The following is a 136,889-nucleotide window of genomic DNA, read 5'->3' as shown; positions in this document are numbered from 1 at the left end:
TATCTCTTTTTTTTATTGGAGAAATTTTAGCGAGCGAGCCGAAAATTTCTGTATATCAGCTTACAAAACATGGAATTGTTGTCATTTTTTGCTTATTAAATCTTACAATTCTAATAAAGATATAGTGACGGCCTTATAGATGAGGGTGATTTGAATGTAATAAATGTAGATAGATTTTGGCGAAGCGAGCGCAGCGAGCGAGCCGAAAATTTTTGTATATTTCCGCGTCATCATCACGTTTTGTTCTTAGTTTTTTTTTGTGATAAATTTTGACGAGCGAGCGCAGCGAGCGAGCCGAAAATTTTTGTATTTCAGCTTACAAAACATGGAATTCTTGTCATTTTTTTGCTTGTTAAATCTTACAATTCTAATCAAGAAAATTAATGGTGACGGCCTTATAGATAACGATTTATACCAACAAACTGAGGACTTGAAAAAAAAATACTCTAAATTAGTACGCGCGAGTGAGCCGAAATTTGTATATTTCCGCGTTTTGTTCTTATCTTGTTTGATTTGGTTTTTTGCGCCCCCCCCCCCTTATGTTCGACACCTTTGGCGCCCTCGTTTGATCCAATAGGCGATCGCTTAAGAACGAAAGAAATAAAATTGCAGCCGCTGCTCCGTGTAACATTTTGCCTTCTAACGATGGCATGTGTGAACACAATATACATTGTCATTTTGTCCGCGTCATCATCACGTTTTGTTCTTATCTTCTTTTTTCTCTTTATATGAATTTTGACGAGCGAGCGCAACGAGCGAGCCAAAATTTCAGCTTACAAAACATGGAATTCCTGTGTGAACACAATAAACATTGTCATTTTTTGTTTTCATCTTGTTTGATTTGGTTTTCTCCCCCCCCCCCCCCCCCCCACCCCCGTTCTCCCTCCTTCCCGGTCCAGGCGAGTTTTTTTTTCTTCTTCTTCTTCTTTTTTTTTCCCTTCTTTTTTTCTTTTTCTTCTTCGTATATATATATGTATATACGTATACACATCGTAAACATAAGTATAAACATCTGTATATATTCTTCCAATCAGTATGATAATATGCTTGGTTAGCTGTCAAAGTGTCTGTTAGTACAAGAGTGTGAATTTTGGTCCAAGAATAAGCTTCTCGAAATACCGCGGCAGTCTTTTCAACGAACTGTGAAAATCTCATTTTTGTCAATCCTGGTTCCCTGAATTATATGAGTTTTCAATGCGTATATTGGATCTGGCGTTCAAACAGAAGAAAACTAATCATTTTTTTTTCTATCTGACGGCAAAATGAGAGGCCTCATCATGAATTCAAACTCTTATTATGCTTAAAACAATGCATCTTACGTTGGCCATTAGGTTATGCGATACGTGAGGTGAACTGGTATGTCAACTTCTTTTGATAAATTTGGGCTGTAATAGGATCGGTCATCTTTTAATTTATTATTTGGTGCCAGTGAATCTGTCATTTCCTTTCTTTCATTCTCTCTCTCCCTCTGTCTCATCGCTATGTCTGTCTGTCTGTCTGCCTGCTTGTCTGTCTGTCTGTCTATCTGTCTGTCTGTCTGTCTGTCTCGGTCTATGTATCTCGAACTCTTTCTGTCATGTTACTCTTTCTCCAACAGGGTGCTTGTATTGTAGTGTCAGAGCTGGCAAGAAATAAAGGTATCCAGACACCGGGTTAATAATAGTATGTATGCGCTTTGAGCACTCTATAGAGTAGATTTCGCGCAATATAAATTCATATCATTATTGTTATTATTATTATTATCATTATTATTGAAACATTTCTTTCTCAAAATTAAAGGGATGGTATAGTATTGGTTGAGGTGAGGATTCAGGTTTTAACCTTTTTTTTTTAACGAGATACTTCACTTTATGAAATGTGAAAGAGCATACAATTCTAAGAGGAATTCAAAGTTTATTTGACCAAAAAAAAAAAAAAAAAAAAAGAATCACGACTAAAATCAAAGCGATCCCAAGGTGGGTCCAACCACTTATAAGGATCGCTTTGTTTTTGATATCTCAGCCATTTCAAACCGATTTTCATAAAATAAACTTTGAATTCCCCCTGAAAATATATCCTCTCTCATTTTTCATGAAAATTTCTCGATATCTCAAAAAAGAGAAAAATACCGTTAAATAGTGTTGAAAACCTGAAGACCCATCTCAACCAAAACTATACCATCCCTTTAAAACCAGCATTTTTTTTTTTTTTTTTTTTTGGGGGGGGGGGGGGATGTTCCACATCCTTAGTTTTATATTATCATACCGCACGTGTTTTTGGTATAACACAATCAACAGAAACCATTGATAACGTTACCCTCCCATTCACTTCATTTGTAAAGGAGATTGATCGTATGATAGTAAATTTCATATAAAATGTCACAACACAACCTGACACAGGCATTTGTGTTACAGCACAGAGAATGACCTTTATACAGCGATATTGTTATAACCGTGACAACGACCTCATTCAAGGTTGCACACGAGGTACTTATAGTAGTTCAATACATTGCTCTTATTATACTACAATTAGGCTTTCCAATTAATCTGTGCGTGCAATGTGCATGATGGTGTGATGTGAGGTGTGTTCACTGTGATTCTTTCTAATAGAACTGACGATGACACAGCATTATTGAAAATCCTTTCTCAATAAAGTGCAAATAAACTCACAGCTACAGACGTAGGCCTGCAGTGCATGTGCTCACATTGTCTCGCTTTTACGCTGGACACCCATGTGTCAATAATCTGTGTTCATTTTAGCAGCATAGAGCACAATTTTATCCTTCCGTTGTTGAAACACTGATTTGTCAGATAATCACAATGTCACAGCAGTTTAAGGTCAGTACTATAAAGGCCTATGGTCCCTAACTATATCTAGGTACTTGCATATATTCAAACTCCAGGCGAAATCTCATATTTGTTTGAACTTTGCTCCCACTATGAAATGTCGAGCACGAAACGAAAATTCCGATGGACCTATTGTAGGGTGGTTGGGTGTGCACAGCAATATTTGAATTCATTATTCAGTTTGTGAAGGACTATTTGCACCGAGGGGATCGCATGCGTGCACATATAGGGAGCTTTTTAAAACTCTTCCTGCACGCGAGTACAACCATCTCGTACACAACTGACACTGTTACACGTTATAGAGATCTGCATGATACCCATTCTCACACCTTGGACAAGGAACGTTGAACAGTGAGGAAAACGGATTAAATCCAGCATAATGTCGGACGTCCTTGCAAGTAAAGAGATGTCGTATTTCGTGACGTATTCAAGTATCGTCCTGCTGAAGATGGTTGATATGTCACCAATTACGTCATTCTTTCGACTCAGGAGAGGGGTAAGGTGAAATGAAGAATAAGTTTCTAGCTGCATGGTAATACATAATATATATATATCAACAATATGACTTGTCCTTACTTGAATTGACACCTCACGACAATGACGTTTTTGGTAAAGTGCATACTGATCCGTGTAATATGACTATAAAATGACTATTACAAAATTCGTACACTTGGAGTCCGTCCTACAAATACGGTACATTTTACTGCAGACAGTAAATGATTATGTTTTCTCACGCAAGATTCTAGACTGCACTGTTATACGCCTTAGTAGCATTCGGTCTCTGTGAAACAAAGAAAAAAAAGTGACAACACACCTGGGCAATTCATTTTCGTTGTAGTACTGTGCATTAAATCATTCACTATGAAATTATACCTAGACATGATTCGATGCGAGTTTAAAATTTCACGAATGCCGTTACATGTGTCATGTGTCTTGAGACCGATTGTGAATACATCGGAAACTTGCAGTCTTGTAAAAGTTCAACCAGTGAGAAAACGCATTTAGTAAGTACATTTGTATGGGGAAAGGTAAACAAAATTTGCCCACACCTATAATAGTCTGGTGATGAGTTTCTATCAGAGTTACGTTTATTGAGAATAGGGTGTCACATGTGTTATATCAACCCGACAACTAGATACCAACTTCATGAAATAGAATGTGTATGTTCGTGGTATCAATAAAAAAATGATGCATAAAACTAAAAATAATTCTTATCTTTTGTGTGCGCCTTTGCCTCTATGATAAGCCTAGGCGTGATTATACGTCTCCTCGGGATGTATTTCAGATTGTGTATGATGTCTCTCGATCCTGCAGGTGTTCAGCAATCCTGAAGACTTGCCACTGGCGACCGTGAAAGACAACAAAGTCGTCACCAACGACTCCGTGGTCGAACGTGTAAGAAGGTGAGATGCGATATATTCATCTCTGATATAATAACACACACTTGCTTCAATAGTTTGCTGTCTTACATTAATAAGTGTATGACCGTAAAAGGCTTATTAGCGATTTGGTGAAATTCGTTTGGGTGCCTTGTTCAAGATGGAGAGGTGTCGACGCAATGATGTTGGAGAAGGAAGCTTTTAATTTTGAACCTGCCTACGTGATTATTTATACATACATATATATATATATCTATATATATATATATATATATATATATATATATATATATATATATGAAGAGCTAGCTACCAGAAGGCGCTAAATCCATTTAAAAAGGATGGATATAGCGCCTTTTGGAAGCAAGCTCTTCATAATTATATATATATATATTTTTTTTTTTTTGGGGGGGGTGACGAGATGGAGAAAAAAAACACAGGTTATTTCTCCAAGTTCACGAAGGCGTTTAGTTCACTTAACAGGAAGAAAAAGTACTGGCAGGTATATAAGAAAAAGAAGAAGAAAGAAAAAGAGGAGGAAAAGGAGGAGGAGGAGAAGAAGAAGAAGATGAAGAAGATGATGATGAAGAGGAAGAAGTATAGGCAGCATAGCAACAGCAGCTTACGCAGGAGCATCAGCAGCAGCAGTAGTAGTAGCAGGAACAGCTGCTGTAGCAGATGCGGTATATAGTCGTGGTAATTATGATAAAAAATAATGATAACAAGAGATAAAGCGATTATAACCTTTTGTCCCAAGCAAACCATCTTGACGAGTTTGAGCTGCATTAATGGACCGTTCGTTGCCATTTCTTGAGAATAAAATTGATTCTTCATTACGGATTATGACAGCCACGTACGTGATCACTCAATGGAAAAATTCGATAAACCTCCTCATTTGTCACTATCAGGGTTTTTTTTTTTCATTATTACTATCAAGAGACGCAGAGTTGTATCAGTCCTATATAAATATATTCATGGTACCGAATGGACCTTTTGGAAATAACATACTCTAAGACTGCTGGAATAGGTTTCTGTTTTTATGTTTCTTCTTCTTTGTTTTATTTATTTATTTCTTTTTCAACGCACGCTCCGATAACATTCAAAGGTCTCATTTGAACTTCCTCCGCCCTTCTTAACAGGTGTCATCTGAACGACCTTGAGAACATCGTGCCCTTCTTCGGGCTGGGACTCCTCTACGCGCTCTTTTCAGGCGCCTCCACCAGCACCCTGTTGTGGCACTACAGAATCTTCACCGTGTCTCGTCTGCTACACACCGTCGTCTATCTCTATGCAGTTCCCCAGCCAGCGAGGTTTCTTTGTTTCTTGGCGGGATTCGGTGTTAATGTTTCCATGGGCGTTCAGATTTTGATGAACAACTTTAATCTCTAAGATGATAAGCAATCTCTTTGGAATGATATGCAGGGTAGCTGTTGCTTTTCTTTTTGTGGGGATGCTATGTGGAGGGAAAATCACACAAATTGTTCATAGCTTACCAAACCGTGTATTTTGCCGTCGACATCATTCAGTAGAAAATGACACAACATTATATAGATGATGACTGGCGGGGGAGGGACATACCGAATGTTCCAATAGCATTTCAAACCCTGAGGGTGGAACGTTTGGTACATGTTCCCGACAATAAAAGTCACCATCTTCTATATTAGGCCTTTATGGGTTAGTCAAATACGTCAAATACGTCAACATCAACCACCAGCACATTAACGTACTCGATCGCCCGCTCGCGATCGCGCAGAGCCAAATTCACTGCGCGCGTGGTCATAGGCCTTCTGTCAGTTGTTACGTGAAAATGTTTTCCCATGGTAGAACATTACAAAATTTGACTAACCCATCTGATGACTAAGACCTTATAGATTAACTTAAGAAAGTTTTATCAATATAGTTCATACACGATTTTCTTTAAGTATATGGTTGCTGAAAATACATGTACTAGAAAATGACAAAACTCAATTTTCATGTTTTACAAACTTGTATAAAGAGGAATATATCACAATTATATCGACAATTAACAAAAATATTTTTTTTTTGGATTATGATTGATTCCTGACCACGTTTTCCAGTAACATATGTGACGTTACGCTTTTACTTGTCAGAATTCCATTATTTTTGTCCCCGCCGAACGAGTTCGAGCAGGGGACTATGAAACGGGCTCCGTACGTGTGTGTGTCCGTGTGTCCGTCCGTCCGTCCGTCCGTCCGTCCGTCCGTGTGTGCGTCCGTGTGTGCGTCCGTGTGAGATCAAAATCTTCAATTTGCTACTTCTCTGTCATTTATGAGCCAATTTTGATTCTGTTTGCTTTATATGATAGCACTACATGGGAGCTTTGAAACTTCTACACAGAATTTCAGTCGTGACCTTTGACCTTGACCTTTGACCTATATTGTACATTTTGCTACAAAATGCTACTCCTTCGCCATTTCTAACCCGATTTCGATTCCGTTTGCTGTATGTGATGGCACTAGGTGAGGGCTTCAAAACTTCCACACAGAATTTTGACCTTTGACTTCTTTGACCTTTGACCTTGATTTTTTGACCTATATTGTACATTTTGCTACAAAATGCTACTCCTTCGCCATTTCTAACCCGATTTCGATTCCGTTTGCTTTATGTGATGGCACTAGGTGAGGGCTTCAACACTTCTACACAGAATTTTGACCTTTGACTTCTTTGACCTTTGACCTTGATTTTTTGAACTGTATTGTACATTTTGCTACAAAATGCTACTCCTTCGCCATTTCTAACCCGATTTCGATTCCGTTTGCTTTATGTGATGGCACTAGGTGAGGGCTTCAACACTTCTACACAGAATTTTGACCTTTGACTTCTTTGACCTTTGACCTTGATTTTTTGACCTGTATTGTACATTTTGTTGCAAAATGCTACTTCCGGCGGGGACATATATTACGCACCGCGTAATTTCTACTTTTCCTTGTTGCTAGTTCTTTTCAGCTTACGTACGTTCTGCGTTCTGCAGTAAGCTCAGCTTTTGCTGGGATTTTTTTTTTTTCGTTTACATGAACACGTAAACATTTCATGTGATCAACCATCATAACAACTGAGAAAAAAAGTTTCTTAATTTAAGGCAAAGATTAATTTAATACACCAGAAAAGCAAGAAGAATTTTATCTGGAACGCAAGCATTATTACGTAGACGTCATGCAGACTATGTGTGAGTGGAGAGGGGAAGGGCTGTCCCCTCCCTATGTAAAGCAAGTTTGTCAAACTAAGTATTCTCCGTCTGCAAATGAATCTTCGTTGCATTTAACAGGTTTTAAAGTTACAATAATTCTGTAGACCCACAGCTGTATACGATTATGAATTCAAAAACATGTCATAAGATTCCCAAGAGGGCCCTGAAGATGTTAAGGTCGCTTGCACATCTCTCCCACTAGTCATGCTACCTTCCTCAAAATAAAGGTTAATCGTGTACCGTGAATGCAATGCGTCTTGTTTGCCTAATATTTTCGTACTGGGTATATTACTCATTTTAGTGTATTTGTTTGTTTGTTTGTTTGTGTGTGGGGGGGGGGGGTTGGGGTGGGGGCAAGGATAGAACTCATGATTTGGTCAGGGTCTCCCCTCCCCCCTTCGATGGGAACAATGACGTGGTAGAATATTCGGAAATTCATAGGTTTGTGCGGGGGTTTTTTCCCAATGCCAGAGACAATGGTGGAAAGAGAGGAGGCTGAGGCTCCCGTACTTATTCACGCTCAGATCTATAAAAGGAAAGTAATCGCACATAAAATACAATGCAAATGTTACCAAGAACTTCATCATTAATTTCTTTGAGCAGTTCCTCTGGGTCGGTTTACATTCGATGTGATCTTTCCTAGTTGCCGATTTTAAATTGAATTTGTCTGCCAGTAGGCCCACATGACATTATTTACAGGGTAACATGGAAATCGATTCATGCGAACTCGATATGACATCATGCAATTATATTATTATCATACATTCTGAATTCTTCCTCTGAACTTAAATTGCATTTCCAATGTCATTTAAAGGAGGGAGGGTTCAGGAAGCTTTCTATCTTGAGTGACTATTAGTATCTTCAGATGGAAGTCGTAATCTAAGTTTGCTGTTTAATATATATACTCGATGTCAAAGGATAATTATATGATTTGAGCAGATCGACGGAAGTGAACTTTGCACGATGAAAAGCAACACAGTTATAGACTGATCCTCGCGTAGGCAAAATATGGACTTTGTTCTACAAACAGCACAAAAGGACATTCGAGCGAACAAAGCGAGGCAAATCCAAACTTAACTCCAGTACTCTTGTCTCTGAAATCAAACAATGACTTTCTTTTTTTATGTGTAGTCTATTCAAGTGTACAGGGGTCAAAGGTAGTCCGTACTTTTTATTTCTCTAGCAACATCGTCGGGTGAGGGTAAACCGGCCTAGACTTATTCGAAAGGTTTCCTTGATGTTCTTCGCAGGTGTCACTGTATAGTGTGCATAACGCGAACACGTACCTGGTAACCTGTGCTGCCATATTGCTGCTTCCATATGAATATCTACAGGTCATAGGACTAGCTCAGTGAAGAGGTATTATAACCCTATATTGCTCAGCCTCACGTAACTCTATACTTCTCAAAGTGGATTTCTTTTGAGGCTCACAAGAGGCACGTTATCCTCGCAAAATGTGTGAGTTCATGGAGACTAAAGAGCTGGCATACTTCGTCACGTATGCTGCCATTGTTCTGCTGAAGATGGTTGTGATGTCGCCCATCACTGGATACAACCGAATGACTCGAAACGTATTGTTCTTTCGTTTTTATTATCTATATTAAGGACTCTGGTGCCTACATACATACATAAGTATGTGTGTGTGCGTGCGTGAGTGTGTGTGTGCATGTGCCGTGTGTGTGAAAGAGTTGTTTGTTAAAGTTCAAAGAGTAATGTGGGTGAAAAGACTTTTTTTTGTGGAGAAAAGAGTATGACCTGGAAAAAGTATTTTCAATATGTTTTAGGTCAGTTGGTGGTGTTTTAATTTTTCAGTGTAATTTTGAAACAAATAAACTTTTTTTTGAAAGTTCCGAAATTTTATAAAGACATTTTACAAGCGTAGCAAGGTTTGGGAAATTTGAGAAATTCAGAAGAGGGGCTTATGAATCAAATAGTATTTGATAATATATATTTTTTTTATTTAAAGGTGAAATTATACATAATGAAAATCTTTTGAGAAAAAATATTTATAGATTATGTCATTATTTCGATGGAAAAGGTATACGGCCGATTACTTATTTTCAAAAAGCAGGGTTATGTAGTGAGGAAATTGAATATGTTTTGAGGATTTGTGATGTAATTTTGAAAAGTAGACGGTTTAGTTTGTCGTGGGTCAGTACTAAACCTTTTCAGGTTTATGATATTTGATTAAAATTATATGGAAAAGAAATTAGGATTGGTGACATACCTTCGAGAAAGATTTACAAGTATTTTTTAACTGATATACAGCAGTTATATACATTGGAAGTACGAGATCGACAGAGTAATTTCGCCTTCTCACCAAAAGTAACGCAAGATATTTTTCTCCGACCCAGATTCACAACTCTTATCCCAAGCTTAGGGAATTTCAGTTTAAGCTTCTTCATGGTGTATTTTATACAAGAGTTAATATGTTGAGATTTGGGTTTGTTTCGGATGATCTCTGTTCTTTCTGCAAAAAGAGCACTGAAACATATTCACATTTATTTTGGGAGCGTATTAAAGTAAAGGAATTGTGGCAAATTATCATTCAGAAATTGAATTTAGAAGAACTGGGAAATATGAATTGGGAAGTTGTGTATACAGGTATATCTGGAAACTTGTTTAAAGTCAAAGGGTGGAATACACTTATATTGATGATTAAATGTATTTTATATTTAGCGAGATCAGAAGGAGAGGTATAACCAAAGTTTAATGATGTTATGAAGTATTTCAAGATGTGTAAAGGAGAAAAAATAAGATAGCGATTAAAAGAGGAACAGTTGGAATGAATTTGTTAAAGTGGGAATATTATGATGTATACCGAGGATGATATGTGATTTTCTTTTTATGTCTTGATTTTGCCGTATCTGCGAGTTATTGTCACATTGTTGTCATTTTTTCCTCTCTATTGCTTCTACCATTTCCACATCATTTCCACATGTTGGCGTTTGTGTTGGTGTGTGTGTGTGCATATGTGTGTGTGTTTTCTCACAAATGGCCTCAATTTCTTTCTTTTTTTTTTCTTTAGAGAAGTAATGGAATATGCCCCGTTTGTTTTCAGCAAATTATCTATTATGTCCCCGTTTGCGGGCTTTTAGCTAGAATATGTGTTTAAAAAAACAAAAAGCGGATTTCGTTTCTGGGTTAAAAGAGTTACAATGTAAGTTTGACATTAGTTTGCACAATGTTTGTGTTGCTGCATTTCGTCTTAATATAGTGTAAGATTGACGTTATTTTGTACAATGTGTGGGTATAATGCAATTTGTCTTTGTATAATGTTTTGTTTTTGTTTCTGTGATTATTTCTGTTTCTGTGATATCAAATTGAACGAAGTTCAAATAAAGAATCATAAAAAAGTGAGTCCATAAAAAAAAAATGTGGTGAGTATGGGGGTCGCTAACTATAATATACCTGCCAATACTCACTAACTCAGTGAATGATACTACATAGGGAGATGCCAAAAAAAAAAATGAAGTTCCTTGTATAGTAAGGTCTACGTTGTAAAACGGAGTCCTGTACAGTCTAAAGGCATTGAAACGACATGAGAGCGATTGTGTACATGACTGATCTTTGGAGGAACACACCGACGCACAGATCCGTATGGATATATGAGTATGATACAATACCCCTCGTCTTCTTAACAGGTCTTTGCCAATGCCGAGGATGCAGCTGCACACATGAAAGGCCCGGATAAAAAGGTCACTCTAAATGACCCCGTTGTCGAGAGAGTTCGGAGGTAGGTACATATCGCATTTATCCCTTGATTTAGTCAGAAAGCCTCAATTAAAGGGATGGCTTCTCAATCATAATAATAACTCAATGCAGAAAGAAAATCAATGAAAATCTAACAATCAACATTTCATTTTTTTAGGATATCGACAGAGGGCTTGACAAAACTCCTCAGGGAGGCATGGTGAATACTATTTACCTTACAATACAATTATTTCTGCAACAAGTCAAGGGAATGTGCACTTTTATTTAAAATATACCTCCCAAAACGCGAGAATATTCTCATATGTTTTTGATGTCGCTTTTTTATTCTGACAGTACAATTTGTTTCCATATGCAAAGAAACCGGTGAAATTGACCATAAACGTCTAAACAGATTGTCTGAACAGATCTTCTTTAAACAAGATATTATATAGACTATTAGATATTCCTTCATTCACAATATACAGTATTATGCTTTGTGAACCCCCCCCCCCCCACCATCTTTAAATGTTGAATCTCTCTTTTTCCTGTATTCAGTTACGCACCATTCTTCAATGGCTTTGCCATTCTAACTTAAAGTAGCTGATCATGAAATAAACATATTGAAATAGTCGTTTCCCCGCGTATGTCAAGGTCATGATATATTGTCCTAAACTCCTATACCTACATTTCTATGATTACATTTGCTTGTTTCAGAATGTAGCAGGAATAAAACGCTCTGACAAATACCACTACCTGATACTGCAATACGACGATCTAAATTCGACAAGTAATAAAGATCAGTAATAACGATACAATACAAGCTACAAGTGAAATAAAATGTAAAATGTTGCCTCTAGCAGCAATCTCGAAAAGATTAATGGGAGCATTGCAGCCTAAAATTATCAATATGGTCGCCATTTCGATGAAATAATTTCGTCGTCCCTAATCGTATACTATTTTACTCGGTAACACAAGATTTCAACCCAATCAAGAGGCAACAACAGTTCTCTCTAAAGTCTAGCAGTTCCAGAGTTTCTGTTCTTTGGTTCTCACACATACACTACTCGCATTCTCATGTTGCATAAATGAATATATATATATATATATATATATATATATATATATATATATATATATATATATACATATATAAAAAAAAAACTGCTACGGTTGGGGATTTCCGGACTTGTAATGGTAGATCATTCCAGAGTTTGGGAGTTGCACAGGTAAATGCTCTGTCTCCCAGTGTTACTTTTGTTTTACATGTTGGAATTTGCAAAAGAAGAGTGTCCTTAGAACTGCGCAAATTGTGAGTGTGTCTATGAGATTTAAATACTAATAATTCGGATATGTACCTTGGGGCTTGACCGATGAGTGACTTATATACAATCAACAAAATCTTAAACAATATTCGTTTACGAATCGGAAGCCAGTGTAAGTCTTTCAGAAGAGGAGTAATCCTTGAAAACCTGGGTTTGTTATACAGATACGCCTTGCGCAGGACTTTTGGACTCGCTGCAGGCGCCCAACTTGAGAATCAGGGAGTCCACAATCTCATAATAACCCGTTACAATAATCCAATTTACTGACAATGCACGCTTGGACGATCATTTTCATACGGTTCTCATCAAAATATTTCCTGATACGTCTATTATATCATATGGTATGATGATTTACACACATTTGTGATGTGTGCGTCCATGTTCAGATGTGTCAAAACACTCTCCAAGATTCCTAACAGTGGAAGATGACTTTATGACGGTACTTCCAACTGATATCCCATTAAAAAGAAAGTTTAGATATTTGCTTGGATGTGCCAATCAATAACAGTTCAGTCTTATTGTCATTCAGCATGAGTTTGTTTTGCAGCATCCATTCACGTACATATATCATTGACACATATTTCCATGTGAGTGATTCTTTGCTGCTGAGCAAGTGCGTCAGGTGTGAACGACAAATACATCTGTGTGTCATCTGCGTAGCAGTGACAGTATACACCAGGAAACTTTTCATACACATTTTTGATCAGATTACTTGTGTATAGAGTAAAGAACAGAGGGCCCAGCCGAGACCCCTGTGGGACTCCAGTGGGCACTGGGAAAAAATCTGAACCAGTACCATCTATATCGATCTGTTGATATCTATCTGCTAAGTATGACTTAGTCCATTTCAGAACAACACCATCAATGCCAAAGCAAGTGTTCAATGATTCCACTAAGCGAGAATGATCTATGGTGTCAAAAGCACTGCTCAGATCTAATAAAAGCAATATGGTTACTTTCTGATTGTCCATAGCCATCAATATGTCACTCTTGATTCTTAACAGTGTTGTTTCAGTACTGTGGAATTGTCTGTAAGCCGACTGGTTAAAAGGCAGAAGTGAATTAACATTAAGGTGATCAACAATTTGCTGATGGGCAGCACCTTCAACCAACTTTGATACATACTTCAGGTTACTCACAGGCCGCAGATTACAAAACTCCATATCTAGACCAGCCTTCTTCAAAAAGGGTTTAACTAAAGCATGTTTCCACTGTGAGGGGAATTGACCAGTTGCCAAAGAGAGCCTGATTAAGGATGTTAAAACAGAAATCAGTGAGCTATCACATTGTAAGAGAACCTTTGTAGGCATTGGGTCTAATGCACACGACTTTTTACTGAGCTTAGATATGAGTTTTCAACATATATATATATATATATATATATATATATATATATATATATGTGTGTGTGTGTGTGTGTGTGTGTGTGTGTAAACTTCTGTCAGTATTAATGGAAGCATTGCAGCCTAAAATCATCAATTTCGATGAAATACTTTCGTCGTCCCTAATCGTAATTACTCGGTAACACAAGATTTCAACCCAATTAAGAGGCAACAACAGTTCTCTCTAAAGTCTAGCAGTTCCAGAGTTTCTGTTCTTTGGTTCTCACACATGCACTACTCGCATTCTCATGTTAGATAAATGAATATATATATATATATATATATATATATATATATATATATGTGTGTGTGTGTGTGTGTGTGTGTGCGTGTGTGTGTGTGTGTGTGTGTACGTGTGTGTAAACTTCTGTCATTATTAATATAGTTTGCATAATTGTGTAATCACGTTTTGTTATTAGGTATGATTATTAGTTTTTAAATAAGTATTTAACATCTGCGTTGGATAGTCCATGTTGTCCGTAAAAGATTTCGAGTTCATGAAATACGTTGGTATTCATGATTCTGTCTGAATCGGTTCACCACATATTAAAGGGATACAGGTTACAAGAGATGACCTCGTGACTAGAGTTACAACTTAGACTCCTAAAAACCCATAGAAGCATATTTTCATCTCAGACGCGAACATGTTAAATCCATACAGATGGTATAAAAAGTGTCAAACATCAATATATACAGTATGTCCCCCAAAAAAATTACAACGGGGCCCTCCGCAATGATATCTTTAAAAAATAGTGAATCAATCTAAAGACAAATTCAGGGTATGAAACTATAACTCATTGCCCACATCTTACAGAAAACCCCTTTCGATTTGCTTCAGTGGTCAAAGAGAAATGAGGCATTTTCTAGAGGATGTCAGGAATCTCTTCTGTCCAAGTTCTGTCTACTCTATACACACATGAGCATTGAATTGCTAAAATTGGAAGAATGGGACTCATGACATGCTTTATAGTCCATGGGCCAGGCCAGATATTGGTACCATCTGAGGTGGCAAAACCTTTTTGGTGTCATTTTGTTTGTCGGGCATAGATATGCTTATCAAGCTATGATAGCATTTCCAAATGAGTAGCTTAGTCATAGTAAATGAATTTTTAATCAATTTGGTCTCGTTGTTATATCCCTATACTTCTGAATCGAAACTAACCGCTTTACAAAGAAGAGCACTGTCTTCTGTATGTTCCATAGAGCTGTAAAATGCAGCTCTATGGTATGTTCACAGGTGTTCTGTTGTAAACGCGGTGCGCTTAGTCTTTATTCAAGGCAGCGAAGGGAATATCCAAAGGTTATGATGTCCACAGCGCTTAGTCCTTATTCTAGACGGCGAAGGGAATATCCAAAGCGTATGATACAGTGTATATCCTTTTATCTAAAAGCAACAACAACAACAAAAGCAATTTCTCGTGAATTTTACCGTATCTTTCAATTATTTATCATTTTCCGGCGAAAACGCTACGGTGAAAACGCTGATACCACGCCAATGTCGCTTTATTTCCCTCCAACAATATAAGATAATGCAAAAACAATGTACCGGTACACTACGATACATTATAATGAATGATATTGTAAATGAACAGAGTGATTTTTGTTTAAAACTGATGTATTTGTTGCTAGGGTGGTATAAAAACAGTATAGATAATCCCTTTTATGAGGAACTTTAGATATGATAACGGTACATTGGTCTAGATAAAGACTAAGCGCACCGCGTGACAGCTGTGGACGTCATAACCCTTTGGATATTCCCTTCGCTGCCTTGAATAAAGACTAAGCGCACCGCGTTTACAACAGAACACCTGTGGACATACAGAAGGCAGTGCTCTTCTTTGTATAGCGGTTTAGTTTCGATTCAGAAGTATAGGGATATAAAAACGAGACCAAATTGGTTAAAAATTCATTTATTATGACTAAGCTACTCATTTGGAAATGCTATCATAGCTTGATAAGCATATCTATGCCCGACAAACAAACTGACACCAAAAAGGTTGTGCCACCTCAGATGGTACCAACAACCCATTTTTCGGGTCTTGGCCCATGGACTATTACAACAATCCACATTTCTCTGTGACCGCTTAGCCAAATTGAATGGGGTTTTCTGCAAAATAGAGCTAAGATGTTACATTTTAATACCCTGAAGTAGCACATTGACAGGTTGATCATTGGGTGCTATCAATTCGAAAATCTGATTGTAATTTTTGGGGCGACTTACTGCAGTATGTCCCCCCAAAATTACAATCAGATTTTCGCATTATAACGCCCAATAAGATTAAATTTCTTAAATGCTATACTTCAGGGTCTTAAGATATAACATTTTAGCTCTATTTTGCAGAAATCCCCATTCGATTCGGTTAAGCGGTCACCGAGAAATGTTGATTGTTGTAAAGCATGTCATGAATCGGATTCTTCCGAGTTTAGCATTTCGATGATCTTGTGTGTGAATAATAGACAGAACTTGGACAGAAGAGATTCCCGACATCCTCTACAAAGTTCCTTATTTCTCTTTGACCACTGAAGCAAATCGAGTGGGGTTTTCTGTAAGATGTGGGCAATGAGTTATAGTTTCATACCCTGAATTTGTATTTAGATTGATTCACTATTTTTAAAGATATAATTGCGGAGGGCCCCGCTGTAATTTTTGGGGGACATACTGTACAGTGTAGCTGTGTGGGTACGGCAGTACGGCCTGTATCAAAACTACAATGCTCAATGAGTGTGATAAAAATCGTGGGCCTTACTTGGAGCAGCACTTACTCTTCGCCAAATCAATGTATTCTCGTATAGACGATCTGTTTCTTTTTCCGATTCCTCCGTTATCTGCACAGGTGTCATCTTAACGACCTTGAGAACATCGTGCCCTTCTTCGGGCTGGGACTCCTCTACGCGCTCTTTTCAGGCGCCTCCATCAGCACCCTGTTGTGGCACTACAGGATCTTCACTGTGTCTCGTCTGCTACACACCATCGTTTACCTCAACGCCATTCGTCAGCCCGCTCGTGCGCTCTGTTTCTTTACCGGCTTTGCAGTTAATGTCTCCATGGGCGTACAGATACTGATGAACAACTTTTACCTCTAAAGGCGCCTGATCCTAGGGTGCAGATATACTGATCAACTGCTGATGAACAACGCTTTAACTCTCTAAAGGCGCCCGATCCTAATGAATCTTATGAATCATAATCAATATTACATAATCACTAGTTTAATAAAAATGTAGACAGGCGGCTTTAGAAACCACCTATAAGACTCCTAAAAAACATACGTGTTTTGATAAGGCTGAAGATCCACTCTAAATCCTCTGATGCTTTGGTGAAAAGCATCAACAATCGCTGGGTATGTTTATTGTTAAAATATGATCGCCCGCTTAAATGCTGGAATTGTTACATGTTTACACCCAACGAAGGGATCTCAAAGAAAAACATGACTCTAAAACGGTGTTTCCTGTGAAATATAATATATCAATATACTAGAATAATGAAAGATTAAAGAAACACCATGAAATTAATTAAATCTACCCAGCAAAAATAATAGTGATGTATATGACACACATTCGATGATAAGCAAAATATGTTCATTGTTAAATGTTATATCACTAACTTGCTGATATCAATATCATAGTATTCTTGCACTAATGTTTGATGTTACGCGCCTCGATACTGCAATGTTATTATCAGTGTGATTACTATTATCAAATTAGTTGTAACTTAAGACTTGATGCTGCAACGGAGTATGAAAAGGAAAGATATATATGCAGAAGAAGAAGGTAATAAAACGAGAGATTGATGGTAGCTTTTCGATATTTTTCGAATTACAGTTTGTTTCCCTTTCTATTTGTTTGTTAGTTTTGTTTGTTTGTTTGTTTGTTTGTTTGTTTGTTCGTTCGTTCGTTCGCTTGTTTGTTTTGTTTAATTAGTTGTGTTGTGTTTTGTTGTTTTTGCTACTGAGGAAGTAATAGATGCTTGCAAGCCAGCACCCACGAGACGGATATCGACGGTTTTTGTGATCTCTGACTGAATAGGCAAAGGTGTCTATCTTTGCTCGATTTCTGGATAGTGTAGCCCATGTTTTAAACTGGTGTGGTCATCGAGCAAAGACCAATGTTTGAATTCGGCTCTGATCGAATAAACATCGGGTCGTTCGTGAGATCATCTTGAGCAGTTGTATGACCAGCGGTTGAGGAGTTTCTCAGGCTCCAGCAGCAACTTCGTGAGTGGTAGCAAAATCTTCGTGTAGTCTTCGTGTGTCCTTCGTGTGTCCTTCGGGTAAACTTCGTAACGAATATTGATATCTTCGTGTAGCCTGGCCATATCGCGTGACTTTCTGTCTTGCTCTCGTTGTTGATTAACTTTTGACCATGTTTGGGTCAAGTTCACATGGACTTGAAGAGTCCATATTTAAATTACCATGTTGGGTCAATTTCAAGACAGCGTTAGTATGAGGCCCCTGCATCAATTTCAAGCTTAATCGCTTAAGGTGCGATCACACATCGCCGGTTTAGATGGCGGTTCATGGCGGTTCTCAAATCGCCGTGAACCGTGTCCCAATGATGGCGGAAAGCACTTTGACTACGTTCTCAACACGTTTTGAACACGGAGCAAACGCGGATTGACGCGGTAGTAACACGTATCGTCCCGGAAGGTGGAGGAGTCCATACCAAGCCCATGTAGTTGGATGCAATCAGAGCCCTTTCACTTGTCCTCAATGGGTTTCAACAAGGAGCGTTTTGCTTTGTTAGGAAAACACAATTTTAAAGAAATTATGAAACGTTGTAATCCCCAGTGTTTTACAGATTGATATAAGTGATGCAACAAGCAATTATCTTCAAGTTTCAACGTGACTTTTCTCTCTCTCTTTTCATTTTTAAAATATCCGTATTAACTGTCATTAAAAAGACATACATATCAAAGCAGAATCCAAAATAGTTTCCAAAGTTTCCTGTTCATTTGTAGGTTTATTTATCAAGTGATGTATATAATAAGTACTTGCTTGTTTCAACATCTCTCTTTTTTAATTCTTTCTTTATTAAGTTTTCACATAATTATTTCGCGTGTTGAATTTAAGATCTTGTTTAAGAGCTTGTTTATCCATGTTTTCACAAAATTGCTCCTTCTTATCTTTCACAGCTTCATGGGAAATATGAGCCTAGGAGAGTTCTTGGATCGTAAGGGGAATCTGTATGTGATACCCTCGATCTATTACGACAAACTACTATGGCAAACGTGGTTTATGCCGCCCCAGAACTGTGGAAAAGCATCCCAAGTGATAGAACATGAAGTTCCATCAATAAGTCCAAAATGTTTTTAAATACTTTAACTGTTAAAATAGTAACATAGTGATTGTAGATGATGATTTATGCAGCATGTTGCTGTTTCTGAAATTACCTTTTCCTGTTTATCTTTTTGTTCCCCCTCTAAAGCGCATAGAGACCTTGCCAAAGGTATTATGCGCTTTATAAGAACGGTAATGATGATAATATAATAATAATATCTTTAACAACAGTCAATAAAAAAGACATATTATGTACATTATCAAAGAAACATATATAGTATTATGTGCATAGTTTCCTCTTTACTTACAGGTTCATGTAACATAATAATGGTGTTTTTTCAAGTTTCAACATTGCTTTTCCCTCTACTCTCTTAAGTTTCAACATATCTGTATCAACATGCAGTCTTACAAAAATGGCATACATAATCACGAAAGCAGAACCCAACATAATTATTTACATAAGTCTTCTGTGTGTAACACGTTGCTGATCATCTGAAAAGCTGTTAAGCTTTGATAAAGTTATGAACTTACCTTTCAATGTAAATGATGTACTATTCAACATACCTAACAACTTTTTGAACATTAAACTTTATTTGTTACTGATATGTGTTAAAGAAGTAAGGAAACAGTAGCATTCAATATATTTGCCCGATCTTGCATTATGGGTTCATCTTTGCTTTTATCTCCATTTCTTATTATTGCTCCGCCACGAAGTGTCACCGGAGCCATTATTCCCTTTTAAGTTCATTGTTTCTTTTCGCTTGAAAATTATGGCGGTATTAACACGGTATTATCACGGATCTTGCGGTGCAAACACGGAGGATGCCGTTCTTAACACGATGAACGGCGATGTGAACACGGTCCATTTCAAACCGCCAAGACCGCCACGAAAAATTAAACATGTTTAATTTTTCTGGCGGTTCCCCGCGGTTCTCGGGGTTCATGGCGGATGGGTGACGGATGACCACGGTTTGTGTACGGTGTAAACACGGTCTTTGGCGGAGCACGGCGATTTGCTGAACCGCCATGAACCGCCATCTAAACCGGCGATGTGTGATTGCACCTTTACGATCGCGATCTCTGGCATTCAATTATCTTTATTATAATGGAAAATACTGCTTGTATTATCGTATTGCATTTTTCTGTTTATGTACTGCACAGTACAATTATACTTACAGTATATATGTGCAGCTATTTGTGCAGTGCTATATTGTCATTTTGAAATCACTGCACTTGTTAGCCTTTGGTTTTTTTGTGTGATTTTTTTGAATATGTATTCAATTTGGATTAGATCGAATGCAGAAATTAATCAAATCGACAAATCAAACACATCAAACAAAATTGTCATTGCATTGCGGTCCCCTCCCCCGTGCGTACGGCCATTATTATGGTCAAAATTGCTCTCGAAATATCAAGTTCCGCCATTCATGCGGAGTCGCACTATCAGCTTTAAATCTCAACCTAGCAGGAGTTTGTTTATAAGATTTCCTCTTCTTTTTTTTTTTTTTGGTGGGGGGGGGGAGGTAGGTTTAATCTATCAAAATTATTTGTACAGAGTTTCTTTTTTGTAGTTGTTTTTCTTTCAAAAATGGAAAAAAAAAAGAATTATCCGTCGCATTACATGAAGTTTTTTTTTTTATTATTCAAGTGGGGGGGGGGGGGGCGGCTGGTTCGAGCCCCCTGAACTATTTGCACTTTGATTGTCTCGCTAAATACCAGGCAACCATGAACTCACAATACTTCATTTCATTCATTTCATTTTGCTTCACTCCCCATTCCCTTTCATAGGAAGGAAGAATGGAAGTGATCATCGGGAACGTGTGGAGTAGTGTGTTTAACCCTCTGAATGCCAATCCCCCAAGCGACTTGTCATGGCCTTTTTACGGTATGATCTTGTCTGTGGGTAGCATAGGACGAAACTTTATGATAAGCGGTCCTTTAATATACGGCATTACTGTGTCTATGACAGTTATACTATATGTCTCATGCACCGTGGCATACAAATATAATGCACCCATCTAGAGCAACTGCCAAGATAGTCTACCGTACACTTTGTTTGCCTTTGCTTGTTTGAATTGGTAAAAACTGACGAGGACTTTGTTTCTTTGTTAAACAAAATGTGTAGGAACCGAAAGACAAAATTGAGCTTCTACTGGATTATTGCACTCTTATAGATTATTGTGGTCGTCTTTTATTTTGTTGTTCTTTGTTTGCTTGATTTGTTGTTTGTTGACGATGTAGGTGCGTGTGTGTGTGTGTGTGTGTTTGTGTATGTGTTAAAAAATTTGTTTGTCTGAAAAGTGGGGGGGGGGGGAGGGAGGGAAGGGGCGTGGTCAACTGCATGGATGGCCCAGGTTTGTCGATCGTTTTTGCTGCGTCCGGAAGCTCCTAAAGTTAGTGGCAAGTAAAGTGTGTATTGTATAGCACATCCCGTTTCGGGTTCTCGCTCCCAGCTTTGCTTAAGTAATTGATCTTTACCCGTTTTTGTTTGTATGGCTGACCCAGGATCACGCTGCACATAATAGGCCTTATATAGTACCTGTAGAGTGTGAGCCTATACCATCTGAGCACGTCGCGAATTTCATACAGCAGCCAACATACCAGGTAGAATCCGTACAGGTGCTTCAGATCCAGTTTCAACGTTAACACGTCGTCAATATACGGGGTCGGACAAAAATCGAACATGTCTGATATCCTTGCCAGCAAGGAGCTGTCATATTTTGTGACCTATGGCAGCATCGTACTCCTGAAAATGGTCATAATGTCTCCCATCACTGGATTCTTGCGGGTGACCAGAAAGGTAAGTCTCCCTCCTATTATAGTCCGCCAGTGGTAAAGCTGAGTATCCACCTATTCAAATCAACAGTGCACCCTTTTACACAATTCCAAAAGTATAAGAATTGTCCGGAGACGTTTGATGCCTGATGTTATAAAGTGCCCTCAAATAGAGTCAGCTCAAAATCTGAAAATAACTGACGTTTGCTTCATTTAATTGTTTCTCCAGAGGCAAACGGATTATAATTAAAAGCTATTAACATGATTAATATGCGTAAAGTTCGAACATACTTCTAGACGAGATTTTTGGCAGACTGCCATCGATCAGATTTTGACTGCGTACGTGATATACCTACCTCTACTTTTTTCTCCAAATTGAAAACTTATTATTTAACATTTTGAATCACGGTTTACTGTATCCTCATCCTTTGCATTTTCATGCAGACTCGCTATTTTCGTGACCACTTCCTGCCAATTCTTTCAGGTCTCTATCTGCATTGAATTTGTCGGTGTATTCCATTGATAGCAATTGGAATCAATTCTGCAAAAGAATTATGCCAAAGTATGCGCTGAAACTCTGTTTGTAAAGATATTGGAATTTATGGGAAGTAGATGAGTAGATACATTGTACCCATAAATTTAAACAATATACGCACATTGACAATCACGCCCATATAGTGTTCAGGCTCTAGCAATGCGAAGGCACACATTGGTGTGTACCCGCATTATTTCGCGTTACGCCAGCAACACCCGTCTTTTGAGGCATATTTATACATACGCCTGACTTACAGAGAAGGGTATAGTATATACGTAAGATGGCCGTTTAGAACTCATGCAGCTATAAGGCATCCTCTCTATACATGGGTTGCTACATGTCCCTGCAGATCCCGCTGCTCCCTTACCCATATGGTTTCGACGTTTACGAGTAAAAAAGAACAATTCATTTCATTTAGAATTTGCTCATTACGTACATTTTTCATTTTTGCTCTTTATCATATCCATGACCTTACTTGACCCCTACCTATCTGCAGGTCTTCGCAAACCCTGAGGACACCGTGGGACAAAATGTGAAGGTCATAATGAATGACCCCGACGTTGAGAGGGCTAGGAGGTAGGTTAAAGGTCATACAGTCTTCATACGGGAGCGGTATACTATTACCCTCATGTGGCAAATCTGATCGGTACATTAACTTCATACACGGCGGACAAGTATGCTTGTATCCTTCAAGGTGACTAACTACACGATTATCCGTGGTCATAAAATAGAGCGTTAATAGTTAACCTGAAGATGCAGTCACCCAACTTCGTCAGATTAAATCAGGTCTTATGCTTTCTTTAATACTGTAGGACTATAGTGCAGGGAGCCTACATTAACGATAAAAGCAAATGTGCAAGAATTACACTAATATTTAAGATGTGTATATTTCCCAATCGGATCAAGCAAAATACAGGAGTTCATTTACGTGGTACATCCACTGGGAAACAATACTTATCTAATAAGGATCGAGGGCATAATTGATCGTTACGGGGAAGTTACACAACACACTGATTCAATAATTGGAAGATGACATTTAAAGCTCGCTATTATCTTTAAAGAGCCATACACTGTTGTCATCCCCAAGAGATCTCGAGCTCTGATTCTGGCCTTTCGTTAAAGGCATTTTTTTTTACCATTTGCAGATGAAACAAAAACCCAGCTTTAGTGTTTCAAAGTAGTTCTTAAATATAAAAATGTTAATCAGCTATAGCCAATGCTAAGCATGTTCAGTTCAGTTCAGTTCAGTTTTTATTTCTGCATTTCAAAATCAATACAAGTCAACAAATCAACAAAATACTTACATAGTCATTTACACAGCTAATATTCGTAACGTTTGGATCTTACATACATTTTCTTTTTTTTTTCAAGAACGAATATCATATATGAAAGGAAGCAATAGGAAATGATAAAAATGAAATGTTAAGCATTTGATATACAAAATGTGAACAATACTTATAATAAAATTGTTTCTAGAATAAACCGTCTACAGATCAGTTATGGTTTACTGATGATAACTAGCAATATCTCCTCAGATTGTATGCTTTATTGCAAAATTTTCGTACGGGTAGGATGTCTTCGTAATATACAACTGACTTATACACAATATGCATCAAACTAAATGCAATAACTCGTACATTCTAAAATCACTGCTCAGAATGGGTAAACAATACCTTTAATATTGTTTGACTCTGTCTAGTTTGCTTGCAAGGGGTACAGCCCATTTCTAAGAGGTTATTAGTAATGATAATAATAATAATAATAATAATAATAATAATAATAATAATAATAATAAAATGATATAACAAGTGCCTTTAGATCAGATCACAAATAGTACAGCCGACCAACTTGAGGTTTCTGAAATCTGTCAGCCTCAACTACTGCTGATGTCTTCGTTCACTGCGTACAGGTGTCATCTGAACGACCTTGAGAACATCGTACCCTTCTTCGGGCTGGGACTCCTCTACGCGCTCTTTTCAGGCGCCTCCATCAGCACCCTGTTGTGGCACTACAGGATCTTCACCGTGTCTCGTCTGCTACACACCATCGTCTACCTCAACGCCATTCCCCAACCGTCGAGGGCGCTCTGCTTCGCTACAGGATTAGCTGTCAATATTTCAATGGGTGTCCAAATTCTCATGAACAATTTTAGTCTCTGAAGTGAAGGAATATTTAACAAATACATGTGATTTAGTATTCTTTGTGATATTGGCCTTTGATATGTCAATTTTTATTTCATTTGATTTTATTCTATTTCTGCATTCTCTTGTCATACAAGAATATAACAAGAAGTCAATTAAACAAAGATAATAATGAGTAAATCATTTGAACATTGAATAGTATGGAAAAAAGTTAGTGCTTGACTTTAATGTATATCACTATTTTTCTTTATTGTGCAACATCATTACGAGCAGGTGTCTTTTCCGCATTAAATGAAAATAATATTTGACGTGCCTGGTGTTGAAAAGACAAATGAAACTAATCTAGATGTGATAAGATGCAGGAGATCATTATCATGATCAAATGCTCGACGAGGCTAATGGCCTCGAGTATACACTTTACAATCAAAGACAATCCAGCCACCACTCATCGAGCAGATTCCGAGTGGGGAGACGAACGCCGAATGGTGCAGCACGGTGCAAACGTGTAGAGAGTTTATGCAGATTAAAAAGAGGAAATGCAGAGAGAATGCTATTGCTTTTCTCACGAAAAGAACGGTATCTCATAAAAATAATGATTAAAAAAAAAATGAATCTATGTGTTATGACGCATTATATGAATAACAAATATACCGACTTTTGCAATAAACGTTTCTATCAAAACGGATTGAATCTATGACTTTCTTTTTTTAAACCAAGGTCAGGTTTATCATATCTGAGACAGGGAATATTACGCCTGTGAAACGTATCTGAGAGGAAATCTGTTTTGGAGGATGCACTTATCCTTTACAGCGTTGGGAGATGACGTAACGGGTGAATACAATTCATCAAAGCCGGGCCGAGGACCTTGTAGTTCAGTATTGCATCATTGTTTGCATTGTTTTGCACACGTTTCCAAGTGTTATTTTTTTCTGTTTCTAGTCTCAATTCTTCGTATATTAGTCATCCAGTGATCTATTATGAAGGCCAAATTTACTTCATCTCTACACGCTTATAGAGTATGCATGACGCTGTTGCTTGTCCAGAATAAAGGACGATATAGGGACGCAATCATTTCCCTGGAGGGGCTGCGGCCATTAATTTTAGATGAAAAGTGCTACATACAGACATCATATAGTTGATTATCATAGCTCATATTGCAACGAAATACGCACGATGAGACTCGGATTAAATTCTGTCACAGTTAAACATCACAAGTCATACATAGTTCAATCGGGGAATACTGTATATGTCTGAGTCTGATTCTGAGGGTCATAAAGTGCCAACAGAATTCCTTTACGGATAAGATTTAGTTAATTTGATGGGTGTTTTTTTTTTCTTTTGCAAAACAATTTAAAGAATTGAAACAGCTACCCAGTGTTTAATCATACACTGTACTAAATTGAAAGGACAAGTTCCAGTTACAAATAAGCTTTGTACATAAATTGTATTCGTTTACACGCGCAACTAACTCTTAGCTCAAATCGTCAAAGACAGAGTTTAGCAAATCTACAACAGTATTGATATCGAGAGTTGATGAATTACATTTTAAGCAATGAGAGAGTCATATTAAGATAGCAACTTTAATTGTCCTCAAGCTGCAATGATATTTTCAGGTTGCAAACTTAAATACTGTATACTCCTTTACTGCCGAAATTATAAGAAAAAATGCCTTTCAGCTAATGGCCAGTTAAAAGTGTATGATATAGCATTAACGGTGAGCTATGCATGTACTGTTATCTACATAGAAAATCTGAAAATCTGCAAGGTCCATGGAAATTGTTTCTAAATTCAATGATATGGACGTTTAAAACTAAGTAAGGTTTGGCACATTAATTTAATACATCGGATGTTATTGACAAAAGCTCAGAACTGTATTGAGAAATGTCCTCTTCTCATACCGGTGGCAAGAGGGCGCTATAAGCATTGCTATGATTTTTATTTTTTTTTTTTTTTTGTTAAAGCTATTTTTTACATTGGGTGCAGCAGTGATTTAAAAATGTTTGATTTATTACATTTTGATCCATTGTTTGTGATTATGTGTACGTCAGTGTTACCACCAAAAAAAAAATGTTCCAGATTTTATTTTCTGCTCGAAGCCCGCCTATAGACGTCCTTAATGAAGATTTGCTTCTTACTCGTACAATTTGTTTTTTTGCATAATACATCTTCGCCGATATATATGTCATATATACCTCTGAATCTAAGTCAAGTGTATTCAGCCTCTAAATGAGGTACAATTTGTAGAGACATTCACCTTCATCAACCACAGCTACAGACAATGACTGAAGGCCTACTTCTTGCAAAGCTGATACATGTGTAGGCCCTACTGCTATCTTTTTATGCATTCTCTCATCTTAAATGAAAAAAAAATAGCAACGAAAAACCCTGCGATTACTACAAGTAACGCGAGCATCTAGTATGTCTGAGATAAGGACGCAATAATGAGCTCCAGGTAGCATGCACGAAATGAAATATGTGGTGTGTGTGAGTAACTTAAAGTATGTATGCCCAGACACGACATCTTATTACACGTTGTAGAAGTTATACTGTAGTGCGATTATGATAACTTTTAGTCCTTGATTACAAATACAAGAGTGCTTTCGAACTGAACGAAATGTCTCGAAGGACTGACCTCTTGTACCTCTTCTCCCCCTCTCTCGCATCTCTCCCTCAGATAGGTGAACAAACAATGGATCAAACAAACAAACCCGCAAGCATGCATAATTCTATACTTGCATAAATGTATTGCCATTATCCATTTGCAATAGAAATAATACTTATAACAATAATAGTGGCTACTTGTATAGCGCACAGGTCCACTTTTCACAAAATGAAAAGATATCATATATTTACATACATATACATATTCAAACATTTCAACAAAGAAGAAAATCAAATGGTAAACAAATACAAATATATACCAAATAAAGAATACAACATATACCAATTAAAAATACAATATTGATGAATACAATACTAATGAATGTCATAAGGATGTGCAATTTCTATCCACGAAACGCTCCAGGAAAGGAGGAAAAAGAGTATACGCACGCCATGTTCTCAAACGCGGAAGGAAGCCACGACTGGTTAATGATATTTGCGCGGGGTGAGTGAAATGTATTTTGAAACTTTGAAAGAGAAGAAGAGTCATTCACGTGGTGTCAAATTATAGCTCTTAGGTTCTTCTGCAACGTGTCTGCTAACAAAGTCAGTACGAACCGTTTCCTGTGTTTTGTTAGGCAAAGGAAAGAACAACAATCGATGGCATGATATTATGATTATACATGTGTATTACGGAAATCTCGAATGAGCTTTCTGTGATATCAGATCATGACTTGATGTACAGATTCCAAGCTAAGTCCCCCTGACTATAATGATTAGATGCGGTGAAGGCGCAATGACACACAGCTGGTGAAAAATCAGGCAAATTAGGCAAATTATAAAAAAGACGTGAAATCACAATTTGAAAAAATCGTAAACAGCATAGAATTGACGTGGGGACTTCTAGAAATATTAAGTGTCTAAAGTTTCCACCAACTATGACATTCCTCCACATCACACATGCAATTTAGCTTCCATAAAGCATTGATGGCATATCCATTTCACTCTCCATTGGTTCGTAATATATATATATATATATATATATGTAGATCCAACAAGAAGGTTTTTATTCACAGATTTTGTGAATAAAAACCTTCTTGTATAGGATCTACTGATAGCGTATTTGAGACTCATTCTTCTTATAATAAGAACATTCGAAGTTCAACACGTGGAATATTCCAAGATGTATATATATATATATATATATATGCACATATATATATACATAAATATCATAAATGTATATATTATATGTATGTGTCATGTAGACAATGATATATTGGTAACAACAGCAACTGCTCTCCTTGAAAAACATCACATCATTGAAATTGATCTTTTTTTTTAATTTTTGGGGGCAATCTGGTTCCTACGTTTTGCAGCTGAGAAAATATTGTATTTTGTCCTGGTTTGGATTGCAAATGACTTTCGGATGTCAAAAAATAAATAGATACATAAATAAACCTCACAGACTATCCCAAAAATTTTAGGTGTGATTGGAAGTCATTTCTAGGGTATAAGTTTAAGCGGTCTATTTTGCATCTCCTAGTTTGGTAATTGAATTTCAGAAATAGCAGGAAACTCTTCCATTTTTCGTATTACGCTTGTATTATACATTTGCTGATATGTAGGTTATTTTCTACTTGTTTTTTAGGTAATTTTCTCATTGCAAAAAAAAAAAAGATAATTGGACACAACATTGACAAAACTGTACGAGGTCTATAAGATTGATGTTATGGTAATGTGTGTGCATATATTATGTGCAGCTTGGTATCTGAACCAGAGAGGGGCTAGAGTATGATAGAGCTGAAATAGATCATAATGTCGAAATAGTGTATTTCTGCACTAACTCTCTAAAGACAGTGTAACAAAACACCAGAGAGTATAAATGAGCCAAGTGTGCTGATACTTTATGGACTTTCTCACATGGGGATACTAAATTCGTGTCTAAAATGCGCCAGGTTTAATAAAAAGTTTTCATACGTCAATTAACTTTAACACATCCTTAATCTGTTATGGTTAACTATTATCATGTTAACAATATAACAAGAAATCATATACGTCGTGTTGAATCTTGAAACCAGGATGTATTGATGACACATCAGTTTAGTCTTTGTTATAAAAGCACATAGGAAACAAGGGTTCATGTATCAAACTAACACACTTTACAATACCGTTTTACATTATCATCACTGATTTTGTGATGGCGCAACTTGATAAAATAGTTCCACACAAATGCGGATAGAAAGCTCGAGAAACTGCTTTCACGACGAAAAAAGGAAATGATGCAGTAGCTGACAGACATACTTGTATGTATTACATGATGTGTAAATGCGTTGGGCAAATAATTTAAACCATCAAATAAATAACAACAACCGCGAACGCGGAGCAATCTCCTGCAGAAATAGTGTGCGATGGTCGAATGGTCTGGGTGCACACACATTCAAATAAAAGGTCGGCGGAGAGAGCGGACATCAGGACGGTCAATCTTGCCAAAGTGTCTACGTCGAGTTAAGAAATCTTAGGTATCATTATATATGTACATATGCATTTTTTTTTTTTTTTTTTGGGGGGGGGGGTTCAGGTCGAAAGTAGACTTAGAGGGATTTTGCTCTATCATTGATGGTGTGTATCCATGATAAGTTTATCAAATTCAATAGAAGCGAGAATTTGCATTCATTCCGTTAGGTCTTTAAACAGTGTTTAAATTCATCCTATCTTCTATATTTCACCTACAGGATTCACCGGTGTCCAGGAATGATGACTGACAAACGAGTATTCGTCCTACTTGGGATGTTTTCCATCGCCATTCGACATATTGGTAAGATATCAACATCAAAACAGCTGAAAGTTTTATGCAAATTCAGCATATAAATATACGTGATATATACGTATGAATACTTTCCCATCAATTACATTGTAGATTCATTGCTTAAAATTTTCTTTCTTATTATCTGTTTGTTTAGTTTTTCTCGCACATTTTTGTAAGTATCTCTCATCTACGGGATTGTATATCAATACAGAAAACCTCAGATAAACGGAAATAAGAATAGGATATAATATCTAACAATAAAAAAACACAAATTGCCCTTTACATGACAGTGGCTGCAATGCGCAACATGTTCGAAAATGTTGAATCCATTTCGATTCCTCCAGAGTGATAACATAAAATTCTTAGTAAAGGATCTGGCGGAATGAATTTCAAGTGAAGTTATTTTTTTTCTTCCTAAGTCCATCAAGCCGCATTATCATCTATTATTCTCTTTTGTTATCATCTAATTCAGGTGGAACCAGCGTGACTCTCGAAGTACCAAGCCCTCTAACACCAAACCAGGAAGTTACGGCTATCTGTACAGCCGATAAAGTGTTTGGATCAGAACGCGTGTTTTGGTACTTAAATGGCGTGCAAATTACCGATGGCGTGCAAACAACCAGCACAGTAGATAGTCTGATTGATTATTATTATAGAGGGTTCGACAAAGATTTCAGAATAGGTTTTTGATATCCTAGATTGGTAGGTTACATTGCTTTCACGAAGCACATTTCAGATTCACAAAATTGTTACCATACTTTTTTCAATGTTCATGATATTCTTCAAAAACTGATTGGATTTTAGTATCATTTTCTGCCAGCCTTCGCGCCTTCTTCTCCCTGGAACGTTGCCCAAAATGTCGCATTGTCCTTCAAACCCGTGACGTCAAATGACGAGTGGGATTCCCTTTTCAAGGACATTCAAACTAAATGGAATAAACCAGAATGCGTTCTCGTACGTATGCTGGCAGAATGGTTGGAGAAGTTGAACGCAGTGTGTACATGAGAAGGACAAATCAATGACGTGAATTAACCTGACTGGATGTTGAATTCTTGAACAAAATTGTCAAATTCTAACTTTCTTTTTTCCTGGCTTTAGCTAAAATACGGCTATTCTGAGTTCATTTAGTTAAACTGGAAATTGATATTCTCCTCTTTTTTTTCATCTCACTACCCATGATATATGTGCTAATAACTGATTTTTTTTTCAAATATCGTATCTATTTTTTACGATTTTATTTTATTCCGTAAAATTGTTTGTCATCGTTATATAATGTTAATCATTCTTGGATTGTCCTAATATTTGCATTTTCTCTCATTTTGTCAACGACTTTCGATGAAGGTAAAGAGTACCCCTTCCCTCTATATATGATGTAAACAACTATACATACTCCCCACACACAAACACAATAAGCCATGAAATGTTTAAAGGTCCTGTTTACCTTTGGGAGCAGTGATTTAAAAAATGTTCCAGATATCACATTTCATGCATATGTGTAGGTCTGTTGTACCACAAAAACATCCTACCGTACAATTTTTGCAATAAAGCCTAAGACATAAGGAGATATGAGTATTTTTCTCAATAAACCGTAACTGTCAGACTGTGGACGGTTTAATCCGGAAACATTTTTGTCATTAGCATTGTTCACATTTTAAATATTCAGCAATACTTAACATCGATTTTACTGATTCAAATTTTCACAGTGGTTGTTTCTATCCCTCACTAATATTTGAGAATTATTCTAAAGCACTAATGGTTGGTTCTTGTTTCATATGCAAATGGTAAATTATGCCTTTAATCCAAGACCGAAGGTTCTCTTAATCTGCCAATGAAATACAAACTAATAGAGTAATTGCGACATGTTTATTTAAAAAAACACTGGATGACATTGACTTTCTTTGGTATTTTGACAAACATCACACTCAATATTGTGTTTGTTAAATAACAACTTGATTAAAAAAAAAAAACTCGCTCAAGGTCAGATTAAAATCAGATCGCAGATATCAGCAAAGATCAGATATTACACACACAAAAATATCATAGTGTAAAATCTGTCAAAATCGCATTTTCAATATACTCTGAAAAGAGGTTAGACTTTCGATGGCGAAAATCTCGTACTTACAAACTTTACATATATCGTAGACATGGTAGAATTGTTGGTGACATATCAGTAACTATAGCAGCAACAACAGAAATTTACAAAACGGAACGAGAATTTTGTGATGTATTCAAGTATACTCTGACTAGAAACCTGAAAAACAAAAACAAAAATTCCTGTGAAGAATTAGAATCTTTGTTTTGTTTGCCAAAGGAGGCATTTCATGAAGCGTTTTGTCATATATGATTTAGTATATATATATATATATATATATATACTACTTTTTGACAAACTGTTATAAGCTACTGAATTCCTTGCCTCTGATTGGCTGAGAGCAAATTTGTCAGAAAAATTCATGTATATCCGACAAAAAGCTTCATGAAATGCCCCCCCCCCGTGTGCCATTTTCCTACATTTTATGGGTATGAGTTATTAAGCCCTTTAAAAGTATTCGTAAGTTGATATTTATTGCTTGTATTAATAATTTCAAATCAAAGGTAAAACAGCAAAGGTAATATAAGGCACTGGACATAAAGAAAACGAGAAATCCCTATCATTATTCTGCAGGTGGAGCCAAGCAAATTATATTCAATAATAATGAAAACTTCCTTACTCAGAATGCATCCCCAGATAATATCTGGGATACCCGAACCAAAGGAGATTATTCATAAATATGGAATATCCGCTCCTCTTCCCTACCCAAACACTGAGTCAGCGACACATAATTTTGTGAGACGGAAGTGAACCTTCACACATATACATCACCACACTCTTTCAAATCGAATTTACGGTACCGCGATAGAGGGATGCTGCTAGAAAAATACATAAAATTCATCGGTGATATCCCTGAGAAGATAATGCGCGAATATCGGCACAATGGTTTACTTCGTTTGACCTGAAAATACAAAAATACCAAGCATCTTCCCTTCATCCGATGTAAGGCTCCGAAGGCAGAAATTTGCCACCCCCTCATCGGACTCTCTGAGGATATAATAGAGAGGACGATGTCAATTTGAAAATAGGAATAAAATGACCAAATTGTGCACAACAACTTCCACTTACAGCCAATCTTTCACAAATCACAATGCCGCCTGACATGGAAACCTCAAAGCACTAAAAATACAATCCTTTCGGATACACTAAAGACTGACTTTTCTTCCTCCCATTTATGCGGTCTCTATGTGTCCGTGATTGCACTGGTTGAATCTTCGCAAAGACGTTTGTTTCACACAGTCAACAGAGGTTTTTGCCTGCGCGAGATATGTCCTCATTTCTCCAATCTCAGCTTCTGAACAATAGCTTTATACATTCAGTAGCATGTTGCTTTGTATAGTGTTCAATGTGTCAAATAAGAGACATTTCCTCTAATAAGGTATGCGATATTCCAAATACATTCAAAATAACTCTCTCTTCATTAATTGTATTATTTTTGACAGAGAAACAGAATGAAACGGAAGTGAACTTTTACCTCACGCTGGTGGAAGGTGATAATATGTGTCTCCTGTTCATATACAACAAACGCGCAAATTCTCCCAGTGTGCAAAGACAGAACGGTGCATTGTCTAAGATTAATATTGCACAGTTTAAGTTTTGATATCGCAGATGATTGCTGCGAAATCTTCACATTTTGTATGACATGCACCTAAGGTTTGATCGGGAGTAAAAAGACTGAACAGCTTCAAGCAACATCGGCTTCCCTAGTGGTATACCTAGGGTGACACCAAGGAATTTTTGTTCATGTCACAATCGCATACCAACCATCATCTCACATTTAACATAGGTTCATAAACCAGGACTGTCAATGTCATCGAGACAGGATGTTTGTGTAAGCAATGCACTGGACTTGATCACTTGTTGAAGCTCATAGGTTTTCGTCATACTCTAACGTTACCGGATGCTGTCCTTACTGTACATGCACAAATATCGAGTGTGTTTTCGTTGAATATGGTTAAAAATGTAGACATTAGCTGCTAGGTAAGCTCAAAAACTTTTGTCGAATTATTGAAAGTGTCCCCACCAAGAATTTTTAATATGAAAACCCTTTGTGCGAAGCTGAAAACAACGAAATTTGTCGTATTTTTGTCTCTTACTTCGTCAAAGCCTCATGCAATGCGCCTGGGACGATAATTCAGTAATATTTGGAAGGTTCTCTAACCATCCTTTATGATACGTCGTTAAGTTTGTATAAACAAACAAATCACTACAATTCTATTTCATAAAGTAGCATAAGATGAAATATCGACGTGTTTGAGTTAAATACAAGAGAAGGAAATCTGTCACAAAAAGCATGTCAGTCGAGGACAAACTCACCACACATCCTACACTCGGCCAAAGGAAGATAATGCTGTCGCATCGGCGGACTCTCTAAGGATACCTAACGATGCCGGTAAATCTTTTCATCCTTGACTTTGAGGTTTGGCAAAAGTGTGACAGAAAGATGATATCATTTATTTTGTAATCATCACCTCTCAAATTGGGTATAAATTAATGTGAGTTTTATAAGATAGTAAATCTATTCAAAACGAAGAGGTTTTTCCTGCCCTCAGGACCCCATATGTCCACGTGTAAGCCATGTCTCAATTCAAAATCTTAGCCCTGTTCATTATATGATACTGACAACCAGGGCTGGGTATTATGGACCATTTTATTAATGAAGGCCATATTGCCGATGAATTTCAGTCATATCAGTGTGATCTTGTTGGAAGAATTTTTCAGAAATGTTAAATCATTTAAGTCAAAACGATAATGCTTTTATCAGTCTTAATGGTGATAAGTTCAATATTGACACAGATCACTACGTTTCGGACACAATATTCTCGACGAGATTAATCTGAGGACTCTCACGGATTGTAAATTTGCCTACCTGTGAGTATCATGTCTATCACATTTGGTAATTCGTTTCTTTTTCTGTATGAACGACGGAAACGAAAATATTCTCACTATGTGTTTCTATCTACAATCATCCCTCAGATGAAGAAAAGAAAAGTGAAAAACAAATGCTAGAACAAACTATAGAACATTATTCTCTCGAAGATACAAAGTAAAGCATTTATAGATAATTCCTTCAACATTTTGCCCCAATATTTTGAGCAAAAAGTGAGAAAAGAACAGCAATTTACAAACACTGACTTTGCAGATGCCATCGGGTCCTCAGCGGCAATATTAAAATACTACAATTTCCAAGGAAGTCACTGCTCACGGCCGTGCGATGGTAGAACTGGTGAGTACAGCGAAAAATATGGATTCATTCCAAAGGAGCAGACTAACACACCAGCGAATGGGTAGATCGTTGATACGTGCGTATTTCTCAGTTCATGGAAGTTCTAGTCGTATATTTGCAAGTTTATCGATTCATCTATTCCACCAATTTATGCTACAAAGCATGAGGTAAGTTACAACAATTATATGGTATGACTGAGTTTAAGTAAACATGGTAAATGCAACGATTTTAAGCGCGGATGTTCATGTCGTTCTGAAAAAGCATGCCACTTACGAAGTATTCCGTGTTAAAGTTACATATAAAACCCTTAAAAATCACATTTTCCCTACCAGCATGACCATAATAAATACTGTAAAAAAATAAAAAAAAGAAGTGCTTTGCATCATTTCTAACAAATTCGAAGACGTGTGTACATTCGCAAAAACAGGTGGGTCTAGCTACGACTACTAAACCTTAGTTTTTCTTTGGTTACCTGAGCACAGCACCTGCCTCAGCCTCAGGCTGTCAATCTCGGGTCCGTAAAGCTCCTAGTTGATCTCTTCTCTAATGATTTTGTAGGTATGCACGGGCCCACATTTTGACAGCAAGTTAGCATATATCGCATCGTATCTTTGCATTATGTGACCAATTTCTTTCAAAATGTGAACCTCTTTCTGTGTACAAATATCCAAGCCAAATCTAGTCAGTCTCATTGCAACATAATTATGCTGTCAGTTATGATGGTATTACCTTTAAAGGAAACCAAAACCCCAAGAGAAATTTGAATTGAATGAAAGCGACAACATTAGTAGAGCACATCAGTGACAGTTCGAGGAAAATCGGACAATCGATGCAAAAGTTATGAATTTTTAAAGTTTTTGTGTTGAAACCGCTGAATGAGGAAAGTACTAGAGGTTATGACATCGTGTGTGGACAACAATATAAAGAAAATATAAAGAAAATTAAACGTGATTTCACTTTTCTAGCATAATAAAAAAGCACTTGACTAACCGCTTTCAGAAAGCAGGGGGAATCATTGCAACCCTTAACATAAGTATAATGTCAGTATCAAGTTGATGGAATGCGTAATTTTCATGAAAAATGATTTTTTAAAAAGATATTTTCTTTATTTTGTTTGCCACACACGACATCATGAACTCTAGCAGTCTCCTCATCCTGCGGTCCCAACACCAAAACTTTAAAAATTCATTACTTTTGCATCGATTGTCCGATTTTCCTCAAACTTTCACTGATGTGTTGTACTATTGTTGCTGCTTTCACTCAATCCACATTTCTCTTTGGGTTTTGATTTTCTTTGAGTAAACATGACGCTATTCAGGTACCCTTGTTGATATCTCTTCTACTTTGTTGTTGAATGTCTTTCGCTGTTTATCGTTGACTACATTTTGATTTCGTATAAATGCCTCTACTTATTATATGTTACAGCAAACGTTAGCCAAAAATCTCACAGCAACATCTTTATTTCCCCTTACGTACAATTCTGTGGAACAGGGAATTCAAATCTATCTTGGTTTTCAAAAACGGTACAGCATCGGTTGCGTCTTGAATATTTACTGTCCAGCCACGCATCGTTGGTACTATAACTTTCTTTCAGTTGCATTTGAATCTATAATGGTACTCTCGGATTTGACGATCTTCGACAGTATCAATGCCACTCCATGTTCCTTCTCCAATTTGCAGTGAGACTTGTGGGAGGGTCTGGCGAGCATGAAGGGCGAGTGGAGATACTGTGTGACGGGGTCTGGGGCACGGCGTGTGACTGGGGTTGGGGTACTGAGGAGGGGAATGCGGTGTGTAGACAGCTTGGGTACTCATCGGTCGCATCGGTCTATCCAGATGCCCACTTCGGACAAGGTTCGGGCCCAATTTGGTTAGACCATGGCATCTACTGTCCAACTTCAGATAAAAATTCCCTCTTAGAGTGCTATCGTTTCCCATGGGGATGCTACGCTGCTGACTGGTACTCAAGCTGTGGGCACGACGATGATGTTGGCGTACGATGTGCTGGAGAACGTGAGCATATCTGTTACATAACATTCATCTTTTGAAATCAACTGTGTTTTGTTATATTCTTTGTTCTCTTTGAATACATTTAATGCGAGTTATCATTACTGCTCCGGCAGACCTATATCAATATCAAATTTGATCATACTTGAATTGTGATTCTCGGAAAGAATTCATAGTTGACTGTCAATTAATCATGACAGGAACATCCGACAATGTGACTTATAGTTTATCATTATCAGCATCATCAGTATCAAATGCATCGTGTTTATTTGTTTGCTCGTGTGTGTGTGTGTGTGTGTGTGAGTTTGTTTGTGTGCATTTTTTATCTTCTTTTCTTGTTTTTTCTTGTTTTAGACAATCTGCCTCTTTTGTTAGTTCAGTAAATAAAAGTTAGTTATTGCTCATGAGGGACTGCAAATTACAAACTCTGCTTTTTGACAGTCACCTTCGTTTCAACAAGTTTGTTTTGGTACAATTTTATAAGTCACAGTACATACTATAGGTGCTACAAAAGCATTTCCCAATTTTGATCCTTAATAGTTGTTCATAAACAATATATCAGATTACACTGACATTGATACGAGCAGTAGCTGAATAGTCTACAATTTTGTTGGAGGTTATTTAAAAAGGAAAGCATAAATCATTTTTATTAAATTCAAGATTTATCTTTAAGTTAGATTTCAGATTTTGCTCTTCTTTTCAACCCTCATGTACGAAATTTTGCACAGGGGTCAATTGGTGTGTATGAGATTGTATAGTGAACACCCAGACTGTAGTCCTGAACAATGGTCAGGGTTTGAATGCTCTATTAAATATTCATGAGAAATTCCACTATCATAGCTAGTCTTTATTCATCCTGAAATGAAGTGTATGCAAGCACATGAAAACATGTGCTTATTTCTTTCATGTGCATGCATTTACCCTTTACCATGAATTCAGGCTAGCAGTGCCCAGGGCAATCCGTCTGAATTATTAACAAAGCATTCATGTGCCTTTATAATAGTCTAGACGCCTCGTCAGCAGAGCTCTGAAAAAATGGTATTCGTGGTATTCACGTTTACTGTTCAGGATCAATGTAAGCACACACTCACATACGCATCACTGGTTCTCGTGTAAAGTTTAATTTTGTACAGAGGGTTCAAATTTGATCAAAATCTGGAACTTAACTTTGAAGTTAATCATGGTTTTAACGAAACTGATTCATGCTCTCATAATGAAAATTATTCCAATCCCCTTCAACTAAATCGTACACTACAATTCAGCCGTAAAGAGAGTGTTATCTGATGTATAGTTTTCAAACTATATCTAAGGATCAACACCTCTGGTCTAATGTATTTCTGTTCAAAGTATATTCCTTCATTATACTGTTGCATCGATTTTGTATGAATATGTATAAATGTTAATGTTATATTGCAGATGCAATTTTGATGGAAATGATACAAATGAAATGAAATGAATGACATGAACAGAACTGACATTATTTAGCATGCAATATGTATTAATGCAGTGATTTAATTTTGTACACACCTATGTTTTATTTAGCGTTTGTCTTAATCTTTTCGAAAGCACAAAGAATATTTAAAACCAATTATCAAACACAAAGTTTTATCGAGGTATTCATAATATTGTTATGAAGAATCATATCATTGGTGTATTGGTTCAAAGTGCATATATGATATTGTAGCCCACCTCTCGCTCATTCGCACTCGTAGACCTTAGATGGAGAGAGAGAGATGGCAGACTTCTTGTGGTGAAAAGCAAGTCTTGAATCTTTTATTCCGTTAATGACCAAATGAATACTCAAATGATAAAACACAAAACAACCTATAAACAAAATCATGTACGACCATTACGGCTCTATGTCAGCACACCGTGTTTACACAACATCTGCCTAGTGCTACCAGCCTGTAATTAAGAATGAGAACTGCTCACTCTGTGTGAAACAAAACAACATATGTGATATAGTGATATATACTCTGTTATTTGTCTGCCTACCCTATCCCCAGCTGTAAACAACTAAATTAATACACCCTTCTTTATTTAGCTGTAAAGCGGTTACTCATTAGGTATATGATTTATAACACAATCTCTCACTGATCCCTTTCCTATCTCTACTATCGACTACATCCCATAGGGCTGTTCGGTAGGTAAGAAAGCAGTTCTATGTTACATCCAAATCAATGCCTATAATTCATTGGTGCTACAAATAAACAAATCATGATTAGTCATAAAATTACAACTCACTTAATCTAACTTCAACATTATTCCAATCAACTTATCCTGCCAACTCATTATGTAACTAATTAAAAAAATGTTTGTTCTTTTGTCTAAGCCATTCTGTTCCAAAACAAATAAAAATCCATATGGAAATAGCCCTTAAACTTATTCCTACTCACTTCAAAACAATTCGATGACTCAAATGACTGGATTCTTCCAGGCCACATATAATAACACTGACATTTGTTGTAAATTTCACCTACCAATCTGCACTGACTGGTTCTTTTCTAACTTGTCTTCCTGAACTAAAATAAAATAAAACACCTCCTCTCTTTTCCCCAGCACTCTTCGAGATGGCTCCTCAAAAGGAGGAGATAAACTCTCTCACTTTCCCAAGTGGTGTCCAAAACTTAAAACAAAGACTTTGTTTAGGCAGGGGGGAAGAAAGTAGCAAGCTATCTACACTGCCGAGGTACAGAGTTATCTCAACCTTGGAGGCAGGAGAGGAGTGACCACATCACATCAACATCCAACCACAGGGCTGGAGCGAGAACCACTGGCTCGCTGGTGTGCACACCGGTGGTTTTCACTCCGGCAGTGGGAGGAGTGTTCACACTCTAATTCTAGTTCCGTCTCCCCCATCAAACTTGTATACCTAATAATGACCCTACTTATTTCTGCTGACACCCACAACACACAACTCAATTTCATTAGCGAAAATACAATCCTGTATTATCATATACTGTAACACTTCAAAACTTAAAGAGGAGTATCTAACTTAGAATTGTGTGAGACAGTCACCTATTACTCATCCCTCAACATGGATTGTCAAATTATGGCACACGGTATCTACACTACACACAATTATAACATTCAACACCAGTCTCAACGTATTCCCTCGAGGGACATTCCGCATACGCTGTCTCGTGTGGTGTATTAGTCTTCCCATGTGAAAGTACCCCTAGCCCATCAGACTGTTATCTTTTCCACTGCGTATCTTTCTTTGGAGACCACTGAGGTTTCTTTGTCTTGATGGAGTCTGTTAGAATGAAGCGTACACTGACTTTTGTTCATTGCAGTGTCTAATTCTACAATCTTATATGCCCTGACATTGCAATGCACATTGAGCCACATTATTACACTAGCCACATGCATACCATCACTGCATGCACAGACACACATAACAACTCGCAATATTTTCTAGAATAATTATTGAACAGGCCCACATTATATACTTCCTGTACGCCTCATGAAGTACTGTATTTTTTAATGACAATATACAACACTATATACCCGGTAGTTTTAGTTTTACTGAGTTATAGGATAATTTGTGAAACATATTTGATAACTGACATAATTATCCCGTTTCCTTCGTCAATTTACAGAGTATACAATATAACCAAGGACATTATTTTCATGAGACAATCGCAAGACACGTAGAGCTTAACTGACCAAATGGTACATTTTTAAAGCAATTAATCTACTGGCTATTCACAATGAAACTATATTGGTAATGGCCAACTCGGCTGCATTTATCGAATTTGTAGAATTTCTCAGGCTTGCCATTTATGTATCAACTTTTGTAACCTGCGCAGAGTGCTCTCTTGGAATCCATTCTTTTGTATACCTTCAATAGCATCTACTCAGGATAAAATGTCTACTTCTGATATTAGTTGCTCACTATTCAAATCTTTACCAAGTCACTGTAGCAAATATACCATAAAATGTTTGAACTCACCTTAGATGGAGAGAGAGAGATGGCAGACTTCTTGTGGTGAAAAGCAAGTCTTGAATGCTTTCACCCCGCAGAGGAGATAACAACCCCAAAGAAAGTGTTGGACTCTTCCATTCGAAGATGGGGTGCCAGGGTCAATCTCTGGAGGGGTTACCTCTTGCTAATATCTTAGCAATATGTGGGCTTGCCCACACTCTCCCCCCAACTAAGAGGCCCACGCGTAAGGTTAAGCAAATTCTTAATCCTTATCTTATTCTACATCTTAATCCTGAAATATTACAATGCTTTCCTAATACATGTACCATGATCTAAAAAATATTAATTACCCCAGATTTTCATCTCACAGCACAATCCGATGGTGCATTCCCTTACCAAGGGCAGTTGGTGTAAATATTGATTACTGGAATATCGTTTACCACAAAGCGTCCCATGACGGCTGGAATCTAGCTCGCAATGACTCAAACGTCTTTCCCTTTGGGATCCTCCCAACTTAGAGTTCATGTAATAGAGTGGCCATCCCTATTACACGAGGTGGATTTTCCATCCTTCACCAAGACGTTTTGTCACCCGGTAGGATTGCTACCGATACTAGTAGCTTCATTTCTCACATTCTCTTCTCCTAAGGTGCCGTCCGGTTGCATAAAACAACGACTGTTCAGTCTAAAACTTAAATTTGATTGTCCCTGGTACAGTGGTGTCTTAGCAGGCAATCTTACATACAGTGTATATACTTGCATGCCACTAAAATATGCATGCCTTAGATCATTAATTATAACTTAAAATAATCATAACTATCTAGCGTCCCAGGTCTGAATGGATGGGGCTGGCCAGGTTTCGGCAAAGCCTTCTCGTCCCTGGGTGTAAGCTTGTCCATACCGAACCGATTCATTTCCTCGTAGGTAGTGGGGCGCTGCCATCATACCCCACGGTGGCACTGGACTCTGCTGGAATTGGTATGGCGGCTGCTGTTCCTCCCAATGGGGTGGGATCATTCTCTGCGTTGCGGCAAGGTAGTTCATGGCCCCGTCTGGATGTCCTTGGTGCGGTTGCCCAAGATGTGCATATGTAAACATTGGAGGTGGATGCCTGGCGCGAGGGGGGTTCCTTCGAATTAGTGGAGGGGGACTATTCGCCAGTGTAGCATCGGAATTAATTACCTCAGCTGGCGGTTGTTGGTATTGAGGCATGGCTGGGGGTGTTAGTCGATTAGTCTGTGGTGAGGTTAACTGAGGGTTTTGAGACACTGAGTGGTGTTGTTGAGGCAGGGACACTGATGGGTTACTCGGTGGTGGAACAAACGGTCTTCGATCTGGTCGGGGTGGCTCCTCCGCAGACGTGGGTACGGTCCGGGGTTGAGGTGGTTCTGGGTTCTGTGGCACAGGACGGGGTCCAGGGTGTCTCTCCTGTGATGGGGTGGTTGAAGGTGGGACTCTCTTTGCATAAGGTTGTCGCTGGGCAGGTTCGTCGATTAACTGTGCGGAAGTTTCAGGGACAAGCACAACCTCTTCGTCATCCTCCGAGTCCCCGTTTTCTAGCCCTTCCTGTCCCTGTGCTAGTGTGTTCCTCGTGTGAGGTTGATGGGGTCGGACAGCATCTCCTCTCTTGGCAGGTCTTGGGTCACTGTTACCCTGCAGGTACTCACATGGGAACAGGAGGTTGCGATGGAGTACTTTGATTCTGTCCGGCTTTTTCTCGGGGTGCACTTCGTACACGGGCATTTCTGGGGACATCCTTCTCTTTACTACGTAGATTTCTTCGTCCCAATGTGACCGAAGTTTCTGGGGACCAGGTCTTTGGTGCAAGTTCCTCACAAGGACTCGATCACCAGCTCATACGCTTCCGCCATAGCTTCCTTCCACCTCTGAACATAGGTTGAGTGGTCTTTACACGGTTGTGTACTCTTTGGGTTCAACCCAAATACAAGGTCGACAGGGAGTCGGGGAGAGCGACCAAACATGAGGAACGCGGGCGCATAGCCAGTAGCCTCGTTGCGGGTGGAATTGTACGCATGGACCACTTTATTCAGGTGTCCCTTCCAGTCTGCCTTCTGCTCTGTGGTCAAAGTCCTCAACATCGCCAGTAAGGTTCGATTAAATCGCTCCGCCTTCCCATTCCCTTGCGGATGGTAGGGGGTGGTGCGGGAGTTCTGTACCCCGGACAATTGTTGCAGGCGATGGAAGAGCTGATTTTCAAATTCCCTGCCCTGGTCGTGGAGGATGCGGCGGGGGAAACCAAACCTCAAGACGAAATCATTGAAGATGCGGTCTGCTGCAGTCTGACCCGCTTTGTTCCTGGTGGCATACGCTTGGGCGAATCGGGTAAAGTGGTCCACTACCACTAAGATATACTCGTACCCGCCTTTGCTTGTTTCCAGGTGGAGGAAATCAATGGAAATCAGCTCTAATGGTTCTGTTGTCACGATCGGTATCATCGGTGCTTTGGGTGGATGGGCAGGCTTCTTATTGATCACACAGCTGCATTTGTTTTTGATGTGGTGCTCCACTTCACGCTGCATGTGTGGCCAATAGAATCTCTGTCTAGCAAGTTCTAGTACACGGTCAGTTCCAAGATGTCCCATTTTCTCGTGGATTTCCTGGATCGCCCGGGCCCGGAACTTGGTGGGAAGAACTACCTGCAAATGTTGTGTCGTTTCCCTACAGAGGATCCCATCCGAGTTGATCTTCATTTGGCTTAACTCACGGAGGAAGGGTCGCATCTCTTTTGCCGCCCTCTTCCAGGTTGCTGAGGTTGGCATCTCATTTCGCTCCTTCAACTCCCTGACCTGTCCAAGCAAGGGATCACTCTTCTGAGCCTCCACCATGTCTTCTGTGGTCACCTCTTGTATACCTCTCTCACTGGGTTCGGGATCCACTTGGTTGCTGGTGCACACAGAAGCCAACAGGGTCAAGGGTGTCTCTTCTACAGCTTGCAAGATGGCCTTCACAGCGAGACCAGCAGGAGCCTCCTGGGAGCATTTGGTTATGTACCTTTCCATGTCCAAAGGTATCCTGGACAGGGTGTCTGCATCTGTGTTTGACCTTCCTGGGCGGTACTTGATGGTGAAGTTGAAATCGGCCAATTCCGCCACCCATCTCTGACCTGTGGCATTCAGTTTTGCCGAGGACATAATGTATGTGAGGGGGTTGTTGTCTGTGTACACAACAAATGATGGAGCATAGTAGAGATAGTCCCGAAATTTGTCGCACACAGACCACTTCAATGCCAGAAATTCTAGCTTCCCTGAATGGAGGTGGTAGTTAAGCTCAGCTGGCGTCAGTGTCCTTGAAGCATAGGAGATAACCCTGAGTCTACCTTCTTGTCGCTGGTATAAGACTGCTCCAAGACCCTCCTGGGATGCATCTGTGTGAACAATAAATGGCTGTTCATAGTCAGGAAATGCCATCACAGGAGGCTGGACCAGTCGGTCAACCAGGGTTTCGAGGCGCTCTTGATGGAAAGGAGTCCATGTGACTGGGGTGCGAGATGGGACTTGTGCCTTCCTCTTTAGTTTGGATTTGGCCTGGGTCGTGGGTGGAGGTTTGGCTTGAGGTACGGACAACAGGTCGTATATTGGCTTGGCAAGCTTGGAGAAATCTGGTATGTACCTCCTGTAGTACCCCAGGAGTCCCATGGTCTTTCGGATGTCACCTACTGTACGAGGGGTCTTCTCCTTGAGCTGCAAAACTGCCACTGTATCACCTGGGTCAGGTCGATGTCCTTCCGCCGATACTATTCGTCCAAGGTATTTCACTTCCCGTTGAAACAAGTGACACTTTGCTGCCCTCAATTTCATACCATGCCTCTTTGCAGCTTGGAGCACTTGTTTCAACCTGTTGACATGTTCCTCGAATGTACTACTGTAGACAAGGATGTCGTCCAAATAGGTCACGCAGATCTCGTTGTTCAACCCTTCTAGGCAAGACTCCATACAGCGTTGGAATGCTGCAGGCGCGTTTTTCAAGCCGAATGGAATTCGCACCCATTCATACAGTCCCCAGGGGGTGATGAATGCGGTGAGAGGGCGACTGTCCAGGTCCATGAACCCTTGGTGGTATGCTTTCCCTTGGTCGAGGGTGGAAAACCAGCTGTTACCACCAAGGGTGTCTAGAGTGTCTTGGATCCGCGGGATTGGTTGTCTGTCCGCGACAGTCCTCTGATTTAATTGTCGATAGTCGACGCAAAGCCTCAAAGTCCCATCTTTCTTCCTTACACAAACGATTGGGGAAGAGTAGGGTGACTGGGACTTCGAAATCCATCCGCGACTGATCAAGTCCCACAGGTACTCCTTGACCTCCTTCATCAGCGGGGGTGGGACACCCATATAAGTCTTCTGCACAGGGGTTGGGTCATTCAGAGTGAGGTGCATTTGTAGCGAGGGGATACAACCAAGGTCCTGGTCATTCCTGGCGAATGCATCTGCTTCCTCCACCAGAACCTTCTCCGCTAACTTGCGCTGTGGCTCAGGTAGATGAGAAAGATCCACTGGCGGTATCCAGGTGTCATCCTTGGCTGAGTGTGGTCTGCTGGAGTCTGTCGTAGGGTTGGCTACTGAGGAGACCTTAATGTCTGCTTCTTGGAGAACGTCTGCGGGGAGGATAGTGCGCAGTGGTACTAGCCTTCCTAGATGTGTCCTGCCGGGCAGCAGTATGTCATGGGTTGTGTCATTCGAGACAGGAACAACAAAGGTCATAAATCTTCCCCCTCGTATGTCCACCGGAGAGCAGTTTGGTGTAAGACCGTCAGGTAGACATGGAGATTCCAAGGGTTCGAAGAAGACGGTTGTTTCCTGAGCCATGGCATTCGGTCTCCTGCATCTAACTAGTATGGTCTGTCCCGCGGGGATAACTTCACCATTGCGGCAAGTGTATGCTTGGCATATTTCGCCATCACTCGGCAAACTGAGCCGTGAAACCAACTGGTTTATTGTTGTCTTCTTGGCATGTGGGAGTAATCTACTCAGTTGTGCCGACTGACCTTTAGCAAGGGCTTCGATGACGTTATACCCAAGGATGGGATGTTCGAGTGTCTCCATCGTCACTAGAAGGGGTACTTGAAGGGATTGAGCAGCTGTTGCGTCCCCAGGCACTTGTAGGCTGAGCTCTACCCATCCACAGTATGGAATAATACTTCCGTTTGCCGCAGACAATTTTAAGGGTTCCCCCTCTATAATTTCTGTCCAGGGACGGTTGGGAACATCCGGCAAATTTCTGTCAAGCCACTCCTTGGAGACTAGGGAAACTTGGGCTCCAGTATCCCATAGTGCTGTGGTAGGTTGTTGGTTGAAGCTGCAAGCTACCAGGCACTTGCGGCCTACCAGACGGACAACTTCCCTCTGTTTTCTGCTGTCTAGTGATGATGAAATGTTGAAGTGGTTTGTTACCTGAGAAGCTGGGGATTGGGACGTTTCGTCTGAACAGGTTACTGGGCGTCCCTCTCCTGTAACCCTTGAGCATTTCCCTGTCCCTGTTGCTTCCTGGCACGGCAACCCCGCAAGTAGTGTTCACTGCTACCACATCGGAAGCAGTGGTCACACGAATTGCCTGTACCAGCCTTCCGGAAGGCAGCACAACCTCTTTCCCTTCGCTGCTGTGCTTTGCTTGGGTGGGGCTCGGCACGCAGGTTGCTGAGCTCGGCCTTCACAATGGCCTGGATGCTTGCTGCCAGCTCACTTAGGTTGAGGTTGGTGGTCTTAGCAGAGTTGGTCTTGGATGGGTGTGACTGTTCTTCGGTCCTTACCGCTGTGGCCTCTACACTTGCTGCTCTTACCCCTCTGGGTTTCAGCTTGTGAGCCCGCTCTGCTTCATACTCGACTGCAGCGGTCAGAAGCTCCAGCAGTTCCTCATCACAGATATCTTCATTCTGTAGATGAGGTCGCATCTCCACCTGTACCGCCTCATTTGCTATGCCTGTAGAGATGGACCTCAATGCCATCCGTTGTACTTGGCTGGGGTCGTACGTAACCCCAGCTCCTGCCTCCTGGGAGGCGAACAACACCTTCTGTTTTAAGTCCAGGGCCCTTAATACAAAGTCATGGGCGGCTTCCTTGTGACCCTGGGAGGCCGTTGAGAGTTCTTGAAAAACTGCCGTGGCATCTTTCTCCCGATAGTGAGCTCTCAGGATTCGTCTCAGATCCGGTAGAGAAAGGTCTGTTCGTCCTTCCAGGTAGGACCTTAATCGTAGCTCAGGACTCACTGCGCGTACTACTGCTTCTGTAACTTCCTCTTCAGAGAACCCCTTCCGAATCCCGTGCTCTACCTGCCGAGCCAAGCTGACGAAGGACAACTTGTCCTTCTGGCCAGGCTCTCCCACCTGACCATTGATCCGGAATTCCTTTCTCCATGTTGCTAACATTGGGCCCTTCGCCTCCCCTACGTAAGGTGTTTCCTTCGTTTCCCTCTCCTCCGATGGAGGATTTCCCTGTGTCTCCTCTGGGGAATCTGAATCCTCTGTTTTTGTTGGGCCGGTTTCTGCCTCTGTCTCATTTCCTACCCTCGTCACACCCACCAACAAACTGACCACCTTCACCCACACAGCCTTACCTCCATCATCAGCATCGGCGAGGTCATCGCTATCCAGGTGTCGGCGGACCGCTCGATGGAGTCCCAGTTTGCCTCTGCCCTCAGCCTTGGCCCTCTCCGTTGTGCTGATACCTATCTCCTCCGCCACGCGTTTCAGGTCCTCTTCACTGGCTAATGCAAGTCGAGCAAGGGCTTCCTTCTGGACCTCGTCGAAGCTCTCCATTTTCCAGTCTACTAATCAGGCCTGCTTCAATGGCGTCAGTAGTCGTATCAGCGCAGCCGCAGTGTCAGGCTTCTCGGGCCATTAAATTGTTGTGGATTACTGCATAGGTGGTTTGCCGGTAATGGGGGTTAGAAACTTCGAACCACCTAGCAGCATCCGGGCAGTGCCTCCAGAATTGTAGCCCACCTCTCGCTCATTCGCACTCGTAGACCTTAGATGGAGAGAGAGAGATGGCAGACTTCTTGTGGTGAAAAGCAAGTCTTGAATCTTTTATTCCGTTAATGACCAAATGAATACTCAAATGATAAAACACAAAACAACCTATAAACAAAATCATGTACGACCATTACGGCTCTATGTCAGCACACCGTGTTTACACAACATCTGCCTAGTGCTACCAGCCTGTAATTAAGAATGAGAACTGCTCACTCTGTGTGAAACAAAACAACATATGTGATATAGTGATATATACTCTGTTATTTGTCTGCCTACCCTATCCCCAGCTGTAAACAACTAAATTAATACACCCTTCTTTATTTAGCTGTAAAGCGGTTACTCATTAGGTATATGATTTATAACACAATCTCTCACTGATCCCTTTCCTATCTCTACTATCGACTACATCCCATAGGGCTGTTCGGTAGGTAAGAAAGCAGTTCTATGTTACATCCAAATCAATGCCTATAATTCATTGGTGCTACAAATAAACAAATCATGATTAGTCATAAAATTACAACTCACTTAATCTAACTTCAACATTATTCCAATCAACTTATCCTGCCAACTCATTATGTAACTAATTAAAAAAATGTTTGTTCTTTTGTCTAAGCCATTCTGTTCCAAAACAAATAAAAATCCATATGGAAATAGCCCTTAAACTTATTCCTACTCACTTCAAAACAATTCGATGACTCAAATGACTGGATTCTTTCAGGCCACATATAATAACACTGACATTTGTTGTAAATTTCACCTACCAATCTGCACTGACTGGTTCTTTTCTAACTTGTCTTCCTGAACTAAAATAAAATAAAACACCTCCTCTCTTTTCCCCAGCACTCTTCGAGATGGCTCCTCAAAAGGAGGAGATAAACTCTCTCACTTTCCCAAGTGGTGTCCAAAACTTAAAACAAAGACTTTGTTTAGGCAGGGGGGAAGAAAGTAGCAAGCTATCTACACTGCCGAGGTACAGAGTTATCTCAACCTTGGAGGCAGGAGAGGAGTGACCACATCACATCAACATCCAACCACAGGGCTGGAGCGAGAACCACTGGCTCGCTGGTGTGCATACCGGTGGTTTTCACTCCGGCAGTGGGAGGAGTGTTCACACTCTAATTCTAGTTCCGTCTCCCCCATCAAACTTGTATACCTAATAATGACCCTACTTATTTCTGCTGACACCCACAACACACAACTCAATTTCATTAGCGAAAATACAATCCTGTATTATCATATACTGTAACACTTCAAAACTTAAAGAGGAGTATCTAACTTAGAATTGTGTGAGACAGTCACCTATTACTCATCCCTCAACATGGATTGTCAAATTATGGCACACGGTATCTACACTACACACAATTATAACATTCAACACCAGTCTCAACGTATTCCCTCGAGGGACATTCCGCATACGCTGTCTCGTGTGGTGTATTAGTCTTCCCATGTGAAAGTACCCCTAGCCCATCAGACTGTTATCTTTTCCACTGCGTATCTTTCTTTGGAGACCACTGAGGTTTCTTTGTCTTGATGGAGTCTGTTAGAATGAAGCGTACACTGACTTTTGTTCATTGCAGTGTCTAATTCTACAATCTTATATGCCCTGACATTGCAATGCACATTGAGCCACATTATTACACTAGCCACATGCATACCATCACTGCATGCACAGACACACATAACAACTCGCAATATTTTCTAGAATAATTATTGAACAGGCCCACATTATATACTTCCTGTACGCCTCATGAAGTACTGTATTTTTTAATGACAATATACAACACTATATACCCGGTAGTTTTAGTTTTACTGAGTTATAGGATAATTTGTGAAACATATTTGATAACTGACATAATTATCCCGTTTCCTTCGTCAATTTACAGAGTATACAATATAACCAAGGACATTATTTTCATGAGACAATCGCAAGACACGTAGAGCTTAACTGACCAAATGGTACATTTTTAAAGCAATTAATCTACTGGCTATTCACAATGAAACTATATTGGTAATGGCCAACTCGGCTGCATTTATCGAATTTGTAGAATTTCTCAGGCTTGCCATTTATGTCTCAACTTTTGTAACCTGCGCAGAGTGCTCTCTTGGAATCCATTCTTTTGTATACCTTCAATAGCATCTACTCAGGATAAAATGTCTACTTCTGATATTAGTTGCTCACTATTCAAATCTTTACCAAGTCACTGTAGCAAATATACCATAAAATGTTTGAACTCACCTTAGATGGAGAGAGAGAGATGGCAGACTTCTTGTGGTGAAAAGCAAGTCTTGAATGCTTTCACCCCGCAGAGGAGATAACAACCCCAAAGAAAGTGTTGGACTCTTCCATTCGAAGATGGGGTGCCAGGGTCAATCTCTGGAGGGGTTACCTCTTGCTAATATCTTAGCAATATGTGGGCTTGCCCACAATATTGATATCATAATTAGGAGACTTCAAGGGATTCAACAGGTAAAATTAACCACCATCCCTCTTTCTAGCAATACCTTCACTACAACGGTCTCTGATTCAGCAGAGGTCGTGTGACAATCAAGTGATCAATGTCCTTTCATGATGTTGGATACAGACGTTCAACTGATGTGCTGATGTACCGATTTGGTGAATACGCTATATCAGTACTGTGCAGGAGATCCGAGTGCTGCAGCCGCAATATTTGACAACGCGGACTTGAACGAAGGCCTGAGTTACGGCGTTGATCGCTTCACTTATTACAACATGACGAGTAGATTGACATTCACCCCAACAACAGCAAACAACGGCGATACACTTCAGTGTCATGTTGCATGTGTACGGTGTTGTGCGCTCGGCCACTCTGGCGGTTACAGGTGAATTTATCATAATATATGCACACTTTTTAGTTCTGGTAGATAACCTAAAATACTGCACCTCTGTAGTTAATGGAATGGCGGAAAATACACTAAGTATAAATTAATGTCCCCCTATTCACATACTTTCAAATTCCAAGTTTTATTTTCGACATAAACATGCAATTCGCTGAGGAAATACAAAAGCATGAAGCGTGCCAACCTATTGCAATGAATCAAATGCTAATTGTTGTGGTAATAAGACTATGAAATGTTTTCGTAATGCAATCCAATGTACTGTAATCACACACAAAAAAAGAAAAACGAACCAAGCATGATAACCAATGTTAACATATCGCACGTGAATACTGCATAAAGGATAATCATCATTATCATTATTATTTTCATCATTATCACTATCATCATTATTATTACCATTTCATCATTATCATTATTATCATTATCATCATCATTATTGTAATCATTATTTTTTTAACTAGATTATCATCATTTTGTCATTATTTTACAAATTGTAAGTGGCTGAAACATGATAAGTTATTTCTGAAAGTTATTGTTTGGTTAATTCAACGAAAGTAGATCAAGGAGTTAAGAAACAAATTTCGACAACAATGTCCCGCCACAATCGTATTGTCCATACTATCATGTTGATCAGGGAACCTACACAATATTAAATATGTAAAGCCGTACAGAAGGTCACGTGTGGCCCAAAAGTGTCATTGAAACACGATACTTTCAGCTGCGGCCATGTATATCAATATGCAATATTTATTTCTTTTCAACAAGGAATATAATTATAATCGCAAACAAAAATCAATGTCAAAATCTACGTTCTCGTACGATTCCCTTGACTAAATCTTACCTACACGTTTGTCTTCCATGTTTTTGCTGAATAAAATGTGAAGCAAACATTTGCATACATGGGATAGCCGGGTTTAAGGACTTATATTTTGTTTATCTGACTCTGCATTGAGTTGATTTGTGTAATTATACACTGGTACCCATTTTCGTACCCTTTGCGAATTTAGCTGTAAAGAATGATTGTAAATACTGTATATTCTTCGTTTCTTTTTATTTCTGTTTGTGTGATTGTTTGTTTTGTGATGCTTGTTTCACACTGAAAGTTTATAATTATACTGTATACAGGGCTTCCTTGTAAAGCAGGTCTGCTGGATATTAGCAGACCTGAACGGAGTGTTCCTGTTAAAAGATGCTGTGAATAAATAGATAAATAAATAAACGAACCCTTCTTCATCTTCTTCATTGTAAGTACAGGCCACCGCCGGGTGTATTTTCGTACTGTTGTGCTGTGCAGGTATATGTACAGTGTCTGGCCTAAGAAAAGTCTGTAGACATGGAACAATGTGAGGCTAGAAAACAGGCATCCATGCCTTAACGGAACTGGACCTTTAGTACCTCTCTCTTTGAGCTTGACAGAGAGGTACAGGGGACGACAGTCTGGGGTAATGAGTTCCAAACCCTATAGATTACTGATTCGCAATTAATTTTATTTATGTTTGAAATGTGCATTTCTGTACCTGTCTTTATCGTCATTACATAGACTCCCATATAAATAATATGTTTTCAATTTGAAGGCTTGGCTTATATTTTAATGATATGATATAATACACCTGCAATACGTTTATCCGTTAAAGGGAACTCAAACCCAAAGAGCAATGTGGATTGAGTAAAAGCAGTAACATTAGTAGAACACATCAGTGAAAGTTTGAGGAAAATCGGACAATCGATGCAAAAGTTATGAATTTTTAAAGTTTTGGTGTTGGAACTGCTGGATGAGGAGACTACTAGAGGTTATGACGTATGAGAGGACCACAAAAGAAAATATAAAAGGAATTCCACAATAATTCACTTTTCTAGCAAAATGAAAGAGTTCTTGACTAACCGCTTTCAGAAAGCAGGGGAAATAAGTGCTACCCCTAACATATGTCAGTATCAAGTTGATGGAATGTGTAATTTTCATGAAAAATGAATTTTCATTGAATTCCCTTTTTATTTTCTTTATATTGTAGTCCACTCATACGTCATAACCTCCAGTAGTCTCCTTACCCAGCAGTTGCAACACCAAAACTTTAAAAATTCATAACTTTTGCATCGATTGCCCGATTTTCCTCAAATTTTCACTGATGTGTTCTACTAATATTACTGCTTTCACTCAATCCACATTGCTCTTTGGGTTTACTTTCCCTTTAAGTCTTCGACGGATAATGAGCAATTATGCTTCAAATGATTCAACAGGTGGTGTAGACGTACCCCGATCTATACTCACTCCATGTATCACTCCAAGTCCCGGTACTCCCCCAGGAGAGAACATCTTATCCATCAATGCTGTAGAGATCAAAGGTGGGGATAACCTGGTTAATCTTGTCATCTCCTGTCACGTGAACTTCACTGATCAGCCGTCCCCGTACCTCCACACCTACACCATCCGGACTGAGATCACGACTCTATCGTCATCAAGCTCCGGCTCAGCCATCCTCTCACCACGCCCCAACGCCTGCATCGAACTCATGTGCTCCGCGACGAACGGGATTGGAACGACCTCAGCCACACTCACTCACTGTCCTCAAGGTAACTATACTCATTATACCAAGGAGGTACCAGGCTAGCTCGCCAAGCACCTCCTTGAATGTACAGGGGCGGATCCAGGAATTTCGTAAAGAGGGGGCGCGTTTACAAAATTAAAGGGGGCGCACGCACCCCTCCCCCATTTTTTCTTTTTATTTCTTTCGTTTCAACAAAAAATAAAGGGGGGCGTGCGCCGGTTGCGGTCCTCCCTGGATCTGCCCCTGAGTATGGAGTCAGCGAAGTAGGTAGCAACTGCCAACGATGCAGCATTGGGGGGGGGGGGGGGGGGGGGAGGTATTACATAACGTTACATGTTTTCAGAAGACATCGTGACGGTAGTCGAACGAACTCTTGTATCATATACATTCTCCCTATTCTAAAGGCTGCCATCGATAGAGTGTGAAATCAAACTGAAAGCGTATATCACAAGTGAAATCGTGTCATGCTCCTTAAAGCATCCTTCTTGACACCATTCTTTCAAAAATATTGGTCTCATGAAAGAAGCCAGCGAAGCCACCTGAAATGTCACGGACACTGTATAGGGCCTACATTGTTTTCAGGTAGGCCTATAATGATAACTTTTGTAGATGGTTGCTCTTTATTCTATTTAACACTTGGTTACTGAATGAACATCTAGAAGGCAACCTCTTGTGAATTTTGAGCAAATTAAAATAAAAATAAATAAAAACATCTCTGACTCCATTTCCATCCACCTAACGCTATTACATTTTCAACTTAGCAACCTCGCGATCCATTTTAATTTACCATCGATGACCGGTTATGGGTTTCGGACGTTGAACAATATGTAACAATAATCATGTCCAACAGATAAGCCATCACAAGGAATCATCAGCGTGGGGTTTGAGACTAGAGAGGATGCTGAACCAAGCCTCATCATTACTTGTCACGTGGATCCAGACGACCAACCCTTTCCACGAATCAACACCTACCTCATTGCAGTCGACGATAGCATCATTTCCGATTCAGCTTCTCCTACGGTGACGATAGACTCTCGACCCAACGAATGCATCGATGTTGTGTGTACTGGTATGAATGAATATGGAGAGACTGAAGCGACCAAGACCTACTGTCCCACACAGTCAGGTAAATGTAAAGCACTTTTTTTTTTTTTTGCGGGGGGGGGGGGGGGAGCTAACAGCTCAGTGACAGCAAAACTTTTTTTGAGGAAAAGTTTACATACATTGTTTTCGTTCTTCGGTTTTTTCTCTCCAAAATCAGTGAAAATACAATGAATTAAAGCTTCTAGTAACTTTTATTCTAAAGAAGTTTAACATTGTTAAATACGATTGATCAACAGCTGTTCTGCATACTTCAGAATTTTAGGTACTAGTGAGTTTGCAGTTGAAGTCATACTTTTGAAATAGCTGAGATATAAAACAAAGTTGTCCTGATAAAAGGTTAGACCCACCCTTTTATTTTTGTCTTTGGATTAGGGGTTTGGAAAATTTTCAAAACCAATTTTCATCAAATAAACATCGAATTCCTCTAGATTATATGATCTTTATCATTATATAACTGGTTTCTAATTATCTCACAAAAGGTTTAAATCCACGGTCCCTCATCTCAACCGAAAATATACCACCTCTTTAAGTTCACACAGTGTGTAGTCGTTCTGGTCTCAGTACTTGATAGTCACAGGCATGGCAGGTGTCACTATTTTGTTATATTGTCAAAAATATGACTTCTCTTTGAATTCGCTTTGAATTGTATGCTCTTTCATGATTCATGTGGTTTCTAATTTTTGTCTCGCAACAAAGTTGGAAACCTGTAGCCCTGATGTCAACCAAAACTATACCAGCCCTTCATAGTTCCCAACAGTCAACATCTCTAAACTGTAGATATAATTTCGTCGTGCTTTTAAATCATAGTTGAGAAAGTGAAAACGAACCTTCTAAACAGGCTCTTCCCTGGTAAGTTTTTCCCCCTTTATCACTATTCTATCTCATTCCAGAACCGGGCCCCGAACAACCTGGTAGTAACATCCTTAGGATCCAGACGACTGAAATCAGAGGTGAAGGAAACCTGGTAACTCTAATCATCTCCTGTCATATTGACCTCTCTGACCAGCCTTACCCACATCTCCACACATACACCATTACAGCTGATAACGACACCTTGTCCTCCTCCAGCTGTGCCTCAGCGATCCTGTCTCCACTCCCGGATGCCTGCATCAATGTCACGTGTTCTGCGACCAACGGAATCGGAGACACGTTGTCATGGATGGAACATTGCCGGACAGAAACTCCGAGTGGTATGCTAAATAACAAGAGCTTTCCTTCTTAAAAACAAAGCACACAGTGTGTATGCATATAGACTAAAAAGGGATCCCTTTTCAATATTAGGGAAGGAAAGTACCACTGTTTAACCGTCTCAATCATCAGTAGCTGCATCTCACTTCCAAGTTAGATTTGATTACGAAAGTACATGATGAGGATCAGAAATCTCGTAGTCACTTCACGGGTATCGCCACATAATGTATGGAGATGATAATCCGACATCACAGAGACACAAGAGGGCGCCAGAGGGCTTTCAGTGAAAAGCTACAAACGAGCGATGTCACTGTTGTCTGATATTAACCATAGCAATGTTATTTAAGTCCTGCACGTGTTAGAGTTTAAATTCGATTAACGTATACTTAATGTGAACAATAAGACAGTTACTTTTTTTTTCTTTCGGTAAACTGGTAAGCTGCAACACTCTGACAAATATTGAGGTAGGGAGAGAAAAAAAATCAATGAAATACATTCAAAGTGATTCAGCAATGAATGCGTCTTCGTAACGGATTATGCTTCGACAGCCTTTAGGTTGTTGATATCTCTGCCTGCTAAAACAAGAACTATAAACATATAGAAAAACCGTTGTGCATTGGTGCTTTTATGATTATATTACATTATTATAGGGGGTCCCATAGCGAGCCCTCGTCAAGGGGCCCTCCAGAAATCGTCGACCACGTACGCTCTTCTCGTCGTCATTTTCATCCTCTCCGTCATCACCTGCCTCACTGTCCTCATGAAGAGAAAGAATGTCTACTGATTGAGGTGAGTTAATTCACAGTGTGCATAATTTTCGGTATTCTTGCTCTGACAGAGTGGTCAACTGGAATGTTCACATTTTTAATCACTATTTGCTACATCATTTACATATTAGTGTGTTGGTATTTGCTAAGAAACTGTTGTACTCCTGGGAAACCGTACTTGGAGTCTACACGTAGACAGAATTATGAGACAACCAGGCGAGGAGGCGAAAGCTGTTATTGAAAAGAAAAAAATAGAATATTAACTTTCATCGGAAAACTTACACTTATTGGATTGACATGATTGGCTCTTCTTAGTGTATACTTTGCGAATGTATTGAGACAATGATCACTGAAAACACTGCCAGTTTATATTGCTACTATTGTATTTCATCACTCACTTTTGTCTCAAAGCATTAGAAGCTGTTCGATACACTATACCGTAGATTCTTCATATCCATTACTACATTCCTCATTGGCGTATATTCATTAATTGCCTTCCTTGTGGTTCTTTGTGCTTCATTTTCAGGGGTGCTTCATATAGTGTAGCACCAGTCTTTCTATAGACAAACTTTTTTGTGTGAAGAACGTACTCTGTGAATCTCTTACATGCCCCTTTAGTTCTCTCAATTGTCACCAAGACTTTGTTGCTTGTTTCACCATTTCTCTGGCAAAGATTTATGATTTCCTTCATTATATTTTCCTGCAGGTATGGAACGCTGCGAGGGCCAAAATGAGGGAAAGCCTTGGATTATTGACAACACGTTTTCCTCCGATCGAAGAATCATAATTTTGTACACTTTGTATCCTAACCAACTTTAAAATCATTTATGCTATCTCTTTTTTAATCAGTTGATAACAGTGAACATTGTATTGATGAATTTCAGTGTTTACTTTTTATATTCATATATTTGAACAATCTATTTCCGGTTTCCTTTCAGGATTTTTCTCGAATTGAATAATACTGTTATGATACTGAATTGAATAATACTGTCCATTCTTTTATTCTATTCTTAATTCGGGGGGGGGGGGGGTACTGTTGCATAGTGGATAAGACTCCCGACTCCCGATCGGAGGACCCGAGTTCGAGTCCCGCTCAGCGCTTACGTCCTTGACAAGATGTTTTACCCACAATGTCCCTCTCGACCCAGGTATATAAATGGGTACCTGGCAACGCTAGGGCAATAATAAGGACAGGGCCCTCTGGTAGAGCAGTGGCAACACTGAAGAGGCTACCCTGGATAAATAAGGCCATATTATCGTTATCATTATCATTATTAGTCTTCTTATCATTATTATTAACTGCAAAACTTTCATCGAATAAATCCCAAATAATTAATTGCAGAAAAATCCGTGAGACATAATGGGCCAGACAATTGTCACGCACATTTAAATTATGTTAAATCATGTAAATGATGTATTCTTTTAAGGCTATAGAGTGAAAACTGCATGTATGTTACTGCTAGATGACAATTTGTGAATACGGTTTTAGTAGGCCCCCTATTGACGATGATTGGTCAGTCTTTTTTTATTTCTCTAAATTACATGTAAAACTACTGAAAATATACACAGTTAATGTTTCTGTGTCTGCCATTTCATCACCATTGATGTCATCATCACCACCATCACTATCATCATTCTTTTTTTTCATCAGTCTGCCATCATCATAATCATTAGTCTACCATATCTTCGTTACTAGTTATGCACTAGAATTCAAAACCTACTGTATTGCTTTCTACATGTTCAGGTCTTTCCCCCCATTCTGCTTAACAAACTGTATGAATGCTCTTACCCGCCCTCGTCAGTCCACCCCCCCCCCCCCATAGCTTTTCTGGACTGCCATGTGTTTGAGTAATCGCTCATAGAGGCAGTCGGATCCTTCTGCATAATTTTATTTCTTATAATCAATATTCAAATTTTGTAATACAATGTAAATTGTGTCAATGGCAGTAATGTCTACAATTTCACAATGAACACAATTTCTTCGACTTATGTACATTGTAATCCGTATAGTGACGTTTTCTGTGATATTACTGACAAGAAATTTGATTTTGTATGAAATTATGTTGAAGAAAATGAAATAAATCAAACAAACAAGCAAGCAAATCTTTATGTCTCGTCTGTAGCTTCCTATAGGATTATGCCCATAATTTAAATGATTGTTTCGTCTTTGCTGATGGAAGTGACTTAAAACGAGTTAACGGAGAGCATGCTTTGAAATGAATAGTGAGGTAACGAATTCAATACTACTGTAATTTATGCTTACTTTAATTGTCGATAAGCTTTTCATTAGCAACTGATGAATTTCTTAATTTTAATTAGCTAAATACAAATATTCAATGAATTTGAAACTTTACTGTGTGGTGAGTTAATGTCCAACCCCCCCCCCCCCCCCCCCCCTGATAAGCATGATATTTTACGTATGATCTCTCGCGGTTGCTGTTGCTTTGCTGTTTGCTCAGTTAGTGACAAGATTTTTAGCATGTTCTCTTTTCATACAAGAATATAACAAGAAGTCAAACAAAGATAATGAGTAAATCATTATTGGACATTGAATGACTTTGACAAAGGTAAATGCTTGACTTGAATGTATATCACTATTTTTCCTAATTATGCAAAAATAAAACAAGCAGGTGTCTTTTCCGCATTTAATGAAAATAATATTTGACGTGCCTGCTTTTCAAAAGACAAATGAAACTAATCTAGGCATGATAAAAATGCAGGAGATCATTATGACAATCAGATGCTGGATAAGGATAATGGCCTCGAGTATACACAATACAATCAAAGACAATCCAGTCACCACTCATCAAACGGATTCCGAGTGGGGGAACAAACGCGGAATGGTGCAGCATGGTGCAAAAGTGTAGAGAGTTTATGCAGATACATTTTTTTTTTGTATTGCTGATCTTTAAAAGAGGAAATGCAGAGAGAATGCTATTATATTTGTCACGAAAAGAACGATATCCCATAAGAATAATGATTTTTATAAATGTATCGATGTGTTATGACGCATTACATGAATAACAAATATACCGACTTTTGCAATAAACTTGTCTATCAAAACCGACTGAATCTTTGACTTTGTTTATTATTCATGAGACAGGAAATATTAAACCTGTGAAACGTCACTGAGAGGAAATCTCTGTTAGAGAATACACGTATGTTATCTTTTACAGCTCTGGGATATGACGTAACGGGTAAATGATATTCATCAAAGCCTGATCGAAGACCTTGTAATTCAGTGTTGCATCATCGTTTGCATTGCTTTGAACACGTTTACAGCAAATGTATTTATGCTTGTTTGTTTGTTTCAATTCATCATACAGTCATCTGTTAATGGTCGCTTTCATGCATTGTGAGCATGGTGAGAGGAATAAAGACATGAAGGTCAAATTTATTTCTACACGCATGTAGAGTGTGCATGAGGCTGTTGCTTGTCTAAAAGGACGGTATTCGCACCCATCCATTTGCCTAAAGAGCCTCCATTAATTTAAAATGAAAAGTGCCTACTGCAAAAGTTTATATGTTTGGTTATCATAACTCGTGTAATGAAATATGCATCACGCGGGTCGGGCGAAATGTTATAGTATAACATCAGAAGTCAGAGCTTAATTGGGGAGTATTGTTTTGTAAGTGGGTGATTTTTTTTTCAAACCAATTCAAAGAATGGAAACAGCTACCAAGTGTTTAATCACAATCTGTAATAAATTGTAAGGACACGTTCAAGTTGCAAAGAATCTTTGTACCTAATTTGTGTTGAATCGTATCACACGCGCAACCTTCAGCTCAAATCGTCAAAGAAAAAGTTTTACAAAATCTTCATCAGTATTAATATTGAGAGTTGATTAACTACAGTTTTAAGCAATTAGAGGAACTCCAATAGTCCTCAAGCTGCTATAAATGCTATTTCGCAGGCTGCAAAATCAAATATACTCCTTTACTGCCGAAATTAAAGGAAAAAAGTGCCTCTCAGCTAATGACTAGTTATCAATGCAGTCTTTTCTTCTCAAACCGCCATAAAAAGTAGCAACAATGGTGTTCTGTAAGTTATGCATGTACTGTTATCTACATAAAAATGTGAAAATCTACAAGGTCCATGAAAATTGTTTCTAAATTCAATGATATGGACGTTTAAAACTAAGTATATACTAGTAACAACTAAGGTTTGGCACATCAATTTAATATTGACAAAAGCTCAGAATTGTATTGAGAAATGTCCTCTTCTCATAATGGTGGCAAGAGGGCGCTACAAGCATTGTTAAGAGTTTTCTTTTTATTAAAGGTATTGTTTACATTTGGCGCAGGGATTTAAAAATGTTTAAGTTGTCATATTTTGATGCGTAATATGTGCACGTCAGTGTTATTACAAAAACATCCTACTATATAAGAATGTGGCTATCACTATTTTCTCAGTAAATCATAAAATGTAGACGGTTTATTCTCGACACAATTTATTATAACTATTGTTCACATTTTGTATATCAAGCAATACCTAACATGTACCTTACTTGGTTGTTTTTTATCGGAAAGTCACATTTTAAAACTATTTTGAAGCACTAAAGCCGGGTTTTTGCTTCTGCAAATGGTAAATAACGCCTTTAATAAGATGACCACATGATTACGCTTTGACTCCGTCATCACCATAATAGATAGGCAATGTGTTTGCACATTATGTCAATGATAAAAGTTGAGATTTAGTGGGTGTGAGGGGGCCCGGTTCATCTATTGTATAATGTAGCTACATTAGGTCTAATGGGACTTGGAATGGAAAACAGGCACCAGTGAACTGAACTATTAAAATGCGAACAAAGATACTACACGTGTGTCTAGCTTTGAGATAAATATAGAAAAAAGGTAGAAAAGAATAGCAAACAAACAAGCAAACAAAAATAGTAAATTACAGTAACTGCGCTGTTGATTATACTCTCAAATACGCATTCCCCAAAAAATTAAAGATTACAATTCTCCATACAGGTATAATATAAGTTAAAATCAAAGGATTACAAGAAATTATCTTTTACGTGATTATTGGATTGTTTTACTATCCATAATGCCAAGACTCGTTTTCTGCTCGAAGCCCGCCTAGACGTCCTCAATGAAGATTTGGTTTTAATCGTACAAAAAATACATTTTTTTTTGCAAAAATTATCTTCGCAGAAAATGTCATATTATATACCTTGAATGTAAGTCACTTGCAGCTACTGACAATGGCTGAAGGCCTACTTCTTGTCAAGCTGCTACGTGTCATGTGTACTGCTTTTTTAATGCATTCTCTCGTCTTTAAAAAAAAAAACTGCGAATAACGTGGGTATATATCTTCGTTTGAGATAGAGACACATGAATGATTCTTCATATAACATGCAAGAAATGAAATAATGAGTGTGTGATGAGTGTTTAGGGTGTGTGTGTGCGCGCGCACGTGTGTGTGTGCGTGTGTGTGAGTGTTTGCCTGTGAGTGGCTAAAAGTGTATGTGCAGAGACGAGACATCGTATTGATAATAGAGCGATTATGATAAATTTTAGTCCTTGATTCCAGCACGAGACTCGTGCAACTGAACAAAATATTGTCTCAAAGGACTGACCTGTTTCCCTTTCTCTCCCCCTCTCTCTCTCGTATCTCTCCCTCACAAAGGTAAACAAACAAACGAACAAACAAACAAACAAACAAACAAACAAGCCCAGAAACCTGCATAATATACTAGAAATCCTATACTGGTAGAAGAAACGTATTGGCGTCATTATCAATCTGTGAGGGAAATGAAGGTCATGAGGAAAAGCAATTTCTGTCAATGACACACTTCATGAAAAGATGAAAAAGAGTATGCTTGTTCGCACATGCGGAAGTAAACTACGGCTGGTTTTATGATATCTTGCGTCGGGATGAGTGAAACGTATTTTGAAACTTTGAGGGAGGAAGAGGAGTAAGTCGTGTGGTGTCAAATTATGGTTCTTTGATTCTCTTTTAAATCACACCGTGTCTGCTGACAAAGTCAATACGAACCATTTCCTGTGTTTTGTTAGGCAAAGGAAAGAGCAACAATCCTCTGCATGATATTATGACACATGACTGTGTGTTGCGGAAATCTCGAATGTACATGTATGTGCTCTGTGATATGCGATCATGACTTGATGTACAGATCCAAAGAGAAAGATCACCTGAATTAATCGTATGGATGCGTTGAATGCTCAATGCTGGTAAAAATCAGATAAACTGGGCAAATTATACATAGACATTAAATTACAATAAAAACAAAATATTGCATAGGTTTCCTCCGTCTGCTGTCCCTGTGTATTAAAACAGAACAAAACATCTCACACTGTCGTTGGGAGCAAAAACACATGTGAAAAAAAAATTATATCAGAGTCATAAAAATATTGCTCGAGAATGTGAAAATTAGAAGAAATTCGTAGACAGCACAAATTGAAGTTTAGGAATTTCTTAAGTATTAAGTATTCCACCAACTGTGATATTCCACCACACCACACGCATGCATGTCATACAGCACAGCTGACATATCTATAGATGACATATCTATTTTACCCTAATTCCATTGGTTCATATGCGCATGTCACTATTTATAACGCAGAAATATCGTGGCAATTAGTAACAACACCAACTCCTCTCCTTGAAAATCATCACTGGTAAATCATTGCAACTGATCCAAAGTTTTCTGTTTTTAACAATCTGGTTTCTATGTTTTGCAGCTAAGTAAATATTCCGATTTATTCTGGTTTTGCTTACAAATGAACTTCCTATGATAAAATAAATAAACTAAAACCTCACAGAACATCCCAGAGATATCGGATGGGGGCTGATCGGAAGTCATTTCCAGGGTTTAAGTAGGTCAATGCGGTCTACTTTACATCTTCTGGATGAGTAATTGAACTTCAGAATTGGCAAGAAACTGTACTCTATCAATAATACATTGTATCATACAGTTGATGTGTAGGTTATAACTTTTTCATTGCCAAAAAAGTTAAATTAGACACAACATTGACACAAGTGTTGTATTCTGTAGAGTTAAGATTGATGTTATGGTAATGTGTGTGAATACGATATTTATGTGCAGATATGTATCTGCACCACTTAAGAGGGGTTAGAGTAATAGAACTGAAATATATAATAATGTCGATATAATGTGTTTCTGCACTAACTCACTAAGGCAGTGTTACAAATCATCAGAGAGCATGACTCATGAGCTAAGTGTGATAATACTTTATGGACTTTCTCACGTGGTGACACTAAATTCGTGTCTAAAATGACCCGGTTTTTTTTTTTTTTTTTTTTTTTTGTTATCAGAGGTATTCACACGTCAACACACTACCTGAATCTCTTATGATGGTCAACTATTTTCAATATAACAGCGTTACAAGAAATCATGTGCGTCGTGTTGAATTTTGAAACCAGGATGTAGTGATGACACATCAATTTAGTCGTTTTTACAAGCATACAGGAAACAGGGGTTCATGTATCAAGCTGGCATAATCTACAATACCATTGTACATGGTTATCATAGTGTCATGGCGCAACTAGATAAAGTAGTTCCACACATATGCACAAAGAAAACCATTACAACTGCAATCATACTGAAAAGGACGATGATAGATTAGACACACGATTATTTGATATGATTACCTCTTGTGTAATGTGCATCCGGCAAATATTTTGAACTATACGACAATGGCTTACGCGGAACAATCTTTTGCAGGAATAGTGTGCGACGGTCGAATGATCGGCTCACACACAAGAATAAAAGACCACCATAGGAAGCGCACATCAGGTTGTCGAGCTTTCCAAACATTTCGTTCTCATTGTATCCATCGATTCATCATTTTTTTTCGGATTGAAAGTAAACCGACTTAGCTTTCGTTCTGTCTTACTTGTGTGTGTATCCATGATAGTTTTAGAAAATTCAACGGAAACGCAAATTCTGTACATAGTCCTTAAAGTCTTTAAAAAAACTGTGCTCACAAGCTTCTATGGATTGTAATGTCACTAAACAACTAAAGTTGTTTGTTTGTTTGCAAAAGCAGAATAATTTTAATTCTTTCAATATATCAATTTCAGCTGTTATCAAAGCTATTGAATAAATATATTTCTTTCTTTTCTACTTTCTATCGTTCACGTACAGGATTCACCCGACGTCTGAGCATGATGAATGAAAGACGAAGATGTGTCCTTCTTGGGATATTTTCCATCGCAATCCACTGCATCGGTATGATATGAACGTTTAAACAGTTTCAACTGTTATATTTATGTATGTTTCAAAGCAAAATTAGGTATGGATTTATCGTTCAATTGCACTCTCACCTCTGTTTGGATTTTGTTTTCTTTTTCGGTAAATATTTCTCTTCAAGGGGATTCTTTAAAAAAGTTGTTAGTCGCTAAAAAAAAGACGAAAAAAGAGATGAAGGTATGATTTAATTTTCTAACAAGCAAACACACACAAAAAATTCATTTTCATGACAGTGTTGGAGCAAGTAATTATGTCTGGCATCTGTCTAAAAAACGGCTGATTTTTTTTTTTCTACTATCAGGGCAATTGCATCTAGTCCATGTAGAAGGAGCTGGCTAAATAAATTTCAAGTAAGGTTAGGCCATCAAGCCGCATTATTCTCTTTCATTCTCTTCTGTTGCTGTCTTATTCAGGTGGAACCAGAGTGACTCTCGAAGTACCAAGCCCTCTGACACCAAACCAGGAAATAACGGCTGTCTGTACAGCCGATAAAGTATTTGGCTCAGAACAAGTGATCTGGTACTTAAATGGCGTACAGATTACCGATGGCGTACAAACAACCAGTACAGTAGATAGTCTGATCCCTTATGATATAGAGGGTTTGACATAAATTTTGACATAGGTTCTTGATATCTTAGATTGGTAGGTAACATTGCTTTAGAGAAGCATATTCCAAATTCATAAAATCATTACCATACTTTTTGTCATTTTCACGACATGCTTGAAAAACTGGCTGGATTTCGCCATCATTTTCTGTCATTCTTCGCGCCTTCTCCTCCCTGGAACGTTGCCCAAAATGTCGCACTGTCCTTCAAACCAGTGACGTCAGATGACGAGTGGGATTCCCTTTTCAAGATCTTTCAACATCTGAGTAAGCTAAATAAAATAAGACGGAATGTGTTCCTACATGGAAGAACATGAACGCAATGCGTATCATTAGAAGGACAAATTAAGGACACGAATTAACCCAACGGAATTCTGACTTTTTGGACAATAATACTTGTAAAATTCTCAGTTTCTTTCTTTCTTGCTAACTATTGAAATACGGCTATTCTGCGGTAAGTAAGTTAAAGCGGAAATTGATAATATTGTCAGGACCAAACCTGGGTTTGTATTTGGCTGTGTTTTGGTCACCCAACATCACTCTAAATTCCTTAGATTGAAATAGATTGTAGTCAGGGACCAATCCAAACGTTGGATTGAAGTTTTCAATCTAATAGAGTTAGAATTCAATCTTATTCGATTGAAACTTTGAATCCAATTTTGGATTGGTCCCTGACTACAATCTACTGTATCAGATTGACTTTCAATCCACGGAATTTAGAGAGCATGCACTTAAAACTCAAACATCTTCACGTACCCCAAGCATACTGTAATTACATGAAGAGAGATCTGACTTTGCCAACGTACTGACAAGTAAAGAAACTCCACACAAATTTGCATTTAGATTATTTATTCCAACTGGATAATTTCTGCCAGTTGCATCGTTTTCCGATATCATTCAAATATATACGAATGAACGATAGTTAGCAGCAGTCTCAAAAATCTTGGTACGTCTTTCTGTGAAACGTAGGATGTAACTTTTTACAAAAACAAATAATAATCTTTCCCGTCATGCTACTAGTATCTGGTTACTTATATCTCAGCTTTGCAGGTAAGTATAAAATCAACTCGTGCACGCAACAGAAATAACTGCGGACAGTTAGCAATAGCATCAAATTCCAGAATTTGAATTAGAAGAAAAAAATATAAACACACTTTCCTGAATTAATGGAAGATTGAAGTTCGCATGGCGATTTGGGATGATCTCAATGACAGACTGGTGATGATAGTAGGATGATGGCGATATCAAGTCATTGAAGTGACGTAAGGCGATGACGACTCGTGCGATGACAGCAACCCAAAAGAAGCATCCGAAGTTCAGGAGGCACGTGCATACTGCATCCCCGATGTGAGTAGATACTGTGGTGCTCGTCTTATCGATGCTGCATAGACAGCGCATCATGACCTTCTCTCGACGATGGGGAGTGCGAGCTCCAAGCGTGGTGCGAACTCGAGGTGAAGCACGAACTCGCCTCGGAGTAGGAGCATGAACTCGGGGTAGAACCCTTAAGAAATTAGAACAAATTTCCACTAAGCTGAAAACCGTATCCAATTTTCATATATATGATAATTCTACAGTTATAATACTTCACAAATCTTATACACATTTTCAATAAATTAACCACTGGTTAATTCAATTCATGTCTGGGTATATTAAGTTATCACTTACCGAGACTCGAGGGCCATACACAACTCCTCCCAAAAATTTACAGCACTCCTCCCAAAAATTAACAGCATTCGAACTCGAGGACCACAGCCTGTTGGCTCCTCAAAACATAACTCGCCTCTCTTTTATACACTGTTACAATACAACCTACAGCTTCGGGCGGGTCTTGGTATTCCAAGTATCCCTGACATTCATCCTTGGCTGAAAGCGATTACATAAGACCGCCTGTCTCCCTCTCTGAGTGAATTTAACACATTTCTCACAAAATCACTAATTTTCTTCCTTGCAAATACAACTGTGCACAAAAACATGTTATCTTGGAAATATCACCCCACCAAGCATGCCAAGGATAACATAAACAAGTGAGAGAAATTTCTTTTGCAGACTTTGAATGCTATAAATATCCCAAATCAACAGTGCTTTAGAAGTTCAATTTCAGAAATTTGCGGTCGGGAAAAAGAACTACATGTGACAAGAATGCATTTTTTAAAATCTCACTGCCCATGATGTACTTGCTTTTAACTGATTATCCAAATGCCAGGTCTATCATTTCAGATTTTTCGAATAATTTTGTCATTTTATTAAGTGTAATTATTGTGGGACTGCTCTGACCTGTAAAATTTTCTCTTTTATTCTGTCGGCGACTTTCGATGAAAAGTAAAGAATACCCCTCTGTCTACATAATAGAAACAGGCACAAACTACACACACTCACCAAGCTCACACACATACAAACATAATAAGCCATGAAATATCTAATCCAAGATGAAGGTTCTCTTTATCTGCCTAAAACAAAATAACAATTTAATTGTGACATGTTAATTAATGTATGTAAAACAGTGTGCAACGGGGACTTCCTGTGGTATTTTGAAAAGCATTATACTCTATCATGGGCTAAATAACAATGGAATACAACCCCCCCCCCCCAAAAAAAAAAAAAACACACAAAAAAACAACAACAACAAACAAACAAACAAACAAACAAAAACATTTAAAAAATCGTTAAAGGAATTACAGCATACCAAAGAGACTCAGATCGCATTACTGGTCACAACGTGAAACGACAAGAAAGATTGATTTGCCGTTTGCACTATGAGCGACATTTTTAGCCAGAGAGATACAAGTCTATAACTTTCCTTACATTACACTGTGCAAAACACAAAGACATAAAGTGTGAAATGTATAAACATCTAATTTCCAATTTCTCTTTTAAAAAAAAACCTTACCATTTGATGGCGAAATTCACGAACTTACACACTTCGGTAACATTCCTATATAGTAACATATCATTTAAAACAACAACAGTACTCTTGATAAAGGCCTAGTACCATTGACGAAATTTCAAAATTTACAACAACAAAATAGAAAGGGAATGTATAACGTATTTAAGTATGACTGGACACCGGAAAAGTGACTTTCGTGGGAAGAATCAGAATTTATTATTGTTTACCGTCAGGATTGCCACTTTCCTATATTTCATGTGTACTAGTTGAGGTTACTTAGTACAGTGTATGAGTCCTTGGCATGGAAAGTAGTCACAAGTTGATATTATTTCTTAGCTTGTAATGAGAGTTTTACATCAATTAGGACAAAACAGCAAGGGGGGACAAGGCACATAACGAAAGCGAGAAAACCTTTCTATAATAATGTAAATGAAATGTAAAAACTTCCTCCCTCATTTCTATCCCCAGATGATATCTGGGATACCCGAAGCGAAGGAGATGATTCATCATTATGGAATATCCGCTCCTCATCCGAATCAAAACACCGAATCATCGGTACATAATTTTGTGCGACGGAAGTGAACTTTCACACAGATACACCACTACACTCTTTCAAATCGAATTTATGGTACCTTTGTCAAGCAACACTGTTATCAAAATACATGAAATCTGCTAGAAATATCCCTGATATGATAATGTGCCAATATCAAAACAATGGCTCACGTCGTTAAACCAGAAAATACTGAAATACCAAGCAACTTCCCTCGATCTGATGTAAGGCTGTGAAGGCAGACATTTTCCACTCCCTCATCGGACTCTCTGAGGATCTGGTATACCTAGGATGAAACGAAGAAATTTTTGCCTGTGTCATAATCCCTCCCCAGTCATCATCTCACATTTAGCGGGACATTGATAAAACAGTATTGCCAATATCATCAAGCCAGGAAGTTTGTGGAAGCAGTGAGCTGGACTTGATGACCGTTTAGAGCTAAAAGTTTTTCGTCATGCTCTAACGTTACCTGATGCTGTCCGTAAGTTACATGAGAATATCGGATGTGTTTGTGTTAGTCTGGTTAAGTAAAGTGGACACCAGCTGCTCAAGAAATACAGCAACTTGAGGAGCATAAGTGAAAGTTCCCCAATCAAGAGTTTCTAATATGAAAACTATATGTGCGAAGCTAAAAACGATGAAATATGTCTTAAATTTGTTTCTTACTCGGCTAAAGTCTGATGCAATACATCAGCGTTAATTTTTCACGAATATAAAGTAGGCTCTTAAACCATCCGCTATGATACATAGTTCAGTTTATAAAACAAAAAATAAAGACTATTTTTTAATCATATATAGCAGTATAGGCTGAAATACTGACGCGTTTGAGCTAATAATAAGAGGCGTCACTCTGTCATAAAAGTCATGTCAAATCATGACAAATATCGCCACACATCCTACACACAGACAAAAGAAGATAATGCTGTTTCATCAGCGTACTTTCTAATGGTATACCTAGCAACGCCGGTAAATCTTTTTATTTTAGGCTTATAAGCTTTGAAAAGGTGAGACAAAAAAGATGATAACATCTATTTTGTAATCATCATCTCTCTGGTTGGATAGAGATTGATGTAAATTATGTAAGAGAATAAATCTATTCAAATTAAGGCGGCTTTCCCTGCTCTTTTATCTCAATGATTCACGTGTAAGTCATGTCTCAATTCAAAATCTCATCCCTGCTCCATACGTGGTATTAACAGCTATATCTGAGCAGTATGGGCCATTTTTCTGATAAAAGCAATATTCCCTTTGAGTTTTAATTATATTGAAGCGATTTTTTAAGACTAATTGACAGACACCACAGAATCATTTCAGTGAAAGTGATGATTTTTTTATCAATCGAAGTGGCAATAACTTAAAAACTTGTATATATATCTACGTTTCAGACATATTTTATCGACGGCATTAACCTGTAAAGTCTAATGAACTGTAAAATTGTTCCCCTGTGAGTTTTCTGTTCATCAAATTTGATAATTTCTTTTTTTTTCAGCATGAACGACGGAAATGAAAATATTCCCTTAATATGTTTCTATGTACAATTGTCCTTCATAATGATGCAGAGATAAGGTGCAAAACGAAAGCGAGGTCGTCATATGATACATTATACTTTAGAGAAAATGTTCGAAGGTTTATGGATGAATTTTCTTTATATATTGTCATGATATTTTGACTAAAAAGGAAAGAAAGGACCAATGAACGAGAAACACTGACTTTGCAGATTACCAAAGTCACTCAGCGACAATGCTAGTATTACTCTTTCCGAGGAAGTCACTGCTCGCGGCCGTGCGATGGTAGAACTGGTGAGTATCAGCGAAAATATGGATTCATTCCAAAGAACCAGACTAACACACGAGCGAATAGATCGTTAATATTACGTGTTTCCTCGTCCATGGAAGCTCTGATCGTGTATTTGGATATTGATACATGTATTCCACCAATTCATGCTTCAAAGCATTAGGTAAGTAACAAAGGTTTACAAAGCATGATCGCATTTCAATAAATGTAACTTAAAAAAGGCAAACTTAGTCACTTTCTTTTGTTTTCAAGTTACATGTAAAAGATTTAGACATCAGATTTCTTCCAACCCGAAGCACCACTCAGTGCAAAGCAATCATTGCTCACCGGAAGTGTTGTTCACTATTTTTACACGTATCATGCGTATTTTCGTATGCGTGTGTGCACTTTTGCAAATACAAGCAGGTTCACCTAAAACTATTTAATGAGTTCAGTATGTTTAGTTTAGTTATGACAGTTAACAATATTAGCGCATAACAAAGTGTATAATAATTATGTTCATGTGCGCTTATAAAAAGCAAAGACTTAAATAGAATGTACATCAATCTTGCTCAGCGCCGATTTTCATTTTGCTTATGTAAAGAAATGCGTTCTCTATGGGCATTTTGAATTCATTGATGTTGGTAATTCGTCTTCTAAATATCATGCTGAGGTATTTTGACAGGTTTCCATGGCAACACCTCATTACATTACCGCCGATTCTTTTCAAACAGTGAACCAATTTACAGTCGAAGCCAATGTGTTTACTTTGAAAATATCAGCCATACTGGCATTCTCTTCAGGTATAAGCACGACGCTATTAAGGTGCCCTTGTTTATATGTCTTATATTCTTTCAAATGGGTTTTCGTGTTTATCGTTGATTACATACTATGCCTCTTTACAGTCCGTCAAAATGAATGTGAAGCAAAAGTCTCTCAAAATGATGTGTCTTGTCAACGTCATGTATGAATTTAGTGAGAAAGGAATGCAAATCAACTTTAGTTTTCAGAAATTGATCAGTATTGATTAATTCCTTCTAGATTACTTATTGCTCAGCTAGCTCATTTTCAGTTGTAGTTGATTCAGAATGTTCCCTGATCTAAAAATACTAACATCACTCATTTTTTTTTTCATTTCTGATGTTTTGGGTTTTTGTTCAGTGAGGCTTGTCGGAGGGTCTGGGGAACATGAAGGCCGAGTGGAGATACTGTGTGACGGGGTCTGGGGCACGGCGTGTGACTACGGTTGGGGTACAGAAGAGGCGAACGCTGTGTGTAGACAGCTTGGGTACTCATCGGCCGCCTCAGTCCATCCAAATGCTCACTTCGGACAAGGATCAGGCCCTATTTGGTTAGACGAGGGAGTTTACTGTCCCACGTCAGACAAAAAATCCCTTCTTGAGTGCTTCCGAGGGCCATGGGGATGCTCCGATGGCGCCAGTTGTGGGCACGACGACGATGTTGGCGTACGATGTGCTGGAGAACGTGAGTTTACAATACTGTTATCCATTACAGTCTTTGCTGTATATAGATATAAAGAAAATATAAAGGGCATTCAACAAAAAAATAATAATTTTTCATGAAAATTACACATTCCATCAACTTGATACTGACATATGTTGAGGGTAGCAATTATTCCCCCTGCTTTCTGAACTCAGTTACTCAAGTGCTCTATCATTATGCTAGAAAAGTTTTTTTTTTGTGTGTGTGTGGATTTTTTTAAATATTTTCTTTATATTGTTGTCCACGCATACGTCATAACCTCTTGTAGTCTCCTCATCCAGGGGTTCCAAATCCAAAATCTTAAAAATACGTAATTTTTGCAATGATTGTCCGATTTTCCTCAAACTTTCACTGATGTGTTCTACTAATGTTGCTGCTGTCACTCAGTCCACATTGCTCTTTGGGTTTGGGTTTGAGCTTTTCATATGGGACTTACAGCAATGTGAAAAGTTAGTATCATCTTCCCCCATTCTGATTAAACTTACTGTATTACTGTAGCAGCGTCACGTGATGTTGGATATAGAAGCGGTATTAATGTACCCACGTATTGAATACGTTTGTTTTTATTATGTAGGAGATGAGAGTGCTGCGGATGCAATATTTGCTAACGCAGATTTGAACGAAGGCCTGAGTTACGGCGTCGATAGATATACTTATTACGACATGACGAGTAGGTTGACATTCACCCCAACGACAGCAAACAACGGTGATACACTTCAGTGTCATGTGTACGGAGTTGTGCGCTCTGCTTCTCTGGAGGTTACAGGTGAATTCATCACGATTTACATTGTAATTTCAGTATCAGTATGTAATGATCATTACATCTCTTCAGGTATGTTGGTGGAATGAGGGATAAATGCAAGCATACATTCATCTGCCCCCATATCAGGACTTATCGAAAGCTTTGTATGCAAAATGAATATTTTTATGCATTTTCACAACGGATGCACAAAGGCATCATCGTATCAGTGTAATCGAATATATCATTCTAAGTTCTGGTGGTAGCTATAGTGAACTTAGAATTTATTTATTTATTTATTTAGCGCTTAGTACAATACGTTTCGAAACGCTTTACAATGCTAAACAACCAAACAAACAAACAACCAAACAAACAAACATACAAATCAGCTTAGAATAACAAATATACAAATGCATACAGGGCCTACATAATCATTAAGCAGTGTTCTGTATATGCTGAAGTGGAGCGAGATGACAGGCAGGTAAGTTGATGAGCAAACTGTTGCAATAATCCAGATGCGATGTTACAAGAGCATTAACAAGTCGTTCCGTGGAGCTCTGGTTGAGCTCCACTAATCACTAAATCAGACGCTCTAACATGCTCGAGAAAGTCCCTATCATGTTAAATTTGCATGTAAAATTACATCTTCGTCAATACTACTCTGTCTTTGCTAAGGGCGAGCAATAAGTAATACAACTAAGTGTATAATGTGCGTATTTGAAACCCCGTAAACTTTGAGGCTACCGCAAATATGGCAAGTGCACGCGTATACTTGTAAGGGAACTCTCTGCTTTGTCTGCTTGTTGATAGTACCCATTTAAATGTGATGATCTCGAAAGCACACATAAAACTAAATAAACCCTATGGAAGGCCACATGGGTCAAAAGTGCTATCACGAGAACTGTCTCGACACTTTACTATGCGATCTTCGTTTCCTCTCAAAAGGGACTGTAAAACCACAAATCAGTTCAAAAGCTTCGTTCATAACGAGTTTCTCGACTAGGGCTGATCGAACTACTATACATGTCTTTCATGTTACTACTGAATAACATGTGGAGTTCACCATTGCACCGGGTGGAGGTCCCAAGAACTATCTTTACAAACCTTGGGTGACGCATTGTCTTTATGACTTGCTGTCTTTTCTACTGTTATAGGCCTACTTTTCATGGGCCCCTTTTCATCATAGACTCCCATCTGACCATATGAACATACATTTTTCTTTTCAGTAATGTTCCCTGTCCCGTAACGTAGGCCTATAACTACAAAGACACTTAAACGAATAGTGCGGATTACACTTCAAATGATTCAACAGGTGGTGTCGATGTACCCCGGTCCATCACTCCATGCAACACTCCAAGTCCCAGTACCCCTCCAAGGGAGAACATCTTATTCGTCAATGCTGTAGAGATCAAAGGTGAGGACAATCTGGTTAATCTGGTCATCTCCTGTCACGTGAACTTCACTGATCAGCCGTCCCCGTACCTCCACACCTACACCATTGGTACTGAGACTACAACTCTATCGTCATCAAGCTGCGCCTCAGCCATCCTCTCACCACGCCCCAACGCCTGCATCGAACTCACGTGCTCCGCAACGAACGGGATTGGGACCACCTCAGCCACGCTCACACACTGTCCTCAAGGTATTTATCATTACACAGCATGCACTAAGTAGTGAGCCATGCCAACGATGCGATATGTCGAGGGGAGGGGGTATTTTATTACATAATGTTTCATGTTTTCAGCAATCCGTCGTAGTCAAACGAGCTCTTATATACTCAGGCTGTCGTCGATGTTACTCAGTATATGAAACCAAACTAAGAGCATATCACATTATGATCATTCTCGTAAAAGCATTCTTGTTGACACCATTCTTTCCACCATGGTCTAAAAACGAAGCCAGCAGAGCCACTTGCAATGTCACTGATACTGTACAGGCCCTACCTTGCTGTCAGGTATAGTGATAATCTTGGTAAAAGGTAGCTCTTTGATTCAGTTTATCACAATTATGCTTACTGAACGTCTAGAAGTGAAGGTTAACCTCCCACAAATATTGAACTTTTTTTTTTTAAATATCCGACGTCCATCTAAGGAATTATATTTCAGGTTACGTAGTTACTCCATTTTCTTTCCTTTTTTTTATTTGTTTACGCTTGCGGCCGGTTACCGACTGATCAATGCATAATGATAATTATATCTAACAGATAGGCCAGCAGAAGATATCATCAGTGTGGAGTTTGAGACCCAAGAGGATGATGATGACGAACCAAGCCTCAACATTACTTGCCACGTGGATCAAGAAAACCAACCCTTTCCACCAATCAACACGTTCCTCGTTGCAGTTGACGATAGCATCATTTCCGATTCAGCTTCTCCTATGGTGACGATTGACCCTCGACCCAACGAATGCATTAATGTTGTGTGTACTGGTATGAATGAATATGGAGAGACTGAAGCGACCAAGACCTACTGTCCCACACAGTCAGGTAAATACAAAACACCTTTTAATTTGTCAAACAATAAAATGAGAACAATTCTAATTTGTAGGGTTTACAGTTTTTTCGTTCTTGGTTTTTAGTATCTCCCCAAAATGAAATAAATTACAGCTTTCAGTAACTTTTGTTGTGAGGTGTGATTCTAAAGAGGTTTCACATTGCTAAATACGATTGATCAACAGTCGTTCTACATACTTCAGAATTTATATGGTACTCGTGAGTTTGCAATGAAGTCAAACTTGTGACAATATAGGCCTTACAACATTGGGACATGTGTGACTATAAAATACTGAGACCAGAACGACTACATAGAGCCTACTGTGTGAACTTAAAGAGGTGGTATAGTTTTGGTTCAGATGAGGGAATTCAGATTTCAACTTTTTGTGAGATGATATTAGAAATAACTTATAAGATGATAAAGAGCATACAATTCTAACAGGAATTCAAAATTAATTTGATGAAAATCGGTTGTGAATTGGCTGACATAATTAAATAAAAAACAACAACAACAAAGTAAAACAAAGTGGTCCTAATAAAAAATGGGTCCCATCTATCATTAGGACCTCTTTATTTTTTTTCATTAATATCTCAGCCATTTCAAAACCAATTTTCATTAAATAAATTTTGAATTCCTCTTTGAATTGTATCCTCTTTCATAATTCTCATAAGTGGTTTCTAATCGTGCTAATTATCTAAGAAAAAAAAGTTTGAAACTGTAGCCCTGATGTCAACCAAAACTACACCAGCCCTTTGAAGTTCCAAACAGTCAACATCTAAATTGCAGATACAATCACGTTTCGTGATGCTATTCGATTACCATTGAGAGTAGGAAAAGGAACCTTCTATCCAGGCTCTTCTCTGGCAAATCTTGTATTTCCCCCTTTCCTTTTTGGCTTTTCTATCCTGATCTAGAACCGGGTCCCGAACAACCTGGTAGCAACATCCTTAGGATCCAGACGACGGAAATCAGAGGTGAAGGAAACCTGGTAACTCTAATCATCACCTGTCATGTTGACCTCTCTGACCAGCCTTACCCACATCTTCACACATACACCATTACAGCTGATAACGACACGTTGTCCTCCTCCAGCTGTGCCTCAGCGATCCTGTCTCCACTCCCGAATGCCTGCATCAATGTCACGTGTTCTGCGACCAACGGAATCGGAGACACGTTGTCATGGATGGAGCATTGCCGGACAGAATCTCCGAGTGGTATGTTAAATAACAAGAGCTTTCCTTCTCAAAACAAAGCACACAGTGTGTACTGAAGTATGCATATAGACTAAAATGGGATCCCTTTTCAATATTAGGGACGGAAAGTACCACTGTTTAACCGTCTCAATCATCACTAGCTGCATCTCACTTCCAAGTTGCTTTTGTGATGCGTAGTATTGTCAACTTCACGTATTTTTCTTTGTTACTACATTGCATTGATGTTGTGTTATTTTGTGTATGAAAATGTTGTTGGAAATGAAATAAATGAAATGAAATGAAATGAAATGAAAGTTAGATTTGATTACGAAAGTACATGATGAGGATCAGAAATGTCGTAGTCACTTCACGGGGTAATATATCCACATAATGTAAAGGAGATGATAATCCGACATCACAGAGACACAAGAGGGCGCCAGAGGGCTTTCAGTGAAAAGCTACAAACGAGCGATGTCACTGTCTTCTGATATTAACCATAGCTAATGTTATTTAAGTCCTGCACGTGTTAGTGTTTAAAGGACAAGTTCACCCTCATAAACATAAGGATGAAGAGAATGTAGCAATATTAGTAGAACACGTCATTGAAAGTTTGAGGAAAATCGGACAATCCGTTCAAAAGTTATCAATTTTTGAAGTTTTTGTGCAGTAACCGCTGGATGAGAAGACTACTGCAGTGTATGAATAACTTAGATGTCACATGCGTACAACAATATAAGGAAAATATAAAGAGAATTTCACAAAATACCATCTTTTGAAAAAAGTACATATTCCCTTGACTCGTTACCGACATATGTTAGGGGTAATATTATTCCCCCTGCCTTTAGAAAGAGGCAAGTCAAGTGCTCTATTATTATGCGAAAAAAGTGAAAATATGTTGAATTTTCTTTACATTTTCTTTATACTGTTGTACGCATATGACTCACAAGCTGTAGTAGTCTCCTCATCCAGCGGTTCCAACACAAAAATTTTAAAAATTCATAACTTTTGCATCGATTGTCCAATTTTCCTCAAACTTTCACTGATGTGTTCTACTAATATTGCTGCATTCTCTCAATCCTTATGTTTATGAAGGTGAACTTGTCCTTTAAATTTGATTAACGTATACTTAATGTGAACAATAAGACAGTAACTTTTTTCTTCTTCTTTCGGTAAGCTGGTAAGCTGCAACACTCTGACAAATATTGAGGTAGGGAGAAAAAATAAATCAATGAAAAACATTCAAAGTGATTCAGCAATGAATGCGTCTTCGTAACGGATTATACTTCGACAGCCTTCAGGTTGGTGATATCTCTGCCTGCTAAAAACAAAAACAATAAACATATAGAAAAACCGTTGTGAATTGGTGATTTTATTATTATATTATATTATTATAGGGGGTCCCATAGCGAGCCCTCGTCAAGGGGCCCTCCAGAAATCGTCGACCACGTACGCTCTTCTCGTCGTCATTTTCATCCTCTCCGTCATCACCTGCCTCACTGTCCTCATGAAGAGAAAAAATGTCTACTGATTGAGGTGAGTTAATTCACAGTGTGCATGATTTTCGGTATTCTTGCTCTGACAGAGGAATGTTGACACATTTTCAATTACTATTTGCTACATTATTGACATAATTGGTGTGTTGGAATTTGCTAAGAAACTGTTGTACTCCTGGGAAACCGTACTTGGAGTCTACACCTAGACAAAGTTATGAGACACCCAGGCGACGAGACGAAAGCTTTCATTGAAAAGAAAAGAAAAAATAGAATATTAACTTTCATCGGAAAACTTACACTTATTGGATTGACATGCTTGGTTCTTCTTAGTGTATACTTTGCAAATGTATTGAGACAATGATCACTGAGAACACTGCAAGCTTATATTGTTACGACTGTATCTTATTTTCATCACTCACTTTTGTCTCAGAGCTTTAGAAGCTGTTCGATACACTATACCGTCGATTTTTCGTATCCATCATATTATATACAATTGTATTCCTCATTGGCATATATTCCTTGCCTTCCATGTGCTTCTTTGTGCTTCACTTTCAGGAGTGCTTCATAATAATAGTGTAGTACCAGTCTTTCTATAGACAAACTTGTTTTTTTTTTTTGTGAAGAACGTACTCTCAGAATCTCTTACATGCTCCTTTAGTTCTCTCAATTGTCACCAAGACTTTAATGCTTGTTTCACCATTTCTCTGGCAAAGATTCACGATCTCCTTCATGATATTTTCTTGCAGGTATGGAACGCAGCGAGGGTCAAAATGAGGGAGAGCCTTGGATTATTGACAACACGTTTTCTTCCGATCGAAGAATCATAATTTTGTACACTTTGTATCCTAACCAACTTTAAAATCATTTATGCTATCTCTTTTTTTAATCAGTTGATAACAGTAAACATATCTAGCATTGATGAATTTCAGTGTTTACTTTTTATATTTATACATTTGAACAATCTATTCCTGGTTTCTTTTCAGGATTTTTTTTTTTTCGAATTGAATAATACTGTTATGATACTGAATTGAACAATACTGTTCATTCTTTTATTCTATTCTTAATTCCGTTCGGGCGCTGTGGCATAGTGGATAAGACTCCCGACTCCCGATCGGAGGACCCGAGTTCGAGTCCCGCTCAGCGCTTACGTCCTTGGACAAGATCTTTTACCCACAATGTCCCTCTCGACCCAGGTGTATAACTGGGTACCTGGCAACGCTAGGGCAATAATAAGGACAGGGCCCTCTGGTAGAGCAGTGGCAACACTGAAGAGGCTACCCTGGATAAATAAGACCATAAGTTATCATTACACGTGTATTATTATTAGTCTTCTTATTATTATTATTAACGGCAAAACTTTCATCGAATAAATCCCAAATAATTAATTGCAAAAAAATCCGTGAGACATAATGGGCCAGACAATTGTCACGCACATTTGAATTATGTTAAATCATGTAAATGATGTATTCTTTTAAGGCTATAGAGTGAAGACTGCATGTATGTTTGTATGTTACTGTTAGACGACAATTTGTGAACACGGCTTTAGTAGGCTCCCCTATTGACGATGATTGGTCAGGTTTTTTTTAAATTTCTCTAAATTACATTTAAAACTGCTGAAAATATACAAAATTAATATTCATGTGTCTACCATTTCATCACCATCCCCTTCATCATTACCACCATCACTATCATCTTCACTATCATCATTTTTTTTTTCATCAGTCTGTCATCATAATCATTAGTTTACCATACCTTCGTTACTAGTAATGAACTAGAATTCAAAACCTATTGCTGTCTACATGTTTAGGTCTTTTTCCCCGTTCTGCTAAACGAACTGTATGTATGCTCCTACCCGCCCTCCTTACTCCCCCCCCCCCCATAGGTTTTCTGGACTGCCATGTGTTTAAGCAACCGCTCTCAGTGGCAGTCGGATCCTTCTGCACAATTTCATTTCTTGTCGTTAATATTCAAATTTTGTAATATGTACAATGTAGTTATTTCAATGGCAGTAATGTCTAAAATTTCACAATGAACACAATTTCTTCCGAATTATGTACATTGTAATCCGTATAGTGACGTTTTCTGTGAAATTACTGAAAAGAAATTTGATTTTGTATGAAATTATGTTGAAAAAGAAAAAAATTAATACAAACAAACAAGCAAGCAAATCTTTATGTCTCATCTGTAGTTTCCGGAATAGAATTATTGCACATGATTTTAATGATTGTTTCGTCTTTGCTGGTGGAAGTGACGTAAAACGAGTTAACGAAGAGCATGCTTTGAAATGAATAGTCAGGTAACGAATTTGATACTATCATAATTATGCTTAATTTAATTGTTGATAAGCTTTTCATTAGCAACTGATGAATTTGTCCTCTTCTCATAGCGGTGGCAAGAGTGCGCTATAAGCATTGCTAAGAAGTTGGTTTTTTTTTCAGTAAAGCTATTGTTTACATTGGGCGCAGTGATTTAAAAGTGTTTGAGTTATCACATTTTTATGTATAATACATGTATGTGTACGTCTGTGTTATCACAAAACATCCTACCATACACAGATATACAAATGACGCAATAAAACCCAAGATTCAAGGATATATCACTATTTTGTCAGTATGTAGAAGGTTTATTCTCGAAACAATAAGTATTGTTCACATTTTGTATATCTAACAATATTTAACATCGATTAACTATACTGATGAACATTTTTACATTGGTCATTTCTATCCCAAAATCATATTTTAAAAGTATTTTGAAACACTAAAGCTGGGTTATTGCTTCATCTGCAAATGGTAAATAATGCCTTAATGAGATGACTACATGTTTATACTTGACTCTGTCATCACCATAGGCAATGCGTTTGAACATTATGTCGATGATAATAGTTGAGATTCAATAAAGCTGCATCCAGTTCTGGGACTTGGAATGGAAAACATGCATCAGTGAATTGCACTCTTAAGATGCGAACACAGATACTACACGTGAGTCTAGCTTTGAGGTAAATATAAAAAAAAAGGTAGAAAAGAAAAGCAAGGAAACAAACAAACAAAAAGAGTAAATTACAATAACTGCGCTGTTGATTATACTTTCAAATACGCATTCCCGACAAAATTAAAGATTGCAATTCTCCATAGATGTATAATATACGTTAGAATGAAAGGATTACAAGACACTTTCTATAATGTGGTTATTGATTTGTTTTACTTTAATTCTTCGTAGTGCCAAGATTTTGTGTTCTGCTCAAAGCCCGCCTAAACGTCCTTGATAAAGATTTGGTTTTGACTGTTACAAAAATTACATTTTTTTTTTTTTGCATATCTTCGCCGAAATATATTATGTATATACTTCTGAATTCAAGTAAAGAGTATTCAGCCTCTAAATGAGGTACAATTTGTAGAGACATTCACCTTCATCAACCACAGCTACTGACAATGACTGAAGGCCTACTTCTTGCCAAGCTGATATATTTGTAGGCCCTACTGTTATTTTTTACGCATTCACTCATCTTAAATAAAAAAAGAATAACAAAAAAAAAAACACCCTGCGATTACTACAAGTAACGCGAGCATATGTCTGAGATAGAGACGTAATAATGAGCTCAAGGTAGCATGCACGAAATGAAATATTGAATGTATGATGTGTGTGGTGGTGGTGGTGGTGGTGGTGGTGGTGGTGTGTGTGTGTGTGTGTGTGTGTGTGTGCTCGTGATTGATAATATGTATGCTCAGACAAGACATCTTATTGATATCAATGCGATAATGATAACTTTTAGTCACAAAAGACATGATTTTCAACTGAACGAAATACTGTCTCTAAGGACTGACCTCTTTCCCTTTCTCTCCTCCTCCTCTCTCGCATCTCTCCCTCACAAGGGTAAACAAACAAACAAACAAACAAACAAACAAACAAACAAACAAACAAACAAACAAACCCACAGACCTGCATAATCCTATACTGAGAGAAATCCTATACTGGCAGAAAGTTAAACGTATCTTTGGCGTCATTATCCATCTGTGAGGGAAATGAATGTCTCGAGGAAATGCAATTTCTATCCTTGAAACACTTCAGGAAAAGAGGAAAAAGAGTATGCTTATTCGCACATGCGGAAGTAAGCCATGGCTGGTTTTGTGCAGGATTAGTGAAACATATTTCGAAACTTTGGGAGAGGAAGGGGAGTCATTTACGTGGTGTCAAATTATGGTTCTTTGGGTCTCCTACAACGTGTCTGGTGACGAAGTTAATACGAACCCTTTCCTGTGTTTTGTTAAGCAAAGGAAAGAACAACAATCCACTGCATAATGCGATGATTATACGGAAATCTTGGCTGTATGTGTTTTGTAATATCTGCAAGACTATAAGTTCCAAATCCATACTGGAAGTTCGCATATGAAGTTCATGTATCTATCTGAGTCTTTACAACACTATCGTAAACTATCGTACATGGTTATTATTGTATCATGCCGCACATAGATGAAATAGTTCCACTCAAATTCACTTAGAAAGCTTTTATAGTGAAAAAAAAATGATGCAATAGTTTATACAGACACACTTGTAATATAATTCATGCGTATAATGTGGGTTTGGAAAATATTTGGAACTATCAAATAATCATAGCAAGAACGGCAAACGCGGAGCAATATGCAGATATAGCGTGAAATGGTCGAATGGTCTCCATACCTACTCGAATAAAGATCGGGGGAGACATCAGGCGGTCAGGTTCGTCAGATCATTGAGGTCGTTAAGCATTGTAACATTTTATCTACAATAAGTTAAAAAAGCGAAAGCAAAAATTTGCACATTAAGAACGTCTATAGAACTTTTAAACAATGTTGAATATTCCTTCTTCGACGTTTCACCTGCAGGATTGACCGATGTCGAGAATGATGACTGATAAACGAGTATTGATCCTCTTTGGGGTATTTTCCATCGCCATTCGGAATATAGGTAAGATGTAAACATCAGAACAGGTTTATTTTTTTATTCAATACACAAAAATACATACGCATACTTTCACAGCAAAATTATCTGTGACTTTATTGCTTAGATTTCCTCCTCACCTCTGTTTATTTACCTTACTTTTATTTGTAAATATCTGTCTTCTGTAGGGAAATGCATATCGCTCCAGAAAACTTCGGATCAACGAAAATAAGGATGGGATGTAATGTATATTAAACAAGAAAGCACCAAATTGTCATTCACAATGATCGTGTCGCGCAATGTCTTGAAAATGGTTGACTGTTCTTTTATCTCATAAGCGATTACGACATACCCATGGACGTTTCCATTGAAAGAACTTGTAGAATCAATTTCAAGTGAGGTGATTAACTTTATCTCTTATTTTCTTTTGTTTTTACATTTGTATTTCATTTAGGTGGAACCAGCGTGACTCTTGAAGGACCAAGCCCTCTGACACCAAACCTGGAAGTAACAGCTAACTGTACAGCTGATGCAGTGTTTGGCTCAGAACACGTGATCTGGTACTTAAATGGCGTACAGATTACCGATGGCGTACAAACAACTAGCACAGTGGATAGTCTGATCCACTGTTTAGAGGGTCTGAAAGAAAATTTGGACATAGACTCTTAATGTCTAAAAGTTTAAGATGACATTGTTTTTGGATGCATATCTTAAATTCGTAAGCTCTTTTGCCATAGTTTTGGGCATTTTCGTGATATTTTTTAAAAACTGCTTGGATTTTGGTATCATTTTCTGCCACCCTACCTCTATCTTGGAAAGTTGCCCAAAATGACACATCGTCCCTCAGACACGTGACGTCAGATTGAATGCTGCCATTGACAAATCAATTACGCGAATTATAAGATTGAACCTTGAGATCTTTGAAGAAGTTATTAATTTCGTCAAACTTAATTCTTTCTTTCTTTTTATAGCACGAACAAATTTTACTGTTTTTTTTTTAATGATTAAATGCAAGTGGAAATGGACAATCGTTCTTTTTTTTTTGTTTCCCTGCCAATACATTTTTTTAAAAACATTTTCTCTGTCATCTAGCCTCAATAACTTTGGGATTGTCCTTATATGTGCATTTTTGTCTCCTCATTTTGTCAACGACTTTCGATGAAAAATAAAAAAGATACCCTACTCCTTAGATATTAGGTCTATATAGCAACCATATACACTCACACAGACACAAACACCATTATAATCCATGAATATTCAATGCAAGATTAAGGCTTTCTTAATCTGCCTATAAAAGACAAAAATAAGAATCAAAGTTTGACATGTTTATTCATAAAAACAGTGTGTGAGTCACACTGTTTCGGTTGAGAAGGGGCTACATGTTTCCAACGTGTTTTGTATATACATATATATAAAATGATTTTTTTTTTTTTTTTTTTTAGATAATGAGAAACCTCTTGTGAAATATAAAAGAGCATAAATTGTAACAAGAATTTATATGATGAAAATTGGTCTTGGAAGGGCTGAGATATCCAAAACTAAGCAATCCTCATCAAAGGTGGGACCCATGCACCTTTATATTAGGATCGCTTTGTTTTACTTTATTTTTGGATATCTCAGCCATTTCAAAACGAATTTTCATCACATAAACTTTGAAGTCCTCTTAGAATCGTATTCTCTTTAACATTGTATAAAGTGGTTCCTAAGTATCATTCAAAAACGTAAAAATTGAATCCTCACCTCAACCAAAACTATACTATCCCTTTAAGGAATATCCTCTCCTCATCCGAATCCAAACACCGAGTCATTCATACACAATTTTGTGTGACGGAAGTGAACTTTCACACAGATACATCACCACACTCTTTCAAATCGAATTTACGGTACCGCGATAGAGCAATGTCGTGAGATAAAGAAATAAGATTTTTCTGGGATATCCCTAAGAAGATAATGTCTGAATATTGAAACAGTGGTTTACGTCGTTTGACCAGAAAATACGAAAATACCAAGCACGTTCCCTCGATCTGATGTAAGGCTCCGAAGGCAGAAATTTTCCACTCCCTCATCGGACTCTCTGAGGATATTCCGTTATACCTGGGATAAACTTAGGGACGCCGGTAAATCTGTTCATCTAATGACTTTAAGGTTTTGAAAAGGTGTGGCATAAAGGTAATAACACATAGTTTGTAATTTTCATTTTTCTAGTCGGAATGAATGATGTAAACTATGGTAGAAAAATAAATTCATTCAAAATAAGGAGATTTTTTCTGCCCTTTTGTGTCCATTGGCTCACGTATAAGTCATGTCTTAATTCAAAGTCCGATCCCCGCTCATTATGTTTCACTGACAAACATGGGCGGATATTATTAACCATATTTCTAATAAAGGTAATATTGCCGACGAATTTCGATGGTATCGATGTGATCTTGTTAAGTGAATTTGGCAGACATGTAAAACCGTTTATGTAAAAATTGTCATCTTTTTATCAATCTTAATGGTCATAAGTTCAATAATGACATATATCACTAAGTTATCAGACATATTTCTTGACGACGTTAATCTCTGGAATCTCTCGCATTGATGCATTGTTTACCTGTGAGTTTCTTGCTCGTCACATTTGGTAGCTCGTGTTATTTTCTGTACGAACGACGGAAATGGAAAAAATATCTTCAGTGTGTTTCCATGTACAATTGACTCCCATGTGATGTGGAGATAAGGTGCAAAACGAAAACGAAGTTATGATATGAAATGTTATTGCATGCAAGATAAGATCGAAGCTTTATGGATATTTGTCGATTGCATTGCCACAATCTTGAAGCAAAAGGGAATGAAGGAGAAAACGAATGAGAAACCATAACTTTGCAGATGGCCACAGTCGCTCAGGGGCAATGTTAGACTTTTTACTACGGTTTCCGAGGAAGTCACTGCTCAAGGCCGTGCGATGGTAGAACTGGTGAGTACAGCGAAAATATGGATTCATTCCAAAAAATCAAACCTAACAGACTAACACAAGAGAGGATGGGTAGCTCATTAAACTTATCGTGTTTCTCAGCCCATGGAAGTTCTGATCCTTTATAATGTGTCAATTGATTCATCTTTTTCACCCTTTCAACTACATGACTGTTTGTGGTTGAATCATTGCACACAGGAGGTGTTATTCATTGTTGTAAAAATGATTATTTGAACATGCGTTATTTGCAAAATGACTTATTGTTTTGTTAGTTATGTTACTGTTAGAACACACCAAGCCGGCTTCATGGCTAATCCTCGTCCTATGGCAGGTGAAGCTTCTCGTTGATGTAGGCCTACTCTCATAACAAGAAGCTTTAGATTTGAGACGCGGACGTGAAGATGACAATATGGCGTTGGCCCTTCTCCTCTCTCTCCCTGCGTCCTGTTGCACAGTAGCTTTTGATTTAGCGAAGACACAGCCTATACAAAGTAAAGTGGCACCCCCATATTATGATCATTGCATCAAGTAGGACGTAGTTTTCTGCGTCGTGAATTTGGCCGACGCAAACATGACCCGGAACGGACGTAAAGATTTAGACGACGGGAGATCGATTGTCACAAGCAACTTTGCGCATGCGCTTGACAGGTTTTTCTCCCTAAATGTCTGCGTCGCGAAAATCTAAAAGCTCCCTGATTCTTCAGGCGTGGCGGGCCACATTTAACAGCAAGTTTGGATCACACCTTTATTACATTATATAGCCGATTCTTTCCCAACTGCAAACGTTGTCCGTGTAAAAATGTCTAAATCTATTCAACCCGGCCACACTGGAAACGTGTTTACCTTGCCATTATCTCTCAGTAAAAAAAAAAAAAATGAGGCTCTTGGGGCACTTTTACTGATATCAGTTCGAACATATGAAATATCTTAGTGCTTATCATTAATGTCACTTACAATATTCATCTAGTTGTGTTGAAGTTAATGTGAGCTAACACATTACTCTCCAATTTCTTGTCTACATTCCGTACCATATTGTAGAACAGCGAAGGTAAATCAACGTTGCTATCAGAAAGGTCCCAACAGCATTGATTGCTACTTGAACATTGTTGAATATTTACTGTGCCGCTCCCTTAGCGCTCTAGTGTATGATTCAGAAAATATGACTCAATGTCTCATTTGAAATTCCCTCCTCCTAACCATTTTTTTTCCTTTTAATATTTTTGCTTTGTTAATTGTTTTTGTTTTTGTTTTTTCAGTGAGACTTGTGGGAGGGTCTGACGAGCATGAAGGCCGAGTGGAGATACTGTGTGACGGGGTCTGGGGCACGGCGTGTGATTGGGGTTGGGATACTGAGGAGGGGAATGCGGTGTGCCGACAGCTTGGGTACTCATCGGCTGCCTCGGTCTATCACGACGCCCATTTCGGAGAAGGATCGGGTCCCATTTGGTTAGACCATGGAATTAAGTGTCCCACACTGGATAAAAATTCCCTTTTAGAGTGCTATCACTACCCGTGGGGATGCCACCCTGCTGACTGGGACGAAAGCTGTGGGCACGGCGATGACGTTGGCGTACGATGTGCTGGAGAACGTGAGTATAATTCTTATTCTTTATATCCTCCGCTAAGGAGGTTATGTCTTTTGCTGGTGTTTGTTTGTTTGTTTGTTCGTTTGTCTGTGTGCAAAATAACTCGAAAAATTTGGAACGAATTTGTTTAAAACTCATAGAAAAGGTTTGACAATGACACAAGAAATAGATGATTAAATTTTGGTAGTGATCAGGGAATTTTTTCATTGATTTTATGAAGTTTTTTGTGTGTGGATATTTTGGCAGGTTGCGTCATTCAGGAGTTCAAGCCGCGCATTTTGTTTTGTTTTGTTTTATTTTATTTTTTATTTTTTGAGGGGGGGGGGGTTCTGCGGCTCTGCGCGGGCGTGGCACCGCGCAGCTGGGAATTGAAGATGTAACAAAAAGCTTTTATATTGGGAAATCGGGCTATTTTCAGTATGCATACGTATGGATGGAAATCACTGATCTCTGTGGGAGAACAAGATCAACGGTGAAAATGACTGTTTGGCGGAGGTCTGCGCTCTCAGTGTGCTTCTCTAGTTTCAATTTTGTCATATTCTTTCTCCTTTTTCACGGTATTTGTGAATAATCATTACAGTTTTGGCATAGAGTGGGGGCGCTGTGGCCTTCTCAGTGGATAAGACTCCCGACTCCACATCGGAGGGCCCAGTTCGGTTCTAGCCCAGTGCTTACGTCCTTGATGTTTTTATCCACCGTGTCCCTCTCGACCCAGGTGTATAAATGGGTATCTGGCCAAGCTAGGGAAATGATAATGACAAGGCTCTCTGGTAGAGCAGTGACAACACTGTAGAGACTACCCTGGATAAAGAATTGTTATCATTGTTATTATTATTACTATCATTACTATTATTATCATTATTATTGTATTATCATTATTATCATTATTACTTGTCAATATCAATATTCAAATCTAATCATATTATATTCGCTGTTGTTGTTTCGGAGAGAATTCACTTGAAGTATGACATTTAATCATGACTGGAACATCCCACATATCAGCATGAACAGAAATGGTATCTCTATCACCATACAAGATCATTAATATCCTATTCACTGATTTTGATATGACCACCCCTATACGCTATAGTGTTTCTCTTCTTTTCTTCCCTTATGTTTCTCTTCAAGATTTAACATGTAAAGATGTTTATTTATTTCTCCAATAATCAAATACAAACTTTTTGATCGAAATGTTAACAATATTGCTGTCAAAAATGATATTATTGCAATAGTGGTTCCAAATGCAAATCAAAATCAGGAGAATTAATGAGCTACATGACGTAAGCGTCACATAACCATATGCCACCCCATTTTAGTAGTACTTCACTATATGTCTCTAATTCCATCATGTGTTAATGATCAATGTCCTGTCATCCTGTTGGATGTAGAAATTGTACAGATGTACTGATGTACAAAATACGTCATTTATTTAATACCTTATTCTTTTATCCATTCATTCTGATGTGTGTGTAAACAGGAGATGAGGGTGCTGCAGCCGCAATATTTACTAACGCGGACTTGAACAAAGGCTTGAGCGCCGGGGTTGATCGCTTTACTTACTACGACATAAGCAGCGAGTTGACATTCACTCCAACGATAACAAACAACGGCGATATACTTCAGTGTCAAGTGTACGGTGTCGTGCGTTCTGTCACTCTTAAGGTTACAGGTAAATCCAATAAATTTTACTATTTCACACGCACTGCCAGTTTTAATTCGTCACAAATATTACGCCTCTTATTTTGATGTTGGTGGAAATTTCCTCTCTCTTTGGACATTGGACAAAGTCGAAGCCTTATGGAATTTTTATACCAAATAAAAGTGCATTTCCCAAATACAAAGCCATTAAAACATTTTAACGTATCCGAAATTGTCAAATCATAATTATGGTGGTTATGAAACTCTAAGATGTTTTTGTAATGCTAACGGTAAAATAATCACGGTACAAATTTAACTTAGGAATATTATCATGTATCATTATGTATAAAAACTATTGGGTATGAAGAATCATTTCCATGTCTGCTGATTTCTTTTATTGCTTTCCACTAATTCGTTTAGCCATAGGGTTAACCATTCTAGATAAAGTCACCATAATATATCTCAATATATGCATGTCAATGTTTCTCTGTGTTTGCATAAGGGCCAGCATGTTTGTTTATGAATGTGCTTGATGAATTTCCCTTGGTTCACTTTATTTGCGCCGCAAGTAAGAAAGCTATACATGTTTCATCGAGCACATGAAGATTGTGGTAATGTAGCAAGCGGAAGAAAATGCTTCTTCTATCCTACCCATATTGCGTTGATCGTGTAGATCTACAAAACAAGCACAAAATTAAGATACAGAAGGCCACATGGTTCAAAAGTATCATTGAACACCGATGAATGATGATAGTAATTGTAGTATTTTACTTATAGCGCATAATAATCTACGCGATGCTCTATATCCTCTTTATACAACTTCTGTTTTGGCGATACTTTGTATTACACTTGTATTGTGCCACAATTTTGTTTCCCTGTGTAATCAGAGACTCCCATATCAATTTAGTATTTTCCATTTTAAAGTTCTACATGCGCTTCGATATGACCTACGATTACACTTGAAACAGTTCATTACTTTAAGATGTCTACTCTTAACATGCGATTTCAAAAATAAAATAATCCTAAAATTGACTAACAGGAGGTGGTGTACCCCAATCTATCGCTCCATGTATCACGCCAAGTCCCGGTACCCCTCCAGGAGAGAACATCTTATCCATCGATGCTGTGGAGATTAAAGGCGAGGATAACCTGGTTAATCTGGTCATCTCCTGTCACGTGAACTTCACTGATCAGCCATCCCCGTACCTCCACACCTACAGCATCGGGACTGAGAATACAACTCTATCGTCATCAAGCTGCGCCTCAGCCATCCTCTCACCACGCCCCAACGCCTGCATCGAACTCACGTGCTCCGCGACGAACGGGATTGGAACGACCTCAGCCACGCTAACACACTGTCCTAACGGTATTTATCATTACAACTAACTCATAATTGTACGGACTAAGTAGTGAGTTGTGCTATTCCTACAATGCAGCATACCTTGAGGAGATTTTAGTACATGTTATGTGTTTTCAAGAGGTTACAGTACGTTATTCCGAAGGTTCATAATTCCGAAGGTTCGTTAATCCGAAAATGAAAAAAAAGGTCGTTATTTCCAATGTTCGATACTCCAAGGTTTCGTGACTCCTAAAATGGAATAAGGTTCGTTATTCCCAAGGTGGGTTTATCCGAAAATTAAATACGGTCCATTAATTCCAAAAGAGAATAGGGTTCGTTATAAGCTAGTTGTAAATCCAAAAATGAAATATGGTTGGGAATTCCGGCCGAAAAAGAAAAAAAAAATAATTTAGCTACGTAATACGATGATCTACTTAAATTCTTTTTTTAGGGTATCAATTAAACAATGAAAACTGAATAAAAAAATCCCACACACACACGCACACACACACACACACACACAAACACACACAGACGTGTAACACATACAAGCAAACACGGTATATAATACGTACTTATTGACGAACTGATGGAATAAATTGTAATTATGTAATTGATGAAAAAGAAGTATATTCTCCTCCTCCGTATTGGTATGCCACAATCCCCCTCTTCTACATCATCATCAGGATGAGCACTTCTTTGCCATTAATTATTCAATTTGCGGAATAACGAGTGACATTTCGTTTTCGGATAAACGAACCTTTAATCATCACGTTTTCGGATGAACGAACCTTCAGAATAACGACCTTGATTTCATTTTCGGATTAACAAGCCCTCGGAACACTGCTTGTTTTCAGCAGTCTGATAGCACATCTCAAATTTATCATGCTCGTTTAAGCATCCTTGGTGACACCACTTTAATTCATTCTGCCATGTCGGGCTAACTCGGCGTTTCTTTATCGAAGCCAGGATTGCCACCTGAAATGTCATTGCGTTAGCAATCACAGTATTGTATATAATCTTGGTTTCATATAATACATTCTAACTGGACGCCTGGGAGTCAAGGTCAACTTCCTACAAATTGTTAGTTTGTTTGTTTTTACCATATCTAACGTCCATCTATAAGGAATCACATATTCAACTTGAGCAATGTTGAGGAACCTCCATTTTCATTTCCGGTTTAGATGCAGATCAATTCATAACAATAATCATAGTTATCAAACAGACAGGCCAGCAGAAGATATCATCAGCGTAGAGTTTGAGATTCGACGGAATGATGATGATGAACCAAACCTCATCATTACTTGCCACGTGGATCCAGAAGAACAACCCTTTCCACCAATCAACAAGTTCCTCATTGCAGTCGACGATAACGTCATTTCCGATTCAGCTTCTCCTACGGTGACGATAGACCCTCGACCCAACGAATGTATTAATGTTGTGTGTACTGGAGTAAATGAATATGGAGAGACCGAAATGACAGAGACCTATTGTCCCTCTCAGCCAGGTGAATAAAAATCACTTTTTTCCCCTGATCTACAGTAAGATTCTCATTCAAAAGTTATGCATTGTTTCCATTCTTCTGTTTTCATTTCTTCCCCAAAATGAAAAAAAAAATATGACAAAGTTTTGTCCATGTGATTCTGAAGAGGTTTTACGGTGTTCAATACGTTTCATCAACAACCGTTACACAATCTAAATAGTACTCGTTAGCTTACAATGAAGTTGAACCGTTCACAATTTCATAGCATTGTGACACCGTTGTCCAGAAAAGTGCTGAGACCACAAGGACTAAATACATTCTGTTTGAATTCAAGTTTCCAGCAATCAAAATCTAGCTGCAGATCTGATCATATTTCATGTTGGTATTAGGTCACTGTTTTGAGTATGAAAAGATACCTTTAAAACAGACTCTTCCTTCATGGTCATTAAGAATCACCCTTTGATGGTGTTAGCCATTTAGGTTCAATAGTGTTCCAGGTCGAATAGGAACATATAGTTAGTATGAACAATTACGGCGTATGTTTTTATTTCTCCTTACTTTAGACAGATGTTCTGCAGCGTTTTGCCAAATATAATTTGCTTTCATTGAAATATAAGAAAAAAACAACAACACTTAAGTCGACGAATTGAACAGGTAGAGTCAGCAAAGAAAGTGTCTCCATATAGGATCATGACTAGACATCGTGGACTCTGGTGGCATCTCCTTCTGTAATATAAAAAAAGCAAAAAATAAAAACAGTTAAAGGGTCCTGAGAAAATGTATGGAAAAGAAACCAGGAATAAACAAAAGCTTCCATTGTCCATTGGTGCTCTATCTATAGGAGGTCCAATAGCTTGCCCTCATCGAGGGGTCCTTTAACAATCGTCGACCACGTACGCTCTTCTCGTCGTCATTTTCATCCTCTCCGTCATCACCTGTCTCACTGTCCTCATGAAGAGAAAAGGTGTCTACTGATCGAGGTGAGTATATTCACTAGGATTATTTCAGTATATTATGTACTTTTCACAGAATGATCAAATAGGATATTAAAACATTTTCGATTATTGCTATATTATGTTTACCGTATAAGTGTGTTGGTACTTAGTAAAAAGCCCTCATACTCGCCTTAAAGCCTCGGCTACACCGGAGCCGAATCAGCTGCTAATCGACCCGAATACACGTATTCGGATGGATTCGGAAGCATTCTGTTCTCCATACCTAAATGGGCGAATATTCGGGAGGGATTGTGGAACATTCGTGGAGGGATTCCGCAGCTCGTTGTGAAATGTTCAAAACCAGCCGAATGCCCTCAAAACTACTCCCGAATGTGGCCCCGACAAATTTCATTCGGGCCACATTTGGGATGTATTCGGATGGAATTCGGTTGGAATCGGAGAGGCATTCGGGGCATTCTTGGCAGATTCGGGCCTATTCGTATCATTAGGGGAGTAACGGCCCGAAACAACTATAGCCAAATATCACGAATAGAACCGAATCTGCCCAGAATGCCCCGAATACCTCCCCGAATCAATTCAATCATTACCCGAATACAGAGCAGAATACAGGCGAGTGAGCCGAATAGGCCAGAATACGGCCGAAAAGCAGCCGAATTGAGTGGCCAGAATGGCCTAAAATACACATCGTGAATATAGCCAGATTGGCAATTCTGCTCTGATTCGGGACTGATTCGGAACCTACTCGTCCCTGATTCGGGGAGCTCCCCAAATCAGAGACGAATATGTTCCGGATCCACCGAATCCATCTGATTCAGACCATATTCGCGCAGAATCGGTCAAAGTTTATTCGGGAGAATTCGGCTTTGGTGTAAACCTGACTTAAAGGTATTAGCCCACATTTGTAAACCTGCAGCAATTGGTCTCATAGTTAGCATGGAGTTTGGGTATGATTGCAGTAATACCTTTGCAAAATTTCGTTCCAATTAGTCCATTACTTTTATAAAAATAAATGAAAATGCACCGTATGCATGCGTATAAAAACGCTCGCTAGCTCCGGTCCACGCACGTACTACATGCAGGCGATACATGTGTAAGTTAATGTACGTAGCTAGCCCGCGCTCGTAATTCGATTTTGGGTCGGGTTGACCCGGTTTGAAAATTGATTTTATAACGATGATTTTCTCGCTTTTATCGAATGGTATAGACAAAGAGCAACAGGTGAGGTATGTTACTGTTATAACTTGTACTTGAAGTCATATTGGACCTGTTTTATGCAGTTTTGATTTTCGTGGGTTTGCAAATGTGGGCTAGTACCTTTAAAGGAGGTCACCACGTAACTAGAATTACGAGAATTGCAAACGAGATGGAATCGTTTATGAAAAAACAAACTTTCTTCGAAAAAAATCACACTTCTTGGCTTGACTGACAATACATGCTACGTTTTTCGTAGGCTTGGTCATGTTGGTAAATGTCTTTAAACAATAATATAAACACTCCAAACTTTAAATGTTGCGGCCGATACCGTTCATCATCCACTTTCGTCTTATTAGATGCTTCTGGATGCACAATGCCCTACACTTTTATTTTATTTGTGATTCTTTCGCAACGTATACTCACTGCCTTCCTAGTGTTTTACTTTCAAATGGCAGGAATACCTCAGATAATTTGCTGGTATTCGTTGTGCACTTTTTAAAACCATGCATCAGCATGCCACCTGCCTTTCAACAGACAAACTTGCTTTTATTGAGAGCGTCGTGTATATATATATATATATATATATATATATACTTTGTATATATATTATACTATTGGCACCCTATCAAATTAAAATCCCTCTATGACATCTATTTTCTGCAGGTACACTACTCTGCCGGGGTCATCGTAATGGAAAGCTGTGGATGCTTGGCAACAAGATTTCTTTTGAATGAGGAATCATAATTAATTTTGTACACTTTGTATCTTAACTCATTGCAAAATTATTAATGTTATCAAACTAGTATCTCATCTACAGTTTCTTAAATTGACTTATTTGCCTGTATACCAATGATCTTTACGTATCTACGTCATGGAAGTGACATGAAACTAAATGAAAAGCATGCCTCCATACCAGAAGTAGTCAGGGAAATGATACGACAGTCATTCATTATTCATTATTGTAACTGTCCCTAAGCTTTACCCTTTAGTGAGTTAATGCCCCAAATTCCTGATGAGTGTGACAAAAGACGCATGACCTCTGGTGATTGCTGTCGGACTTGAACAATTGATGTTTGCTTGCTGTTTACCATGTTTACTCTGTGAGTGGTAATTTTTATAATATTCTATTTTATGATAGCATAATTTATCTTACGTTGCATCATTACGTGTTGTCATCTTCCTAGTTTTGTTTCCACTGGCTTTACAATGTGTAACAAAACGGTACAATGAATAATCTGGGTACATGACTTGTGTAATCCTTACTTTTCGCCGTTTTATTCCATGATATTTGATCTGTGATCAATTTTATAGCAGTTTACGCGTGTGCACTTTTTATCGTTAATCCATCAGCGCGTTACAACATGGGTCTGAAAGAAAACACAACGAAAAGGCATTTTAATAAATTGCAATTATGAATTGCTAAATGACTTGTCATTGATTCGAGGTGACATTATTTTTCAATAGTAATTCTAATTAATATGCATACAATAAATAAACGAGATTAATTAATGAAGAATGCAATCCATATTAGTTCTTCTTGAACTGGCAGAGATGATGCAGTAAATTATTTAATATAGGGGACAAAAAAAAAACCCCACCTTAATCGTAGGCTGTAGCTTGTAAAGTCTGTTACCCATAGTGGCGTTGAGGCTAGACGAAATGCCAGAGGAATATGGGAAATGTGTATGGTAGTAATTACCCGACATCATTTTTATCTTCATTCAATAAATACAGAATTCTTCATACCCTGAAATGAACTGCATGTATTTCATCTGAATTTACCGACGTTGTCTACCACGAATTATTCATGAAGATAATAACTATTGTACCATTAGATATCGAGTACTGTATATAAGAAGTACAATAACACGCTGACATGCATATCAACTACGAGGGAGAGAGAGAGGGATAATTTATATAGAAAAGCATACATAAGAAAATAGAAGAAGCAAATCTAAAACATCTTGTGAAAAAAAAATCATCATCATTCTTTACACTTTAACAAATCTAGGTTTCAATCACCCATATTAACGATTGCCACTACTATATACATATATATTTGGGCTATCTAATACAAAATTACATCTATTCAAGGAGTCGTCACGACGTGATATTGGAAACTGAATACTACACCGGCTGTGATTTTTATTTCTTTATTTCTATTTTTTTTCACTAGCTGACACGAAAAAGAGCGTGTTCTGTAAGGTATTCATTACACTGAGATCAGTTTAATGTAACAGTTTAATGTAATAGTTTAGATTTTGAAGCGCAACGCCTCCCTGATCTGTGGCCCGTTGCATAAAACTTTAATACCGTTGAATTTCAATGGTAACTTCCGTCAAAATTAGGTGTCACAGCCAATCAGCATCAAGGATTATAAAATTTACCGCTAATTTGAAGACTTACCGCTAGAAAAGAGCGGTAAGTCCAGCGGTATGGGTTTTATGCAACAGGGCACTGGTCTGCAATTAACAACTAATTCATAATCCGTAAATAACACACACATACACACACACACACACGCACACACACACACACACACACACACATACACACGCACACACACACACATGCGCGCGCGCACACACACACACACACACACACACGTTAGGATCGGTAGTCGAAATGAAAATGAAAAGGCTATTGCCTGCACCCATCGAGTCCTTCACAACAGTGGGAATAAAATTGATGACTTGACGTCATACGGCCAAGCCCACGGTTTTCCTACGACCGACCTATTGTAGTGGCATTCCCAGTCAAGCAAAAGATATTTACACAGAACTGTTCAACCTGTAAGTTATCACGTTCGATATTATAATACACATAATAACACCATCCCACGCCAAGCCACACCACACTATTTTCACAAAACAGCTACCACCTCTCACAGTCAGATTGCGATTTGATGCCAAAGTCGCAAAGACGTTCTCTTCTGTGGCTTTGTGTGTTCGCGTTCTCTCACACAACCCCATTTGGTAGATCACCTGCCTGACGAGACTGTATAAGAGGGCGTGGCTGGCTAAAGGAGTGTGAAGGCTCGAGAAATTAACAGAAGTCAAACTTACGTATTACCCAGCTTCTTTTCTCACCAGAAATCATGATTGTCACGTGTATCATTTTCCTTTGTCTGGCCTCGTTCTCACAAGCCTCCACGGCAGAGACGACTACTTATTGTTCCATAAAGCAATATACGGTAATTCAGGGTAAGTCTAACAGTTTTGTTTCCGTAGTTCCATAACATTTCCGTCAAAATAAAAATGAATCAATAGCGTCTTACCATGATATTATGACAGTATACATCCATGATAACGTGATAATATATAAAACTGCCGGAAGAAATCGTGGGTTTTAGTTTAGCTGTGTGCAAGAGTTTCATGCTTCTTTCTAAATGGTAAAAGGTTACACGTAACGACATGCTGGAAGTATGCACAAGCAACAGTGACAAGGGAGATGCATGCGATTCTATAGAAGTCAAATATTGCAGAATTCCTTTGTAAGTAGCTTATCGTACAAATGTTTTTATATGATATTTTGCTGAAGAAATTTTTATTTTACTTTTTTTTTTTTTGGGGAGGGGGGGGGGTTCTCAGCCAGAGCACTTTAGATGATTTCTATTTTTAAATGCAGGGTCTGGCCTTATAGTGCAATAAATATCTAAAACTCGCATATCGTATACAGACAGATATAAATACTACAAATATCATAAATCAGAGAATTATATTTCATAAAATATGATGTATTCAAGTGACAGTAATGGATACATTGTGTGTAAAAATCAGACTTGGCGGTTTGAAATAATGAAAAAAAAAGAGAGAATCAGGCTTATTCTATCTCTACATATCGTGGAAGATTAACACGAGCAGCAGCATAATTCTTTCAATATCAACACCGCTCTTTTGGATTTGTCTTTTTTTTTCAGAATTTCGAAAGTCGACTAAAATGTGATAAATGTATCAGTTGAGATCATTGTCAGTGACGCCAAAAATCTTCGACTGACTTCATTTCTGTTTAGATGAATAATGTTATATACGCGTAATTCCACATAACGCGAAACACTGTCGATATTATTTCGCAACTTGATTGTTTTGTCCATGGTACATCCCATAGTCGGCATCCAGTCAAACACAGGAAACGTTGCCATGACAGGAAGACATCGTTCACTCTCAGCTTTTGATTACGTCAACGAGCGATACTACACCAACTATACCCTTTTCCCTGTCGACTCTACGGCCAAGACTGTCGGATACGAGCTTATCGTGGATATTCAAAATGTGAGACATATGAAATATTTTCTGTAATCCGTAGTCTTAAGACACCTCCACTTAAATTCGATACACTCTTTTACACATCCTCATTTTGGGTGTCACTATAATAATGCGATATGTTAACTTTCGAGTGCTTACGTGATTAAAGCATGCATTGCTTGTTATTGGTAAAACGCAGACCCATTCTCGTACTGTCTCATTTTTTTTGTTGATAGTTTGCACGATTGTGATGTGTGTGCAAGCAAAGTCCTCACCAGTCGGATAGACTACATCTTCATTAGATTCAGAATGTATCGTTAAAAATCAGCACTGCGCATGACATACAGACTCGGGAGGTATTTCTAAAATTATATAAATTACATGCACAAAATTGTTCATCAATATTACCTATGGATTGGATTAAATTGGAAAGTTAAAAATAGGGGAGAACTGTAACAAACTGGCATGATAATGTCCAGAGGCCGTCATCCAAGTCAAACAAATTGCTTATCGATATCGGTATTCTCCACCTGTACACCTTAGGAAATACATGTAACCTGAAATATCATTACACGTATACTATTCGTGTAATTATCTATTTGTTATGAGTACTCTTGCATATGTTTTTAGGTGTTTTTTGTTTTTATTTTGTCATACTAGTTTCTTTCGAACAAAAAGGAAAAATAAAACAAACAGAAACTGAATGAGAATATTCTTCTTTATTTTTCATCCACATCAGACCGCGAATTATGTGATCCAGAACGGAGAATGCAGAAAGTACCGTCTGACAGAACAAATTCAAAGCAGCTTCACTCCATGCTTCAATGGTAGGACATCTCCCCACCCCTTCCTCCCCCTATGCTTCTCCCTCTCTCCCTCTCTTACATGTCACCTTGTGAAAGAACTCTTCGAATCTGACAAAAGGTGCACTCTGAGTAATGTTAAATGGGAAATCCAACATACGTCACAGTAGAAAACTTACAGCGAGGAGCTAGATAATCATTATGTGTGTACGTGTCTGTGTGTTTTTTTTCCTAGAATGCTTCGATATAATTTTTTATCACAATATTGAAGTATGCTTGAGTGTTATGTGGTGGAATGCTTATACATGCTCAAAATTTCGACATCCTCCTATTTATATACTTCCAAAGTAATTTTCTTTTCTCAGAGATTTGTGCCGGTTATGGAAGATCTTTAAACAGGGTGAAATGGCCTTCAAACTTCCAAAGATTGGTTTCTTTGATTTCGTTTTATATCTGTTTGTAGATTCATTGATACATTACTCTTTCTCTTATGCATTTTGTGAGGGTCCCAATCGCACAAGCTCTCCTTTTTATTGGTACTCTCCATTTCCATTCCCATTTCTATTTAATTTGTACTATGCATATGTATATATTTAAAGAATATACGTATATATATATGTATATGTATATATATATATATCTGTATATATATATCTGTATATATATATATATATATATATATATATATATGATGTATACTAGGTGTTTCAAAAAACATTTTCCACTTTTGATCATTAATAGTCCAAAAACTATTCATCCGATAAAAGTGTCATTAATATGAGTAATAGCTGAATAATGTACAATTTTGTTGGAGGTAATTTGAATGTGAAAGCATGAATTAGTTTCGCTAAATCTAAGATTGATTTTGAAGTAAGGTTTCATATTTTGGTCAAATTTTAACCCTCTGTACAAAAATGAACTTTGCACAGGAACCAATGATGTGTATGTGAGTGTGTGCTGACGATGGCCCTGAACAATGGACATGCCTGAGCCACCTGTTGCCTAGGCGTCAGTCTCGCGCTCCCAGGGACATGAATGCTTTATCAATAATTCATGTGGATTGCCCTGGGCACTGCTGGTCTGAATTCATGCACGGTAAAGGGTAGAATGCATGCACATGAAAAAAGAAAGCACGATTATGCTTCCATGTGCTCGCAAACACCACATTTCATTCCAGCTTGCAATCATTTTCAAATTTTGCTTCTCATATCACTAAATCTGGGATACAAATAAGCATAAATGATCTAAAGTTCTTCATTTTAATATAACTGTTTACTAATAGTCTGACAAATTTGTCGCTTTTTCGATAAAAAGAGATCATTTTTGGTAAAGAGTTCAGCAGCACTTTTCGTTGGGGCGATTTGTTTGACAGTAGATTTATTTAAGGCTCCATATACACAAGTGTATACTCTAATTAATATTCTTTGCTTCCTGTCACCATGTTTACGACAGAACAGAAGGTATTCACTGTAATTTCGTTTTTCAAAAGTAGGAAGAGCACTGTCGCCACTCAACGACACTATCGGCAGGCGTTTGACTTTACACAGATACTGCCAGAGGCTGAATAAAGACTAGTTGTGATAGTGGAATTTCTCATGAATAAATAGTGAAGCATTCAAACCCTGGCCATTGTTCAGGGCCATTGTCAGTGTGTTAACCACACACTCCCATACACACCATTGACACCTGAGCAAAGTGAAAGTTTTGTACAGAGGGTTGAAAATAGAGCAAAATCTGGAACCTAACTGTGAAATTAATCATGGATTTCATGAAACTGGTTTATGCTTTCATATTTAAACCACCTCCAACAAAAATGTTTGCTATTCAGCTATCACTCATATCAATGACAGTGTTATCTGATATACAGTTTATTAAATATTAAGAATCAAAAGTGGGAAATGTTTTTTTTAAACACCTAGTATGTTTATGTTTTCTTCATTTTGTTACTCATTATGACATGTATTTTGTTAATTTACGTTTTTCTGCAATTATTACAAATAGGTTCTGCTTATACATTGAAAATAATTTTCTGTTTATTGGGTAGAAATAAAAATAAATTTGAAATTTGAAATTTAAAAGAAGATAACCTGTCTTTCCAAATGCCTTGTTAACTAGTGATGATGTAGACATTTATCGCCTCATTACTTTAATCAGTTAGATGAATTCACAGACTGTTGCTTTTTTACATGTAAAAAAAGAAAGAAAGAAAGAAAATGAATGTTATTAATCTGTAGAAAAGTGAAAAAAAAAACTAGCCTATCTAAATATATAGACAGGCTATGTTTTCTATTGCACAAACTTTCGTTTATCAGAATACAATTTCTTTACAACAGTGTTTTGATATTACAAATATCAACAGATGCCATAAGGTACTTCTACACCGCTAAGAAGTGCGATAAAGCCCTATTATCAGTGCAATCATGTGTGACCGAAGTTCATATACTAAGCACCTCAACTTGTCCAACACAGAGTAATCACAGAGTAATCAGCAAATTCGATTCCAGTGGATTTTCAATTGCATACGATTTACGCTTCAAAAATCCCCTTTGAATAGCATGCCCGCTTAGTTAGCTTTCTGGAATAGAGTTGTTCTTGCGAGACACCTTTCAGGCCAGCGTGAGAAAAGTATATCCTACCGATGATGGTATTAATTTATGAATTCTCCTTTGATAAAGTCCTAATAATAAGTAAATGTATTAATCGTTCTATTTCTGTCAACTTAATATTCAGTACTCATATACCATTTACAGTATACAACGAAGCTAATAAAAAAAAAACCCGACATAAAAACAAGTACATATCTCATTCGTGTCTATTGTGTTAGGTGTGATGAGCCCTGAAAGCACGTCATATCTAGGTGGATTCAAAGATTCTTCAAATGCGATCAACCAAAAAACTTTCAGAATGGACCTTGATGACGAATGGGTAACTGGTCAGATGTGGTTGACATATACCCAAAACTCGGATGATCCTGATGAGACTTACCTCTTACTCAGAGAAGAGATGTTGGGATCACTCCAACTTTCTGACTCATCAGAGCTCAGTGAGTTTTTTTTCTTCCTTGTATTTCATCATTTCGAACTCTTTTTCATTATAATAGCTACTTAAGCGGAAACATAATTTCATTATTATTTATGTCAACATTCTCGTGATACAATGTCTCCCAACATTACTAAATGAACATACATTTATACAACAAAAAAACGTGTATTGATGACATGATTTATTTTCCATACAGTTTTCTCACTGCTATTTTTTTTTTTTTTTTGTAGTATACTGTTCCGAAATATCCGATCGTTTTTCTATTTTTGTGGTCATGAAAGATTTTCGCATTTTACCACACGACCGGCAAGCTCAAAAATTGTGAATTGGACGAACATCTACTAAATTTTGGGGAGTTAGTTTGAATAATGAATTAACTTGGCTTGATCATAAAAGGAATATAATAACTGTTCTATCCAGGCAGATGGGCATAATGTGATGTAAACTGCGATATCTATTGTCATTCCAATCCAAATTATATGCTTTATAATGTACTTATTCTTCCTCATACGACTTATTGCAATAATATCGTCTTGCTAATTGTCTGTTAAAGACGCAGGTAAATTTGTTGTTTTATTGAAAAAAAAAACCGCAATGAGAATACAATTTCACACTCTGCGTACATGGCACATACGAGCCCTATATTCTGCAACTTAATGTGTCAAAAATTGATGGTATACATTATATGATATATACAAATATACCAAACGCTACAGTCCTTTCCAAACTTTTTCAATTATAATACAAACATTCATTCGGACCCTACAATACACTCAACAGATTTCCACTTACACAATTCTGATTGTTTAATAACATAAGAGCAATAATTTGAAGAACGCGTACAGTGCTCAGTAATGATGGTTGTGATGATGATAAAAATGGTGATATTAATCATGATGATGATAATGATGGTAATGATAATCAATATAACAATTATGCATTGATAATAATGATAAAAATGATAACAATAAAATTGATAATAATGATAATTATAGTCATTTTATATCTAATAGTAAGATAACCAGATAGTTTGCAATCATTTTACTCACCTTAAATCTTAGTGTCCGTGATTATGTTTCTTTCAGTTTCATTCAGTTCTGAATACGTGGACTATGTGCCAGAGGTTGATGAGAAAAAATTCGTCATTCCCAGTAACTGCCCTGAAGAGTACGATTCTGTGAGTTGGTTAATGATTTATGACATCTTATTTCACTTGAGGAGTACCAAGCGCTGTCTGAGATAGATTTAGTGTATCACCTGAAAGGCATGCATATGAATATTCATATAGTAGAGAGGCAAATACAAAGTGATTCTTGCATGTATTTAAAAAAATAATGCCATTTACTCTAAAACGACAAGCAAATTATTTTGTTCTGAAATTTTATTAAAGTATTCTTGAAGAATATCTTAAGAATACCTTTCCTCAAAACATTTTATTTCGAGCAATGTTATTTTGCCTCTTCGCTGCTGATGTTAATACTGGATAAATCGTTGTAATTTTACATAATTTGGAATATAACAATCGTTACCAAATGAAAGCAAAGGATGATGAAAATTGTATTTCAGGTACTCCTCTCAGCTTCCTTTAAGAATGGTAACTGAGGAATATTAGTGATAAATGTTATGCTGCGTGTGTACATGAATGAGTTTAAAATTATTATTACCAATCAATATGTCGATGCGCGTGTGTGCTACCTGTGTGTGTTTGTTTATTTTGGAGTTGTCGTTGATACATGATATATATATATATATATATATATATATATATATATATATTTATAATTTATTTTTCTTTGAATATTAGGGCAATTTCGATGGTCACGACATCCACCGCCGTTCTCTCTCGACCAAGTCTTTCCAGGCAGCTCGCTACGCCGCTCTCAAGCTACTTACCCCATAACCCTCTCAAAGGCATACTTTACCATTTGCAGACGAAACAAAAGCCCAGCATTTATAGTGCTTCAAAATAGTTCTAGAATGTGCGTTAGGCATAGAAACAACCACATCAAAATTTTGAATCCGTATATAATCGATGTTAGGTGTTGCTAAATACACAAAATGTGAACAATAGTTATAATAGAAATGTTTCCAGGCTTAACCGTCTACATTTACGTTTATTGAGAAAAAACGCTAATATCTTCTTATACTTTAGGCCTAAGCTTTATTGCGAAAATTTTATATGGTAGGGATGTTTTGTGATACAACAGACCTACACATAAGCATCAAATGTGATATCTTGAACACTTTTTAAATCAGTTTAAGGTAAACTGGACCTTTAATACTTTCTTCTCTCGTCTGTTTTACCGCAACACAATAACACCCTTATGAGCGTTTAAAGTTAATAGATACACGCACAATTATGTTATCCTTTGTCTTTGCGTTACTTTATCATTTAGATATCATTATCTAAACCCTCCTAACTCGTATCTCGTGCACCAATAACCAAAACAAAAAAGAAAATCGTTGAGTGGAAACTGTGATGTGAAGGCATTTGCGCTTCAGCTGTAGATGTTTATTTTTCTGTGTCTTTTGAATATAATGCACTCAAATGATTCATCAATTTATTAAGCGATACGAGCTCTGTAATCAGATCGAAAATATTTGTACTATCAGAAGTGAATATTAAATGTTCTGCCAAGTAAACCAAAATGAGAACAAAAAGAGTCCGCTTTGTTTGTCATTTCTGCCTTCGTCACGTTCATGGTTAGGTCTCAACACAATCAGGATTTGATGTTCATCCTGATTAACATCTTTCAAAGCTCAAATGAAAAAGGCCTATATCAAAATCGAGATTTTCAAGATAGCAATATACAGGTTGATAGGACAGTCATCCAACAATGAAATGAAATTACCTTGCAAGAGCATCACACATACACTTTGTGTCGGTTCTTACAGTTTATTAAACGCAAGAGAGTTATTGTCCAACTTCTTCTACAAACTGACATGTCTTATCCCTCACAAAGTACAGTGCTTTTCACACCATTTTCATTTCTCTTATAATGTCTAATTAAAAAAAAAAAACATTGGCACATCTCTCTGTTTCTGATCAACAGAGAATAACTCATCAGTGCACTAGCAACTGAACCCACATAGTCACAACTGCGTGACTAACTTATGGAAGATGCAGTGCTCGCAAGTCAGAAAGAAAAGAGTAAGAAAACGCTCATGGTGAAAAATAAGGAAGGTTTTTTTTTCATTTATTTTAAATTACTTACATCAAGCAATTTACGCAAACTATCAGTAATGTGGGTTATCTGGAGTCAGAACGTTTATACAGCTGCATTTCTTGATGTACTTTTTGTATCTAATTATTTTGTTTCATTGTAAAATAATGTTAAATGTAAGCAAAAATCTGAGTAAAGTAAGCCTTTTCGTGTATGTAATGAATCCAAATACATTCAGCCACCATTGGTTCACATCTTCTCAAGTCTTAGCATTCTGTTTTGCCACCCTTGGTATACATGAGAAAGAGAAACTGTAATTATCGAGCGATAAACTAGATTTATAAACTCAATCTATCTATAATAGCGAAAAAAAAGTTTAACGTGATAAACTCAGCTTTACGTTCAATAAAAAGAATTTTTCTCGAAAACTAAGTTTGAGCTGATGTTTGTTTGTTTGTTTGTTTGTTTGGCAATAAACTCAGTTTATCTCGACAAACTAGGTTTTTCGATCGATAGACTTTTCATACAGATCCATCTATTGCTGGAATGATCGACATTCAGTCGGAAGAGGAAGGAGGTGAAAACAACCAACCAATATTAGTCGTGAACTGCCACGTAAATGAAGCGGCTATAGTTCATCCTCCACTGCATACCTTCCGAATCGAGGTTGGAAAGAAGACATTGTCATTATCACCCTAGCCATCGACCACCTTATCGACAAGGAATAAAAATTGTACTGAAGTAACTTACATTGGGACTAAAGATCTTGGTTGGACGAACACTGAGGAAACATTAACAGCAAACTTATACTGCCCTATAAACATGATAAATAAAGTAGATTCACAGATTCGAGTAAAATCATACGTGCGTTTGTTTTGTTTATGTGTGTGTGTGTGTGTGTGTGTGTGTGTGTGTAAGTGTATAATTATGCGTGTGAATGAGAAAACGTGTAATACTATGTGTGTTTTACGTGATATACAATCGTAAATACACATACATGATTTTTTGTGTTTGTCTTTATCTTTTCGGGTTTTTTTTCCAAGAAGCTTAAAGTGAATGATCAAAATGCTTTTATACGTTTTACAAATGCGTCATTTATTTTGGAAACATCGTTTTCCGTGAGAATATCACAAATCTGAATAAATACCTAACAATTTATTAGAAAAATAAAGATAATCTATGAACATCTTAAATGGTAGCGTGAAAGAGAAAATGCCTCTTGTGGGTTTGTTCTTTGGACTTCAATATATCTATTGATTACCATTTTCTTTTATTTATTTCATGGTATACAGCTTGTTCAGTTTTGTAAAACTGTTTTCCAATGGCTCCCTGCAGTAATACCAGACATCATTCTACGTGAAAATACAATATACAATATAGGTAACATTGTATACACTACAAACATCTAGAGTGGATCAAAAAATAAGTATAAGTAAATACATATTATACACATGCGTATAGTACTGCTACAAATCAATTGAATCGTTATGTAAGGCTTTGCATCGGTTTTTTTTAAATCCATAAAGGGATATACGTACATGTTTGAACATTTGCAGGGAGTGCATTTAAGAAACATCTGCAAAGAATGTCTTTTATCTTCTGTTCTTGGATGGTGAAGTTGAAGGGGGTATTCTAAAGATTATCCTGTCTAAATGATTTACAGTTCGTTTTCATATCAGTGATTCTAAATAAGTCGGTATTAGAATTTTTCGGTATTGAAAAAAAGAAGAAATATACGTTGCCCAAGTGATTGCTAGCATTTCAGCACAAGTAACAAGGAAGTTTCAAATCCCATTATATGATAAACTTTGTTAAATATCTTCCTGGTATATTTATTTTGGAGTTTGTGTATCTTATCCCTACGGATTTTCAAACAGCTTCCCCAAGATGTTCTACAATACTCAGTATAAGGTAAAATCACATGCAAAATACAGATTTTTCATTAATTGAATTACAGCAAAATGTTTCATCCTCCGTATACAACCTATTGCCTGAGAGATTTTACAAAGAAAAGTGGAAACATGTTTACACCACGTCGATCCTGAGTCTAGTATAACACACAAATACTTGATCTTCTATATACATTTTGTAAAGGTAAGTTTCTGAATTTTATTAACAATACATTATTCTCCACATTTTTATTATCACCAAATCGTCTTTTGTGGGAGTTGATGCACATTATTCAAGTCTAACCTTTTGCACATTGTAACAAAATCATCATACAAGTGTTTTTTTTCCAACCTCCTTAATTGTTATACCCTGATTAAAAATGGCTTTATCATCAGCTTAAAAAGATATTTTAGAATGAGAAGCAAATTTGCATTACACATTTCATTGATAAAAAGATTAAGTATCAGCAGTCCTAGTATAGACCCTTGCGGGACGCCTAATTTCGTCCTGCATTATTTCACTCACAGCACTGATAGTATGTCACTCATTCACCAGAAGTGGAGAATGTGAACTTAAATTTGACCATTGAGTCCCTGCATTTCAAAGTTGATTGTCTGAAAGTAAAGAAGCCGGAGGCGTCATAGCTTTTAAAGTAGTTCTATGACTATAGAGAAGCAAGAAAACAAAGATAAAAACGTTGGAAGTAGAACAGCAGATATCCAAACGTAATGTCCTAGTCTGTAGATTTGTATGGGGAAAAGTACATACCCAACTGTAATTCAACACCATGTACGTGAAATACAATCTTTCCCCATTTCACATAGATCTTAGATCAGGTGAACCGGATGCAATGTTCATGGGTCAATCACCTCTCTTAGTTTTTGCGTAGTTTGCATTGCCGCAAAGGTAGGTACAGACTCTATAGATATTACCATGATTATAATATCAGTACGTATGAGCGTAAGCCATGCCACAGAATGTGAATATAAGCTCATGTCAGATTTCCACTAAACCCTGTATATCACTTTTGAACATTTAAAGTCTGCATGGGATCCATTTTAAGACATCCCTCTTATGTCCGAAAAGACGTTGATAACAATAATTGAGTGGTGGCAATGTTCCTAAACGTATCTGTTACGTCAAAAATTTACAGTTTAGAGAGTGACAGTCTAATATGATATAATTTACATATGTCATGCGAGTGATCCTCTTTTCAACCCCTTGACCATTTTCTACATCTTATATTTCTATAGTTGTACTCAGCTGATCCTTCCTGCAAGCGATATTGGATCTTGGATTGCATACTAGATAGATAGATCAGATATGAATGCAAGCTCGATCTTTCTTTTATGCACTCGTACTCGATTGTGTATCCAGTGTTTCCAATGCACTGAGATGTCTCGACTGATGATGATTTGAAATCAAGTTATCTGATGACAACATGACGGCTGTCGTAATTCTGTGTCACGTGACCGAAGATTACCAGCCATACCCTAATTTCCACCAGTACGTGATCACAGCAGACAATCTAATGATCTCAAGGGGCAGATCTCCATGGGCCTTCCACCATCCCAAACAGGAACTGTGGTTACTGCTTGGAAAGCAGCAGATGACAGGTTCGAATCACGTGTTTCCATTTTTCCGATATACAATGTATTTGTAAAATTTAGATCACCAGTTGCGATCTTACAAATTTTATTTTAGAGAAGACGCCAAACCGAGAGGAAAAAAATCACACCTCATAATGTGGAACTGTGTCGCTTTCAGTGCTTTCCTCTTGTAGCGCCCTCAATGACTTCGGTTCTATCACTGCTTCGGAAATTTACTGTCCGACTGGTAGGCGTTGGGTATACAACAATTTACCATTCACAAATTTCATGAATCTCACATCTTTTCTACACTTGCATAAAATGAGAGATGATGTAGAATTTGTCCAAGACTTTCGGTGATTTCCAGCTTTCTTTTGAAGGCTCACAGACCCGTAACTTCAACAAAAATGGATAATTGCTACTGATTGACAAGTTGCCCGAAACATCAGTGTAATATAAAATAAGTTTTACATCGATGTAGGGCAATTTGTAAATCAATTGCAATAAACATAACAGAATTTCATTAATTCGAATAAAAACGGATAAGGTTTTCAGAATCTAAGAAATTTTGATTAATATAATTATGGAAGTGTATGTAATACAGCTGTACATAAAATAATGATGGTGCCGGGGTCCAAGTAAACCTGTGTACTTTGCGTGAGATTTGCTCTTGATCGGATGGAGATAGAGGCTGAGAGAACTATTATTTTCGAATTGAATGACAAGCAGACAAGTGCTAGGAAAGATAGTCGATTCGTATTCTATTAGAGAAGGAAAACTTCATACCAGTGTTCACATGAATTAGTTTAGAATCTTATATAATTATTCATTTCTATGTCCATTAGCACACAGTATTCGAAGATGTGAACATGATGGAGGGAATGGGAGAAGACGCGTGAAAATAAAAATTGTCCCACAAAAAAGTTGAAAAAAATAACATTTAAAACGATGCTGACACTTCATGATTCACATTGGAATGAAATGTATTCTTTCTGCACCAGAAATGGGACACGGATTACTTTGAGGCAGAAATAAATGTAACATGCGTTTCACGGCGGAACATTTGAAGTTCGATGTTGTACGCCACGTTTAATTCATTTCATCGTGCTATTTTACAAACAAGAACCACGATATGATATAGTAGTAGTGGTAGTAGTAGTAGTAGTAGTATAGTGCAGTTGTAGTAGTTGTAGTAGTAGTAGTAGTAGTAGTAATAATAATAATAATAATGGTGATGATGATAATAATAATAACAATAATTATAATAATACTAACAATAATAATAATAATTATAGTAATACCAACAATAATAATAATAATGATAATAAGGTCTATTTATCCATGGTAGCCTCTTCAGTGTTGCCACTGCTCTACCAGAGGGCCTTGCCATTATTGTTAACGTAGTGTTGCCAGGTACCCATTTGAGCTACGGTCACAAAGGTTCGTTCGAACGATGCGTTCGTACGAATATCACTGTTCGTACGAATTCTGGAGTTTGTACGGCCGCCTTATGAAGAGAGGGTTTCGTACGAAGTTTTTTTTTTTTTTAAATCTCGGACTAGACCATCGACCAGGCTACGAACTTACAAACGGTCTTCGAATGCTGGTTTCGTACGGCCTTCTTAAGAAGATCTTACGAAATTGTCTAAAAATCGTTGGTACGGCGTTCGTAGCAGTTCTTAATGGTATTTGTGACCGAGCCATTAGACACCTGGGTCGAGAGGAACATGGTGGGTAAAAGATCTTGTAATGGCCGGGAATCGAACTCGGGTCCTCCGGGAGTCGGGAGTCGTATCCACTATGCCACAGCGCCCCAAAGATAGGATTCAAACATTGATGACTATTGTCATTGCATTAACACCCTCACCGTCTCTCTGTCTGTCTGTTTCTCCAGGCTATGTAGCTGGAATCCTGCAGAAAGTTAAGCCCTCGTCATAGTTCTTTTCGTTCTTTTCGTTCTTTCCGTCGTGATGTGCGTCGCCGTACAGAGGAAGAGAGATGATTTTTCCCCCGTCTAGATTCAGTTTTATCTTGGATTTCTCTCGGCCATTTTACTTGGAAACAATTCAGAAACAGGCAACAATGTGCACGAACTTAGTCTCAGCTAGATGTGAAAAATCTAGCGCTTATAAGCTAACGTCCATTACAAGTAATTTTTGGAAGAAATGTACAACCTAAAATGCAGGGTAAATACATCAATATTTCCAAAGGAAAAACATAGAAATTTCAGAACCAATTTTGTTATTGGATAAACTATAAAATTCAGTGGAAGAAAACAAAACTGTCGAGCTCTTACTGAAGATATAGTCAAGAACCCAACTCAAACATTTTCACAAGCATTTCCTCATTAATTGTCTCCTCATTCAATCTCCAAAGCGTTTTTCATTTCAATTAAAAGAAAAATAAAAAGAAGAAAGTGTGACAGTGATTGTGGTGTACACACTATACATAATCGGTGAATTCACAGGTTAGAAACTACAAACTATATCTCGATTCATCAGAGATTATAAAGCGCAGTCGTATGACATTGGACCTATTCCTCATTTTGCTAATAGGAAACAGGGATTTAAATTTCAAACTGATTTTATTTGAAGCAGCGTGAAAAATTTGATCGTTGTTTTCGCCATAGACATGAAATATTCATAGTGTCTTTTCCTAGTTTTACCCATGAATATGTGTCAGCTCTTCTTTGTGTATTCAGATGTTATAATTATATATTACATGATTTACATATATTTTGAATGAAATAAATGAAATGAAACGAAATACTTACCACCAACACATATCCATTTGCTCGTATCGGTCATTGAACATTGTGTCACATCTTTCCCTTGTCTTTTAAACAAACTTTATGAAGACGAAGTCTTGAATTGAGGAAGCCGGAAAAATAGAAAACATGGCAAAATGTAATACACTTTGTAATTTCAGACTTTGTAAGACAAAGCACGCCCTCTTTCATTTTGTTTGTGAGAATAATTATAATGGAATTACCGTTTAGTCCGTACTCCTACTACAAAGTGCCTTAATATTTTCAGTGCATATGTACGGAGCATGTTCCTCTCTCCCTCACCCACCCCACTCCACAACCCGTTTACGGTAGATTTAAAGTGATTCAATAACTCTAAGGGTACACACGTCCACGAGGGAGCTAACAGTGAAATGAAATATCAGCAATGTTTTCCATATGAGTTACCGACCTCACATAGCAAAATCCAAGATCGAATTATTATCTAGTTTTGTAAACGAAGTTGAAAGATGTAGTTAGTAAACACTTTTCGTGACATCTGCCGGTCTTAATTGTTGTTGTTGTGTTGAATAATGAGACCCCTTTGAAAAATAATTTGTCCCAAACAATACTAGCATCAAATCAGACCGTAATAAATATTAAACATATCAAATATCATTATTTACATTGTTATAAAACGATGAGGGAGCTCATAATGGAGGTCCTCACAAGGGAGCTCGTAATGACATCTAAAGTCGTCTTGTAGCTTCAAGCATGAGTATAATGTGTACTCGGCAGGATGAGAATGTTGGTTGACCAGCATGTGAAAATGTAAAATGACGACTGGCTGGACTGCTCCCCTGGGAGTGGGAGAGTGAGCACGGTTGGTGCTGGTTGGAAATAATATAGGCTTATCCAGTGACAGTGGTAATAATAGTATGTATGCTCCTTGAGCTCTCTACAGAGTTGATTTGGTGAAATATAAGTCATGTTATATCGTTTTCATTATTATTATTATTATCATTCAGATTCATTGTCTCCCAAATGTTAGAATTTCTGGTTTGATAATAATTTGAATGTAATGATATGGCCTTCTAACAGATGTCTAGTCGGCTGTCATTTCTTGTTATAAATCCACTCCTATTCTAGAAACGCATCATGCTTCAAGGCTTCTTCCTTTCAAAGACAACTACTTTTCGTATATTTTCTCTGCAAAGAATCAACTCATGTTTTCCTACCATATAGGCCTACAAGTGTGATTCCGTAGCTTCTCTATAGTTTCTGTATAATGACATTATTTGCAGAAGATCTTGCGTTGTTTTCATAATCCCAACTAAGTAAATGTTTTAATGCATTTGATCAAGTAGATTGTAACAGAAATTTCAGAAAAAAAATCAATTCGTTTGACAATGTAAAAAAAAAGTAACTACACATGAATACTGATGTGAAATAGGATTATCACACACGTTTCTTACTGTTCGTATATTCTAGTGGTAGTAGTAGTAGGTGTAGTTGTAGCATTAGAAATAATAGGCTAGTAGTGGTCAAAACAGAAGGCTCAACAGGAGTATAGTAGTGGTTTTCAACCTACTAAATTTAGAGATGTATATGCTGTTATGAAAGTTCTTTCAGAAGTACACTATATACATGTAACTTGATACGTACAAAACGCAGTCGTTTTCGTACACTTAGTTTCCACTTGATTCCATCGATTTATTTCTGTGGTTGTTTTCCTGAAGCGGTATGTGGGTTACGCTTTTATCTAATTTTACCCTATGGAATATGCATTTTTGGCAGAAAGATTAAGTTAGAAATGAGTATAGGTTTTAACAAAACTCTAATGATAGAAAACACATGTATCGATGACTTGGAATGCCTTAATTCAATAATTCATCATTCTCTCCCAAAAATTTCTCCCTTTATCAGTTGAGAGTGAAAACCTCAGAGTCAATTTTCAAACCTATAAGCATTTATTCAATGAATACATGGTACATGCAAACAGAGATTGTGATGAACTGCATTTGGTATAATGGGTGAGTAGTACGTCATAGGTTATAATTATTCTGACATAGGTAAGCAAAGTACGTACCCTGTGCACTGGTACAATTGCAATTTTTCCTCCGTTGACGGCGCAATGCACTGTCGAATCATCTTTAGGTCTGAATTTGAAAATGAATGCAAGGAAGCGCACTTGAGCGAACTTGGCATAATTATGATAAAATATCAAACGAATAATGCTTTTAAGTTTGGTTTGTGTGTTAACTGTATATCGTTTTGGTTTCAAAATAAACTCTGATGACAGATAGCTAAATAATCTGTAACAATCAATTTCTTGATGTTCTATGGTATCAATCGATCCATTATTACCTTCAGTTAACCCATATATTGTGATATCATGACATGGTTGATGTATGGGTGATTACCAATCACACATCAATGACAAATGCATTTTTTCTGTACCTACCAGTTATGTGAAATCATTGATGACCAATCAACGCATAGAGGAGCCGGAGGCATAGCGTTCACTATAGAGCGTGATGACAGTCTAATCCTACAAGGAAAACAGAAAAACAAAAACAAAAACCGTCACGATTATAAAAAGCTCAGCCTGTGAGCTGAAAATGAGAGAGACTCAACTCATGAATTCCTTTGTGTTATGGTGAAGTAGCTCAGCAGGAAGTAATATAAGGCAAACACAACCTTCGGAGGTTGTGCGGGGTGAATAACATGCAAAGTTGCATTAACCCTTATACTCTCCCATAACTTTGTTTCATATGTCTACATTGTATTAAAGTTTGTATAGGCATAGGTGTGCGGTATGTTAAGGTACGGTATAATGAAATATTTTTGTTAGAGGAGACTTTGCGTGTGTCCGTGTGTGTGAGTGTGTGTGTGAGTGTGTGTGTCTGTGTGTCTGTGTGCAAGACCGTGCTCATCAGGGGGAGAAGAAACGGCTGCCATTCAACCTCCTTATAAGATCTTCCTTGTGTACCTTTAGAAGTTCGAAAAAAATGGGTCCATGAAATGTATGAGAGACCAATACAATTTTGCCATTGTCAAAAGAGTTCTGTCCTCATGGTCTCGGGAAACGAATAAACCTTATCACATATCTTGAAAAGACTTGATCTGTTGAACAATAATAATTAAAGGGTTATTGGCATAACATAATTACTCTACAACAGATTTTTATGATGAAACGTCTGTTTATCCTGAGTAGATTGCATGCATTCTCTCAAACACGGAAGTAAAGCAGGGACCGCTTCATGATATCTGCGCCGGACAAGTGTAATGTATTTTGAAATTGAGGGAAGGGAAGGGAGTCATTCATCTGGTGTCATGGTTCTTTGGTTCTCTTACAGCGTGTCTGCTGACAAAGTCAATACGAACCGTTTCCTGTGTTTGGTTAGTGAAAGTAAAAGAACAACAATCCACTGCATAATGTGATGATTATACGGAAATCTTGGATGTATGTGTTCTGTGATATCAGTCCCAGATCATGACTTGATGTTCCAGTCTATATGAAGAGGAAGTTAACCAATTTATTTCCTATTGACGCGACGAACGAACAAGGATACAACTGGTGAAAAAAAAAAGCAAATTACAGAAAGAAATTAGATTTCAATTTGAAAACACTATAGATGTTGGATTGATTTGCTACGGCTGATGTTCCTGTATAAGTTAAACAGCTATGAAATAGTATATTTCTCGCCTTTGTAGGAGCATAGAAGACTCAGTCAGAATGTAAAATAAAAAGTCAGTGTACGTTAATTATTTGCTGGCAGAGTCATTTTGCTCAGGAATTGGAAAATTAGATAACATTCATACAGGACAACATCAATTATCAAGTTGGGAATCAATGCATGTATCAGGAATCCAAAGCCCATAATGTGAAAATGTGGACCGAGTGCAAGGAGCAATATGAGTATAACATATCAGTGAAAGCTTGAGATAAATTGGACAATCAATTAAAAACTTATGAATTTTTAAAGTTTCGATGCCGTCATCGCTGGATAAGTAGACTACTACACTTCATGACGTCATTGTGGACAACTTTATAAAAAAAAAAAAAATCCAGTATGGAGAATTCCACAAAATTTCCTTTTTTTTCATGAAAAGTTCTCATTCCATCGACTTGTTATTGACATTTTAAAGGTTGTATTATTCCCCCTGCTTTCTGAAAGAGGTAAGTCAAGTGCTCTTTCATTATGCTATAGAAAAGTGAATATATGCTACATTTTCTTTACATTTTTCTTTATATTGTTGTTCATAATGATGGCAAAAAGTGAAGCAGTTTTCTTTATCCAGCCATGATTGCACCGTATCCACACATCACTACCTTTACACACTGAATCTCTAATGATCAACTATTATCATGTTAACAATGTAACAAGAAATCATGTACGTCGAATTTTGAAACCAGGATGTGATGACACATCGGTTTCGTCGTTAGGACAAGCACACAAGAAACAGGGGTCCATTTATCAATCTGACATACTTTACAATACCGTGTTACATGATGATCATTGTATCATAGCCCAACTAGTTCCACTCAAATGCAAATAGATATCCAAAAACTGCATTCTATAAAAAGGACGGCAATATATGTAAGATATTCTTATATTTGATGTATCACCTCAAATTGTGTGAAGTCCGTTGGGCAATTGTTTTGAACTATCATATAGGTTCTACCAATAATTGCAAACGCGGAATAATCTTATGCAGGGATAGTGTGCGATTGTCGAATAGTCTGCAGACAAATTGGAAGAAAAGATCACCAGAGAAAGCGGATCAGACATCGGGAGGTCGATCTTGCCATAACTTTAACATCTTATACCAGCGTAGAAAATTTTGTTCTCATTGTATCAATCGAATCGGCATTTTTTCAGGTTGAAAGTGAACTTAGTTAACTTTCGCTCTGTCTTTGATAGTGCATATCGGAGATTAAATTTAGAAATTCAACAAAAGCGAAATTTTGTAGCCATTCCCCTGTGTTTACTAGCTTTTAGTTTGAAACGTTTCGGAAAAGGTATTATATAACAAATTGTATTTTTGTTAATGTGGCACTTCAAAAAAGCAATGGCAATGTTAATACCGTAGTCATGTAGGTCAAACTATTATCAGAACGGTTGAATAATGTATTTCCCCCTCTTCTACCTTCTATTCTTCACGTACAGGTTTCTCCGGCGTCAGAGAATGATGGCTCATAGCCGAAGATTTGTCCTACTTGGAATATTGTCCATCGCCATTCGTTGTATTGGTATGATATGAACGTCAAAACGGCCTCAACTTTTATGATTCTTTTAATGTTTATATATACAACAGCAAAGTTATGTGGATTTCTGATTCTATTGTCAATTTAATTGCTTTGGTGTTTGGTATTATATATTTCTATTTTGGGGGATTCGCTATAAAGACGGAAACCAAGACAAAAATAAGATATTGTATCTAAAATGCAAACACGGAAAGTTCATTTACATGAGTGTGCTTGCTATATGTCTGGATATGGTTAATCGTTTGCTTTTGTTGTTGTCGTGTTTTTTTCTTAAACCCAATTACAACTAGTCACTGCAGAATTTTAGGAACTGGAGGAATGAATTAATGAATGAACAGTGATGAAAGCAAGGTGATTCTTTGTTTTCTCTCACCAGACCATGTTATTCTCTTTCACTGTCTTCCTTAATTGTGTTAAATAGGTGGAACCAGCGTGACCCTCGAAGTACCAAGCCCTCTGACTCCAAACCACGAAGTTACGGCTGTCTGTACAGCCGATAAAGTGTTTGGATCAGAACGTGTGTTCTGGTACTTAAATGGCGTACAAATTACCGATGGGGTACAGACAAAGAGCACAGTAAATGGCCTGATCCATAATGTAGATGGTTCGACATAAAGTTTGACAAAGGTTCTTGATATCTAAAAAGGGGTAGGTTACGTTGTTTTGAAAAGCATATCTTCAATTCATTTTCTTTTTTTGAGATTTGTTAATTTTTTTCATGATATTCTTGAAAAACTTATTGGATTTTGGTATCATTTTCTGCCATCCTTCGCGCCTTCTTCTCCCTGGAACGTTGCCCAAAATGTCGCATCGTCCTTCAAACCCGTGACGTCAGATGACAAGTGGGATTCCCTCTTCAGGGACATGCAAGCTAGATGGAATAAGACAGAATGTGTTCTCGTGCACATGTTGGGGAAGATAAACAAAATATATGTACACGAGAACAACAAATCAATGACATGAATCAATTTGAATCTATGTTGATTTCTTCACCATGATTTTTGTCAAAATGATATCTTTCTTTCTTTCTTTCTTTCTTTCTTTCTTTCTTTCTTTTTTGCATTAGGTAAATTACGACCAATCTGCGATCACTAACTTAAAGTGGAAATTGACACTTTCTTCAGCTCACTGCCAATAACATGTGCTAATATCTGGTTTCCATACGCTAAATTAATCTATTAGTGTCTATTACATGAAGTTGTCCTTTAAATCTTTGTTTTCAATTCCATTGTTGTTTAGTATTAGTTATTGTGGAACTGTCCTTATTTGTTTTGTTCTTTTTGCTCTCATTCTGTCAACGACTTTCCATGAAAAGTAAAAATAACTCTTCCCCTTCAGATATAAACAACCATACGCTTGGACATTCACACACATACAAACACAAAAATCCATGAAATATTTAATCCAAGATTAAGGTTCTCTTAATTTGCCGATGAAAGACAAATTGATAATCTAATTGTGATATGTTTATTCATGAAAACCAATTTGCGACATTGACTTCCTATGTATTTTGACAAATTAATAAAAATGCAGTTGGTTTGTTAGATAACAATGCAATGCAACAATCCCGTGATGTAAGGTCCAAAATGTAGCAAGTAGAATCAACTCGAATTACCGGTCACATCGTTACACAACAACAAGAACTATTGATATATAGTTTACAACAATATGAGCGACATTTAAGCCAGAGAGATACAAATTTAACTTTCCCTACCAGGGGCGGATCTGGCTTTTTGCTAATGGGGTGGGAGGGGGGAATTAAGTTTGGATCTATAAAAAAAAAAAAAAAAAAAAAAAAAAAAAAAAAAGTCCTCACATTCTTTGGTGCCACTTTTCGACTGACAAGAAAAAAAAAAGTAAAACAAAAATAAAAACAAAAACAAAAGGTCTTCATATTAATATCGCTACTACTCCGCTAACACTCTAAAAAGCAAAAAAAAAAAAAAAAACCCAACAAAACAACCAACAACAACAAGCAAACAAAATAAAGACAAAAACAAAGACAAGGAAACGCTCGGACGGGGACACACAAAAAAGAAAATCAAAACATTAAGGAGCCCTACCTCCTCAGATCCGCCATTGCCTAATTTTACAGAGATTTTAATTTTCCTTTCGCTACATTATAATACACTATGCAAAGCAAAAAAGACACATAGTTTAACATGTTTAAAAATTCATCTTCAATATACTCCGAAAAAACACACCTAAATCTACAAGGGGGAAACCCGTTTACTTACAAGCTTAGATGGCATTGCTCTGTTGTTGGTAACTTATCAGTTACAGCAACGACAATTGATGTAAGCCCACCTGCCTACTGCTGGTGATTTAATATACTAATAATCTACACAAGGGAAGGAGAATGTTACGTATTTAGGTATATGACTAAAAACTGTGAAATAACATTACTTGGAAGAATCAAAATTCACTTTCGTTTACCTTCAGGATTGCCAGTTTGCTAAATGCTATGTGCATTACTTAAGGTTATGTGCACGATTTAAGGTAATAAGCCATTTCAAAAGTAGCCACAATCTACGTATTGCTTGTAATTAGAATTGTATATATACGTGTAGGATAAAACAGCAAGGGAATTCAAGACACTGGACAAAAATGAAAAAAAAAAAACTGTTATAATTCTGCAGATGCAGCCAAACAAACTTTGTTCAAGAATTGGACACTTCTTCCTTTAGTTCACTCCACAGATGGTATCTGGGATACCCGAATCAAAAGATGATGATTCATAAACATGGATTATCCGCTCCTCATCCGAATCAAAAACACCGAATCATCGATACATAATTTTGTGTGCCAGAAGTGACCTTTCACACAGAAACATCACCACACTCTTTTAAATCGAATTTACGGTACCGCGATAGAACAATGCCGTAAGATAAATAAATGAGATCTTTCTGGGATATCCCTGAGAAGATAATGTCTGAATATTGAAACAATGATTCTCGTCGTTTGACCAGAATATACGAAAATACCAAGCACGTTCCCTCTATCTGATGTAAGGCTCCAAAGGCAGAAAATTTCCACTCCCTCATCGGACTCTCTGAGGATATCTTAGAGAGGACGACGTCGATTTGAAAATAGGAGTAAAGTTGACAAAATTAGTGGAACAAATTCTGTTCACAACTAACCTCACATAAATCAGAATGCTTCCCTGACATGGAAACCATTAAGTACTTAAAATGCAATCATCTCCGGTACACTAGGAACAGATTTTTCTTCCTCCCGTTTTATGTGGTGTCTATGTGTCCATTATTGCACTGGTTAGTTCCCAGCAAAATACGCTTGTCTCATACAGTCAAAGGATATTTTTACCAACGCGAGATATGTTCTCATTATCATGTCTTCTCTTCTCAACTCGGGCATCATACATTCGGAAGCATGTTGCTTCGCATAGTGTTCAATGTATCAAATAAGAGGCATTGCTACTAACTGGTATACGACATCCCTACCACATTCAAAATAACTCTCTCTTTATGAATTCGATAATTTGTGACAGAGGAACAAAATGAAACGGAAGTGAACTTTTACCTCACTCTGGTGGAAGGTGATATAATGTGTCTCCCATTCATGCAACGAATGCGCAAATCCTCCCTGAGTGTGGAGAGAGTATACGGTACATTTAGTAAGATGACTATTGTAGAGTTTGAGTTTTTATATCACGAATGACTTCTGTGAAATCTTAGGAGATTTTACATGACATGCGACTACGATTTCATCGGCAGTTAGAAGACTGAACAACTTCACATAACATCGGCTGCCCTAGTGGTAGGGTGAATCGAAAGAATTTTTGTTTAGGTCATAATCGTCTCCCAATCATCATGTCACATTTAACATACGTTCATGAACCAGTGCGGTCAATGTTATCGAGACAGGATGTCTGTGTAAGCAATGCACTGGACTTGATCACTTGTTAGAGCTTCTAGGTTTTCGTCATACTCTAACGTTACAGGATGCTGTCCTCACTGTACATGCGCAAACATCAGGCGTGTTTTTCGTTAAATATGGTTAAAAATGTAGACATGGGCTGCTGGGTAAGTTCAAACACTTTTGAAGAATTATTGAAAGTGTCCCTACCAAGAATTTGTACTTTGAAAACCTTTTGTGCGGGGCTGAAAACAACGACATTGCTTGTATTTTTGTCTCTTTCAATCTGTTAAATCTTCGTACAATGCATCTGGGATAACAATTTAGGAATATTAGGCAGGTTCTCTAACTATCCTCTATGATACCTTGTTAAGTTTGTATAAAGAAACAAAAAATACTATTCTATTTTCTAAAGTGGCATAAGATGAAATATCGACATGTTTGAGTTAATTACAAGAGAAGAAAATCTGTCACAAGAACCATGTCAGCCGACGACAAATTCATCATACATCCTACACTCAGCCAAAGGAAGATAATGCTGTCCTATCAGCGTGCTCTCTAGCGTACGGATGACTACGATTTCCGAGGAAGTCACTGCTCAAGGCCGTGCGATGGTAGAAATGGTGAGTACAGCGATTCATTCCAAAGGACACGAACTAACACAAAAGTGAATGAGTAGATCATTGACTTTCCGTGTTTCCTTGTCTGTGGAAGTTGCGATCACGTGTTAACATGTCTATTGATGCAACTATTCCACCTACATTCATGTACAAAACTGGGGGTAAGTAACAGAAATAAGAAAGGACGACCAATTTTTAAGCATATTCAACGTTCAAGTCCCACTTAAAGGATCGAAACAGACTTTTCCAAACCGGTACGGCCATTTGCAATGCAATCATTGTGTATACACAAGAATTATATAGTTTTATGCACTTATATTTGCAAGTCTATCAACCTATAGGCAACTATTAAGCCTGAACTATAGATATGTTATTGTAGTTGTTTTATTTATGGAAGAAATAATGAAATCTTAAATCAAAGTTGAATCAAGTTTGCTTATTTTAGCACAGCAAGTGCTTCAGCCTCGGGTTGCTTTTCATCGGTCTACTTTGATACTATCTGAAGCCTGGATGATGGCCACATTTTGACAGCAAGTTTGTATCGCATCACATCTCATACAACCGATTTTTTTTTAAATCCGTGAACCTCTTTCCATGTAGAAATATCCATACCAAATCAACCCAGTCATATTGCAATGTGTTTACCTTGAAGGTATCAGCCATGATGGTATAATCTTGAAGAAAGCAAACCCATTGCTTTAACTCTAACCTAGTTGATCCTGTCTATCGAATGGTAACCGGTGTTTATTGTTAATTACACTTTGATGTGATTGGCAACATTTCACTAGTCTTGTTAATACGAATAACGAGCAAGAAGTTTCATAATTTCTTGTTCAATATAACGTATGATTCAGAATTATTGATTAGCAAGTTTGTTGACTTGTTTTGAACAGTGGAAGCAGATCTCAATGCATTCAATGTCACAAACGGTGCAACACTGGATGCGTCTTGAATATTCATTTGTCGGTCCCAGCAGCTCATTGTTTGTGATACCTCACTTTCATTTGCACTAGAATCTCAAATTTCTACTCGGCTTTCAATATTCAGAAATAGCCAACATCATCCATTGTCTTTTCGTGCTTTAGTGAGACTTGTCGGAGGTTCTGGGGAACATGAAGGCCGAGTGGAGATACTGTGTGACGGGGTCTGGGGCACGGCGTGTGACAACGGTTGGGGTACGGAGGAGGGGAACGCGGTGTGCAGACAGCTTGGGTACTCATCGGCCGCCTCGGTCCATCACAATGCCCACTTCGGACAAGGATCGGGTCCCATTTGGTTAGACAATGGAGTCTACTGTCCCACGGCTGATAAAAATTCCCTGTTAGAGTGCTTTCGAAGGCCATGGGGATGCTATGTATCGAGGTACAGCGGGAGAAGTTGTGGGCACAGCAGTGATGTTGGCGTAGTATGTGCTGGAAAACGTGAGTTAACTTTCATCTGTTATAAAGTCTTTCCTGTTTTTGTTTTTGTTTATTGTTTTTGTGTTTTTTAATCAATAGTCTTCGTTGTTTTTCATCTGTTGAATTTTTTTTGTACATAACAATCTCAATAACTGCTATCAAATCCCAAAGATTATTACAGTATTGTACTGCTTGTTTGATCATTTGTTTTCAACTGACGAACTATGACTGATCGATGACATGTCCATGCTTCATTTGTTGAAACTTAAAATGTACCTAGTTTTGATACGAGTTATCATTAATTCTGACAAACAGATCAGCATAGATATTCTGTCATGATTGTTTTCAACCTTATACGTAGTTCGGATAATCATGAACTCAATCTTGAATGGTGTTAGTTGGAGACAACACATTGTTTCCATGAAATAATAGTATCTGGAACATCCGATTATTTACAGCACTTTCATTGACATGCAAAATACTATGCACTGATTACATTACATGCACTTATAACTTTATTCGATGGTTTTCTTCTTTATGATAGAGTAAAGAAGGGGACCCACATCACGTCTCAAACACATAATGTCTAATTGAAGTATTCATGCTATTTTTGTCTATCATGACACATCAGGTATAATAATTACCCATTAACCTTATTGGAGCACTGATTCCAAAAGAGTATCATATAGATATGAAACTTGAAGAGATGCAAGAAGTGATAATTGGCACCACCTCCCCCCCCCCCCCTTCCTGAACAATATTTTAAATTTGATCTCAATGTCAACTGCGTCAAGTATGATACTTGTAGTTGCCTATCTAATGATTTTGGTTGTACACCTTTTACTGATATACTGATGGACCAATATTGGTGTTATGAGTACGTTATTTTATTGCACAGGAAATGAGAGCGCTGCGGCCGCAATATTTGCCAACGCTGACTTGAAGGAAGGCCTAACCTACGGCGTTGATAGCTTCACTTATTACGACATGACGAGTGAGCTGACATTTACCCCAACGACAGCAAACAACGGTGATATACTTCAGTGTCAAGTGTACGGTGTTGTGCGCTCTGTCACTCTGGAGGTTACAGGTGACTTTATCAATGTGATTATGATATTGATACACACATACATTGTAAATTCAGTATCAGTATGTGAAACACATTAATTAGCTCTCTTCATGTTTGTTGGTGGAATGACTCTAAAGTGTTGGATCATAAAAAAATTGGTAAATTGCGTCGTTTCAGGTTTTCCATAGAGCACTTTCCTTGTAGAATATTATATTATCATTCTTATAATTATCATCATCATCATTATCATTATGTACGTCTAATACAGGATCCATTTCATATCTTTAAAGTCCTATACACACTGTTTACTTTCTAATATAATACCTTTTGAATAGATGATGCTACTGCTTTGAAAGTTCCTGTTAGTCATGAATTGTATGTATTTATGCAGTGTGCAAAATTTCGGCTTAATCTGATAATTCCTCCATTGTGGTTACTATGAAATTTTACATCCTGTATCCTTTGTCCCATTCATTGCACAGAGCGCAGCTTGGTGAGATTAAGTATATAGACCCTAAACTTTAAATCCTCATTTCTCAATTAATACTTTTCCAGAGTGTGTACGTTCTTTCTATCATTTAGATATTAAAGTTTGGAAAGTATACATATGTTTTGAGGTATACTTGATTTTTATGCTTGGAGTCTGCTGTTTCAGAATCTTTTTAATTAAACATTTATTGTGTTTATTCATCTATTTATTTGTTTATTTATTTATTTATTTATCTATTTATTTGTTTATTTATTCATTCATTCATTTTTGCCTGTGGAGGTTTTGTGATGCAGGGTCATAATATTATCATGCAATGGTAATGTATAGTACGCGGAAAGAAATTGTCTGTTTTGTCTGCTTCTTCTGCCACTCTGCTTTGATCGTGTGGATCTAGAAAACACACTCAAACTCAAATAAATCCTTGCAGAAGAGGGGTGAAGGTTCACATGGTTCAGGTGTGAGTTTCTTCTATTTGTCTCCCTCTCCCTTGTTTCCGACATGTTTGTTAATTTACAGATCAGCCGTTGCATTCTTAACAAATTTAATTTGTAGAGGGAGACAAATTGAAAAAAAAAAGATCACACCTGAACCTTCAGCCCACTGAATGATAAATTTCTTTCATTTAAGAATATCATAGCTCCATGTAGACAACATGAGTGTCAAAACATTTCTTCTCATTAGACTTTCTTGCCTAAAATTACGTGTACATAATTATTGTCTATGTCATTTGCGAAATAGAATGTGAAGCAAACATTTGCATGGGTTAGGGTCTAAAGCCTCAATACAGAACAATATGAATTATTGGTTCATTGTGTTAGTAATGTGTATTTCTAGAGATGTATTTTATCTTCACAGACTTCCATATATGTTTTGCATTTCAAGTTTGATTTGTGCTTTTATTATCTATGATTACACTTATTGAAAAGGTTAATCTGTTAAGTCTTAAACGTACAATGTGCAATATTATTACACTTTATTTAACAGGTGATGTACCCCGGTCTGTCACTCCATGTATCACTCCAAGTCCCGGTACCCCTCCAGGAGAGAACATCTTATCCATCGATGCTGTAGAGATAAAAGGCGAGGGTAACGTGTTTAATCTGGTCATCTCCTGTCACGTGAACTTCACTGATCAGCCGACCCCGTACCTCCACACCTACACCATCGGGACTGAGAATACAACTCTATCGTCATCAAGCTGCGCCTCAGCCATCCTCTCTCCAAGTCCCAACGCCTGCATCGAACTCGCGTGCTCCGCGACGAACGGAATTGGAACGACCTCAGCCACGCGCACACACTGTCCTCAAGGTAACTAGTCATTACACTGTGCGGACTAATTAGTGATCCATGTCAACGGTGCAGCATCCCTTGGGGAGATTTTATTACATACAATGCACCTTGTCGTGTATGTTCTCAGAAGTAATGTTCTCCAAGAACTTCGGGTTATGGTAAGGGTTGTGATAGGTCTAGTTGGGTGTGAGGATGCAGATATTTCATGGAGCACTTGTCGCAGAAGTAAATGTCATGGAACCCCTTGATGCGCTTCATTCAGTCAGAAGAGCGTGGTGTGTAGCTCGGATTGTTTTGTTTTGTTTTGTTTTGTGTTGTTTGTTTTCATAATGAGATATAGCCCCTACTTAAACGGTGCCTTGGTTTAATCATTTAACGTTTACGAAGAGCGAACTGCATGAGTTCACACACATCAATATTTTTATGTATATAAAAACCGGGGCAATAATTGCAGGAGCAAATGTTGTGTCACCAAAGGGCAAAGAAACCACTTTGGAGCAAACCTTGTACCACTTTTCATTGGTGATTTACCTATAGGGGATCCCATTATGCCCATAGCTGGTCCTCGTCAAGGGGCCCTCCAGAAATCGTCGACCACGTACGTTCTTCTCGTCGTCATTTTCATCCTCTCCGTCATCACTTACGTCACCGTCCTCATGAAGAGAAAGAACGTCTTCTGATTGAGGTATGTTCACATGGTGTTTTATTTACATTACCCGTACTTTGACAGGGTAACCAAGGAGGATGTTGCATGACGATTATATACTATTTTTAACCTTGTTACACCAATGAGGTGGTTACGCTATCATACTACCTCCGTTAGCACTTGATGATAAACTCTGATACTCCCGCGTAGCCTTACTTGGAGTCATTACCGAGATAGTTCAATGACAATGAGGAGAGTAGCAGACGACGGGATGAGCTTAATAAAAGCGTTTCAAAAAATAAAGAATCCGCAGCATAAATATACAATGTATCAACATTCCCTGAAAGAATCATACTTTTTGGCTTGAGATGTTATATGCTCATCTTCATAGGCTTGGTTAATGCATTGAAACATTCCTATCATTTTGTGCCTTCTTGTGTTGCTACCGGCACATTTTTTTTTTCGTCACTGACTTATTTTCTAGTTGCATTATTACTTGGGATATTATCATGTGTTCTATTGTTCTCATTCATTACATGTTCCTCACTCGCTATATGTATTTCATGACTTCCCTGTGCTTCACTATATCACTTGTCTTTCTGCTTTTCTAAATAACACGTAGGTCTGCCATACCTTTCCTAGCTTGTTTGTTTGTGTTTTCCGTTGACGCCATATCCTGTTTTCATTTCTTGGCAACCGTTATAAGAATCCTTTTATGACATTTTCCTGCAGGTACGCAACACTGCGAAGGTCAACATCAGAGAAGGCTTTCGATGTATGGCAACAAGATTTCTTCCGATGGCAAAGCATTAATTTGTATTGAATTTTTTTATGAAATCAATCATAGTAAATTTTCGAAATTAATTCGAAAAAGTGTTTTGTTTTTTTACATGCAAGGATTTTTACATGATCTGAATAGATTAAAAATGAGTTCAAAATCGCAAAAACCGCACGCGATTGCATAGAAGAATGTGAACATAATTATGGACAGTAAAGGAAGATAACTTAATCGTGATTGATATTTTCTATGTAATTATCCGTAGAAAATTCCTTTCAGTGTCATGATTGTTTATACTCGCACTGTGTATATAGTTTGCACCATGCACTAATTAATCCACTGTGGTTCACACACACACACGCACACTGCACATTTCAACTTATCGACGCACACGCTGAATGTCAAAGGTCACAGGGCAAGATCAAATTCTACAATTTCTTTTTTTTCCCCGTATCTGTGCAATGCCTGAAATGAGTGTCATGTGTTACCAGAGAAAAACACTCTAGGGAAAGTTTTGGGACATGGGATCAGTCAAAGGTCAAGTGATGATGCTAAAATGTCACCTTTTCTCCATACCTCAGAAATGGCTCAAGGTATCAGTATGAACGTAGTACATGTGCGTGTATTGCTTGACAATGATTCTCTAAAGAATTTCTGTGTCATGAGGTCAAAGGTCATATTAAAATGCTCGATTTACACTGTTTTCTACAGACCTTAAAAATTATTAAATGTATGCATTACCACACAATGTTTCTGTAGGAAAACATAAGGCCATATGGTCAAAGGTCAAGCGAAAGTGATAAAAGTTTATCATTTGTTCCATACTTTGAATATGGCTAGAAGTATTGTCGTGAAACTTTGTGTATATAAATCCAGATAGTGACTATTTGTCGATCATGTGAAACTGACGTCTCACATTGGCAAAAATGTAGGCCTTTTCTGCACACCTGCTGGGATTGAGCCAGATGATTATGCGATTTAGCGGAGACATATAGCAGTCGCCTTGGTCGACATTTAGTAGATGTAGTATAACCACCGGAACCATTTTCATTTACATGTATTTTGCTTTTTATGCCCAGGACTGAGGTATATGCCATGGAGTGTCGCCGGAGGCATTATGTTTTCGGGTTGTCCGTTCGTCTTAGTGTCCACTCGTCTGTCCTTCCGTCAGTTTACAGGTCAAGTGAACTTATAATGATAAAATTCTCGAATATTTGCTCTTTATAGCAATATTCCGCCTATTTAGCCACCCAAATGAAATCTGGTTCAAGGAACGCATAAACACTCTTCACATTTGGTGTTTTGCAGTCACCTTTTATACGGGTCATTTCAATTTCTTTACCATTTCTATAGTTTTGTTTTTGTTTGTATGTTTATTTTTGATAATACATGTTCTTATTCCCTTGATATTTCTATCATAAAAATGATATTACATGTGCTGAGTCTAGGTGATACATATATTGCATTACGTTAATTCAAGCAGAACCCGGCAGAGTTGTATAAACACAATGCATGATGGTCATGTCAAGAAATAAACAAGTATCATTGTCTCCAAAGAGAAAAGGAAATGAATGTGGTGTCCTGATACAGCGTTCATGTTTATTACTAACCCACAAAAGCTACACAGTGATATTCGCAAAAAGATAGACAATAATAATCACTAAAACATAATTCAGAGTATTTCAAAATATGAAGGTTACTTGTTTAGTTATTAAGTGGTCCTCTTGGTCATTAATGGGAAACCCCCATTCTGATATCATTAATACAGAAAAATGTGAGAATGACATCAGTAAAAATTGGGAAAAATATAATACATATAAAAAAAACCCAAACGAAATGTATAATGTTGAGAGAGAGAGAGAGAGAGAGACACACACACACACACACACACACACACACACACACACACGGGGGGGGGGGGGGGAGAAAGTGGCAACCCTGTGTGATGTAGATTTTAAACAGCTCTCCATTAGGTCTGTACACAAAAATTCACCAATCTTCATTTTTCGAAGGGGATGAAAAAAAAAATCTTCAGACCTGTTCAGGGCAAATGATAAGAGAGTTACTTTTCTACATGTCCTCCTCTGCCACTAAGTCATATGTGCACTCAAAATATTTGAGAAATATGAAAATTAATGGACATTTTAAGGACAAAACACATGGAGAGCTTGTTGACACCTAGATTACACAGCGTTTCCAATATACTTGTTTGATATATACCCTCAACCAAGGGCGTACCGAGGGGGGGTGTTTTGGGTGTTCAAACACCCCCCTTTGCCAAAAGGGGGGTGTTTAAGGTGTTCAAACACCCCCCTTGGGCAAGAGGGAGGTGTTTGAGCTATTCAACACCCCTCTTCAGCAATGCTTAGATGTTGACAAATGAAACAAAAGCTGTCTTTACCGCTTTTATTTCCGTTTTGAATTCCGCATTTCCTTTCTTTTGCGTTCATTTTTTTTCTCTCTCTCTTCCTTGTTTTAATGTTTGTGTGGATGATGATACATTATGGAGTTACATAATATCATACGCACTAAAGAACTCGTGTACAGTACGTGTTAATACTACGTTACTGCACCGCGCGCGAAGCTGACGCGCAAACAGAAAACCAAATCAAACAAGACAAAAACAAAACATGAATTCCATGTTTTACAAATTTTCGGCTCGCTCGCTGCGCCCGCTCGCCAAAATTTATCCAAAAAAAAAAAAGAAGAACAAAACGTAATGATGACGTGGAAATATAAAAATTTCGGGTCACTCACTCGTAGTAATTTAGAGTATTTTTCCAAGTCCTTAGTTTGTTGGCATAAATCGTTATCTATGAAGCCGTCACTATCCCATCTTGATTAGAATTGTAAGATTTAATAACCAAAAAATGACAAGAATTCCATGTTTTGTAAGGTGAAATACAAAAATTGTCGGCTCGCTCGCTGCGCTCGCTCGCCAAAATTTATCAAAATTTATCAGATTTTATATCACCCTCAAAAAAAAAAAACCTTTTAAGTGCTCGAAAAAGCACATCAAGTGGACTTTTTTAAAGTCCCTACCGGAATGGGATTGGGGTTGAACACTGTTGGTATAAATCGTTATCTATAAGACCGTCACTATATCTTGATTAGAATTGTCATTCGAAGATTTAATAACCAAAAATGACAAGAATTCCATGTTTTGTAAGCTGAAATACAAAAATTTTCGGCTCGCTCGCTGCACTCGCTCGCCAAAATTCTTCAATATCTATTACATTTAAAACACCCTCAAAAAGACCCCTTCTATACTCTCTAAAAAAAATCGAGTGAAAATTTTCACTCTAAAAAGAGTGAATACAAAAAAGAGTGAATTTCGAGTGAAATTGGAGTGAATTTTGAGTGAAAATGCTCATTTTCACTCATTTTGGAGTGACGTCAGGGATCACTCGAAGGTTTTGGAGTGATCCCTGACGTCACTCCTAAATGAGTGAAAATGAACATTTTCACTCAAAATTCACTCCAATGTCACTCGAAATTCACTCTTTTTTGTATTCACTCTTTTAAGAGTGAATATTTTCACTCGATATTTTTTAGAGAGTAAGTACTTGAAAAAGCACATCATGTGGACTTTTTTTTAAGTCCCTACCGGGATGGGGTTGGACACTGTTGGAACAAATCGTTATCTATAAGGCCGTCACTATGATTAGAATTGTAATTTGAAGATTTAATAACCAAAAGTGACAAGAATTCCATGTTATGTATAAAGCTGAAATATAAAAATTTTCGGCTCGCTTGCTGCGCTCGCTCGCCAAAATATATCAAAATTTAGGGTTGCCTATTTATACATTTAAATCACCCTCAAAAGACCCCTCTTAAATTTATCAGATTTTATATCACCCTCAAAAAAAAAAAACTTTTAAGTGCTCGAAAAAGCATATCAAGTGGACTTTCGCTCGCATTTAATCGTTATGCCATTCTCCTGATGTTACTGCCAGCAACTGCCAGCAGTTGCCAGTTGCACCCGGTGCGCCCCCTCCCCTTAATTTCTAAAGCGAAAAAATATAGCTGCCAACGGCAGTTTGGGGACTTAAAATGTCAAAATTTTCAAGCTCGCTCGCTTCGCTCGCTCGCATTTAATCGTTATGCCATTCTCCTGATGTTACTGCCAGCAACTGCCAGCAGTTGCACCCGGTGCAACCCCCTTAATTTCCAAAGCAAATATATATATATATATATATATATATATACATATATTATTATACATAGCTACAAACGGCAGTTTGGGGACTGTAAAATGTCAAAATTTTCAAGCTCGCTGGTCATACCTCCCCCAATCATGAACATAAACCGACACCCTTGACGACCAGTGGCGGATCCAGGGGGCGCACCGGGCGCCCCCTCCCTCCAATGCGAAAAAAATATATATATATACATGTAGCCACAAACGACAGTTTTTGGACGGTAAAATGTCAAAATCTTAAAGCTCGCTCGCTTCCCTCGCTCGCATTTAACCGTTATATTCCATTCTCCTGATGTTACTGCCAGTAATTGCCAGCAGTTGCGCCCGGTGCGCCCCCGCCCCCCCCCCCCCCCGAATTTCCAAAGCGAAAAAATATAGCTACAAACGGCAGTTTGGGGACTGTAAAAATGTCAAAATTTTCAAGCTCGCTCGCTTCGCTCGCTCGCATTTAATCGTTATGCAATTCTCCTGATGTTGCTGTCAGCAATTGCCAGCAGTTGCGCCCGGTGCGCCCCCTCCCCTTAATTTCCAAAGCGAAAAAATATAGCTACAAAGGGCAGTTTTGGGACTGTAAAATGTCAAAATTTTCAAGCTCGCTCGCTTCGCTCGCTCGCATATGCAATTCTCCTGATGTTGCTGTCAGTAAATACCAGCAGTTGCGCCCAGTGCGCCCCCTCCCCTTAATTTCTAAAGCAAAAAAATATAGCTACAAACGGCAGTTTGGGGAATGTAAAATGTCAAAATTTTCAAGCTCGCTCGCTTTGCTCGCTCGCATTTTATCGTTATGCAATTCTCCTGATGTTGCTGTCAAATTGCTAGCAATTGCGCCCGGTGCGCCCCCTCCCCTTAATTTCTAAGGCGAAAAAATATAGCTACAAACGGCAGTTTTGGGACTGTAAAATGTCAAAATTTTCAGGCTCGCTCGCTTCGCTCGCTCGCATTTAATCGTTATGCAATTCTCCTGATGTTGCTGTCAGTAATTACCAGCAGTTGCGCCCGGTGCGCCCCTCCCCTTAATTTCTAAAGCGAAAAAATATAGCTGCCAACGGCAGTTTGGGGACTTAAAATGTCAAAAATTTCAAGCTCGCTCGCTTCGCTCGCTCGCATTTAATCGTTATGCCATTCTCCTGATGTTACTGCCAGCAACTGCCAGCAGTTGCACCCGGTGCAACCCCCTTAATATCCAAAGCAAATATATATATATATATATATATATATATACATATATTATTATACATAGCTACAAACGGCAGTTTTGGGACTGTAAAATATCAAAATTTTCAAGCTCGCTTGCTTCGCTCGGTCGCATTTAATCGTTATGCAATTCTCCTGATGTTACTGCCAGCAACTGCCAGCAGTTGCACCCGGTGCAGCCCCCTTAATGTCCAAAGCAAATATATGTATATATATATATATATATATATATATATATATATATATATATATATTATATACATATATTATTATACATAGCTACAAACGGCAGTTTTGGGACTGTAAAATATCAAAATTTTCAAGCTCGCTTGCTTCGCTCGCTCGCATTTAATCGTTATGCCATTCTCCTGATGTTACTGCCAGCAACTGCCAGCAGTTGCACCCGGTGCAACCCCCTTAATTTCCAAAGCAAATATATATATATATATATATATATACATATATTATTATACATAGCTACAAACGGCAGTTTGGGGACTGTAAAATATCAAAATTTTCAAGCTCGCTCGCTCCGCTCGCTCGCATTTAATTGTACATTGTATTATGCAATTCTGATGTTGCTTCCGGCCATGAGGTGCGCCCCCCCCCCCCCCCCCCCCCCAATGTCTTGACCCACGGTACGCCACTGAACACCCCCCTCTAAAAAATCCTGGGTACGCCTATGCCCTCAACTTTTTCAATTATTTTCAAAAATTTTCACTGATTTACTTTCGTGACATGTTCTTTTTTCATACAATTAAATGCAACATGATAGGGACTTATAAGGAAGGACTTCTGATTTAAGGTCTAATATGGGACATCGTTAATTTTTTTTATTTTCTTGTACGGATGACTCGAGATCAATATGAAATCCATAATGATAGTCACGATATGTCTAATAAAAGCTTTGTCTCCTTTGTTTCAGCTTTTTCCCCACTGAACAATGAAACATTCATGGGCATCTCTTTGCACACAATGGACTTACTAGTAGTCACAAAGTAGGGCCTAAATGTAGACCATTAGATTGGATCACACGGATACTGGGGCCTATTTCACTAACATGGGAAATCGATCCAACCCAAGACCGATCCCAACTCTGGGATTGATACCATCCTGGGAACGACTCTTGTGACGCGTTTCATCAAATCGATCTTTGGGTGGGAACGATAATTAATTGAGTTCGACTGATTCAATCATAGTGGTGAACGAGGCTGTGATCGATAGTGAGAGGTAAAGGAGAGAAACATGGTAATGACAACCAAGCAGAAGGTACGGTAAAGAAACATTGAAATTAATATTTCGTGGTCAAATTCCATTTTCAGTGTGCAAATTCCATCTTAGCATGATATGTTTATTGTAATTTCCATGGTCGATGCCATTCCAAGTCCGTTCTGGCAGTGATAAGGAAGTAGTGTCCAACGATTCCTTTACTTTGTTCGTATTGAACATGTTCATCGCAACAATCGTGATTTGCTTAGTCCCATGTGTGTAATTACGCAAACGTAGGTCAGTCTACATCTACTACTGATACGGTAGTCCACGTCTAGCTCCGTTTTTGCTTCGTTCATGCTTGCCGACTCACGACTGTAGACCTAGAGTATATCTGTAGATTTGTTAGAACTTGTCACTGATAAGATTGCGATTAAGTGAGCTTCGAATAACGGTGTGAACTGTCGGCAATATCGCAGAAGCCGCTAGGCGATCGCGTAGGCTGTCTAACTTGTTTAGTGTCTACCAGTACCACTGTAGGGGACTAGGGGCACAGGGCCTAGACCTGTTTAAAATTCCAAGTTTGATCCTCCTCCGGACAGACGGATTTTCTGTCTAGAAACTCTAACGTTAGACCCTCTAGACCTCTACTCTTCATCACAATCACAATTGAGTCTCTCTTGTCTAGACCTTGCCTCTGTAGAACTGTTCAATTTGAATGCAGTCTACAATGCAGTAGATTCCATTATTTATAGATCCCTAGGCCTAGATCTACCACTAGTTACTAGATCTACTCGTACTACTACTAGACTAGACGCTAACTATATATCCTACAGTATGGCCCTGCGTAGTAGTTAATGTCGCTGTACACAAGTGCTAGCGCACGGCATAGGTCGGGCTAACTAGTCTAGACGCTAGATTGTGTAGTTACAAGTTAGCTAACGTCAGTATCGGAGATATCTAACAGTTAGTCAGTAGATCTAACATTAGATTAGTCAAGAACTAGATTCAGAGTATGGCAACTTAGCATGCTGATTCTATTATAGACCTCGGGTATCTTTGTCTGATTTTGTTTTCGGTGCTAGGTAGTTCTACTCGGTATCCATGGTTGTTTACTCGACCCTATACGGATGTTATCTCAAATTTCACTACTGTTATATAGGAACAAGCCATCCATAATTCGACTATAACACTGTCCTAAATTTGACAACCTGGTATGTGTAAAGACTTAATTCCATGCTTTTACGTTATGTCATATTTTGACTCGAGAGGTTGAAATGTTGTGCATTTCTTTTTTTGTGGGGGGGAGGGGGGGCGGTTACAACAAATTGTACCAGACTGCACCAAAGTTAATTCAGAACACCATATAGCCTATTTCAATATGCATCCCTCAATGTGTCGGTTACTTCAGGTAAGATAACCTAGGCAGCAGTGCAGCGTATGTTGTGAAGAGCGAGGTGTTCACAGTAACCATGTGCAAGTCAATGTCAATATCAACAATTTCCTTTACTGAGTTGGTTCCATCGTAAGCGAGTGATTGGAAAAAAGCTGGCAGTATTTCCTGCCATTTCCATGCAATTTGATATTACCTTGATTACAGTGAAAATCAAAATATTTCTACATGGGTATGAAAATACAATGTACAAATGCACGTCAGTGCCACTTCCTTTCCCCCCTAATATGTTAAGTGATGACAGACAAATTTGAGAAAAGAACTAGAGCTTGATATATTTTATTTGTCATATCATATTTCTACACTACAGACTTTTATAATTAAACTTTGTAATCTGCTTTATTCTGTCATCAGCAGGGACTGGCTCTGAATGTGATGCACTCTTCCACTCAGTGGACAAGAGAACCGTGCAACCCTTATGAGAGAGGTGAATTCCTGACCAGGCTTTGAGCTCATTGATTGACTGGAAAGGTGTAAGTTTCAATTCTTCATTTTTTTAATGTATTATCTATACCCAGTTTTACAACTCGATCATACTATTGTGGGAGGGGAAATTCATTAAATGGGGATGTGGTGGTAATGGTATTTCTGATCACTATACCTATGTACATTTTTATCCTTATGATGACAACATGTACTTTGAATGCTTATTTTCCTGATACCAAATGCGAAATTTCCTTGAATTCATATTTTTTCTAGTGTCTTGAATCTGCCTCCTTCAGAGGAAATAATTATAAATTCTTCTCTTTCTTCTCTGTAAAGGATAGTCCCATACTTCCAGTTGGTGTTATGTGATGCAGCATTGGCAAATCAAGATCAATAAAATGGCATGTGATATCTCATATGAATCCAAAACCTTGAATGTGCAGAAAGCTCTGTTGAAACCAAAGTTGATTTTAAGTCAAATAATGTCCAACGCAAGTGTCGGTATGGAGACCAAAAATGCAAGTATTGTAATATTTAACTTTGAAATTAGCACTATTGCCCATCATTTTTTGTATTAAGTCCTAAGAGATTTGACCTCATTTATTGGCAGATTGACATCTATTTGCAACATGACTTTGTCTGAAATTTAGCTAGATATCAAAATGAAAAACAACATAACTTGGGCTAGAGATGTGATGTGATCTGTAGCTTCCATGTAATACATACCTATACAATGCCCTCATGCTATGTCTTCTCTTTTATTTGCAAAATAATCTTTAGCTTTAAGTGTGGCAGAGTCATTACATAATTAATGTGATAGGGAGAAAAAAAAAAACTCAACCAAGTAATAAAACCATTTTCTGGTTCAATACGTCTTGAATGTTTCTCTTTTTATTTTACTTTTTCTTCCTCAGAAAGGGACAATTGCTGAGTTTTATTGGTCATGTGTCGTCAACAAGGAACATCTACAGCCACAGCCTTCATCCTTTCTATTGGAGGATATGAAACCCTATTCCTTCCTATATGCAGCCGTGGAGAACAGCTAGGGGACTGTCTTGTCCAAGCATTGTAGCTACAGATGATCTTGTCTTCAAATTGATCCCTCAAATCTGTTCAACTGAACCCTTATCTTTTCCAGCAACTTTGTGAATGACGTGTGACACATTCTGGGAGCGGAGCGCCTTTGAATATTTCTACACATAAATGACGCTATGCTGTTTCATCATCATCATCATCATCGTCATCTTTGTTCTAGATCTCAACTTCTAGCCACATTACATGGCAGAGTCACCATTTTCTTTTTTCTTTTCTTTTTTTTTTTTTAGAGGGATATGTGTAT

At 37.9% G+C, this 136,889-nt stretch overlaps 4 protein-coding genes and 1 long non-coding RNA gene across 5 annotated transcripts; all 5 read left to right on the top strand.

The window, feature by feature from the left end:
* Positions 1–2,985: 2,985 nt before the first annotated feature.
* Positions 2,986–6,035, top strand: LOC139733146 (microsomal glutathione S-transferase 1-like). The gene is made up of 3 exons (XM_071643991.1): positions 2,986–3,321; positions 4,140–4,228; positions 5,344–6,035. Exons 1-3 carry the CDS (start codon positions 3,205–3,207, stop codon positions 5,591–5,593), a joined length of 456 nt encoding a protein of 151 aa, XP_071500092.1. The 5' UTR covers positions 2,986–3,204; the 3' UTR covers positions 5,594–6,035.
* Positions 6,036–8,650: 2,615 nt separating this feature from the next.
* On the top strand, positions 8,651–17,211 carry LOC139733137 (microsomal glutathione S-transferase 1-like). The gene is made up of 3 exons (XM_071643981.1): positions 8,651–8,983; positions 11,057–11,148; positions 16,644–17,211. The coding sequence occupies exons 1-3, from the start codon at positions 8,867–8,869 to the stop codon at positions 16,891–16,893; spliced, it is 459 nt and encodes a 152-aa protein (XP_071500082.1). The 5' UTR covers positions 8,651–8,866; the 3' UTR covers positions 16,894–17,211.
* A 4,321-nt stretch (positions 17,212–21,532) lies between these two features.
* Positions 21,533–25,051, top strand: LOC139733127 (microsomal glutathione S-transferase 1-like). The gene is made up of 3 exons (XM_071643972.1): positions 21,533–21,882; positions 22,889–22,968; positions 24,302–25,051. Exons 1-3 carry the CDS (start codon positions 21,766–21,768, stop codon positions 24,549–24,551), a joined length of 447 nt encoding a protein of 148 aa, XP_071500073.1. The 5' UTR covers positions 21,533–21,765; the 3' UTR covers positions 24,552–25,051.
* Positions 25,052–55,627: 30,576 nt separating this feature from the next.
* Positions 55,628–57,415, top strand: LOC139733118 (uncharacterized). The gene is made up of 3 exons (XR_011711063.1): positions 55,628–55,873; positions 56,522–56,660; positions 57,345–57,415. It is a non-coding gene; the product is annotated as an uncharacterized lncRNA (long non-coding RNA).
* Positions 57,416–70,811: 13,396 nt separating this feature from the next.
* On the top strand, positions 70,812–127,092 carry LOC139732650 (scavenger receptor cysteine-rich domain-containing protein DMBT1-like). The gene is made up of 15 exons (XM_071643506.1): positions 70,812–70,873; positions 71,851–72,174; positions 72,767–72,958; positions 74,244–74,573; positions 75,135–75,416; positions 76,338–76,637; positions 83,478–83,660; positions 87,230–87,562; positions 89,037–89,228; positions 90,237–90,563; positions 122,480–122,815; positions 123,693–123,884; positions 125,338–125,661; positions 126,181–126,328; positions 127,022–127,092. Exons 1-14 carry the CDS (start codon positions 70,840–70,842, stop codon positions 126,321–126,323), a joined length of 3,492 nt encoding a protein of 1,163 aa, XP_071499607.1. The 5' UTR covers positions 70,812–70,839; the 3' UTR covers positions 126,324–126,328; positions 127,022–127,092.
* Positions 127,093–136,889: the final 9,797 nt, after the last annotated feature.

This window comes from Diadema antillarum, unplaced genomic scaffold, assembly GCF_040938485.1.
Source record: "Diadema antillarum isolate AM-2024a unplaced genomic scaffold, OU_Dant_1.0 scf00000024, whole genome shotgun sequence".
Lineage (NCBI taxonomy): Eukaryota > Metazoa > Echinodermata > Echinoidea > Diadematoida > Diadematidae > Diadema > Diadema antillarum.
Note: the sequence above shows the minus strand (reverse complement) of the source record. Positions and strands in the feature narration are given on the sequence as shown.

What these genes read in the sequence shown, in the direction of transcription:
- LOC139733146 (XM_071643991.1), top strand. Translation starts at nt 3,205, where the DNA reads ATGTCGGACGTCCTTGCAAGTAAAGAGATGTCGTATTTCGTGACGTAT. An exon ending in TCTTTCGACTCAGGAGAGGG is followed by an intron (nt 3,322 to 4,139) that starts GTAAGGTGAAAT and finishes TCGATCCTGCAG; the next exon opens with GTGTTCAGCAATCCTGAAGA. An exon ending in GTGGTCGAACGTGTAAGAAG is followed by an intron (nt 4,229 to 5,343) that starts GTGAGATGCGAT and finishes CCTTCTTAACAG; the next exon opens with GTGTCATCTGAACGACCTTG.
- LOC139733137 (XM_071643981.1), top strand. Translation starts at nt 8,867, where the DNA reads ATGTGTGAGTTCATGGAGACTAAAGAGCTGGCATACTTCGTCACGTAT. An exon ending in ACAACCGAATGACTCGAAAC is followed by an intron (nt 8,984 to 11,056) that starts GTATTGTTCTTT and finishes TCTTCTTAACAG; the next exon opens with GTCTTTGCCAATGCCGAGGA. An exon ending in GTTGTCGAGAGAGTTCGGAG is followed by an intron (nt 11,149 to 16,643) that starts GTAGGTACATAT and finishes TTATCTGCACAG; the next exon opens with GTGTCATCTTAACGACCTTG.
- LOC139733127 (XM_071643972.1), top strand. Translation starts at nt 21,766, where the DNA reads ATGTCTGATATCCTTGCCAGCAAGGAGCTGTCATATTTTGTGACCTAT. An exon ending in TCTTGCGGGTGACCAGAAAG is followed by an intron (nt 21,883 to 22,888) that starts GTAAGTCTCCCT and finishes ACCTATCTGCAG; the next exon opens with GTCTTCGCAAACCCTGAGGA. An exon ending in GACGTTGAGAGGGCTAGGAG is followed by an intron (nt 22,969 to 24,301) that starts GTAGGTTAAAGG and finishes CACTGCGTACAG; the next exon opens with GTGTCATCTGAACGACCTTG.
- LOC139732650 (XM_071643506.1), top strand. Translation starts at nt 70,840, where the DNA reads ATGTATTCCACCAATTCATGCTTCAAAGCATTAG. An exon ending in CCGGACAGAATCTCCGAGTG is followed by an intron (nt 76,638 to 83,477) that starts GTATGTTAAATA and finishes TATTTCATTTAG; the next exon opens with GTGGAACCAGCGTGACTCTT. An exon ending in CGTAGTATGTGCTGGAAAAC is followed by an intron (nt 122,816 to 123,692) that starts GTGAGTTAACTT and finishes TTTATTGCACAG; the next exon opens with GAAATGAGAGCGCTGCGGCC.